Raw genomic sequence first — 109,676 nt, 5'->3', positions numbered from 1 at the left:
TGTGGGAAACTCCGTGATTTTGAAAAAAAAAATCTATTTAGAAATAGGGAGGGGAAGCCCCCAACCATCAACAGTTCCTGCAAAATGAAGTTTCTCAAACTCTCCCTTGGACCCATTTAAATAGTTTGTTCTGACGTCATTTTTTGAACCTTAAAAAATGCTTGTAAAACACTGTTTGTTTGTTTTTTCATTTCAAAAAGCCATTTAGAAACCAAATCAAACCGTTTTGCTCCGAAAACGTCACCCTGGGACATTTAGATGCTTTCAAAAAGTTTCCTTTTTCTCTTTTGAAAATAACCCAACTTTTGTTTCTGTTGCCGTGTCTCTCCAAACCTTCAGCCCTTGTCTGGCCATTTCAATTAAACGTTTCTCCCACACTGGTCCTGGTGGTGGCCCTGGCTTGCCACCACTTCCCCTGTCCAGCTCTGCCCGCTTTGAGCCCCCAAAGTGGGCAGAGATGGAGGGAGACTTGTGCTCAGGCTGCCTGGGGCAGATGTTCGTCATTTGGTACTTGGCACCTCACAGGGACAAGGTGCCCCTCGCTTGGCAGACTGGAGAGACCAGGTGTTCGGCTGAAGATTCGTCCCAGCTCAGTACAGTGGGCCCAGCCCCATCTCTCCTGCCCCACTGGTGCCTGTCCATGTGCTGCCAGGACCCTGTATGCCCCTTTCATCCCGACCACAGAGGGAGTCACCAAATGAAATTAACAGGCAGCAGGTTTAAAACAAATAAAAGGAAGCATTTCTTCACACAACGCACAGTCAACCTGTGGAACTCCTTGCCAGAGGATGTTGCGAAGGCCAAGACTATAACAGGGTTCAACAAAGAACTAGATAAATTCATGGAGGACAGGTCCATCAATGGCTATGAGCCAGGATGGACAGGGATGGTGTCTCTAGCCTCTGTTTGCCAGGAGCTGGGAAGGGGCGATAGGGGATGGATCACTTGATGATTCCCTGTTCTGTTCATTCCCTTTGGGACACCAGGCATTGGCCACTGTTGGTAGACAGGATACTGGGCTAGATGGACCTTTGGTCTGACCCAGTGTGGCCATTCTTATGTTCTCATTAGCCCACTGTCTAGTGCCCTGCCCTGCCCTGTGGGAGAGCCGGACTGGATCTGTAGAGTCCTGCCCTGTGTTGACAAGAGCTGGGCATGCTCCGGAGTCCTCCTCCCTGGAACAGAAGTGCTGCTTCTTGGTCATCAGTGCCCCCTTGGATGAAGGAAACCCACTGAACAGCTCTGAGGGGAGCCTTGCGCAGGGCTTCTGGGGCTAAAACCAGGCTTTTCAGCTTAGGAACGCGCCTTCTCCAGGCTTGGAAACTCCAAGAACCCAGTGACCCCCGGGACTGAGCTTTAGTTCACGTGACCGGCCAGTTACCCTGAGAACTGGTAACCCACCTCCCTGCCCACTCCTTTCTGTGGGGATGCCAGCGAAAGGGCATTGTAGCCACTGATGTCCCCACTGAGTTTGGCCCCTTTGCAGCTAGCCTCTGAGCTTGCCCTCTTGCCTCTGGCTAGACCATGCCTGGTGGGGGTGGGGGGCGGGGGGGAATCGCAGCTACTACTATCTGCTTTTCTTTGTCCTAGGGGGAAGTTTGGCGAAGTTCGCACGTGCACCGAGCGAGAGACGGGGCTCAAACTTGCAGCCAAAATCATTAGGAAACAGGGCTCGAAGGACAAGGTGCGTCCTGAGTGTTCTCCTGAGTCTGCCTGTGCATGTGTCTCTGTGTGGCTGTGGCTGCGTAGCCATGCGTTAGCCTGGACAGAGACACGCACATCTGTGCACCGTGTGCCCTGGGTTGGGTGTGTACGTCTGTCAGTCCGCATGCACATGAACCAACACGTGACTGTGTGCGGGCCAACCACCGGCGGGAGTGCCATCAGCCCTGGGCTTGAGCGGGTGGCTTGGCGTGTTGCCTCTGTGGGCTCCCCCAGCCCTGCCCGCGCTCCACGCGTTGACGCGGTGTGTGTCCCACAGGAGATGGCCCTGGTTGAAATCGAGGTGATGAACCAGCTGAACCACAGGAACCTGATCCAGCTCTATGAAGCAATCGAGACGCCGCGGGAAATCATCCTCTTCATGGAGTTGTGAGTATCGCCCAGCGGCATGGGGCTGCGGCTGGGCGGCAGCTTGGCACAGGAGCTTCCTGACGGTGCCGCGCTTGTTCGCCGGGGGCGGGGAACCTCCTTCCTCCTGGGCAGTCTCGCTCAGCCGCTGTCCCCTGGTGGGAGTTACAGTGCTCCCAGCAAGGGCTCCTCCTCCCCACTTCCCCTGTGCTCTGGCTGGGGGATTCCCTGCCCAGGCAGCGCTCGGCTCTGCTTGCATCCCAGTCCCTGGTACCCGGGCTGGAAGAGACGATCTGTAGCCCATACCCCTGAAATCAAGGCAATCTCACTAACTCCGTCTTGCTCTGCTGGGATCTTGGCTAGGATAGCCTCTCCACTAACCTGCCTGGACCTAGGATGGGGGGGTGCCTGCCCCCGCCTCCAGCTTCCCTCTGACTGTTCCCTGTCTGGGGTCTCCCTGCAGAATTCCCCTTCCCTCACGAACCTGTACCCAGAATGAGTGGCCTCCTGAGCTATCCAGTTCCTCTGCGCCACAGCCTTGGCCAGGGGTCTCCTCAGTAACCCACCCTCTGCATCCCCATGCTTCAGGAGAGGGGCACCCTGCTCTGCCTCTGCCCAGGCCGGGGGGAGGTCCTGCGAACTGTGCCCCTGGAACCGCGTAGGGGAGCGTCCCTATGCAGGGGCAGGGCAGGGTGGCTCGGCTGTCACTTGCCTGGCCCGCGGTGGCTGGGGTCTGCTCGGCCCAGTCCGGTGACGCTGTCGTTGGTCTGTGCACAGTGTGGAGGGTGGGGAGCTCTTTGAGCGCATCATCGACGAGGATTACCACCTGACGGAAGTGGACTGCATGGTGTTCGTGAGGCAGATCTGCGACGGGATCACCTTCATGCATCAGATGCGCGTCCTGCACTTGGACCTCAAGGTGCCACATGTGGAGGGAGGGGGGGGGGTACAGCGAGGCTGGGGGGCTGGAGGGGGAACCTTCCTAGGCTCTGAAGCTGGGCTGAAGGGCTGCTCTCGGTGAGGAGAGAGCCCCTGGCTGTGAGGAGGGCGCGAGCTGCCTGGGGGGAGCTCGGTACGTGAGTGCGTAACAAGCCCAGCCTGGATCATGTCTGGGGAGAAGAAGCAGAAACTTCCGACGCCTGAGCACAAGGAGTCCCCTGGGTAAGTGGTGGCGGCAGCACTGGGCCCCAGAGGGAGACCATCACCCTGGGCTCCGTCCCGGGGGCTGCTGAGGCTGGAGTCTTGGCTTTGCAGACCAGCCCCGGCCGAGTCGTTGTGGCTTGTGTGCAGGTAGAACCGTGGGCTCCGTTCCCACCCGGGGTCCGTTCCAGGTTCCAAGCTATTCAAAGGGCAGATCTCAGCGTGTGGACCGGGGGCAGGGCTCTGGGGGCCTGGGGACAGCCGAGGGGGGTCTGTGGCACATCGCTGCGGCTGGTCGTGGTGGGGCTAAGAGCAGTGTCCGTCTTGCGTTCAGAGCCTACAAACTGCAATCCCGGCATCCGCCGAGGTCAGGGGGCTGGCAGGGGCTGCCCCAGGAACAGGCTGGGAGAGGCGAGTCTCTCGGACTTGCTCCAGGCGCAGCTTGGCCCGGGAGACACTGGCAGTCAGAACTGGGAATGCACTGGGAAAGGCAGGGATTTGAACTCCTCTTGGGCTCCAGGCCTCTCCATCACTCCAGTGCCTAAGAGGGGCTCGGGGCAAGCCTGTGAAAGGTGTAGTGGCATCCACTGAGGCGCAAGGACTGGTGCTGTACGTGGTCGGAGAACCCAGCAGACTACGTCCCTGATGCGTCTAAGGGACAGAGGGGAAAACTGGCCTCGCCTCCAGCGGGCCTTTGTCTCCAACTCCCCTGCGGGCGGCCTGTAAGCGCACCCTGGGCTGGGGGAGGCGGGCGCGGAGCCGTGAGCTGGGTTCTAACCTCAGGAACTTCATCCCTGCAGCCTGAGAACATCCTGTGTGTCAGCTCCACGGGGCACATGGTGAAGATCATCGACTTTGGGCTGGCGCGAAGGTAACTCCCCTCCCTGTGGGGCTTGGCTTGCTCCTTCTCTCTTCCTGCTTTTCTCCCTTCCCACGTCCTCTGGGGCTGGGCAAAGGCCACGCTCGGGGACCAGCTGCACTGGCCTTATGCCTGACGCTGCTGTGGGCTCTGGGGAAGGGCAGGAAGGAGTCCCAGCGGGGTGGGGTGGAATCTGCAGTCTGGGCTTGGCAGCAGCTCTGCCGAGTCAGCCGTGCCCCGCAGGGGATAGCGGTTTGGGGCCGGTCTAATAACCGGCTTGGTTCTGGCTCAGGCTGGGGCCAAGCCAGGATGTTTCTTCCCTGGGTCGGAGCAGCATAGCGCCAGGGTGACGCGTGGGCGGAGGTAGACGGGCGGGGGTGCTGGCACCGGGGCCAGCGCCAGCAGCTCTCACTGACCCGGCTCTCCCTGCCCACAGATACAACCCGCGGGAGAAGCTGAAAGTGAACTTTGGGACCCCTGAGTTCCTGTCCCCGGAGGTGGTGAACTACGACCAAGTCTCCTATTCGACAGACATGTGGAGTCTGGGCGTGATCACCTACATGTTGTACGCGTGGGCCCAGGTTGGGTGGCACTAGGGCTGGGGGAGGGATTTACCCAGCGACGTGGCCGGGTTGGCGGCAGAGCTGTGTGGGAGCGGAGTACGAGGCAGCTGTTAGAGCCACGGGCTGGCAAGAGAACCTGGGTTCCAGTCCAGTCGTCAGGTGACCTCGGGCCAGTCTCCGCGCCTCAGTTTCTCCATCTGTAAAACGAGGCAGGGTACCTCCTCGGGTGCCTGAGGCGATGTGGATAGAGGCCACCAGCCTCCGGGGCTGACCCTGCCAGTTGGCCCCTCTCTCCAAGCCGATCAGCGGCCGCGGAGCTGGGCGGCTGGAACATCTGGGAGGGGCGGGCTGTGCGCGTGGACAGGAAATGGCTCACCTCTCCCAGCTGAGACAGGATGGGAACGCAGCAAGATGCCAGCTGGGAACACACGGGTTCCTTTCTCAGAGCGCTGACGGCTGGCTTCCCGGCCTCTCTCCTCATGAGCCCAGGCAGAGGGAGGGAGCGAGTGAGTGATTTTGTGCAGAAGGAATTGGGAACCCGCTGAGGAAACAGGGCCTGCGTCTTATCCCTTCCCGAGGCTCCGAGCACAGCTTGAGACCTGTGATGGGTCCCTCCCTCCCTCCTCTCTTCCCAGGCTAAGTGGCCTCTCCCCTTTCCTGGGAGATGATGACACTGAAACCCTGAACAATGTCCTGGAAGCCAAGTGGTACTTCGACGAGGAAGCCTTTGAGGGCATCTCGGAGGAAGCCAAGGACTTCGTCTCTAATCTGATTATCAAGCAGAAGAGGTTTGAGTCTAGCCGAGGGCGGCCCAGAGCGTTTGAGTCCGGCCAGCACAGCTGGTATCATGCGCAAGGCCTGAGGCCAGCCTCTGGCAGCAAGCCCCCATCCATCACCTCCCACCTGGGGGCAGACGACCCCGCTCCTTCCCCGTGCGTGCCCGCGGCCTGGCCTGGTGCCGCGGCTGGATGCTCCTGTCTGAGCCTTGCCAAGCTTGCTGGGGGTGCAGAGACAGGCACCCCAAGAGGACGCTGCGGGTCCTTGCACCCATGTTGACTGAGGACCTGGCCAGCCTCCTCTTGCCCATTCCCCCGGCTGCACCCCATGTTAACGGCAGGGTCCATGCAGCATTGACGGCTCAGCCGGATCCTGGCCCTGGGGAAGGCATCTCATAACCAGGGCTCTTGGAAAGAGGGAGGGGACTGGAGTCCTTTCCAAGCAGAGAAGGGAGGAGAGATCAGGCTCTGGTCCCTGGCCCCTGCCTCCATGGGGGATCTCAGGGTCGGAGGAGACTGTGACCCTGCCCAGAGGAGGCAGCCGAGGATGCCAGGCTCATGTGGCCGGCAGCAGCCTCAGGGCCTGTGCAGGAATATGACTGCACCCTCCTTTCCCTCAGTGTGTTCTTGGGGTTAATTAACACAGGCCTGGGGCCAGCCACAAAGGGCAGCTGGCAGCACCCATGGGTCTGGGGTGGGGAGTGGAAAGCAGGAGCAATGGGGGGCGATCGAACCCCACTAGGAGACAGGAGTCACCTGCATTCCTCTCCCCCGCAGTGGCCGGATGAGCGCGGCCAAGTGCCTCCAGCACCCCTGGCTGAACGACCTGGCCGAGAAGGCCAAGCGCTGCAACCGGCGCCTGAAATCCCAGGTCCTGCTCCGGAAGTACGTCATGCGGCGGCGCTGGAAGGTACGAAGGAGGCTCCCCGTGTGCCACGGGGACAGCCCTGTGTTGGGAGGGGAGGCTGGGGCGCTGGCTCCCTGAAGGGAACGGGGGCCAGGAGCACCCAGAGCGAGCGCTCTGCCCCCACTCGAGTGCACAGAGCCGGGCTAGGACTCCGGGGGAGAGGAGGATGGGGCCCCACCCCTGCCAACAGTATGGGGCAGTGAGGAGGGAGAGCTTGGGGGTGTCTGTGTGCCCTGAGGCCTGGGGGAGCCGCTGCCCCAACTCTCACCCCCCCATCCCTGACTTCATGGGTTTGTCCCTCAGGGTGACGTTAAAATGATGCTGGGGACCATGTTAACCGTGACATTGAGGCGAGCGGGAATTGCGCGGCGTGCTCGAGGGCAGCAGAAATGGGCTCTGGAGTGAGGAATCGCGCTGTGCTAAGGGAATGTGCTAACATTCCCTGAAATGTTTCTTACCCCTCACGTGGTTCTTCCCTTACTTCCATCCCCTGCCATCACCGTCCCCCGTGTCCTGTGTGAGGGGCACCCTGTGCGTGCACCCACGTCAGGGACTGCTCCTTACGTACGGGAGCCTCTAGGCTCTCTGCCCCCTGATTCCGTGCCTGCCCCAGGGCTTGGCCACAGAAGGAATCGATGTCAGGGCAGAGCGACTGCAATGGGGGAGCCACTCCCTTTGCTCACAGCCTCCCCCCAGCCTGGATCTGTGCTGCTGGTTTCCTCTCGGTGGGGGCTGGGCTTCGCTGCCAGCAGCCCCCGCCGCTTTCCTCTGTCCAGGGCGCTCTGCTCTCTGATTCAGTCCTGACTGAGCTGGTGCCGGGAAGCCACGCAGGGGGCTAGGGATGTCTGTGGGTGTCCAGCTTATTTTGGCTAAGAAGTTTCTGAAAACCTTCCAGGCTTCTGAGCATGGGTGGCAGGCAGGGCCGGCTTTAGGAAGTGCGGGGCTCAATTCGAACAGTTTCGACGGGGCCCCGGCAGGGATGACTAAAAAAACAAAACAAAACACACATGTAAAAAAAACACGAGGCTTGTACTCACCGGGCAGTGCTCCGAGTCTTCGGCGGTGGGTCCTTCACTCGCTCCAGGTCTTCGGTGGCACTGAAGGACCCGCCGCCAAAGACCCAGAGCAAGCGAAGGACCCGCCGCCGAAGTGCCACCAAAGACCCAAAGCGCCGCCAGGTGAGTAAAAATTAAAAAGGCTCCTCTAGCCAGGGAAGGGATTCTCACTGGGCGTGGGGCCCTCTTAGGCGCGGGGCCCGATTCAGGGGAATTGGTGGAATAGGCCTAAAGCCGGCCCTGGTGGCAGGCAGCTGGAAGAGTCACTGCTCAAAGACGGGCAGATGGTCAAGAGAAGCAGCTCTGTGGCCTTGTGGAAAGAGATCGGTGGATCCCCAGTGGCCCATAAGGGGATCCCCAGTGATCCTCTGGCTTTGAGAACCATTGCCGTCTACCACTTCCTAGCGCACCTGCGGTGTCCTGCGCTGGGAAAGTTAGGGACTGGAGTATCTGAGTCCTACACCATCCCCTACGAAAGGCCTCTTTAACGAGCGCTGTCCAGCCTCCCAATGGGGAATAACTTCTTTCTTGTTTCCCTAACAGAAAAACTTTATTGGCGTGTGTGCTGCCAACCGATTCAAGAAGATCAGCAGCTCGGGATCCCTGACGGCGCTGGGTGTCTGAGTGCAGGGCTGAGCTGGGTGGGATTCGAGCAAGGCCAAAGGGCAATCCCCTGAAACCTGAGCTGTGCATTGAAGGCCTGCTCCCTGGGGACTGCACAGGAAAGTGGCATGTAGTACCCTGCTTCTGGAGGCAGTAGGATCTCCACTTGGGTTCGGAATCAATCCGCTTCCCAAACACAAGGAGTTCACCGCTGGGGCAATGAATTGAGATACCCCAGTTCTGTACAGATGTGAAATTCCTGCTCCTACTGTGGTGAGATTACCGCTGGATCCCATCCTGCTTTAGATTCTGGCCCTGCAATGAGATTCCTGCTCTAGATCCTATCCCACACTGCCACTGCTCTAGGGTCCAGGCCCTCGGGATAATGCTGCTCGGGCTCCTGAACTGCTGTGAGATGACTCCTCTCGGTCCTGTGCCCTGTGTGAGGCTCCGGATCCGGATCCCAGGCTGCTGCAAAGCTGCCTTTGTGGATCTCCTGCTGGTTCAATACCACCACACTGGAATTCCCGCTGTCTGTGACGTGGTTCCTGGATCCTGTACCACTAGGACATGCTACACCTTTGATCCCAGTTGAGATTACTGGTCTGGAGCTCACACAAGTGTGGTATTGCCATCTTAGCACCCTGTCTCCCTGCTACAGATTCTCTGCTGCTGTGACAGCTACCCCGCTGCACCCCATAGGCTCCTGATCCTAACCAACTGTGCAATTACCAGTCCAGGTCTCCTGCATCCCCTCGTGCGGCTGAGTCCCATCCTCCCTGTGCTGGTCTTGGCCTGGATCCTTTGCTGTAGTGAGACGACTGCGCTGAACTCGCCTAGCTGTGGAATTGCCAGTTGGAATCCCACCGCACGGTGCGACCGGAGGTGCGGAGAGCACCTTGCAAATCCTAGACTGCAGCATCGTTAGACTCCACTTTGCAATTCCCTGCGTTCTGCTGTTTGTGTTCCCCTCCCGTTCTGTGACTTGCAATGGGACACACAGACCAGCCTGCTGAGTGCTGCAAGGTCTGTTCTCTTGCTGGGCTCAGTATGTACCACACACCAGTCACTACCTGAAAACCAAGATTCCTGCTCTCTGCCTCTGAGTGCAATAGGAGACACGCCATGGCCCTGTCACCAGCATTGGTGGTCACAGCCTCAGGATGCAATGAGGTCTGTGTATGGCTGTCTGGATCTGTGCTCCCAGCTCCTGAGTGCAGGAGGAGTAACGTAAGTGAGTGCTAGTGTCGAGCCCTCTGAATGCAGTGTGCACTCCCTGGCCCACAGGTAGGATGGCGACTGCCAGCCTCTGGATCTGCACCCCGCTGGACTAGCATGCGAGGCTGCTGCTCCAACCGCCTCTCCCCATGATGAGGGGTCCTAGAAGCCAGCCTGCAGGGCCAAGTTCCTGTGAGTGCCGGGAGGCTCCGTGCACAGGAAAGGAGGAAGTGCAGAGCACAGATTCCAGGCGCGTTCCCCAGATGGAGGCCAGGGAAGAAAGAACGAGGCTTTGTGCTAGTTCCTAACCTCCCTGCCCTTCTGAGCTGCCAGCGGGGGGGAGGACACAACCTTCCCTTCACACGCCCCCCAGAAGATAAAGGCAAGAGCGCATCCTAATGCAGACCAGCTGGGCTCGCCTCTCCCCCTGCACATATGAAAGGACTGCTTCAGCACTGACCACCAACGCACAGGAAGTGCCCTTCGCTCGCTGGGCCCAGGGACCCCCGATGGGAGGAGAGTGTGGGAGCTCCCTCAGGTTCTGGAGTTTCCTTTGCCTTCCATCCTGAGCCTGAACCATCGCGCGCAACAGCTGGGTCCGAGGGAAACCCGCTGCAGACCTGCCAGTAATGTCTGAGCTGCACGGGGGGATCTAGGCCCCTCTAGGGTGGGCGTTGCCTCCCCTGGTGATGCAGAAGCTCCGGCGTGGCCCAGGGTGCTGATGTAGGGGGTGGGGTGGGGGGATCCTCCATGGAGTCGGAGGGCTTGTGCCTCTCTTGGGAGGGGGTTTGCCCTCCCAGGAGACCACGCCCCCTGCCGCCCAGCTGACCCTGGGCTTGGTGTCGTCCACAGGCGATTCGTTATGCAGAAGCCAGGGTGCTAGCTAACGGGCAGCCGGTATCTGTTGGGCACAGAAACAACCAGACAGCACCTGGCCCAGCCCCAAAGTGCCTCACCACAGCCCGTGCCCTGAGCCACAGCCGCAGCTGGGGTACATTGGTGGGACTCCATTGACCTCGGAGGATCTGCACCAGTTTACACCAGCTGAGGGCTGGATCTCTTCGTTAGAACCCTTCTCCCTCTGCCCCGTGTTCAGCCGGGCTCCGCTGGATTTCCCCTGCCCAGCAGCCCCCAGCCCCCGTGTGTGTGTGTGCCCTCCTTCGCAGCAGCAGCCCCCCCAGTCGTGCAGAAAGACGTACGTTCTCGAGAGACCCCAGAGCTCTCGGCTTCATGTAAATAAATGTACAGGTCCGATGCCAAGCGCTTGTAGTGGATTGTGTTGTACGAGGTGGGAGGGGCTGGCTCTGAGCCCCAGGCGGCCTCACGCTAAGGTCTTCATGTCCCCGTCAGGAGCAGGCCTTGAGATCAGCGAGTGGCTTAAATCTTCTCCTCGCCCTCAGCATTTCCTCCCTGCCCGTGTGAACTGAGCAAATGATGCTGGGCCTTTACGGAACCCTTCTGCCCTAGCTGGGCCTCTCCCAGCTCCTCTGGGGTGATCCGGCCAGCTCCTCCGCTTCCCAGTCGCTGCCTTAGGCTGGAAACGGCTTCCTGGCTACCAGCCAGCTGCGGTGCCAGCCGGGGCCTGGGCCTCTGGGTTCCTCTTCCCTGCCCATGTAGGAGAGCTGAGGATTGAACCCCGGCTCTCTGCAGCTGCTCAGGAGTCAGTGCCTCAGGTCCCCGGCTCCTGTCCACAGGGTGCCCTGGGCATTCGTGCTGGGGGGGGCGAGAAGCCAGGGGTTGAAGTGAATCTTGTATTTATCCTCAGGCCCTGGCCCTGAGAGCAGGATCTTCCTTCCACTGCAGCATCGTGTCCCCCTTCTCCAGTCCCCAGCTCCCTCCCTCGCTCCCCACCCTGCTCACAGAATGATGCTCCTTCAGTTCTGGCCGGGCTGCTGGCCGTCCTCTCCCCTCTCCAGACACTCAGTGCATGAGGGGCAGGCGCTCAACCGCTCCGGAGCTGAGCGCAGGATAAGAATTTATATCCCATGGGATTGGGTCCCCAAGCTGCCAGGAGGGAGGTGGGGCACTCTGTGTGTGGGGGCCGGGGGACTCTCTGCATAGCCGGGGAGCTGGAGCCATCTGCCCGTAGGGTCTCAGTCCAGCTACCAGTGGGATGGTGTCCACAGCCCAAACCCCCCCACCTTCCCTGGCATCCCCAGCTGCGAGGACAGGGCTGCCTGAGCCATGGGGCTCACTCCCCCTCGGCTCCCTGCAGCTTGGAGCAGAGGCTAGTGGCAGGGCAGGGTGGGACGTTCCAGCACCGCTGCCCGTGCTGTGGCTATTCTGTGGCGGAGCAGAGGGCTGAGTCCAGGCCTGCCACCCTCACCTCTTCTTTACAGACCAACAACCTCGCTGCCCAGGGGGCTTCCTTCCCGGGCGTCCCTTGTCCCCACATGCCTTGGCTAGGCTGTGAACTGCAGGGAGCCTGCCGGGGGCTGAATGGCGCTGTCCCTTTCCAGCCAGGGGCTGAGGCGGTAACGTGCCAAGGCAGGCTGGCCAGGGCTGGAGCTGCAGGCTGCACCCACCGTTCGGTGGAATGTGCCCCCCGAGGCTCTGGCTGACGGGGGAGGTTGGATGCTGCTGTTTGAACGGGGCTGAGACAAAAGGGGATGGTGCAGGTGGGGGCTGGGGCTCAGGGGTGGGGGGTGGATGTTACAGGCTGTGCGGGAGGGGGCTGGGCTGCTGAGCCTCAGTTACAGCGCTCTGCTGGAAGCTGCCCGGGATGAGGTGTTCCGCTTGCCCTCTGGGGTTGGGTCAGGGGGCCCTGCCTGCCCCGGGCTCTGCCCCCACCCCAGCTGGCTCTGCTCCCCGATCTCACCCGCTTCCCCCGCTCGCTGGCAGTCTCTCTTGCTCGGAGACGGGAGCAAGGCCCCTCTCTGGGAGAGACCGAAATGTGCCTCTCCCCTTGCCACCGCGGCACTGGAAGCTGGCCGCTCGGGGCTTGGCAGCGCCGTGTCCCCTGTCACTTTCACCACATCTCTCCCTCTGGCTAATGGAGCGGGAAAGGGGGAGAGGCTGTTTCCCACAGCTGGAATCAGACGGAGGAAGGAGAGTGAGTCAGGCCGGAGGCTCAGGCTTTCCCTGGCAGCGCTCCCCAGCCGGCTCGACCCTGCGAGGCCAGACGCGGCTCGGCACCGTCCTGCTGCGCGAGGTGCCTGGGTTGGAGGTGGAGATGAGTGTCCGTGTGGTTCGGGCACAGGCAATGCTGCCGTTTTAGCCAGTGTGGACTGGGCTCTAGCCTCTACCGCTGGGAGCTTCCCAGCAGCAGTGCCCAGCTGTGCCTCCAGTGGGAGCTTTTCCCCACAGGGGGGCTGGGTCCAGTTCTTCTCTGGCGGGGGCCTCTGTGTTCTCTTTAGCCAGGATTTGTCTCACACCTCCGGGTGCCCTAACTCAGGGTGTGAGGCCAGTGTGGGCCAGGCAGCCTGGGTGGGCCAGAGCTGGATTTCCACTCCCTTCTTCCCAGGTCACGGGTGCCTAGTGAACGAGAGGGCAGAGTTTGTGGCCCCTGTGTGGGCGGTTTGAACTGAGCCGGGGCGAGCGGTGGTGTTAAGTACCAGTGGCACTGAAGTGGTTAAAGCTGCCTGTGAACTAATTCCATCTCCCCTCCGGCCTAGGGAGTTTCCTCCCAGACCATTTCCTGCTGACAGCCTTTGACCAGTTCCTGTTGTGACCACCCTGCGGTCCTGGCAAACATAACGGCCCCATCTGCTTTGAGTTACACTCAGGGCTGGTGACGTCTCTTTCCTGTCTGGTCCCTGGCAGCTGAGCTCGGCCTGGGATTCTATCAGCCACCTTGGGGCCGGGCTGGAGGGAGTGGGGGGGGGTGACAAAGCTCCTACCCTGGCAGACAGAGACCTGGACAGATGGACAAATAGCCCCTAAAGCCCAGAGGGCAGGGAACCATGCAGACAGACCGGCAGCCTGCCCTGTGTCCTTTATCTTCCAGCTCTGCAGAGGGGGCGTGGTGTGGGGCTGCTTTCCTTAGTCTGAGCTTCCCCCGGGGACCTTCCCGGCCCAGTAAGTGGCTTTGGGTTATTGATTCCCGTCTCTCAGATGCGGAGTAACCCCAACTGCCAGCCTTGCTCAGCTCCAGGCTAAAAACAGCCTGGCCCTGAGCCAGGGCCTGCCCAGGCAGAGAGGCAAAGCCACCGTCCCCGAGGGGCAGAGCCAGCGCTCTCCCTGGCAGTGACTTGTCTCGGGCCCGGGGAAGAAGGGAAGAGCGGGGAGCTCTTACTGGAGGCGAGCCCTGTGGGGGGGGCGGGTCTGCTTCTCCCATGTACAAAGCACATGTGCAGTGACATCTGTTCCCCCTTCTCCCCGAAGCCCTGGTGGGTGGGGAAAGGGGGGCTGCTGCAGCGCAGTGCAGTCCCCCCGAGGGGCCAAACCATTCCTGGCCCCTTAAGAAAGCAACCTGGACTCTTGCTTCTGAGCCTTCTGCTGGCTGCATCCATCCTGCTTGCCAGGAGCCCTGGCCCTGGGACCATCCCCGCCCAAGGAGATGTGACAGCAGAGGGCGGATTTCATGGAGTCGCCACTTTTGGCACCTAGCTGAGCTCCCGCAGCCTCCCACCCTGACCAGTTCCTGGGGCCTGCACGGCTGATTTCCAGTTATCGGAGCACACTCGGGGCAGCTCAAGGGCTCGCATAATTGGGATGCTGCCGTGGTTCCAGCGCTCCCTGTCTTCTGCTGCCCCATGGCAGCGATTGCTCTTCACGCTGCGAGCCCACGGCTAGGGCAGAAAGGGGGTGGGGGGTTAGGTGACACTCTGGGGAGCAGCTCACTGCAGCCTTGGTGCTGCAGCGAGAGCTGGTGCACATGCTCCAAAATGAGCTTTCTGCTCCCCCAGCTGCAGCTGGCCTGGTGCGCTCAAAGCCGCTGAGGCTGTGGTACATGGTTCCTTGGATGCTTCTCCCACCCCTGGGACAAGGTGGCGGCGGTGGTTTGGACTTTGGCTGACTTTGCCCTGCTGAAAGATGCTGGCAACTCGAGCCTTCTCTAGCCAGAGAACAGCCCTTGCCTGCACAGTGCCGGGGCAAGAAGGCTCCGCTCCCTCCTTGGGAGACACTCACCAGCCAATTTGTGGCAAGGACCCCTAGGTGCAAGAGTAACGGTCTCTTCTCTTTCCCCCCCCAGCCCCACAAATTTACAGCTCACCAAAACCATCAGCTGGGAAAGACATTGACCAATGGGGGCCTGATGCTGGATTTGACCCAGCACCCTTGGAAGAAAGGTTCCTTAGCGCATCACCACTGCCCTGAGCCAACCTGGCCCTGCTTGTTTGAGGTTCCCCTTAATCAAACGCACTCTGAACAGCCTGAGGCATGAGCTGCACAACTGGCTGCTGAGGGCCCTACTGTCTCGCCGGGCGGCCAAATCTGCCCTGCCAGCAGCAGGCCCAAAAGAGAAAAGCAAACGTGCTGGCCGCTCTTCGCCAATCGGGACTTGTGTGCAGGGGCGGCTAGTGCGAAATAAGCGAGGGTGTGAACTTCAAGCACAATGGCCATTCTGCAGGAGCCCCAGGTGGTGCTGGTAGTCGGCAGGGAGGGCTTTTCTAAACATGGAGCTGTTCCTGGTTAACTCCCTGTGGGGACACGCTTATTCCGGACCGAGAGAGCCTGGTTCCTGATTAGCTGAACCCACTTGGGCCGTGTGTGGACAATCAGGAATAGCTTTTGCACACCAAATTCACACCCCACCTTAATCCACATTAACTTGCAAGTGTAGACAAGGCTGAGGAGTGCCTGTGTACAGTTTAGCTGAATCCACCTGGGAAGTGGATTGAGCTAAAAGCCCCTCCTAGCTCCCCGGCGGGTGTTCTTATTTTGCACGATCTTTGCACTTGGGCTATTTCCCCGTGTAGCTGAGCCTGCTGCCTGCTCCCCACAGCTGGACTTGTCAGAGGGTGAGCTTAGCCCTGACCCCATCACTACAGCTCCCAGTTCGAATTCAGCCCTGCCCCTGTGCTCTGCACTAGGTACTTTCCAAGCCCTTGATGGAGGCCAGTTCATGCTCCCCAGAATCCAGCTACGTCAGAGTCGAAAACTATCTTAGCGGGGGGAGGGCTGAAAACGCCACGTCCAGCAATGGGGCTGGAGGGCTCCATTCCTCCCCTCTGCCCCACTGTCCCCCTTTGCCCACGGCTCCCACGGCTGCGGGGCCTCGGAGCCTGGCTGGGGGGTCTGACAGCCCCAGAGGGAGCAACACAGGAATGGGAGGAATTTGTGCAAAGAATCCTCCAGTGACTAGCCTGGGGGCAGGAAATGGCTGGCTGGGGACTCGCAGCTCCCTGGGAGGCAGCGAGGAGGAGGAGGCTGGGTGAGGCAGGCAGTAAGGGGAGGGGCTGGTGCATTGGAGGCTGACCCGGTTCCTAAGCAGGGCTGGACGGCACGTGCCCTGCAGTGGTGGCTGCTAGGTCACTCCTGCAGCTGCCCTAGTGCCCCTTTGGGCCACGCAGCTGTGTGAGTGCTTCTCCCCCCCACGCCGGCGCGTGCGCCTGGGGGTAAAAACGGGCCATTGTCTCCTCATCAGCCCTTCCCTCATCGCTCTCCGGGCCCGGGGGGTGGCGGAGGGACAGTCACGGGGCATCTGCCTCAGCTCTGGGCTGGCCTAGTGTGACGTTATTGATATAATCTGGGACCATATAGAACATGGTTGCAACCAAGGTCCTGTAGTGGCACCAAATCTTATGTAAAGGGGGTCGTATAAGGTGTCTAAGACCAGGTTCTGGGTTGCTGGTTATGGTTATGCTGTCTGTGTGCATGTGTCATTTTGTAGTTGAAGTTATAAGTATTGGCTCTATACTGTCTGTATTTTGTATTTGTGCTCTGCTTCTGGGTGACACCGCAGACAAGTTGGTGTTAGCTCTGCCTAGCCTGCTTGATGGCCCATTAAGGACCATCAGCTACACAATTGACCCATGGAGAGGAGGCAGACACGCCTTGTGACTCAGCAGGGTGTGCAGGGTCTTGCCCAGGTGACTCCAGACTCCATTTTGCTGTAAAGCCTATAAAAGGCTAATGCCTCATCTCCATCTTGTCTTCAATCCTGCTTCCTACCTCTGGAGGGACTTTGCTACAAATGGAAGCTCTACACAAAGGACTGAATGACCCATCCCAGCAGGGGATGTTCTCCAGAGACTTGATTTAAACCTGCAGTTTACTCCATCACTGCTACAAGCCTGAACTAAGAACTTTGCCATCACTGTATGTAATTGATTCCATTTAACCAGTTCTAGCTCTCAGCTCTACCTTTTTCCCTTTATGAATAAACCTTTAGATTTTAGATTCTAAAGGACTGGCAACAGCGTGATTTGTGGGTAAGATCTGATGTGTATATTGACCTGGGTCTGGGGCTTGATTCTTTGGAATCGAGAGAACCGTTTTCTTTTATTGGGGTGTTGGTTTTCATAACCATTCATCCCCAGGACGAGTGGCACTGGTGGGGATCCTGGGAGACTGGGGTGTCTAAGGAAATTGCTTGTGTGACTTGTGGTTAGCCAGTGGGGTGAAACCGAAGTCCTTTTTGTCTGGCTGGTTTGGTTTGCCTTAGAGGTGGAAAAACCCCAGCCTAGGGCTGTAACTGCCCTGTTTGAGCAATTGGTCCTGAATTGGCACTCTCAGTTGGGTCCCACCAGAACCGTATTGTCACACCTAGCCCATCAGGTCACCCCAGCCACGGTCCTGAGGACCCCTGAGTGACAGCGTCAAGCCGACCTGCCCCCCAGTGCTGGCAGCGCTAGGTGGATATGGGGGGGATACATGGCAGGGGCCCATGGGCTGTTGGATTCATTGTTTCCCCTACCTTGGTTGGTTTTTAACCTTTCCCCCATCACTTTGGTGCAAGCCCGTTACTCCCTGGCTCCTCCCCACCCAGCCCCCTCCTCAGCTTGCTCACAACTCTCGTGCGAGCAGGTTTAACCGTGGCTTGGCCTGGTCCACGCCCGTGCTTAGCCTCATGGGAGTCTGGGCGTCATCTCCCTGTAGACCAGCGTGGCACTGCCACTTTCTCCTGGTGATGCCGGGGGGGGGGGGGGAGCCGAGAACAGGACCAGAGGGCGGTGATGGTGCCAGCACCTGTCCCTCCCATCCTGGCTCTGAGCAAGAACGTGAGGGACGGCCAGCAGGCCATGGCCTAGTGCCTTCCTCTGCCTCACATCAGCCAGCCGGAGAGTTGATCCTCCCCATGAGAAAAGGGGAAGAGGCCTCCTCATCTGCCCCAGCCTTGACCCCAATGGGGCTATGCCACCTTACACCACCCAGAGCTCTGGCCCAGAGCTTTGCCCCTCCAGAAAGTCAGGAGGGGCTAGAGTCAGGCTCACATGCCAGGGCCAATCTGGAGAGGGGCTCAGCTGGGGCTCCCAGGACCTGCCCTTCGCTCTGTCCAGTGACACCATAACGTGCGCACGCACGTAGAAATACCAGCTCCTCTCCAAGCCCAGCAAACCCCAGCAGTGCCTAGCATCTCTCCAACCCGCTGCCTGCCTGATGCTCCCACTCCCTCGCTTCTCTCCTTCCTCCTTGATGCTGCTCTGCGCTCGGTGGGTGGGCTGGACAGATGCCTGCAGCCCCAGTTCCCGTGCAGCCCCAGTTCCCAGGATGATTCTCGCCTCCTCCGGAAGGTAGAACTGTCTGGGTGGGAGGAGGAATTGCTCTGTGCTGAGCGCTGGCTGGTGCGGGGTGACGAGAGCAGGGTGCGAGCAGCAGGTGTTTGAACCAGGAGCTCCAAGAGCAACAGCCTGGCTCAAAGCGTTCAGCTCCCAAGCCTCAGCTCCTGGAAGCGCTGCTCCTCGGAAGGGGATGTGAGAAGCTGTGCAGAGGCCCGCGTGGTCGCTAACGAATGAACATGGCAAAGGAATCCCCCCTACCCCCAGGAAAGAACAGCCCCACTCCTGCTCAAAGCTGGGCCTGCTGGTGAAGCGACGTGAGAGAGCCGAGCACCGACCTAAACAGAGAATGACTTCCCACCCCACCCCAGGCAGGCACTTCGGGAGGCTGCATTGGCAGAGTAGCACCAGAAGCCACTTCCCGCTCCCATGTTCTTGTTACAGGACGAGGTCGGGGTTTCCCACAGCGCCTGCAAAACAAACCATCGTTATTCCCCTCGCCTGGCTCAGGAGGAATTAGGGTCTCCCTAGGGAGGTTTAAGAACAACCGTCGGGATGTTCTAGTGAGGACCTTGCCTGGTGCACGCTGTCCCGGGCGACTGGCTGAGGCACCATAGTGCGGGGAGAGCTCAGCATGGAGGTTCCTGTATGCCATGCTGCAATGCAGCCCAGACGCTGCTGGCTTAGTGCCTGGGGGTGTGTGTGTGTGTGTTGGTGCTGGGGTGGAATCAGACAGAGGTGACATAGGCGTGGTTGCTGGGTCTGTGCTGCAGGGCGACTGAGGCAGTCACAAGAATGCAGCTCCAGCCATTCCCCGAGTTTTGCTGTAATACCATGAGGATAAGACCGACGCCCAGAACCAGCCCCAAGTGAGGACATTCTGTCTGTGCGAGGTAATGATGAACCGTCTCCCCAGGGTACAGGCTGAATGGAGAGCAGCCCTGGCCCCTGCACGCGGAGGCTCCGGGAGCTCTGGCAGGATGTTTTCCTTTCCTCGCGGCCTTGATGGGGCTTTCAAGGGTTTGAATCGTCTGTGGGTTTTACGGTGACTTGAAGAAGTAGCGAGGCTCCGAGGAGCCGAGTGCAGCATTCACCCTCGCTCAGCCGGGACTAGCCAAAGCGCCAGAGACTAACACAGGAGGGAACAAGCTGGGCAGAGGGGTGGGCGGTACCTGTAGCTGCCAAGTACCAATCCTGGCCCTGAAAACTTCTGCTCCCTCCCAGCCTGGAGAGTCCACTTCCTAGCACTATCCTGCCCACCTTGGAGATGAACATAGTGGCCAGCCCCTACGGCGCCATCTCTGCCTCCTCCGAGCCCAGGGCTGCTCCAGCTGCAAAGGACCCCCAAGCCCAGAGCAGCCCTTGGCTTTTCCGGGCACGGACTTACTGGGCAGCGCTTGTGAATTTAGTCACTCAGCAGAGAAAAGGAGCCAGGGGGCAGCTGACTCTTGGGGCTCAGCAGCGAGGGCGGGTGCTAGAGACTCCGGAGCGTGTGGGAAGGGGACTGAGAGGAAACTGATGACCAAAGAAGGAGGAGAAAATTTCTGGCTCCAGGGGAGGAGGTGGCCGGCCATCGGAGAGGGGGTGAGGGCTGGTGAAGGCCTTGGCTACAGAGGAATAATAGTTCCTCTGAGGTGCGATCCCTCAGGCCAAGCACCCGTCGGCGTCCTCCAGGCTGGGGAAGGCAAAGGGCCTGGTGCTGCTCTCACACTGGGAAAGGAGGGTCTGGCCGAGGGGCGAACCCGGCCCTCTCAGAATGCATTTTACTGAGAACAGAAACCTGGACTAATGCCCAAGGCAACTAACCCTAGAAGCAAATCTCTGCCCCAGCCCAGCTCGCCCGCCGGTGGGTGGGTGGGCACCATCTCTGCCCCATTGACTGCGGGAGGCCGAGCGCGCCCTGGCCCTGCCCTGTGTCTGCCCCAGCCCTGCTTGCGGCGCTGATTGAGTTTCACAGCCATTTGCCTCTGCTGTGTGATCTCACAGGCGCTGGAGGTCAGACGTTCCCCGGCAGGAATGAGACACGCACAGGGAACAGCTCCAAGCTCCAGCCCGCCCGGCCCAATCAGATAAGCAGCACACGCAGCCCGTACCACACACATGCAGACAAAGCCCTTGGCTCGGCTTTTCCACCGCAGCTTTTGGGGTGCCGCCGAAAACCGCTCATCCACCCCCACAAGCCTGCGGTGCTGGGAGCTCCTGCTTCTCGCTTATCTTGCGCTGCTCGAGATTTCAGCCTCTGGTGGAAAACTGTGGGGGAGGAGGGTGGGAGAGAGAGAGGCAGCTGCAGGGTGGAAAGCACATTCCCAGCCACGATGCTGGAACCCCTCAGCTCGGGTGAAAGGCCTGGCCTGGATCTGTGGGAACCAGACGGCCCCTGGGCACGGCTCAGCAGGGCTCGCTTCCTCCAGTGCCCCCGGGGAATGTGAGAAGGAGGGAGCTGAGGTCAGACGTTCCCTTCACAGACAGCTTTTCAGACGCCAACGTGATCTATGGCCCGAAATACTGTTTTTCACTGGGAAAAAAATAAAATGGAGAATATAAAACCTGGACCCAAGTCCCATCCTGCTCCTTGGATGATGACTCGCGCCCCCTCTGTCCCTGGGCACAGCCAGGATCTGGGGGTTGGCTGGGCTTGTTCATGGGGGGTGACGCAGCTGGAAATGTATTTGGACTCTGCGTGACGCCAGCCCCTTCCCTCCCCCACTAAGCCGAGTGCATGTTCTCTCTGGCTTCGGCTCTTCTTGCTGAGAAACTGAGGAACAGCTGGGGCCTGTCACCTGGCTGGGCCCCTCACCCAGCCGGGCCCTGCCTCGTGGCTTTCCGGAGGAGCTGGGGCGAAACACAGACACGCCAGGATAGGCCCAGCGGCCCTTGGAGCTTGGCTTGTTTCCTCTGGTTCCGTTCCGTTTGCAGACTGGGCGAGGAGCGGCAGGGCAGGTGTGTGTGGACAAATGGAGGGTGAAGTGGGTTTGTAGGGAGCCCCAAGCCCAAACTCACACACGCTTCCCCAGTGTTTAACCCATGGGACAAAGTCCCAACCCGCGCAGAGTCCCAGCCTGACAGCGCTGGCCACGGGCATCGCTGGGGGACAGAACCCAGTGCCTCCTGCCCAGACGTGGGACGTTCGGCGCCCCGTGAGGGAAAGGTGACGGCTCACCCTATTCAGGCAGCCTGTGGGGCTGTCTGCTGAACGGGTGCGCCAGGGGCACCAGGCCTGCAGGCTCGAGCCCCATACATGGGCTCGTTCAGTGTTGGGTCTCCTCCCCCCTCACGCTCCTTCGCTTTGCTCTCCTCAGAGCTCCCCCCTCGTCTGTCCCCCCTCGGTTCACCACGCTGTCTCTCTGCCCTTCTCTTCCGACCCTGCCTCTCTCTGCCCTTCCCTTGTCTCAGGTGCCATAAACCTCTGCCCTGCCCCATGTATGGCCAGGGGGCATTTAGGGAGGCCACAGGCTCTGACATTTCTGGATTTAGGAAAACAGGGGAGCTGACGTTTCTCTCTTCAGTCTGAGGCTTGGAAAATAAGGCTCCTTGGGCTTGCCAGCCCTGTGTGTCTGCCTGTCCGGCCTGTCTCCAAAAGCCCCAAACAGACTGGGGAAGAGGCACTGATGCTGTGTTCTGCATCTAACCGGTGGAGCTCCCTGCTAGAAGATATTGTCAAGGCAAACGCTTGGGGTGGGGGAGACTCCCTAGACTGCAGGCCTAGCTTCGGCCAGGGCTATGCTGTTCAGACAGGCTTATAACGCAGCTGGTCAAGGTTCTATTCAGCCACTTTATGGATGAGGCAACACCACTGAATGGTTTAATTATCGTTGGTGATTGTGGGAAAGGTCAGTGAAAACTGTCTTGGCCTCGGCAGGTACATCTGATGGTTTTTCAAAGCTGCTGATACACCCTCCTCGGGCGTGCGCCGCCAGCTAGTTCGAGGGGCGGGTCTGTGCGGACACACTAGCGAGGCTGACAGGCTTCGGGACATGAGGGGGTCACTGCCTGACATTTCGCATCCTGGCATTATTAGGTGAGGTTCTGGGGGTTCGCTGGCCTCTGAGGAAGGCTCTGGATGGGCTGTGGCTGTGGCCTGGGACAAAGAGGCTCATTTCTCAGGTGCTGAGCAGAGTCTGTAGGCTTGTCCGCACGGCAAGTTCCTGCGCAGCAAGGCAGGGTGTGAATGTACATCACAGCAACATGCCAGGCAGTAACGTCCTGTGTGGCCCATGCTGAAAAAGCACACGCTGGGACTTTCGCTGCATTGTAGCTCTGTCCACACCTGGCGGTGCGGCAAGCTAGTTCGCTGCAGTCACGCCCTGGGGTGCCACGCAGTAACCCGCCATGTGGACACGCCTTGTGCCTGGTTAGACACCGATTCAAACACATACATGGTGACTACTGAGGAGGACACAGGACACTCACCAGCGGTGCCAATGCTCATCATTTTATTGACAGTCTTGCAATAATCTGTGTTTTTTCTTAAAGCCCCAGCTCCTGGAGTCAGGTTATGACAAGAGACTCTCAACTTTTGTTTTAAAAGAGTAAATTTCTAGCCCTCATGCTTGCGGAGAAAAGCTTTAAAATGTAGCCCCTCAAGGCACAAACCCTAGAAGGCAAAGACCCCACAATGTGCTGTTGTATAAAATCTCCTGATTTGTAAGAGAACCTCTCATGTTGTTGGGCCTGGCTCCTGGGTTATGAATGCCTGGGGTTGGGGCAAATGCAAGATACCTGCTCCCAGCAGCTGGGCCCTTGCCTGGGGCTTTGCCTCGCCTCAGACTAGAAAAGCAGGCTCACCCTTGCAGGCGGTACTGCGTTCGCCTGGCATTTCCTGAGGGCTGCGGCCGCAGGCTGGGGTGGCCCTGGCATGGTGTTTCTCGCAGCAGCATGCTGGATTTCTGGAGCCTTCCTTTCCACACCGCAGTGAAGGAGGAAGGACTTGTTCTGCCATCTGCCTCGGAGGCGCAGAAGGGGACTCAGCCAGTGCTTGGCTTTGCCACGTGGCCCTGCCGGGGGAGGCCAGAACGACTAGCCCTGTTTTCATTCAGGCCCAGGAGCGTTAGAGGATGCCCCGAAAGGCCCTTGGGCTGTTCTTTCGCGGCCGATGCCTGTGGGGTGGCAGTGGTGGTGGCTCTGGCAACCCGATCCCCTCTGTCCACTGGGTAATTCCAGCCCCCTCTCCTGGTTCATGGCCAGGAGCTCAGCAGTTTCAGCATTTCCCTGTTTGGCAGGTGAGGAGACGGACCAGCGTCTCAGCCCGGGGCCCCCGGACTCCCGCCCTCCACGTGTGGCTGGGAGCTGCTCTGGGCCCATCTGACGTGGGGCGTTGGGACAGTGCTCGAAGAAAAGCCAGGCAGACTCTTGGAAAGGGCCGGTGCGAGGGGCCATGCTGCACCCAGGGGGGTGTTGGCGCTGCTGAGACATCAGCCCAGATACTGGTGACTGGGCAGCGAGCTCGGCTGGGACCTGCTCACACCCCCAGCAGGGACAGCCAGCCGCTCCAGGGAGGCACAGACTGGGGAGGGGTGGGGTGCTGTACACCCTCGGTGGGAGGAGAGGGAGGGGATTAGCCTGGCAAACATTTCTCAAGTGACTGGGGGCTCCCTTGCCCCCCAGAGTTTAGCTACAGATGCGGCCAGAACAACTTCCTTTTTCTCCGACTCAGCTGGCGACTCGTGTATTAGGCCTCGGCCTCCCTACAGAAACCCTCAGACGCCGTATCCCAGCCCAGCTCCTGCCCTGCTACTTGCAACCTTCAGCCCGGCACAAATATTGTCCTGCTGCCCAGGGCCAGGCAAGCGAAGCCCTGCCCCACACGTCCATCCAGCACCTCTCCTGTGGAGTGTCACAGTGAGCACTGAGTCAGACCTGGGTGACCTCACCAGCAATGTCCTGGATGAGTAAAGCTGGAAGAATTCTGCAAACCCACATTCACTTTCCCCTACTCCTGCTGCTGCTTTCCTCTCTGCCCTGAGCCGTGCCAGGGGCTGCTCCGGGGCTGTCCCTCACCGCATCCTGTTGAACGCCTAGCCTCGGGTTAGGTCTGGGCCTTTCCGCGAGGGATGCAAAGAGCCTAGCAAGGTAGTCTACATCTCGGATGTGGTTTCTGCACGCTCTCCCTGCCCGTGGGGGCTACAAACATGACACAACCCCCAGCCCAGCCCAGCCCAGCCCCTGCCAAGGGACCTACTCCTCCTGCTACCTGGAGGCTCTGGAGTTCAATTAACCCTGCATGCTGCGGGCCCCGTGACCTGGCAGGGTTCCTGCCGCTCACAGCTGGCTGTTGCTCTGGCCTCAGGCTGTGGTACAGAAACGCCCCATTCCCAGCATGTTGACACAGCTTCATCGCACATCGGGCCCGCTGGCATAGAGGGGACTGAACTGTGCTCAGGCCTGCGGCAGGGACACGATTAACATACACAGCTCCCGCGGCGGAAGATGAGGCTCAGGTGGGTTCTACCTCAGGCACCCACCTTGCCCGCCTCAGCACACACCCTCTCCGTGGGGCAGGGCACGGCTCTGACCTCCAGCGTATAGCAGGGGAACGGCTGAGCCTGAAGCACAGGCAATGTGCAGCAGACCAGCCAGCTGCACCAGGGTCTCCCAAGTCCCAGCCCTGCCCCCCAGCCTTCCCTAGCAGGCTCAGGGCACCGGCATGCTGGGACCTCTCGCTCCCTCCACCCCACCCCTGTGTCCTGACACAGGGAGATCAGGATGCGCATTCACAGGGGCAGTTTTGGAGACAGGTTGAGCGAACTCCACCAGGGAATGGGGTGGGCATGGCCCCTCCCAGCAGCCCTGCCCAGGAGGGGGGGCCCAACGTGGCACCTGCCCACTGAAAGTGGAACCAGCTAAAGGAAGTAGGATTCCTGCCCCCGACCCCCCGGGCGCAGAGGAAGCCGCATGCTGCCCCAGGAAGTGTCGTTGCCATAAGGGGCACTGCCAGGTGGGTGGATGCAGCGAGCTCAGCCCCTCATGGCTTAGTTCATTATTTGATTCCAACTCATTGTTAGGACACCCTTTCTGCCCCCCTGCCAGCGAGTGCCTCACAAACCCCAGCCCACGCTGCCGGAGTCTGGGACGGGCATGGCCACGGCGCTGGGCCTCGCAGGTCCCCGGGATGCACGTGGCGCCTCCCTGTTTTACAGCAGGGTCTCAGCCACGCCGAGATGGGCAGGCACGTTTCCAAAGGCGCCCGTTGAGTTTGCAGCCTGTCATCGCTGGGTGCCCAGCTGGAGCCACCTCGCAGGAGCCTGGTTTCCTGGAGCTGCCGAGCACCCGCCACCCTCTGAAAATCGGCCTTTTTACAGCGTCTCAACAGTACTAGTCACTGTGGAAAATCTGGCCTTAGCGACAGGCCCAGACTCGTCAGTGGCGAGCTGGGCTTTGAATTCAGCAGCTCATAGCCTCAGATTTCACCCAGGAGCCTGCACTGCCTGTTCGACTTCTCCCTCTAAGGAACAACCGCCCGAGGCCCGTGTGCCTGTGGCAGGTCTGCCCCGAGCGAATGGCAGAAACCTTCTTACAATACAAACCACGTGGGTCCCTTGAGCACTCTGCGTTAGAGAGGACAGTAAAGCCCCGGGGGCTGGGTCCCCGCTGCCCGCCTGAACACGGGCGCAGCGTGGGTGGGCCATGCTCCCGCAGGGCCGAGTGGAGAACACCCGTGAGGCCAAGAGGTGTAAGTGACCTTCTCCCCACTGCCCCCCACCTCTTCAGTCCCACCTGCCCTTTGCACGATGCTCCCAGGGCCCCGAGGCAGAGACACCGAGGCGAGACGCAGCTGGGGGATGCGTTTTATTCCACTAGCCAGGACACAGTTCCATTCAGCCCCTGGCTCCCACGCAGGGGTCTAGTTTGGTGGGATAACAGCCATGGCAAAAGGACGCTGGCAGCGGGTGGTACGGTACCCAAAGCGATTTCCCCTCGGAGCCCGGGTCCCTCTTAGCTCCACCAGGCAGTCACCACTGGGCAGGAAGCAGCAGGAGAGAATAACTTACATGGCGAGTCGCTTCCTTGGAGTCAGCTCTCCGAAGGGCAGGTGGAATGGCCAGGGGTGTCCTGGCACAGCGGTGGGCAGCAAGAGAGGCTGTGAGGGCACAGTCTGGCCTGGGCAGGGCCTGTCACTCAAAGAAGAACATGCCAGGTGTCCTGTAGAGACAGTGGGGGAGTCCCAGCTGGTAACCATTCCCTCCTGGCAGGGAGAACGGGCTCCCAGCCCACGACTCCTTCTGCTCCCCCTGCAGCTGGACGGCAGGTCTGAAGGGGGGCGGCTGGATGGGGGTCACGGGAGCTGCGCTTGGTGACGCTGTCAGGAGGTGCTCCAGGGCCGAGTTGCATGCCCTCTCGTTCATGCAGAAGCTCAGCGCCTGCACCCGGCACTGGTAGTTCCCGCTCAAGCTGTCAGAGCCCGAGCAGCCGAAGGAGCTGAAGACGGGCAGTGTCGGCTTGATATAGCCGTCGCCTTCGAAGGAGGGGAAGCAGGCTGGCGAGGGCTGCCGGCTGCAGGGCAGCGAGGGCTTGCTGGGCCCCAGCAGGGCTGGGAACACGGGGGCCACCTGGCTGAACGGCTGGGACAGCCCCATGGTGCACGCTGCAGACTCCTTACCCTCCAGTTCGCTGTCGGGAGGCACGGTCGGGGCTGGTGTGGCTTGAGGCGGTTCCTTGATGTCCCTGGTCAGCTGGGGGTGCTGTTGGGTCACTCGCTCCCCCGGGGCAGTATACGGGGGCTGAGCTATCTGGATGGGGGGCTGAAGCCCCCCAAAGACAGTCTCCTTCAGCCGGGGGGGGTCTTGCCCCTGGGTCTCCGGCAGGCGCCCCTCGAGGCCTGGGTAGCAGGGCTGCTTCTCAAAGAGCTGGGGTTTGGGCTCCGGCCCCTCCAGAGGGTACAGACACGCCTGTCTGGGTTTCTGCAGGTACTTCCTAGGGGCCAGCAGGCTGGCCTGGCCTGGCTGCTCTGGGCAATGGATGCTGGGTTCCTTGCTGCCCTGGCCACACTCCTTGGTACCCACTTGGCCTTCCAAGGTCAGTGCCTGTCCCGCTCCTGTCCGTCCCCCGCACGAGCTGAGCAGCTGGCTGGCGGGAGCCGGCGAGGGGTAGCTGCTCTCTGTCTTGATCCCCTCGGCCAAGAGGGCCAAGGGCTGGGGGTGCTGCCGGGCCCGGTACTTGGGCTGTTTCTTCCGCGCCCCCTCCGCCTCGCCCTCCGGCGCGTCCCGCAGGCCGCGCTTCCTGGTGAAGCGGCGCCGGCGGCGCAGGAAGCTGCCGTTCTCGAACATGTTGTAGCAGTCGGGGTCCAGGGTCCAGTAGTTGCCCTTGCCAGGTTTCTTGTCGTCCCGGGGCACCTTGACGAAGCACTCATTGAGCGAGAGGTTGTGGCGGATGCTGTTCTGCCAGCCCTGCTTGTTGTCCCGGTAGAAGGTGAAGCGGCCCATGATGTACCGGTAGATGCCGCTCAGGGTGATCCTCTTCTCCGGGGTGCTCTGGATGGCCATGGTGATGAGGGCGATGTAGCTGTAGGGGGGTTTGGTGGCCTCAGCCATCTGGGAGGGGGCCCCGCTGCCAGCACTCGGCCCACTGCTCTGGGGTGGCTCTGAGTTGGGGCATGGGGCTAGCACCATCCCCAGGTTGCCGCAGCCTCCTTGGTCGCAGATGGGAGGCAGGATGCGCAGAGAGGAGGCAGGGATGGGATACTCCAATTGCATCCTTCCCGGGCAGGGATCCCTCCCGTCCCGTCTGGAGCAGCTGGCCGCTGCGAACTCCCAGCTCTGACTCCTGTGGAAACCTTGTTCCAACTCGGTTAAAACTCTGCTGCAGCCCAGCCTCCCGCCTCTGAAAAAGGCGAAAGGAGGCGGAAAGTCCCTCCTCTCGCCCGGAGCGTTGTGGGGGCCGCCTAGGGTGGAGCGAGGGGCAGCAGGCGCTGATAATCCGTCTCCTGTTCATTCTCAGAGGTTCCTGAGCCAGGCTGCTGGGGAGGAAACACAACCAGGCTGCTGGTCAATCCAGGGCACGCAGCATTGCTGTTCCCAGACAGAGTGGGTGGGAAGCAAGGGGGGTGGAAGCTCAGTACCAGGCTTTCTGTCCTCGGGGGAGCCCTGGGGCAAGGCAGCCTGGGTTTTGTGCCCGCGTTCTCGCTGGGCATCCCGGTCTCTCATCCTCACTCACGCGCCCTCTTTTGAGGGATCTTAGGGCTTTTCACACCCCTCACCCCATCTCTTTGGGGGGTCTCAGATCTCCTGGGCATCTGCTCACCATCGCTCTCCCCAGCTCTGTGCACTGGCTTTGTTATCGAATGTTTAATGTTCAGTGCCCCCTGCCTGACCCCCGCCCCGGCAAGGGAGCCTGGGGAAGGGAAGAGAATGGTGTGGGGAGACTTTGGGCTTTTTAGGGGATCCCTAGGGGGAGAAGGGAGGGGTGCAGAGCTGGCAGTCACGGGCTGGCTTTTGACCAGCCTGGCCTGTTTTTCTGTGCCCATGGGCCAGTCGGGGGACGTGGCATGCCAGGCTTTTTGTTACACACAGAGGTAACTTGGCAGCTGACCACGTGCATTGCAGCGGGGGGCACACCCAGGTCCACTGGCTGGGAACTGGCTCGGGGTAGGGCAGACCCATTGCCCAGGGGTGGGGCTTCCAGTGGGGGTGAGGGGGGCAGACTTGTGGGCAGCGGGGTCAGGCTTCTGGAGAAGCGCTGGTGGGGGGGGGGACGGTCAGGTTGGGTGTGAGGGGGCATGGCCAGTGGCCTGGTTTTCTGTGCCTCGGAGGTGGCACCCGAGCGTCAAGGCAAGGCAGAGTAGGGGGGGATGCAGGTGAGGGGAAGGGCAGCATGTCACCGTGCACAGGGCTGCTGGGGTCACTGGCACCCTGGGTAAGGGGGAGCTAGTTTGTCCTGGCAGAATAAACTCCTCTAGGCTCCTGGCTCCCTCTAGCGGAGACTTGGGATGTTAATAACAGTAACACTGAGCCCGTCCCTAGGTAGACTTGACAAGTAGCATTATCCCCATTTTACCGATGGAGTGGGGAAACTGAGGCACTGGGCACTGCAGTGATTTGCCCAAGGGAACCCAGCAGGCCAGTGGCAGAGCCAGGATTCGCCCCTAGACTGGGACTCAGTTGTGCTCAAGCCACTAGGCCACGCTGCCTCCCAGCCCCTGCTTCTGGGGCCTGGCTCCCTCCTGCCTCACTAGCCTGAGTGGCTGCTCTCTGCAGCCAGTCCCCGCCTCGCTCTGTGCCAGGTACTGTTCCCGGGGCAGGCTGGTTCTCCTGTCCGGTAGCCCATGCCCTGGCTTTGGAGCCCTTCAGGGGAGCTTGCCCACTGCCCAGAGACCCCCTTTGCAGGGAGCGCTGGAGATTTAACAGCAGGGTGTCTGCACCGGGGATGCTCCCGGCTGGCACTGGGCACCCTGGTGCAGTGGGGTTTTCTCTCTCTGTTGCTCACCCAGCTGTTTCCTGAGGTGTATGCGTCTCGTTTTCCCTGGTTTACTCTCCACGGGGTCTCCTCGCTGTCCTGTGCTCACCATGAGGCTCTACCTATGGGGCAGCATCTGGGGCCTCCCACCCTCTGACAGGCTCAGCCCTGCAAGCCCAGCTGCGCCCACCTCTGGGAGTCCCGTGGAGGGCGTCAGTGACAGCCTCTCCCACGCAGTGAATCTCGGGCTAGCTCTTGCGGACACGGACTCCTGACTTTTCCAGCATTTCCCTGCTGTTGGGCCAGGTCTCATCTGGTGCCCAGCTGACCCCACCACTGTGCGGCTGGTGCCCGGGCAGCCAAAGGAGAAGGGACCGGGGAACGAGTGCAGTGCCTTGTGGGTAGGCTGGAGAACAAGCAGTAGCAGGACGGAGAGGTTGGAGGGAAGGCATGCGGAGGCCCCGTGCGTGGGACAGCAGGTGACGCGTGGCCGGGTGAGCTGAAGGGAAGGTGAGTGGGAGCCAGGATGGAGAGGGAGGCCAGCGTGCAGGACAGGAAGGAGGGCTGCCCCACAGGCAGCGTGTTGAGACTTGGGCTGGAATGCAACGAGCTCAGCAAGCCGCTGCTCTGCCTCCAAGTTGTACGGCAGGGCCTGGGCCAAGGCGCCTTCGCTCCCCTGGGAAAGGACAGGGCAGAGCCAGGCGCCTGCAGGCTTCCCCAGGGTTGAAGTTGATGGAAACAGGAGGGGGCGCTCTCACCGCAGAGGGGGTGAGTGCTGCTTACCCAAGGCAGGAGGTGGAAGGGGTGCTCCCCTGCGAGCTGCTCCTCACCCCACACCACCTGCCCCAGAAAGTCTCCCCAAGGCCGTGCAGGGGAGGGGTGTGGACCCTTCTTTGCGAACCTCTGCTCTCAAATTCACATGCTGGCTGCTGCAAGCCAACAGGCGTCTGCTGAGGCGAAGCCAAGCGTGCTGCCTATGCTGTACTGGGGCTGGAGCCGGCACGCCCAGCCTGGCCCAGCAAAGAGCCCCCTCCCAGCTAGTCCCCGCTCTGTGCCTCCTTGGCCAAGCCAAGAGCAAAGCTGAAATACACTGGCGGGGGAGGAGGGGGCTGGCTCCTCTGGCGCTGCCCTTGGGCTTGCAGCAGGGGCTCTGACATGCCTGTGTCCTTTCCTGGGGGGAGGAGTCCCTGCAGCAGGCTCAGCCAGTAATGATCCTGCACCTGTTTCCAAAGCACTCAGCAAAGGGCGTCCAATCAGCCCAGTGATCAGGGAGGCAGTAATAGCCCCTTGTTACATAGGGGGAAACTGAGGCAGGGAGCTGGGACGTGACACACAGTCACTGCCAGGGCTGGGGTTAGACATCAGGAATTCACGGCTCCCAGGCCCAATCCATGAGCCCTCGCCAGCCTCTCACCACAGAGGCTGGGGCCATCCCAGGAGCTGGGCACTGGGCACCTCAGAAAGTTTCTTCAGGCCATGTCCCCAGGTGGAGGAGAGCAGCCCTAGGCCACGCCAGCATCGATCGCGGGAGCCTGGCAGAGGCAGGCCAAGGTAGCGCACTCATCTCCCAGCTGGGAGAGCCAGGCCCGTGATCACCTGGGGAATGAGCCCTCGCTTTAACCTCTCCTCAGATCCTGAGCTAACGCCGCTCCTGCCTGCTCTCCGCTAGATGGCCCCTGCGGGCCGCAAAGCCGCTGCGGGGAAGTCGCTCTCCCGAGCAGCCGGCACCCTCAGCAGGGAATTCCAGGGCAGCTGCTCTGGGCTGAATGCACCTGCCCCGTGGGGCTGCTGGGCACTAGATTCAGATGGCAAAGTTTGGAGCTACCGCTCCAGGGTGGGGGAATGGACGTAACTTTTACTGTCTCTGTTTTACTTTATTTTCATCAGCTGCCCTGAACCCACTGCCCTGCCCTGAGCTCTGTGCTCCTGAACCAGCGTTTTTATTCACAGCCATTACGGAAGGGCAGGTTCCCAGGGTCACAGAACTAACCATCACCCTGCTGCAGCCAGAGAAATAAAATCACAGCAGCCAGGGTACAAAAATCAACACTTCTTCTGTATCAACATAACCCGCCATGTCCCAGCTCCCGTGTCGTACTCCAGTAGAGCCATGTCCCAGCTATCCTGCCACGGGTTAGTCTGGGATGAAGTCCCCATGCCTGAGCTGCGGATAAAGCGCATGCTCCCCCCAGAGAGGGGCTAATGCAAATAGATCTACAGGGCCGATTCCAGGGCTCTAGTCGTTATGTGCAGCGGCATGCTGCTCCCGGGTTACAGGGCCTCCAGAGACAGGGCTAGTGGGGTGTGTGCAAGGAGGGCACCATCTTTTCCATGCTACACAAGCTCGAGGGTGAGTGGGGTCGAGGCACCTTGCTGGCTCCATCTTCCTCTACCAGCAGCTCAGGGCTGGCACAGCTGCTTCAGGATCTGGGTGATGTGGCTGGAAGCATCAGTGGCGTATGGCTGGGAGGAGTCACGCTGTGCCAGCGGCCCCATGCGCTGGGCATGAAGGAAGAGTTCTCGTGCAAACACTGGCTCAACCTGCAATGCAAGAGAGCGGCCGGGTCATTGCAGGCAGACAGACTGTGCGTGGGCAGGGCCATGCTCTGCCTTACAGCTCACCCCGGTCACCTCCCTCGCTCCCCGGCACTCACTGGCTGCCTCTTTACGGCACACGCCGACCTGGCAAGCTGACTCCGTGCGCTCCTGCGTGCCCAGCACAGGGTGGGCTGGGACCTACGAAGCCTCCGGCTTCCTCTCCTGCAGCAGCATGTGTCAGAGCTGCCAGGCGCCCGCTGCTGTGCCCTGCTTTGTGCCAGGGCTCAGGAGCACGATTTACAACCCACAGCTCAGGGCGATGGGAGACAGTCGCAGAGACTTGGGTAGTAAAGACTTGGCGAGAGGGAAAGGGAGAGGGAGCCTGAAGGAGAGGAGAACTGGCAGCCCACGTTCCTCCCCCACAGAGGCGCCAACCCCGTGGGTGCTCCGGGGCTCAAGTACCATGGAAAAAAATAGAGGGTGCTCAGCAGCCACCAGCCACAGTGGCTCCGTGGCCCCAGGGCTGGTTGCTGATCAGTGAGCGGCGGGCAGGTGGTGCCTGGGGGAGGGGTGGAGAGGAGCTAGTGGTGGTTGGGGGGAGACCTGGGAGGGGCGGAGCAAGGGCAGGAAGAGGCGGAGCAAGGGCGGGGCCTCAGGGCGGAGCAGGATAAAACAAAAGTCAGTGCTTGTGCCCCACCCCAAAGTTCACAGGGGCCACGTGACAGACCCTGGACAAACAGCCGGCCAAGCCCAGCAGAACCCCCTCTGCCTGCCCCCGATACTCACGTGGGCCATGATGAGCTTCTGAAAGTTCTGGCTTGGGGTGGGGGGATACTCCTCTCCGAAGCACAGGCGGATCTGATACTGGGGCGCGGGCTCCCCACGACTCAGGTAGCTCCGTAGTTCTGAAACCCACAAGCATTTCCAGCCGTGACTTGGAGCGCTCCTGAGAGACTGACACACACGCCCGGGGGCTGGACAGACCCTGCCCCAGGGGCTGATGGAGACACGACAGTCCAAAGGGTCTGCACCGGGGGAGGACCCTGCAGGGTCACTGGGTCTTGGGCACGGAGATTTCACTGGGCCATGCACAGGCCTCATGGGGAAGGCCTGGATCTCTTAGAGGGAGGGAGGTAGGGAGGGAGGTAGCAGCAGGGGTGGGACTCATGCTAGTCCTCTCCCTGGGCAGTAGAGCCAGCGAGCTCCTTCCAGCTCCCAAATGGGGGTCTCAGCGGGAAGAAACCCGTGGGTCGTACTGGTTCATCCCGTCCCAAAGCTAACTCCTACTCCTAAAACACAGGCTCTTAGCACTGGAGCCCAAGGAGAATCGCTGCTGGCAGTACAGGGCATATAACACACAGCTGAGCGGCTCTGATTCAACCCAGCACAGGCTAGCAGGGCACAGACATTCCAGCCAGTTCAGTCCCATATTCTGCCCTATTCTGTAGCGTACTAGAGCACAAGCGCCTCCCAGGCCCTGGTCCCTGAGGCAAAGAGCAAGTCCCCAGTGGGTAGGGCAGGACGAGATGGGCTGTGTGCTCCTCTCCTCCCCATGTCCTTTGCCCAGGTCTCCCAGCCTCCCCAAGCATGTCACTGCCATGCCCCTGGGCACACTGAATCGCCACATACGCTGCAGGAACTGCTGGGTGTCCAGGAGCTTGTAGGTTTTCTCTCTCTCCAGCTTGTTGGGTCGGTCGTTGTGCGGCGCCATGGGCCCGTTCCAGTACACCCTGCCCTGGCACTGCCGCTTCATGAAGACGCCTTCGGGGGCCACCCACAGGAGGACGCCCCGGTCCAGGTGGGGAAGAAGCCGTTCCAAGACGCCCGTCACGCCTGCCATCCTGCTGTCGCCGGTCAGCAGGCGGGGGGAGGGGAACTGGATCTGCTCCATGGAGGACGGGCCGTAGAGCCGCTCGTTGTCAGCCGGCACCAGGCGGTAGGTGATGCGGCAGCCCTCGGCGGTGCGGGTGGTGAACTCCTTCACCAGCACGTCGCGGTAGTAGAGGCGGACGTGCAGCCAGCAGTCTGGGGGGGGCAGGGGAGGGAAGAGGGGTCAGGAAGTGGGGAAGCTCCCAGGGACAGTGGATGAAAGTGGGGGCCGGTGGGGGTATCTGGGTCACTGATGCTCAGTCCCAGCCAGGGCACTGAACGGGTCCCTCGGCCACTGATGGCCCTGGGCTCAGCTCCCCGGCTCAGACAGAGCCGAGCCGCCTCCCAGGGAGCCACCTGGAGGAACGGAGGCGGCTGGAAGGCAGCCCAGTGCTGCAGGGCGCTAGAGCGCCAGGTAACACCCCCTGCTCCGTGCTGCCTCAGCAGCGAACCTCCCCAGCCGCCGGCGGGGCGCGGTCACCGTGTGCTGTGCTACCAGGAGCCAGGCCATGCGCTCGGTGCTGCCCTGAACCACAGTGCAGGCTGGGGCCCGGCCCCCACCCGAGCTGGGTGTTGCTCCGGCGGGGAGCTTGCAGCAGTGGAGGGTGCAGCGGGGCACCTGCCGGCCGGCTGCCTAGAGTTAGGCCAGGAGGCGTTGTGGAGGGGAGGAGGCATGTCAGTGCTGGGGCCAGGCGCTCCTGTCGTGGGCCAGGCCCCGGAGCTTAGGCACCGTTAGCTGGAACGGCGAGCACCTGGGGCTGTGAGGGGAAACCCAGCCGGGCCCAGCTTGCCCTGGATCAGAACCCCCGCCCCCACACGAAGGCAAAGCCAGCCAGGGCGGGATTTACACCCCTTCCCGATTCTGGGCTGCTGCAGGGACCATCTGGTAAGTTAGAGCAGCCCCAGGGTTGCGAGCTGCTGCTCACTTGCAGCTCGGTGTGTGTGTTGGGGGAAGGGCAAACCCCTAATTCCCCTATGTGCACACGCTTAACTGAAAACACTGAATGAGCCTCAGAAGGGACAGAAAGCCAGGGGTCACCCCTTGATCCCATGGCCATGCAGGGGCCCTGCTCGGTGTGTGTGCGTCTCTCCAGCCAGGACTGGGATCCCACTGGCAGAGCCCAGCACAAGCTCAGCACCCAAACTGCAGGAGGGCACTTCAGTTCCCGACGGTCTGGAGACCCCGAGCCCCGGAATCCCAGTGGTGGGTGAAATTCTGGCCTCACTGAAGTCAATGATTTCAATAGGGCCAGGGTCTCCCCCTCTGCCTCCGTCCCCTGTGCAGCAGAGGGGGGAGATCCCAGGCTGGCCCCCTTCCATTCCTCTACCTGAGTTGTTGATGTCTGCAGTGGGGACGTGATTGGAGCTGGGATCACCCAGCTGTGGGCTCTGCAGAAAGCGAGCGTGTGTTGGGCTCCAGCCACAGAAAACCCCTTTCACCTGATACCCTAGGAAGAAAGCAGAAACCGAGCTTGCAAAGTTATCCACTTTCAGTCAGTCTAATGCCCTCTTTGCCTCGGGAGAGAGGGGGAGTTTCTCCTGAGACAGCACTTGTTATTGGGTGCCCAGGCTTTTCCCAAGGGCCGTGAGCTGGCGAGCTCCTCTCTGGCAGTCTGTTTGCCCTGCAGGAAAAGCCATCTGGGAAGCAGCAGAGCAGGGCTCAGAATGGCCCATGTTCCCACAGATTCATGGCAAATCTCTTCTCTCTCCCACCCATGCAGCCCCACAGAACAAAGTGTGTCTGGCTGGAAGAGGGTGAGCAGGATTTGTGCCTGGAGTTTAGATGTTCTGTCTATTAGACACCTGGGCAACAAATGCCCTCGCCTGTAACTCTCTCCCTGTTCTTCCTCTCCCACCCCTGCTATCCTTTCCTCAGCCACGTATGTTCCCAAGATCTACGGAGCATGGGGCTGCTCTGTCTGCGTGCACCTGACATTTCTGGCAGCAGCCAACAGGTTCATTATATGGCTCCCACAGGCAGCTGACAGAGACTAACTGTGATGGAGTAGGGACTGTCTGCATGGGGGATGGGAGAGCAGGGGAGGACTTTAGGTGATGGACAGGACCTGAGCCTGTAACCTGAGCTAGGCAGGGGGGAAGGAAAGTCAACACTTTTGCCCGGGAAGCTGGACAAAGGCAGGGAGCCGGCTGGAGAGGGTTGGGTCAGTTTCGGTTTGGGGCTGGGGGGTGCAGCGCAGGGAATCCCAAGCTGGGATCTAAGCTCCCTGAACCCCAGAAGGACCAGACTGAGGGGTCCTGGTTGTGCCTACAAGCTCTGCTGTAGACTGCATTCCTATTGTCCAATACACCTTCTGTTTTACTGGCTGGCTGAGAGTCACTGTGAATCCCAGGAAGAGGGGTGCAGGACCCTGACTCCCCCATACTCCGTGACACTAACAACAGAAAATATTGTGCCTTTCATCCACACAGCTCAAAGCACTTGTCAAACAGGGCTGGATCGGGGCCCTGAGCACCCCGGCGCGAAGTCCTGTTGCACTCGTTATACGGAGGAGTGGAATGAGGCACCTAGGGGTGACTAAGTAACTTGGCCAACGTCAAAGCGTGAGTTAGTGGCAGGGCTGGGAACAGAACCCAGGAGTCCTGCCTGTGTTCTCGAGCTCTACTCATTAGACACACTCCCACAGCTGCTCTGAATCGGGAGCCGGAAACCCAGCCAGGCTGACAGCCCTTTGCTCGCTGCTCAGGAAACTCTTAAAAGCCCCTGGAAGTAAAATGATCAAAGCAGGTTCCCAGGTTCTGACCAACATGCTACCTAATTTATGGTAACTCCGATGCTCTTCACTGCAGAGCAGCCATGTCCTAGGCAGCGTATGTCAATGAGCTGTGCCCTGCATACACGGCCGAAATTGTGCACCACAGCCCTAGGCCGGGGCTTTGGCACAGTGCTACCAGCACGTGCTGTAACTCAGTGGTTCTCATCCAGGGGTCAGAAGTGCAGGGCCAGCACGAGGAGATAGCAAGCAGAGCAATTGCCTGGGGCCTCACAGCGCGGGGGGGGGGGGCCAGTGAAGCTAAGTGACATGCTTCAGCCCCCCGTGGTGGGGCTTGGGCTTCAGACAAGGCTCACAAGTGAAAAACAGGCTCAAGAATGACTGAAATGGAAGTACAGTATTTATATTCCAATTGATTTATTTTATAATTCTATGGTCACAGGGAGAAAGTCAGCACTTTTTCAGTATTAGTGCACTGTGTCCTTTTGTAGTTTATGTCTGATCTTGTAAGGAAGTAGTTTTAAGCGAGGTGAAACTTGGGGGTGTGCAAGACAAATCAGCCTCCTGAACGGGCTACAGGAGTCTAGAAAGGTTGAGAACCACTGGGTAACTAAAACCCGAGTCAGTGCAGGGACCGACCGAGGGTATGTTTCTTTCGCAGGCTGCTGACAAGAAGCACTGAGTAAAGTGAACTAATTTAGCTCTGAGTTGGGGCATTATCTGTTAGTGTAGCTAGCTTCCTGGCTGGAATATAGTTACCAGAGATGGGCAGAGCGACTATGGTTTCAGATCCGGATCCAAAGTGCAGGGGTATTTGGATCACTGGTTCTGGTCTGCGCCCATGTCGCATAGTGACAGAACTCACTCAATTAAAGGGAACTCTGAAAAAGAGTAGGGGATTCCTGTAACCATCGGGGAACTAGAGGGTATCAGAAGCCAGCTCAATCCCTGGGGGAGTTTGGACCCAGACTTTAAGGCTCGGGACCATCCCTGGTCAGAAGCAGTGAGGGGAGTGAATAAGAAATGAGTGAAACTAATCTTAAATAAATCAAAACGAACATCTTTAGCAACCGCTGTCGTGGGTACTGGCAAGGAGATGAGAGGCTGGGAATGGACAAGCCCCCTTCCTTACCCCAGTCTGCCGGATGACTTGGTAAGTGGGAGACCAGAGGGACTGGAGAAGTCTGGGAGGTCTCCATCAGATCCTTCTTCCCATCCTCTTCCAAACCCGAGGACACGCTAGCCTGGGAGGAAGAGAACAGAACCCATGAGAACAGGACGAAGGGAGGAGTCAAGCAAAGACCTGGGAACCAGGTGACCTGAGTTCTATTCCAGGCTCTCTGGACAAATCACTTTCCTGCTGTCCGTGCCTCAGTTTCCCATGTGTAAAATGAGGACAGTCCTTGCCTACCTCGAAGCAGGGCTGCAAGGTCTCAGCTAGATGTTTGTAAAGCTCTTTGAGATCCTTGGATAAAGGGCACTAGACAGGTACAAAGTATCATGAAATGAAAGGAGCCAGAAATCTGCGTGGGACACTCGTAAAATACCAAGACTTGTTATCAAACCTGGAACCCATGTTCTCTGTGGGGAAGACAAAAGGAGGAAAGAGAACTGGACAAGAGAAAAGTCAGTGCAGATGATAACCTCAACCCACTCGCACCTTGTCTGGCCCGCAGTTAACTCCTCTCTCCGGGTCCCCGGGGGCTGGGGGCTGGCTCGCCTGCTGTTCTTCTGGGGGAGGGGACTCCAGGCTGCCTTCCTTCTCTGCAGAGATAACATCAGATCTGTTACTCGCCTGACAGCAATAGAGCTGTTGTGAGAATACTCGCCCTCCCCGGGATCTCTGCGCAGAAGAACGACTTCATGCCCTTCCTTTCACTGAAAAGTGTGGCTCCACAGTTGCATAAGGAAATCAAACCGAGCACTTCCCCAGCTCCCAGCAACCTCGAATAAACCCCGAAAAGCTGAGGGACGAAGTTTCCTGCAATGTGAATGTATTCTGCCTGCTAAGTGCTTGGCATTGCTGAGCTATGGGCGTGCTCCTCATAACCTGGACATGCTCCATCTTCCCAAAGCCGGCTCCAGGGGATGCTGAGTGGCTGGAAGAGCCCTGCTGTAGAATCAGGACACATTTCCTCTGCCAATGCCCCACCCCGGTGGTAGGGAGGGTTTGTAGCTGGGGGTTATTTCCTTCTGAACATGGCAATGCCCCAGCACGGGCACTGCCCTGCCTAGCTCCCGGATGGAGCTGGGGAGAAGAATGTCCCATTTGGCATTTAACTGCTCTCCTCCCTCAGGCCCAGACCTGGGTGCTCTCTGCAAACGAACGAATTTACCCAGCGCAGACTGGATCCCGGCAGAGGAGGGTGATTGGGAAGGAACCAGCCTAGGGAAAAGTGACTCTGGGTTGGGCCCTGTTTGTGAAATAGGAGGGGTAGGAAATGCTTCCCATAAAGGAACAAGAAACTGTGGCTCCATCTCAAGTTGGAAGAGGCAACCTCCCTACCGAGGTCCCAAGGACGCCATACCGGGGTCTCTGGCTCCATCCGACAGGATCTGGTACACTTTGTACGGCTCGGAGATGTCCAGCTGGCTTCTTTCGGGGACCTCCTGAAAATCGGTGCTTTTGTTCAAGGCGCACCGGAGGCGGGTTTTCCAGGTGGAGGGGTCTGCCTTTGTTCCTTCCTGGTATTTCCCTTTGTAGACAGCCCAGGCCTGCAATGGCAAGGAAACGGGCAAAGGCTGCCCAGCACTTCGCCCTGCAGCCACATGAGGTGCCACCCCACCAAGCCTCTTGAAGAACCAGGCAGGTGGCAGCTTAGCAGGTGCCTGCTGCCAGGAACAGCCCTGGAGAGACGGGCACCAGTGCCAGTCTGGGGGGCTGCGGGTGGCGCAGACCAGGGGGTGGATGGCAGGAGACTGGTGTGAGAGCTGGGGAGGTGGCAGAGAACCGGGGCCGGGGGGAGGGCGATGGGAGAGGCAGAGAAGGGAGGTGCTGGACTGGAGCAGGCGCTGGGCGCTGCGATTATCCCGCGCCCCAGAGGCTGGCGGCAGCTCCGATCTCTTTCCCCGGGGACCTGCTCCGCTCGGCTCCTGCCCGCCGCCCCACGTGCCCGCCCGGTACCTTGAAGAGCGCCGCGTCCTGCTGCTGCCGATAGTCCTGCTTGGCGGCGTGTTTCCAGGGGATGCGGAAGATGGTTTTCTCGCGGTTCTCCCAGCGCAGCCCCGGGTACCTGCCGCTGTCGATCTGGGCGATGAGCCATTCCTTGAGCCGCATGTGGTTCCCGGTCTCCGCCATGTGCGCTGCCCTGGCCAGCCGGACCCTGCCTAGCCCCGGCGCCCCGCGCCCCGCCCCGCCAGTGCGCTGCGCTGCGCACGGGGCTCTCCGCGGGACCCCCAAGCGCCCGGCCTGGAACCTTCAGCGCCGAGCCCGGCTCTCCCCGCGATCGCCCGGCCTCTGCCGGCGGGCGGCCCGAGGGCTGCGCTGCGCCGCGCTGCGCGGCTGGCTCCCCAGGCCCTGCCCTGCGCGCTGGCCGATCCCCGCGGGAGCGGGCCGAGGAGCGCAGCCAGGCGGGCGCGGGGTGAAGCGCCCACGGGGGGCAGGCACAGTCTGTGTCCCCGGAGAAGGTGCTGGAGCAGGCAGGACGAAAGTGAAAGAGCAGCGCAAGGACGATTTCACTTTCTCTTTCCTGCGGCCGCTGCTTTCAGTGTTGTGTAAGAACTGGAGCCTCAGGAGCAGGGGATAAGGGGCTGGACCCCCCTATCCCCAAGTAACATGGGTCAAGGAGCACCCCCCTTTCCCGGGACCATGGAACAGGGACCCCCCGTTCGCCAGGGGAGTGGGATGGGGATTGTTCTCCCCCAGGTGGCCTGGGGCTGGGACTAGCCAGACGGTGACCGCTGGGTCAGGGCCTAGGTTCTGGTGCCCCACGATGTTAGCTCGGTGCTACCTGTGTGGATGGGACCAGGGCAGGGCTCAGTGACTGCTTCCTGCCCCGCTGTAGAGCTCAGGGGGTTGGGAGGTGGGTAGAACAGCACTGGCTGTGCAGGGGAGGTCACAGCTTGTGACAGCTCTTGAGGAAGAGCCTGTTCTAACCCCCCAAAAACAGGAGGGCTTGTGGCACCTTAGAGACTAACACGTTTATTTCAGCATAAGCTCTCGTGGGCTGCAGCCCACTTCATCAGATGCATGCAGTGGAAAATACAGTAGGAAGAGATATATACACACAGAGAACATGAAACAATGGGTGTTACCATACACACTCTAACCAGAGTGATCAGTTAAGGTGACCTATTACCAGCAGGAGAGAAAAAAAAACTTTTTGTAGTGGTAATGAAAATGGCCCATTTGCAGCAGTTGACAAGAAGTTGTGAGGAACAGTGTGTGTGTGTTGGGCGGGGGGAATAAACATGGGGAAATAGTTTTACTTTGTTCTAACCCGGTCCACCAGCCCGAGTAGAGCCTGGCAGTGTAGCAGTCTCTCCAGGGGCTACCAAACATTGGTTGCCTGCTAGCTGTGGGTCTTTAAGAACAGGTGGGAGGACATTGCATGGCAACCATATGGAAACCTGGACCCAGACCTGGTTGTTGCCTGGATCCAGGCTTCCCTGTTTTTCCCACAACTCCTTGCTGTGGCTGGAAGCCAGAGCTGCTGGGTTATTACTGGGCTTCTCCAGCGAACAATCAACATTTTCATTGTTTCATGTTCTATGCAATAAGGAAAATGCAGCTGGATTTGGCCCTGTGTCAGTCACCAGCCGCTTACTGACCACAGTGCAGTGCTGGAAAGGAACCGTTCAGCCCTGGCATCTTCCAGGTTGTCTTGCTCCTCCCCGGCCTGAGGCTGTAACTGGGGTTTTATAATGGGAAACAATGGAGCAAAATCGATAAATAAAAAGGTGACCTTAATAATAGGAGATATACCAATCTCCTAGAACTGGAAGGGACCTTGAAAGGTCATCAAGTCCAGCCCCTGCCTTCACTGGCAGGACCAATTTTTGCCCCAGATCCCTAAGTGGCCCCCCTTAAGCATTGAACTCACAACCCTGGGTTTAGCAGGCCAATGCTCAAACCATTGAGCCATCCCTCAAGTTACCGAGAGATGGGTGCGTTTGGGGCTATAGCTGGTCATTGGCTGAAATGAGTCATAGAGCCATTTCCAGCTAGTAACTGGATACTAATGGAAGGAGCCTCCTGCTGAGCCATGGGCATGGACAACTTCCAAAGGTCAGGCCTGTTTGCCCATTACTAATGTGTTGGTAATGGAAATACGTCCAGGAGCTGGAAGATGCCAGTGCTGGGCCGGGCCAGCGTATGGCATTGGCTGTGTCTTCACTGCCAGAAGCAGAGCATTGCACAGCGAGAAAGCCCTGTAGTTTTTAGCTCGCTGTAGCTAGTGTGACCCAGCCATGCCCAGGTGGGTTTATTGCCCCATGTCCAACCTTCTTCTAAATATTTTCACCCCAAGGCAGTCATGTGGGGTCTCTGCTGAAAGCTAAGTCCTGGGCATTGCAAGAGGTTTGCACGGGAAACAGTTTGAGAGCCACAGAACACAGAGTATTATGTTCCAAATCCGCTGGGAATGCAACGAGTGGGAGGCTGAGAGCTGACCCAATCAACATGGGAACAGGGAGCACCCGTGGAGACAGCCTGTATTTACTGGTTTCAGAGTAGTAGCCGTGTTAGTCTGTATCTGCAAAAAGAATAGGAGTCCTTGTGGCACGGTGCCACAAATACTCCTATTCTTTTTCCTGTATTTACTGTCTCAGCAAGATGCAGGCTGGAGGAGTTACAAAGACAAATGAACCCCAGGAGAGTTCTCACAGGAGGGGGCTACCTGGGCTAAGAGACAATAGCTTGTGATTGTGTAAGAGCACAGGAAATGCCCCAGGTGGTTTCAGTTACAGAGGAGTGGCTCTGCCAGCTGGGGCTGTCTCATGAAAATTGTTTCCTAGCTTTTGGAACCAGAACAGAGCTGCGAGGTGAGAAATACCTTGTCAGACAGGAAGGTAACTTGTTATGAAGTAATGGCTACAGATTGCAGTTTATGTTGTTCTTGCCCCGTAACCTCATGTTTCCAAGTCGTTATGTTTGCTTTCAGTTGAATCTCTATTTCAAGCTCTGTTAAATAAACTTCAGTTTGGTTTTACTATAAACCTGTTTAAGAGTTTGCCCTAAGGAGAGTGTTGAACGCAGGTGAAACCGGTGAACTGGGGAGCACTGCTTCCACGGATGGGTGTGACCACAGTAAGGGACTGAGCAAGTGTAATAAAGTATAATGAACTAACCCGGAGCCCAGAGCAGAGCGCCTGTGTCGCCAGTGGCCGGGGGGAGTTTGCCCTGGTGGGCACAGACAGGGCTTTGTCCCACGTAAGCAGGTGGTAGTAAGTTGCCATGGACACCTGGGGCAACCTCCAGAAATGTCACAACTATCAATCTCAGGCCTATCCCCCCACCTGGGATTAATCTCAGCTAGCTGCACTGAGGCTGAAACTACTTGGAGTACGTCTTCACTGCAAGGAAAGGTGTGTTCTGAACATGGGTTAGCTAGCGAGTTAGCTAACCCTGGGTTAAAACAGCAGTGAAGACACAGCAACTCACCTCTTAACTCAGGGTGAAGCCTGCAGGGGAGCCTGCAAACGGCTAACCCCACTTTAAAGCTGAGTTGCTGCCATGTCTTATTCACTGCTGCTTTAAGATGAGTTCACTGACCCAAGTTAAAACACACACCTTTTTTTTGCAGTGGAGACAAACCTTCAGTCTTGTCTCCTCTAGGGTTTTACCCTGAGAGAACTATCCCAAGTTAGCTCTCTGGATATGCAAACACACCTCTCTTGGCAGTGAAAACAAAGCTGCTGGGAATCAATGCAGGGACCTGCTGGTAAGGATATGTTAATGCATTGACTAAACCTAGCCCAAAAAAGGGAAAACAATGTTGTGAAACATTTCTAAGTTGTATCTGGTGCCTCTCTGTTCTGTGTTTTGTCAACTTGCGTGCCACATTTTTGGCCAAAAATTTAACCAATATTTTTATTAAAATCATTTAAAGAAAATATGGTGACCAAAGCCTGGTTTTTAATAAGAAACGGAGGCTTCCTGTAAATGAAGAACGTTAATAACAATTTTGAAAGTGATTTCGGTAAAAATGTTTGGGAAAAAAGGGATTTTTCAACCAAAAACTTTTAATGAAAATATTTTGGCCAGGCCTAGTCTTAATTTCATGTTCTTCTCCTTGCCCTGCTTTTGCCAGCAAACCCCCTCATGCTGGGGGTGCGGGTGACTTCAACGAGAGCAATAAACATGGGCTCCAGGTCTCTGCAATGATATTGGTTGCAAATCATTTTCCTGGGCAGCCACCACTATGCACCCCCCTCTGCATTCTAACCACGAGGTGGTCTGCTGTTTGGTGATCTGCTCAGAGGGGGCTTTGTGTCTATGGAGCACACGCTGCCTGACAGCTTTCATGCAAATCTCTGCTCTTCTCCGTCTCACATCCAGGTCTTTCCTCCCACCAGGGCTGGTCTGTTCTGTAGTGAGGTGGCTGATGGTGAAAAATGCCAGATTAGCAGCTGGGGTAAAAATCTTGTATCCATAGAACAGAGAGAGCGTGGGCCAGAGCAGGACAAGCTCCCCCATGCTGCCCTGCCAGTGTCTCTCAACCCTGGGCCAAGGATGTCTGTCTGCCCCACACCATTCTCAGTCAGACTCGCTGCCCATTCTGTCCTTGAGCAGCAGCATCGCCACTTAGTGCTGCTTTGTGTGAGGTGGACACTTTGGCCCATAGAATCTGTCAGAGCCCCACCAGCCTCATTTGGCACAGCCCAGGGACAGGGTGCACCGACCCCATGCTGGAGCAGGTAAACAAGGGGTTAATTCCCAGCAGGGCCTGGCCTGGAACCTGTTACTTGCCATTTGGTGTGAGAAAGCTTTCAGCTGGTGGCATTCAACCAGGAACAGGATGGAAGCGGGGGAAGAGCTTCCTCAGAGGTGAAGGGGACTGGACAGGAACAAAGGCAGGAGACCTGGCGCGCCCCAGGACTGGACTCTCCCTGGAGAGGCTGCAGGTGAGAGGCTCAATCGCAGGTTCTGTTTGTTGGAAAGGCTGGAAGGAGCCTGCCAGGGCGGCCACTGCCCTGACTCAGGGCCCAGAGAGCCTTGGCCTTTGGGGGCTGGGGCTGTAGTTTTCCTGGGGGTGTTTGTTCTGTCCTTACCGGGGAGCCGATGCTGCTGCTCCAGGGAGCCCTGCTCCAGCCCTCAGGGTGGCACATTTTAGTCATCACCAGCAACTGAGAGGCCAAAGGTTTGTATCCCGTTGGTGCCCAGCAGAGAGGTGCCATGGGGGAGGTGGTCTGAGGGGGCAGGTGTGGGGCTCCTGAACCCAACGGCCTCACTTCAATGGAAATCATTGACATGAATAAGCCATGGCATGTCCAGGCTGACTGACCCCCTTGTGTTCCCCCATCTGTCCCCATGTGCCATAGACTCCAGGGCTCTGTTTGTCTGGCTTTGGGGGTGCTATAGAGACCTGCCCAGCCTGCTCTCCGGGGCCCCTGTGCTGAGCTACAGGTGCTAATTGTGCTTGGGTTAGCAATGGGCCTCCCCACGCTGTTTAACTGGGGAGCAGTACTGGGCCTGACTCTGTGCAGGGTGGACAAGGGACAAGGAGCCTCTCTGCAATGGACCGTGCAGACGGACCAGCAAGGGACACCCCCTCGCCCCCAGACTTCAGTGGGCTTCAGTGCCTCTGTGAAACATCTTCAAGTGCCAGGGGACCTGTTCAACCAGCCCTGCCTGTGCCATCATTAGCTGCGTCCCCTAAGGGAGTGAGACTCCTCCTGGGGCAGGTGGCAGCAGGATGAACTCCTGGGCCTCACAGAAGGGCAGAGAACTCATGGAGGGGCAGGAAGCCCAGGGAGCAAGTTTAGCCTGGGAGTCAGCACTCTGTCCCAGAACAGAGAGACTTCCCGGGAGCCCAGGAGGCTGGGTAGCAGGGGAAGAGCTTCCTGGGCTCTTGTTACGTGGAAGGAGTTAAGTTTCAGTGACTCGGCTGAAGGGCTGAGTCCTGGCATGAAATCCAGCCTGCGTGGGGAAGGCTGAAGGGCCCCGCCTGGGGGGGGAAAGCTGAGGCAGGGGATGCCTGCAGTGGCCCTACAAGGCAGGTGTGCCCTAGGTCAGATCCCAGGCACACAGGATATGTTTCTGGAGCCCTTGCAACCTGTCTGGCAAGCTGGAGTGTTTCTGCTCTGTTCCAGCAGAGTGGGTATTGTACACGGGACACTGCGGAGCCAGAGAGATCACTCTCCTTATGCAATGGGCCTGATCTGGCACATCCACCCAATCTCACTGAGATCCAGGTGTACCCCCGCCCCCCCAGGCCTGCTCCAGCTCCTCTATTCAGCAAAGGCCAGGGGAGCTTTCCATTGATTTCAATGCAATTGGGCTCTACATCGCCAGTGGGCTTGGATGCGTGTACCTGTGGGCAGAGCTGAGACCAAAGGATTTCTTGACGGATTTGCCTGGCAACGAGGCAACTGCCCTGCAAGTGTCACAGGCTGGGATGGGTCAAACCCCTAAGATTCACAAAAATGGGCCACTAGGAAAAGCAAATAGTAACAATGTGGAATCCCTCCCTCCTCGGTCTGACATCTCTGTGCACTGTGTATCTCGATTGCAAGCTGCCTGGGGCAGGGGCCTTGGCTTTATGCTGGGATGTACCTAGCACCCAGGCACTGAACCATGGGCAGTGACAGAATAAAGGCACCACTTTGGAGCCTGAATGTTTTGCCCTGCAGAACCTGCTGCTGCCCCCAAGGGAGTTGGCAGATGTGCATTTCAGGGGGCTGGAGGGTGAAACTCCTGGTTAGGATCAATCCACTGTCACAGAGGAGAAACATTGGCAGGCAAAGCTTGCGCTAGTGACGGAAGGCAGGGGCCTCCGTGCCGTTAATTTCTGCCTGCGTTCTCACTCTGTGTCACCCGGTGCACCGGGAAGCTTTCGCTTGCATGAACTGGTTTCGAGGTGGTTGGGTGGGGGAACTCGAGAAGCACAGGAAATCACTCTTCTTACCGCACTCACTACGGAGGGGAATTCCATCAGGCTGGTCTCTGTGACGCAGAGAAATCTCAGTTTGACTCAGGCCAGGAGCCAGTGTCCCGGCCAATTTCCAAGAAAGGAGGAATAGGCAGGACAGCTAAGAGGGAGGTGACAGCGATGTGTATGGGCGGTGGGCAAGGATGGCTTTTGACTCTAGCATGGTAACACTTTATCCAGGTAGCTGGCATGAACACTGTTCTCTCCTCGACAAGGGCAATTCAGACCACTGCATTCCATGGAAAGGGAGTCAGTGAATTCATCGTGTCTATTTCACTGAAGAAGCACTTATGTCCCTCCTCCTCTCCTGGGAAATGTACTGTGAAGACCTCAAGGCATTAAACACCCCATTCCAGTAGCCTCCATAGATCAAATCCAGAGCCCAGGGGATAATCTGAGCCCATTAACTTGTCATCCAGCCACATATAAATTGGGGAGAGTTTCATACTGTACATGTTCTTAGCAGCCAGGGATTTCATGTGTTCTCCTAATAGCTGAGGCAGTGACATACTGAACAGGAGAGATGTAATTATCCCTGGTCTGGATTCCTAGGCAGCATTTGCAGGAGGAAAGTGAGGCTGCTTAATAATCCTTATACTTTTTATGCTAATGAACTAGCATTGCAAAAATGGAGTTAAATATTAACCCACAATTAACCCTGCCCTCAGCTGCACTTCAGATACACAAAACCACATCCACAAATATAAATACATTTCTGCTTTGCCAGCAAGGGCTGGATTTTAATAGTTTAGGTGAATACTGCCTGCACTAAATGTGTGCCTAATTGGTAACTGTGTCTGACACTTTTGCATGCAAACTAGGAAACTGCATACGCAAATACATCTGTTTAGTTATATGTGTGCAGCTACCTGATCCAGGTGTGCAGTTGTATTATGCACAAGTTAGGTGTGCAGCTGCATATGTACCTCTGTGTCTTCACTGGCTGAAAATCGGGGCCTGAAACTCTATAACTGGCCAAGTGAAGCAAGTCCTACACTCATCTCAGCGGCATTTCTGCATCTGTAACATGAGAACTTCTGACAACTGCATCTGATCAGTTCCAAAATTCCAGGGAAAGTTCTAGGCATCCCTGGGCAGAACCCTATTGATTTTAGTGACAATTGGAACACCAGGGGAAATGGTAGACATGCTGCACCCTTTGCATCAGGTTAGCACACCCATCAGCTTCAAATAGGTCTGTTAATTGACTGTAGAGCAAAGTACTAGGTGATGGTAGCCATTCGCACCTTTTAGCAGGATGCCCCCCATCTCTAGTTATACTCTAGTTCAAATCAAAATTAATTCAGGGAAGTCCAGTGTTGCCAACTCTCATGATTCTGTCATGAGTCTCATGATAATTATTGTTTTCCTTAAAGCCCCAGCTCCTGGAGTCAAGTGGATTTGGGATGACATCAGACTTCATTCTTAAAGAAAAAGTATGTTTCTAGCCCTCGTGGCTGTGGAGAAAGCTCCAAAATGTGACCCCAGTGCACCCTACAGGCTCAAAAACAGAAGGCAAATAAAAAGATCACCACATCTGTTATTTTTACATAATCTCATGATTTTTGGTGAGCCTGAATCCAGATTTTTGAACATGTGGGGCTGGCAGTCCTATGGCCTATGTTGTACAGAAGATCGGACTAGCTGATCAGAGTGATCCCTTTGGGCCTTATCATTTATGCATTTCAGCTCTGCCCATCATCCCAATGGGGTTTAACATGTTGACACCCTGAGTGACTCCTCTCCCAGCCAGAAAGAAAATAAATAATAATGGGGAACACGCAGTGGCTCACCTGGGAGGACAGAATGTGGGACCCTGGCATGAGGAACATACCACCACAGGCATGGGGGAATCTCTCTATGTACAAGTTATGAATTCTGGTTGATGCTATGAAACTGCTGTAACATCGGGTGCCTCCGTGCAAGTGGAATCCTCCATGTGCTGTCAGGGTTGTGCCACAATATCTCCCAGTCCAGGGGCAATGGAGGCTCGTTATCGTTACACCTGGACCGCTCCCATTCCAGTGGGAGCACCTCCGAACAATAGGATGGCTGAAGTCGGAGAAACCAGCCGGCCACGTCTGTCTGTGGGGCTGGAGTTTGAAGCCATGGAATTTTCCCAAAAAGGGAAACCAAGAAACCAGGGAACCCAGAAACCACAACCATTAAAAAACCCAAAGGCTGAGGAATCGAAAAGGGGAACTCAGAGGAACCCGCAGAGACACAGGAAGCTTGGGTGAGTGGGTAGGGTGGAGGCACAGAGGGGCATGTTGAAGCAGAGGGGTCTCACTTAGGGAAGAAGGAAACTCTCTGCACACAGAGGAGGAGGAGTTGCGGTGTGCAGGAGGGGTAAGGGGCTGTTTTGGGAACCCTCACAAAGCCCATGTGGCTGTCTGCTTTCACTAGAGCATGTCCCGGAAGAGGTGAACTGTAAACCCTGCGTGCCTACATGGCTAGAGCCTTGGGAGAGGCTGGGCAGTCAGCACAGGGCCTGGGGCAGCTGGGCTGCAGGTCCCATTTCTGCGAAGGGAGGACAGATCAGGGCCGCCCAGAGGGGGGGGCAAGAGGGGCAATTTGCCCCAGGCCCCGAGCCCCACAGGGGCCCCCACCAGAGTTTTTCGGGGCCCCTGGAGCGGGGTCCCTCACTCGCTCCGGGGGGCCCGGAAAACTCTTGCGGGGCCGGGCGCAGGAGCTTCTTCTGCTCCCGGTCTTCGCCGGCGGGGGGTCCTTCCGCTCCGGGGCGGAACGACCCCCCGCTGGCGAATTACCGCCGAAGACGGAGCGGGACCCGCCGCCGAAGTTCAGCTCGGTCTTCGGCGGTAATTCGGCGGCGGCAGGGGGGGCCCTTCTGTTCTGGGACCCGCCGCCAAAGTGCCCCGAAGACCCGCGGTGGGACCCCCCGCCGCCAAATTACCGCCGAAAACCGGGCTGCGCTTCGGCGGCGGGTCCCACTTCGGCGGTAATTCGGTGGCGGGGGGGCCCCCCGCGGGTCTTTGGGGCACTTCGGCGGCGGGTCCCGGAACGGAAGGGCCCCCCCGCCGCTGAAGACCCCGGGCCCCCGGAATCCTCTGGGCGGCCCTGGGACAGATGGAGGCTGCAGCCTACTCAGACCAAGGGACACGTAAGAGCAGACGCCGGGCCCAGTGCGGTGGGACCTGAACACAGTAGGCTGGGGACTGCCCAGCAAAGGGAGGGCTGGGTGACAGGGGCATGTCTGGTTTTCAGAATGTCACCGCCTCCGGCAGGCTCTGAGCTGTTAGCCAGCCTCTGCCTAGCATAAGAACAGGGCTTCTGAACAAGGGTGCAGTGTGGGCAACACAGAGCCGAACTATGGCTGTGTCTGCAATACGAGCATGGGGCGTGATTTCCCCTGCTCCTATACACGGACTCACACTAACGCTCCTGGAGCCAGTGTGAGTACAAACAGCAGTGTAGACACAGGAGCACAGGGGCAGCGGCAAGTACATATCCACTGGCCTCAGGTGGGTTTGCGCTTGGCACTTCTCAGCCACGCCTCCACTCTCGCTTCCTGGGCTATCCTGGCTGCAATGCCCAGCACTGGCGAGTGAACACAAGCAGGGGAATCACGCTCGTAGCTCACAGTGTGGGCATAGCCAATGGCATCGCCCATAGGAAAATGCTTAGCACTGAATCATAGAAACCCAGCATACTTATCGAGCTCTTCAAGATGACTGGTATTCAATTCGTCTGCTGTAACGCCTAGGGAGGATTAAGGCACCAGTGTGCCCGGTGCTGCACAGACGTCTAGGAAGATAGAGCCCATGTCCTGAAGCGCCTGCAGGCTAGGAATCCAATCAGCTCCTTGCCCAGGAATCTCCAGGGTGTCAGGCAGCAGCAGCCGTTATGATGATGTTCTGTCCTCTGATTTTCCTGGGTAATGTAGAGGCAGGAATATGGTGCCCAAAGGTGAGGGTTTGTTGGGTATTTAACTGTGGTGTGGTAGGGATAAAGTCAACGTCCTTTTGCTATCCGGGCTCCCGGGGGGTTGCCAGGTGTGCCCAGTTGCTTTGGCAGGCTGCACTCGGGGACACAGCTGTATGAATTCTTTAGTCCATTCTTTTTTAGAATTGCACTTTCACACATGGGCCTCCAAGCTCTCGTCACCCAGGACTGAGATGGTGGGACATTGCTGCCATGGGAGGGGCAGTGCTAGAGGTCAGGACAGAGGGTGAAGGGGGACACTCCTAAATAGAGTTGTTTTTACACTAATTTATTAACTTTAATGTCCAAAACAGCTGGAATGATGTCAGGCTCTGATCCCGAGCTCTGTGCAGACAGAGCCCCATGCCTGCATTGCCTCCTGTGATGTCCATGGAGCTCTCTGCAGATGCAGAGGTTCTCGTGGGTGAAGCTCCCTGTGGGACTGGGGCCGTGGGCTGTGTAAGCTCTTCAAGGCAGAGATTTTGTCTCTTTATTTGCTCTGCAAAGCACCTGGTGCACATTAGGCACTGTGTAACTAAACTAGCAGTACGCAGTAATAATTAATGCCCTAGTCCACTCTGCAGCCGCGCGGGAGCGCCGGTGGCAGGGATGTTACATACTCCCAAAGGCTCTGTCTGGCTCCAGAGAGCCTTGCTCATCCCAGCCTTCCCCAATCACAAACCCCCTTTTTCAGATCGAACTCTGCCCTGTGCTGAAATGTACATAAAACTCTGCACTGACGAGACGTTTATTAAGAAATAAGTATGTAAAAAGTCTTCAAACAAAATGGCTTCATATTCAGCTCTAGCAATACCTGGCCCTGTGTTAAATATTATTGGCCCCCTGTGGGAGACCACACTAGGATCAGGGGAAATGTAGTGCAACCCTGTTAACACACCATTCACTGTTGCCTACAGCTGGACCTCTGCCTGCATGAGAGCTGTCTCCTGGCTGCTGTACTGGTCTAATGGAAAACACACACATGCTTCTTATACAATCCCCCCGGACAGTGGAAACCACTTGGTGATGAAAAACCCTCATCTACAAAGAGACATCCCCCCACGCTTTATTTTATTTCTGTGGGCTCAGTGCAGCATTGATTGAAGTGTTACAGTTTGCTGCCAAAGTCCATCCCTGGCTGCTGCTTTCCAACACCGGCTCTTGGCAGCAGGAAAATCCCCTCCTGCACAGCTGATTTATAGCACTCAGTAAGCCGGGGCTCAGTGCTGTGTGCTCAAGGCCCTTCTGTTCACTAATGATGACAGTCAGCACATCTAACCCTCCCAGTGCCCTTTGTATATTTACTAACCAACCCTCACAGCAGCCTGGGAAATAGAAACGTAAGAATTAACCCCCCACACTTTAGATGGGGAAACTGAGGCAGATGTTAGGTGACTTGCCCAAGGCCACAGAAAGACTACAGAGCTTGGATGGGAACCCAGGAGTTCCTGGCTCCCAGGCCTGTGCTTGCTCCACTGGGCCATACCTCTCCCCTGACACAGAATAGCAGGGATGTCCCTTTCTAGGCCTTGGTGTTTGCCAGTCTGATACATTAGGCTATGCACTTTGCCAGAATGCCTCACTTCCCTCCTCTCTGTGCCTCAGCTGGACTCACTTCAAACAGGTGGGGATGCAGGAGAACGTCTGCTTCACCCGCAGCAGAAAGGGGACTGTGTTCTTGATGTCTCTGCTCCTTGGCACCAGTCCCTGCAGGGGGCCTTCTCTGTCTGCTGGAAGCAGGAGCCTTATCTCCTCCTCATCATTGAACATGTCAGTTCCATATCTCTGCTCCAGGTGTCTGTGAATCTGCAGGGTGCAAGGAGAACATAAGAACGGCCATGCTGGGTCAGACCAATGGTCCATCTAGCCCAGTATCCTGTCTCCTGACAGTGGCCAATGCCAGGTACTTCAGAGATTTGTGATAGCCCTGTTCAGCTGTGTCACAAAGTGCAGAATTCCTGAGGCTGAACATGTGCTGTAACATACTGTGGCCTATTCTCCTCTCACGGGGCTCCTAGGCCCCCCTCCTGTCTCTCTCTTGCACTAGCTACATGTTATGGGCCAGATCTTCATCTGGTATAAATCTGGGTGGCTCAATGGAAGCCAATAGTGATACTCATTCGCACCACCTGAGGAACTGGCCCCTGTAAAGGGAAATGTATTGGCTCAGTATTTAGATGGGCAACCTCCAGGATATATTGAGGTGTAAGAGGTATTGATGGCTCTGTAGGTGGTGCTTTTCCTTTGCCGTCAGGAGCAAACCAATACCCCAGCTTGGGCTGCGGCAGGTGCCATATTTCAAATGGACAGAAATCCAAGGTCCTGGGAATTGGTGACCCTGCAACATTTGATGCAAGGGAGGCTGAGATTGGGAATCTCTCTCAGGACAGCCCATCTCTTCTGGGGGGATTATAGATCTCTCTGATGCCTTCCCCCACCACTGGATCCCACGTCTTGATCCGTCTCTTTCTAATGACCTTCTTTTCTCTCTCTTGGTTCCAAGCTCTCCCTTGCTCTTTGGGGATTCTGAGTCCTCCTCTCTCTGGGCTTGCGCAGTGCCTGGGAAGCGTTATATAAGGACTGGCCACAGTTACCATGGCAAGACCCAGCCTTCTGCTCTCACCTTTCGTGCGGGGCCACGGCCGAACTCCTCCAGCTGCTGCTTGAAGCCGGGGTTGGGATTGGCAATCGGCCGCACTGCTCTTACCGCCTGCAATACCTCTTGCCAGCTTAGCTCCGTCACCGCCATGACATAGGCGACAACAATGGTGGTGCTCCGGGAGATCCCCGCAAGGCTGGAGTCAGAAGGGGGGAAAATCAGGACCTTGATTTTGCTGTTTCTTCCTCGTCCCCACCCCCACTCTCAATCCTCCTTCAAGCCCAGGGGCACCCCACCACCATGTGCTCCTTCTTTCTTCGTGACTATTTTAGTTCCTCCTTAGAGAATTTCTTCTCCTGGAGACAGGGCACTTCCACCATGACCTCGGTTATCTCTATACAAACATTACAGCCCCTAGAAGAAGTGAAAACACGAGCCACTTCCTGGAATCCTGCCCCCAAATCGGTTCCTCTTCCTCCCCATTACAATTGAAGCTAATGCTGCCCTTTCTGCTTGGTAAACAGTCCCCTAACCCCATGGCATCCTTAAATCAAGCTGAGCTGGGGAGACACTCGCATGATCTCTGACTCCAGGCACCACCCCAGTCCCCAGCCGGAGCCCATCAGCACACTTGCTATGGTTCGTAAGCTGCAGCCAAGCATGTGCAGTCTGGTTTCTACAAAGCCTGGGCCTTCTGGAGACTCTGCTGCCCAGCCCTGTTCCCCACTACACTGTACTTGGGAGAATGCTGCACGAGGGTCATTGGAAGGGAGCATTACCAGTGAACAAGGCAGTTCCCTCCATGCAGGCGACAGTAGTGGATAAAACTGATACATTCTTTAAAGTGCTTCTTGCTAGCAGGAAAAATAAAATAGAATGAAGACTCCAGGCTGTGAAATAGGATTTTACCAGGAGCCGCAGGTGTCCCCATGGCGCGCAGGGCAAGGTGAGCAAAGTAAAATAGTGATCACTGCTTCTTTCCTAGGCACCATTCACAGCTGCTGATTTAACAGCACGGTGCATCGGTGCTTCCAGCCGTGCTGGGGGGCTGATGCTCCTGGCTATTCAACGCACCCTGCAGCAGAGGACTCCAAAGCAGCAGCTGCCAGGCTTCCGGAGGGCACCAGAGCTCTACTCACCAGTCCAGTAGGCACAGCCAAGGACTGAGGAGCACTTCCCAGGAGTTAATGAAAATGAGCCAATCTCTGGCCTCCGGCAGCTTGTCTGCTTGAGCCCTCGGTTGGTGCTCGCATACCTCAGTGCTGGGTGCATTGCACAGGCCCGCACAGCCCTGCCTCCACAGTGTGACCCTTTTCCCCCTTCCTCCCCCAGCCCCCCTTTTATTCAGCACCCCTCCCCGGCGGTGGTCTGTGGCCACTGGATTCTCTAGTGGTGCCGTAACCGGGCTGCCACCCATCCTGATTTTAGGGAGTCTGTAACTAGCTTAGGTGGTCTTAGAGTTGGTAGGGCAACTTCCACCTTTTCATGTTCTCTGTATGTGTATATATCTCCTCACTCTATGTTCCATTCTATGTATCCGATGAAGTGGGCTGTAGCCCACGAAAGCTTGTGCTCAGATAAATGTGTTAGTCTCTAAGGTGCCACTAGTCCTCTTGTTCTTTTTACGGATACAGACTAACACGGCGGCTACTCGGAAACCTGTAACTAGCTTGTGACACCTCTCAAACTAAGCTCAGGCAGGATGTTGCACTGTGACTGTGATGCCGTCCCAGCAGCATGGTATGATTGTTTCATCCTACAGGACTCCCCTGTGAGGTGCCATCCTGAGTGTCCACCTGAGACAGCTGGTTTGAGGTCTCAGCAGTGCAGTTAGTGCCTATCCCCCAGTTTTTCCTGCAAGCTCCAAGGTTCCCTGGGACTCTGATTCTGGAGCAGCCTTGGCTTGGCACTTACATGTTGGCCTCGGGTGTATCCGGCAGAGGAATGCGAAGATAAGTCATTTCCTGAAATGCATAAAATGCACAGGTCAAGCTTAGGACCCCCGAGAGATCAGAAGGTCTTATTTTCCCAAAGGGCTGCCCCAGAGCTGCTCACTCTACAAAGGCACCTCTCCTTTAGCACTTGAGTTACTACTTCCCTACCCCAACCCCAGCTCTCTCACCGCAGTAAAGCAAGAACCACCTCCCTCTGCTCCTGGAAATGCTCCCAGAGTCCAAGGAGCAATGTCCACTATCCACCTGGGAATGCAGACCAAGGAATGAGTGATCAGGGAAGGAAATCGGTGACTTCGGACAGCGACGAGATAAACAGAGATGAGGACACAGTGATCTCTAACTCAGGCCAAAGAGCAGACAGTCCCTGATCCTTTTGCTTTCTGGGCATATCTTTGGGATTCTTGAATTTGGGGGCTATATCCACAGGAAGGCCAAAGGAGCAGCCCAGTTCCTTTGGGACTGTTGAAGGGAGGGTAGCTATCACTGTGGCTTTTCTTCTTGAGGGAGAAGGAGGATGTTAGGGGCGAGTGGATGAGCAGAAGGCAGAGGGGTGATGTTAGGGGCTTACGTACCTACCTGCAGTAGTGGCTGGGGAGATTCATGGATTGAAATAATGTGAGTGATCTTATTCCTGCTCAGTTGCTCCAAATCTTTGGCATCTGAAAGAAGGAAAAACACAATAAGATTCCAGTATGTACTTAGTTCTTACACGTCCCACAAGCATGCCTGCCACACCCCTGCAGACAAATAAGCATGCACACATCTTGCTGCATAGAAACACATAGCTGCATTATACACACACACACATATACAGGTGCCCATACACACTGCAGGTGAGCAAATGCTGCCACAGATGAAAACAAGCTATAAATCCCTATGCATGTGCACACATGTTACACCAAAAGACACCTCCCTAAATGAACACATACCCTGCCTGTTCACACCTGAATGAATTCAAACACACACCAACATGCCACAGCATAATGAACACATGCTTGGAAAAATGTGTGCAAACACACCTGCAAATACATTCACATACCTGTTTGCAGCATACACACACCCAAATGCTCCCACATGAAGGAACACTCTCTTCCCCCACATGCAAACATACCATAAATACTAGCAGCTTGTATTGCTGCATGCGCCATTTACCCCACCCACTAACTGCAGCAACGGAGCTGCACTCACTTACAGCATGTCTGAGAGTGGCCCAGTCTGCCTGAACTCTTCAATGTTTGAACTTATCTCAACTGATGATTGTTCCCCAATTCTCCTGACATACGCTCAAGTAGCTTTGTTGCATTTGTCATCTTCTGAATTGTACTTATCTGAATGAGGATTCCTAGATGTCCTCCCCTTTCACACAGAACAGGGGCCTAGCTTCTCTAACAGGTCTCAGTATTTTGTGGTTCTGGCCACTAGTTCAGGACTAGGGTTAATCTTCTGGAAGGTGGGCATGCTGGTCTGGCCAACTAAGCATCTTTGCAGCAGGTTTTTCTTTTATGATTTTAGCAACTGTTCCTTTGCAAGCTGCTAGTTAGGCACTGCCTTTCCCATCTCAAAGCTTTGGGATTCTAAATGTTCAAGTGGTATAAAGCATTGGCTTGTAGTTCTAAAGCACCGTGTGCTAATGGCACTATATAAATATTTAATACAATAGAGAATCTAAGAGAGCCGCTCCATGTCGGAATTCAAGGGGGGTGGAGGGGAGAGCAAGAGCTCCCCATCCCTTTATCTGTTTGTATTACCTTAGTATGGGGGGCTGGCAGTCAGAATGCCGGTACTTAGACTGATGTCCAGTGTTTTGTGACCTACCAGGGACAGAGGATGCTTTCAATTGGAAAACATGTTTCTAGCTCTGGCCGTTCACAAGCTATTGAACTTTAAATCTATCCCATGACCCCCAATGTCTTGGTTGAGCAGTGCTTGTGTGGCACCAGCCCAAGACTGAATGTAGCAGGCCTTGGACTATTTTAACCTTTCTGGTTAACCTGGTGTCTGAGTATTTGCCACCTGCTGTAGACACGGGGCTCAGTACAGGGTAACTGGGTGAAATTCTCTAGCCTGTGATGTACAGGGGGTCAGACTAGATAATCATAATGGTCCCTTTCTCACCTTAAAATCTATGAATCTGTGCTTCCCCTGTTGTAATCCCTCATCTTGGTCAGGAATCTGTGTTCTTACTGCCTTTCGGAGTCTTGGTCCAAACTACTCTCGAATCCCCTGTGCATTGGACAAAGGCTTCCGAGAAGGCTTTTCAGTCAATGAACTGCCTGTCTTAATGCACAGAAACAAAGTCAATGGCCTTCTTGAGACAACCGAGTGTCCTATCAGATGCATCCTCTATTGAGGGGATTGTATCATAGAAGATTAGGGTTGGAAGAGACCTCAGGAGGCATCTAGTCCAACCCCCTGCTCAAAGCAGGACCAACACCCACTAAATCATCCCAGCCAGGGCTTTGTCAAACCAGGCCTTAAAAACCTCGAAGGATGGAGATTCCACTGTATCCTCTCCTGGCAGGAGCATGGCCTCACTCATTGACTAGGCCTTTTCCACCTGTAAATCCTGAGATCCTATGAGTTACTGAGGCCCGTAAGGGGGAACAAGAGGAAGAATTGTCTTGTTTTCCCTTCCCGGATCTCCCACCCTGAGCCTGTGGAAATAAATGGTTACACTCTGCTGCTCATGTGCCATCGTCATCGTAGAGAAACACAACGCCTGCAAACACCACACAGTGATATTTTGCAGCAGGTGGCCAGCTGGGTTTCTGACACCATTTGCCAGAGGGGAAGCAGGTGACCATTGGTATAATGCATGAGCTAACAGGTTTCTCTGTCTACTGCTAGTTGTCTGTAGGGCAGAATTGGCACCCCCAATGCTGTGATATTTATAGCTGGTATCAAGATGTTGTGTCAGAGTGGGAGAGGCAGAGCCACGGTGTTGGAACGCAAGACACTCGGAGTCACACATGTGTGGTAATACTTCATGATGCCCAGAGTCAGTTTGGTGCTCTTTAACCCTTTGTGTGACTGTCACCTTGCTCCCCAACATCATCAGCTCTGTCTTCCTCACAGCTGTGGTTCACATCCCCCGAATTGAACGAGAGCCCCTCCTACATGTCTAGCTTTTTACTCCTCTCTCTGAGCACCACAATTTCCTATCCCACCCCTGCCCGGGGCTGAGAACACTGATCACACTGGGAAATAAAGCAGGTGAGCCACGAGAGCCTTGAGTGGACAAGGGGGAGAAGAGTGACAGATGGAGAAAAGGGAATAGGGGAGAGGAGAGCAGAGGTAGGTAGGAGAGCAGGCAGGGCTTTGCAGGTGGCACTTGAGTTAAATGCAAGAATCAGGAAGTCGAAGGAAGAGATTCTTGCAGGGGTGCTGACGCCTCTCTGCCTGCCACGATGGTGACGATGCCTATGACAGAGTGACCCAGGAGCACAGGGAGCTTAATGAGATATGACAGCACTTTTTAATCCTGACCAAATCAGGGCAAAATCTCTCTCCCACGTCCATGCAGCACAGAACAATCCCTGAACGTCCCTGTCTTCTGTAGGACAAGTTGTGTAGTTGAGCATCTCCAGCGCCTATGGATGTCACCTCTCAGGATATTAATCACTTCGATACCAGTGCTTCTGGTTTAAATAAGCACGCACAATATTGTCAGGGCCTGGAGAGAACAAGGCTCCCTCGTAATGGGGGACAGTGGGGCAGAGGACCACATGCACATCACGCAACACAGACTATCGGTAACTTCCCAGCTCAGACAGTTCTCTGGGTGCTCTCAGCAGTGCTGCTCACCTATGAAGTTTCCAAGGTAAAGTCCAGGGAGAACCTGCAGGACACAAAAGAGAAGATTCAGCCTGAAAGAGGATGACTCCTGGTGTGTTAGCAAAAAGAACAGGAGTACTTGTGGCAGCTTAGAGACTAACAAATTTATTTGAGCATAAGCTTTCGTGGGCTAAACCTCACTTCATCGGATGCATGGAGTGGAAAATACAGTAGGAAGATATATATATACACAGAGGACATGAAACAATGGGTGTTACCATACCCACTATAAGGAAAGTGATCAGTTAAGGTGAGCTATTATCAGCAGGAGAGAAAAAAAACATCTTTTGTAGTGATAGTCAGGATGCATCCCTTCCCCCTCCCACCCTGCCCCATCCAGAGTTCAGACAGAGAGGAAGCATGTAGCATGCTTGCCTCTCAAAACAAGCCAAGAAGAACCAAAACAAAAAAAAGAAACCACCACTCTGTGCCACCAACCCTCCCCCTTCCTGGACCCCTGCCCACCCCCCTGCCAGTGAAGTCACTAAAGCGATTCCTGTGATGAGAGAGATTGCGCATGGTGGCTCAAATAGCGTGAGGGCTCTGCTTTGACTCTGGCTGCGTCCATCGACCCGTGAGATGGGTCTCCTGTGTAAGGAGGGCTAGCAGCCCAGCCCATCCCTGGGGGTCAGAGCACATCTCACAACTTGCTAATTCCATACCGTGGCACTCAGAGAACGGGCTCCTCAGTGCCTGGCAGGATCAGGTCCAGTAAGAACAATGGCATGAATCACACCATCAAGCCCATAAATGGGAAGGAGGAAAACACCTGTTCCCTATGGTCTGTCTTAGATCTCTAATTGAACACAAACTCCCTCCTGCTTATTGGCCCAAAGATACTATTGGATACATTTTGCCCTCAGTTAAATCTGTGCAACCTTACTGACTCATGTGGAATGGCATCACATTTAGAACCACAGAATGGATGTAACCGCAGAATTCGGCCCTTGGAGCCGTTCAGGCTTAGAAATAAGTTGGTGGCTCCTTTGAGGCTGTCATAGCTTGGAAGGATGTGACTCTGGGAAACTGCTGTTGCTTTTTTAAATAATCATTAATAATTAACAACAATTTGCACTTTGCTAGTGCTTTTCATCTGAGAACCTCAAAAGTCACTTATCTATTAAGCCTCAGGCCCCGGGGAATTAGAGCATAGTTTCCCCATCTCTAAAACGGGGATATAATAAGGCACAGAAGTTACAGGACTTGCCCAAGGCCAACTATGAAGTCAGTAGAAGCAGCAAAGAATCCTGTGGCACCTTATAGACTAACAGACGTTTTGCAGCATGAGCTTTCGTGGGTGAATACCCACTTCTTCGGATGCAAGCACTTGCATCCGAAGAAGTGGGTATTCACCCACGAAAGCTCATGCTGCAAAACGTCTGTTAGTCTATAAGGTGCCACAGGATTCTTTGCTGCTTCTACAGAACCAGACTAACACGGCTAACCCTCTGATACTTAATATGAAGTCAGTGGCACAATCAGGGACAGAATCCAGCAGTCCTCTGCTCAGATCACTAGATCACACTCCCTCCTCCATTTAGCCAAATAGTGCCCGTCCTATAAGAAGTCCTTCCTTTTCTTTCTTTTTCTTCTGAAGAAAACTTGTTCCCAACACAAGAATAGCAGGCCAGTTTGTCACAGAATTTAGGAACACAACTGCATGTCTGATCTGTGCATGCAATCATGGTAATTGTGCGTTCAAATGAGGTGCACATTTTGCACATGCAATTGTGCACCTAAATTGTCTGAAAATCTGGTCCTAAAGTTTTAAATACTTTAATTCACACAATTATTCAATTCCAGTAATCTACCTGCTGCTATTTCCCATAGTGAGAAGATATCTGTTGCAGACTTAACTTTGTTAGGGACAGAATGAACTTCCAAACCATAGGTTGGAAACAAACATTTCTTTACCTCCCTTACTAATAGCACCTTAGACTATTAGAAGTGAGACGTTTAAAAATTCAATGTACTCATAACTTCTTTGTTTACATTTTTACATTTCTCTCAGTCTGGTCACTGAAAACTAATGGAGTCGTTTTCACTTTTCATAGAAAAGTAGGGTTGGATGAGACCTCAAAGTCATTGAGTCCAGCCCCCTGTGCTGTGGCAGGACCAAATAAAGCTAGACCATCCCTTACAGGTGTTTGTCCAACTTGTTTTTAAAAGCTTCCAATGATCTTCCATGACCTCCCTTGGAAGCCTGTTCCAGAGCTTAACTACTCCTACAGTTAGAAAGTTTTTCCTAATGTCTAACCTAAAATGCCCCTTTCTCCAGATTAAGCCCATTACTTCTTGTCCTACCTTCAGTAGACATGGAGAACAACTGATCACAGTCCTCTTTAAAATGGCCCTTAACATATGGAAGCCTGTGATCAGATTGTCCTTCAGTCTTCTTTTCTCAACACTAAACATGCACAGTTTTTTTTAACCTTTTCTCATAGGTCAGGTTGTCTAAACCTTTGATCCTTTTTGATGCTCTCCTCTGGACTCTTTCCAATTTGCCCACATCCTTCCTAAATTGTTGTGCCCCAGAACTGGACACAATACTCCAGCTGGGGCCTCATCAGTGCGGAGTACAGTGAGACAATTACCTCCTGCGTCACTTCCTTGCAACTTGGGAAAACTTCACTGAAGGGGAAGCAGTGGCTGCCCTCTCCGATAAGCTATGCCCTGGATATTGTATACAGCAAAGCCCGTGGTGTTAGAGCAGCTGCTACTGGGAATGCTGAGTAGCCGAGTGGGGCAGTACCAAGCTCACGCCTCACAGATCTCTTGTCATGTGCGTATCTCATCTAGTTCTCTAAGGTGATGTAAAACTTTTCTTTCACCTTCACAGGGTAATATCCTGGGCCGTGCACTGACCTCCTGGCCTCACTGGTGGCACTGCTGTAATCTCCTGGGAAGGAATCCCAGGATCACCATTGATCAGCTCTGATGCCTGTCTACTCGCTGTCTTCCTAGGGTAGTAGCAGAGCTGCTTAGAACCCTTACCGACAATCCAGACCTGTACGAAGGACCTCGCCTACTGACTTGCATGACCTCTAAAGAATCCCCAAGTGGTTTCTTGTCCAGCTGTGCTCACCCTGTAGTTAAAGACCCACTTCTACTAGAGGAGCTGGTTTTTGCTGGTCCCTTATATATATTTCATTGTAAAATTAAGCATACACAAGGGTGCCCTGAAATCTAACATGAAGTGGCGCCTGGCTCTTGCTTTCCAAGAAACAGAATCCAATAAAGAGACCTCACACACACCCTAAAAGCTCTGAAAAGCCTGTCTCAGAGAGAACAGAGACCCACGAAACTAGTGTCTCAGAGTGTTTATCTTTACCTTGTTCATGCCATTTCCCATGGTGCAAAGCAATTACTGTGGAAGGCCAGGGGGACGCAGGTGTTGTCTCTTGATGCTATGGCACGGCGTTTCCCCAGCTGAAATCTTAGCTGCCTCTCCAAAATGTTCAATGACAGGATGTCAGTGTTGGTCATGAAGAGATTTACACCTCCACAGTCGCTGGTTTTTGTGGGAGTTTGTTTGTTTGTTGTAATAGTGGTAGGTTGCTTGTTTTTTCTCTTCACAGGCAGCAAAACTGATCTCCTTGCAGCAGCTGCACATCTCAGGACAGAATAAACCTTCACTGAATCCTTCAGCTGGCCCCTTCAGAAGCCCTTCTTCTCCGGGGACCTGCTTCCCTCCCAGATGGTGAAGCTACTCTTAAAGTGCCTTGTACCAGTTGTTCTCTTGACCAGGGCAGAGACAATAGAGGAGAAACCCCACCTCTCAGCACTCATGTGGGAGTGCTAAGGCCATGCTGTCTGCTGACTTAGTGCTCCTGCTTTCCAAGCAAATCAGAACAAAGCCTCAGTGTTGGAGAAATAACAAAACCCTTTGTCCCCCTTGCTCTCTTAGAAGGAAGGTCTGTTAAGCCATGCAGCTGAATGCTCAAAGGGATGCCCACTCCTGCCTGTACCCCCCCGGGGCAGTGAGTACTATGAGACCAGAACTCCTACCTTTCAAGAGAAACTTGCAGCTTGGTAGCAATTCCAGCTCTTGCTACTCACTCACACACAGGCAAAACTTCCCTTCCTCTTGGAAGCAGCAAAGAATCCTGTGGCACCTTATAGACTAACAGACGTTTTGCAGCATGAGCTTTCGTGGGTGAATACCCACTTCTTCGGATTCTTCCTCTTGGGTAACTTCTTGCTTTGTACTGCCAGGCGTGATAATGCAGCCTTCGCAGAGTGGAATGCAAGGTCAAGGGATTACAGAAAGTGGCGATCAGGAACTGTTCAGCAATGTTAGGGTGCCTGAGCACATACCACATATTCACCTTAACTGATCACTCTAGTTAGAGTGTGTATGGTAACACCCATTGTTTCATATTCTCTGTGTATATATATATCTTCCTACTGTATTTTCCACTGCATGCAGCCAATGAATTGGGCTGTAGCCCACCAAAGCTTATGCTCAAATAAATGTGTTAGTCTCTAAGGTGCCACAAGTACTCCTGTTCTTTTTGTGGATACAGACGAACACGGCTGCTACTCGGAAACCTACCACATACTATGTTCATGAGTACACTCCTTATCTACAGACATACATCCTTCAGCCCGCTCCCCAAGGGATGCCAGCCGCCAGCAGTAAGTAACCACCTGCCCTGTTTGTTACATGCTCATGCTCAGCATGGAGAGGCATTCAGGCAAAACTCCTGATCCAAACACTTTTGAACTTTAGAGGACTTTGGATCTGGTTGGGCGCTAGCCTGGGACTGAGACAATTGCAATTTGATTCTCTGCTCCACCACAGGTAATCCCTGTGTGACCTTGGGCAAATCTCTTAGTCTCTCTGTGCCTCAGTTCCCCATGTTTGCAGCAGGGATAATAGCCCTGTGTCATGCTGTGAAGCTGAATCCCTTAAAGATTGTGATGCGCATGGTACTATAGTAATGGGGGACCTGCTTAGATCCTTGTGACTCACTTTATACCCGTACTGTATCCACTGTGCCTTTAGGACTTTAAGCTGTTTGGGGCAGGGATCCTGTTCACATTCTGCCTTCTGTAAAGTTTCATGCACACTGAAAGCTGTGCAAACAACTAGGCAGCAGGCCCCAGACAAAGGTGGAATGGTGTAAAAAGAATTGGGCATGCATTTGAAAATAGGTTGCAGGTAGATTCCCTTTAAGTCCTTTTAGTAAAGAAATAATGTTTTGTCTCTCTGGCACCCATCAGCTGTGGATTTCAAAGCACTTCATGACACTACTGTGCTGCAGGGAAGACACATTATCTGCCTTTTTAAGGTGGGGAAACTGAGGCAGGAAGAGCAAGTGACTTGACAAAGGTCTGAAAATCCACGGCAGAGCCTGGAACAGAACCCGTGATCCTGCAGTTCTCCCTCAGGCAAGACTCCCAGTGGAGTCAGTGGGGATTTGTGTCCGGGGCAGAGAGAGGCGGTGGCGCTCCTGACTGTCACGCTTGCTCTGACCATTGGGCCTCGCTCTCCCCTGTGTTAGCCAGGAGCCCCCCCGTTACTGCCTCAGCAGGGCCTAAGGTTCCTCCCGCTGGGGGGGCCTGGGGGCGGGTCGCTCAGGAGGCAGCCCCCCGTGGCGCACGGCGCGGGCTCGCCCCCGACCGCCCGGGCACGAGCAGCGGCACCTGGCCCCGCCCCCAGCGCGGCTGGCGGGCGGGGGAAGAGGTTGGTTGCTATGGGGACGAGACGCGCAAGATGGCGGCGGCTCTGGGGTGACCCCAGCCGCGGGGTGGCGGCGCCATGGCGAAGAATAAGGTGAGGGCCGCGCCCCCCCTCCCCTCGGGGTCCCGCGGACCGAGCGGCTCGGGGTCCCCCCTTCCCCTCGGGGTCCCGCGGACCGAGCGGCTCGGGGTCCCCCCCCTTCCCCTCGGGGTCCCGCGGACCGAGCGGCTCGGGGTCCCCCCCTTCCCCTCGGGGTCCCCCCCTTCCCCTCGGGGTCCCGCGGACCGAGCGGCTCGGGGTCCCCCCCCTTCCCCTCGGGGTCCCGCGGACCGAGCGGCTCGGGGTCCCCCCTTCCCCTCGGGGTCCCGCGGACCGAGCGGCTCGGGGTCCCCCCCTTCCCCTCGGGGTCCCGCGGACGGAGCAGTCGGTGATTTTGTGATCAATAAAAGCAACAAAGAATCCTGTGGCACCTTATAGACTAACAGACGTTTTGCAGCATGAGCTTTCGTGGGTGAATACCCACTTCTTCAGATTCTTCAGATGTGATCAATGTTATTTAAATGCTAACCGTGTGCTTGAAAACAGGCCCTGCTCTAAAAAATGTGGGTCCGGTTCAGCCCTGATTGGCAAGTGCTGTATCTGCCCGCATCCTAGTGAAAACTAAAGATACTGGTGAAGTTGCCCAGGACGAAGGGCCCTCTAATGAGCTGTCCACAACTTATTCTGCACCTGCCTTATTCTCCCCCATTTAATTGTTAGAAATTATTTTTCTACTTGTCTTGTTGCAGAATGCAGGCCATAAAGGGTCCTATGGCTACCAGAAGCTGAAAGAAAGGTGAGTGATTCTTTTTCTGAAGGGTAGATTGGATTACATGTTTGCATGTGGACATGAAGAGGGTGGGTATGTACTGCGTATTACTTCACAGTTGTTTCTCATGACGAGAACTGGTCAGTGGCCTTTGTGCAATCACTGTTCCCGCCGCAACTATTCAGGTAAACAGGGTTTTTCCTGCCTTTGATGGTCATGCTTCTTTTCAAATAGGAATTGGTATTGTCACTTCGGTCCTAGATCCTTGGGCTTGTATATTCCTTACTAATATATCTTTGTGGTAATGATTTGAGTTGGTTGGAAAAATTCTGATGAAACAATTTTGTCAGAATTTAAATATTTTGTGGAGTCAGTGCAATTTTGACAAAGTTCCTCTGGCAACTAGACAGGTCTCAAAATGTTTCCATCAAAAACTTGCCTGTTTTTTTTTTTTTTTGCCAGCTTGCCTGCCCAGCTCCTTGGCAGGCTGCTGAAGATGATGGGTTTTCAGAGTCTATGGCTCTGGGGTAGCCCTCTAGGAGGATTATCTCTGAGTCTAGGACTTCAGGGCTCTAGGGTCTGCAGTTCCAAGCAGACTGCCCCAGAGCCAGGGCTCCAGAATTTTGAAATTTTGGGGTTTTGTTCCAAATTGGGATGAAACTAAATTTAAAAATCCCCCTGAAATGAGATATGTTTCTCTGCCCAGAACTAATCATGATCTTGCATCATCCCAAAGAATCCCAAATGTAATAAACTGATGTTCAGACTCTGTGTAGGGAATCATTTCATGCACCACTAAAATGCAGCAACATCTGGGGTGAAGTACAACAAATAGTTAACAGTGCATAACAATTTAGTACAAGAAATAGTATAGTAGAATCAGCAGGGGGAATTCTAGATAGGCAAAATAATTACTTGAGATGGAACTTGACCAGGAGACTGAAGTTAACCCAAACAGTTTAATGGTGTTTTAAATGACCACAGGTGGTCAGTATCTTGTTTTTATATCTTATCTGAAAAATAGTACCTCCAGCACCATAGCACTCCATAACACAATTAGGGGCATTGATTATTTACAGACTTAGAGGAAAGAGTCAGTAGGACCATTCCTTGCAGCACACAGGTGTTCCTTGGTAGCTCACATCCAGTAGGGCATGCACTGACCAACCTTTTACTTAATCTGCAGGGTTGGATGGGATCATAATACAAGGTTGTATGGCTGAAATGTAATTTTATCTAATATATAGGCTATCTTGTTGATTAGAGGAGCAGTTCTCAACCAGGGGTCTGTGGCCTCCTGGGGGTCTGTCATCTCAGGGGGTCCCCAAGCCCTGGCGGGCAGAAGTTCCTAGCCCCAGCGCCCTGTGGGGATAAAGCCGGGAGCCCCAAGTCCTGGAGCCCCATGGGGATAAAGCCCCAAGTCCCCCCTTTCCACTCCGCAAGGTAAAGCTGGGAACCCCGCAGGGAAGAAGCCCTGAGCCCCCCAGCCCCATAGGGCTAAAGCCCAGCATCCCATGGGGCAGCAGCCCTGAGCCCCCCACCTTCTCCTTCCCCCCCCCCCCCGGTCATCCCAGCAGCTGAAGCCTGGAGCCCCAAGCCCTGCCCGGAGTGTGCTGGGCCCTGGAAATTTTATAGCATGTTGGGGGAGCCTCAGAAAGAAAAAGATTGAGAACCCCTGGATTAGAGGATAACTAGAAAGTCTGAACTATCAGAGTACAAAGGGGAGTGAGATGCTCGCACTTCAGGAGATTACACTATATTACATATACTGGTTAAGGTGTACATGGGTTGTCTCAACATAGTTGATTTTACAATTTATTTTCTTTATAGGCTTCTCTATGATGCTCATCACTATAGTATATAAACACCTTGTCTATATTAATGAATGTATCTTCACAACACTTCTGTGAGATAGGGAAGTATTATCATCATTATTGTACAGATGGGGAGCCTGAGGCACAAGAGACTAAGTGAGTTTCTTAAAGTCATACAAGGAGTCTGTGGCAGAACAAGGCACAGAATCCAGATCTGCATTTGTGGCAGGCTTGCTCTTGGACTTCACAGAGTGTATGGTGTCTTTTTTTTTTCTCCCCCCCCCCCCCCCCCCCCCCCCCCGCCCCCCCCCCCCCCCGCCCCCCCCCCCCCCCCCCCCCCCCCCCCCCCCCCACAGAGAACCAAGAGCTTGCATCCGATTCAAATGTGCGCTCACAAACACCATCTTAGATATCCTGCGTCGGAGACCAGGATGGGTTGAAGTAAAAGAGTAAGCTCCAGATTCTTTCCCTTTGCAACTGGTTAGCCTTCCCTATTCTATTGTCATATTCAACTGTGTTGCCACTAGAATTTTCAGCCATGTTTGCAAATGTGTCTCTAACATAACTCCTTGTCAGTTCATACTGAACTTTGTTGTATTGCTGCTGTGGACCAGGTCATACGAGTTCAGCATCCTTTCAACAAAGTGTGGTCAACCCTTTTTAGAATGAAGGCTTGTTGACTGGCTTGTTTAAGCTGAGTGACACTGTCCACATCAGCAGAACAATTGATCTCAATTCTGCTTCAATGAGGGAAGAAGAAGCTATGTTTGACTGCTATGGTTAAATGTGGCTGAAAATTATTGTGCAGACCCAGTCTCTTTCTTCAGCCAGTGTCTCTCGTTCCTGCTCCAGTTCAGTATTGGGGTCATTTATCCCGTCTCTAGCTTTTTTTTTTTCTTTCCCTGATTTGTTGTGTTTGAAGACTAGGAACTGCTGACTGTAGTTTTCCAGTTTTAGTTCTGTTGCTGTTGATCTGTCATCCCTTAAATAGGATCTTATAAATACAATTAAATAATGTCGTACTGACTCAGGGGGAAGACGGCCACACATTGAATTTGAGGGGACTGACTTCAGTGGAGTTGCCTGGTTGTAGATGACTCCATTCTAAGTCCTGCTTCTGCTTTTCTAACTAATTGGATGATTTCAGTTGAACTCCTGGTAGTCAAGAATCAGTATGATAACTGTTTTGTTTATACCTAATACATTGGTATATTCAGACCAAAACAGGCTTGTTTGTAATGGGAACCATTAAAATTCAGAGCCTAAACTTTTAAAGAACAAAATAAACAAAAAAATGGATTAATCATGTGTACCAAGCCTTTTTATTAGCCTGTAAAAACTACAAGGAGAGAAGGAAGCAGTGGTGGTGATGACAGCTGGTCGCTGTCAAGAAGGGTGGGTGTGGTGATGACCTAGAACTTAGTGCTTGCCTTACCGGCTGTCTCTCTGCCTCTTTCTATAGGGAAGGTGAGTGGGATTTTTACTGGTGTGATGTCAGCTGGCTTCGGGAGAATTTTGACCATACCTACATGGATGAACATGTTCGCATATGCCACTTCCGGAACCACTACGAGGTAAGAAACCACTATGAGTGAAACATACGGGTCAGGATGGCTTGGGGAAATAGTTTTGGGGAAATAGTCAGTAAACTTCCATGTGAAAAGCTTGTTGATGGAAAATACCTTGTAATATTCCCTGCCGTGAAACCTAATCCCCTCCTGACTGCTGTGCTAACCCCTCCTCAGAATTTATCAACCTCTGTCACTCCAGGAAACAGAAGAGTGGCTTTGCCCAGGGACATGACACTAGATTTATTGTATTCCACATGTGATAAATCTCATGAAGGCTGAGCTGGACTGTCACAGGAATCCAGGATCAACTGTACACTACAAGGACAACTGTGTTGTAGCACAGTTCTTCCTTGGGACAGTTCTAGCATAGTTCCAAAATGTATCATGTTCAAGGCTTTAGCAGAAGCAGAAAGCATGTAAAGTCCCATGTGCACTACAAAATGGAACCGTTTTAAATATATCTGAGGACAATTGCATTGCAACCAGGTCATCTGAGATGGTTGTATTTTCAGTACAGACAGGCCCTAAAACTTGGTGTTTGCCTTGGAAATCAGCATAGCAGCTACACCTAAAGGCTTTAGACCAGAAATAATGCACTGTGGATTGCTACGGATTCCCCTTGCTCCTCCTGAGAGCTAAAAAAACAAAAACCCACACACACACCAACCATGCAGATTCCTCCACAAAGAAGGAAAGAATCCCTAACTTTACCCATTGTTTTTCTCAGTTAGTTAACTTCCTGTGGCATCACTGCTGAGATCTATTACCAAATATCACCAGAAACATCTCATCTCCTGGGCAATTTAAGTGAAAGAAGAGTGATGATTAATTTGTGTTAACATTTGCAGAGTCTGCTTTTGTATTTCTCTTTCCACTCAGCTGACTCGTAAGAATTACATAGTGAAGAACCTGAAGAGGTTTCGGAAGCAGATAGAGAGGGAGGCAGGAAAGCTGGAGGCAACAAAATGTGACTTTTTCCCCAAGACCTTTGAGATGCCATCAGAGTACCACTTGTTTGTGGAAGAATTTCGCAAGAATCCTGGCATCACCTGGATTATGAAACCAGTAAGTATGGTTCAGTCCGAGGGGACAATTCAGAGGAGACATTGCTCACTTGGGTGTTCTGTGGGAAGAGAAGAGTATGCACTCAAATCCATAGCAGGCATTGCTCTTGGCCAGGTGGTCTCATAGAATCAAGGCCAGAAGGGACCATTATGGTCATCTAGTCTGACCTCCTGCACAATGCAGGCCACAGAATCTCACCCACTCGCTCCTGTAACAAACCCCTAACCTATGTCTGAGTTACTGAAGTCTTCAAATCGTGGTTTAAAGACCTCAAGGTGCAGAGAATCCTCCAGCAAGTGACCTGTGCCCCACGCTGCAGAGGAAGGCGAAAAACCTCCAGGGCCTCTGCCAGCCTTCCCAGGTCATAGGCATAGGTGCTGACTTTTATTTTTCCTGGTGGGTGTTCCACCCCCCACTCTGCCCCAAGGCCCCGGCCCACTCCACCCCCTCCCTTGAAGCCCCACCCTCACTCAGCTTCTTCCTGTCCCCGCTCCGCCCTCTTCCCCAGGCCCCATGCCAGCTGTAGAACAGCTGAAGAGCTGTGGCTGATGGGTGTTGACCACCCCAACTATTTTTTTCCATGGGTGCTTGAGCCCTGGAGCACCCTTGGAGTCCGTGTCTCTCCTCACTTGTACAGTGTAAATCAGGAGCAATCCCAGTGAAATTAGTGGAATTACACTGGTATAAAATTAATGAGCTACAGGTGGTTCACCAGCCCAGGAAGTAGTCTAATGAGTGGCGCTGTGATTCACCAGCAGATATAAACCCAATCTGACAAGCCAGAGAAGGCACGTCAGACTGGCAGTGCCAGCAGGAATCTGAAACACACTTCTTGAATTGAAGAGGGTACTAAGCAGGGGTAAGTCTAGCTGGCAGAGCTATCCTGGCAAAGGCACTGTAGTGTAAACCAGACCTACATTAACCATGTTTTGGGGCAGTTAATTTCCCTTGTTTCTTGAGGAAGAGGTGTTAGTGAAGGGGTATGATTGGAAGCTACCTGTGGGAGGGGAATGATCTACCACTTTAGCTACCAGCTCTGCCCTCCTCCTGGCCCCACCATGCCCCTGGCAGGGCCAGCTTCAGGCACCAGCTTAGCAAGTAGGTGCTTGGGGTGGCCACTCTGGAGAGGGGCGGCAGGTCCAGATATTCGGCAGCAATTTGGTGGAGGGTCCCTCACTCCCGGTCGGTGCGACGGACCTCCTGATGAATTGCCACAGATCACGATCGCGGCTTTTTTTTTTTTTTTGGCTGCTTGAGGTGGCAAAACCCCTGGAGCCGGCCCTGGGCCCTGGTAGGGCGGGAAGGGCCATGGGAAAGAAAGGAGGATGGTAACTGATGGGCTGTGAGGAGCACATCCACCAGCTGGAGACAGCAAGAGGAATAGCGGGAAGCCCCAGATTTTGTATCTACTTCAGGGAGCTAGTGCAAAGGAAGGGGCTCTGCTCAGCCCTCTGCAGTACAGGAATCCTGTTGATATGTGGAATGGCCCATTCATCTCAGTAGGGTGTGCTCAGATGAACTAGGATGCTCCAAAGAGATGAATAATCTGACACAATAACAACGAGGAGTCCGGTGGCACCTTAAAGACTAACAAATTTATTTGGGCATAAACATTCGTGGGTAAAAAACCCACTTCTTCAGATGCATGGAGTGAAAATTACAGATGCAGGCATATTATACTGACACCTGAAGAGAAGGGAGTTACCTTATAAGTGGAGAAACAGTGTTGACAGGGCCAATTCAATTAGGTTGGATGTGGTCCACTCCCAATAATTGATGAGGAGGTGTCAATACCAAGAGAGGGAAAGTTGCTTTTTTAGTGAGCCAGCCAATCCCAGTCCCTATTCAAGCACAAATTAATGGTGTTAAATTTGCAAATAATTTTAGCCCCACAAAGTCAGCAGCTACCCTGATTTGGGGGAATTAGGAATGTAAAGGATAATTTCATTTTTAAAGGTGATCTGTAAAGGGGCAACAACTGAGACTGTGCCTTTGTTTGATTTTCTTCTGATGTGTAAAAAAGGCATGAAGGTTTGGGGGCTTAAGTGCTGTTTGTTTGTATGTTTGTTTGTTTGTTTTGGGAAGGGAAGATACATTTATGTTGCCTCTTTTTATATTAAAAATCCAGGTTCTTTCTCATGCTTTGGCTTTGTCTAGACTAGAGTTGGTGGTCCAGTTATAATTCAATCTTATTGATTGTAAATGCTAATTGTGTTAATAACTGAGTCTCCCCACAACAGTTTGTTCTGGGGCACAAATGTTGTGGTTTGCCAGAGGTTGAGCCACCATGTCCTGATACTTTGCAAATGGTTGCATCTGGATTAGCATTTACAGCCACTTAACAAGCAATTGGCAAACAATTACAACAAGTGGACAAATGCTAGTCCAAAACCAAGAAGGCTGTATCTACACTGCCACTTTCAGCGCTAACTTTAGTTGTTCGGGGGTGTGAAAAAACACACACACACACACCCCGGAGCGACAAAACTTTTAGTGCTGAAAAGCGCCAGTATAGACAGCGCTTTATTGACAGGAGCCCATGCTCCCAGCGATAAGGCTACCACCCTCATCTGGGTTGGTTATTTTTTATCGCTGGGAGAGCTCTCCCCCCGGTGATAAAGCGTGACTCTGCTGCCCACGTCACAGCATGGCTGCGGCCACGCTGAAACGTGGGCAGTGTAGACGTACCCACAGATAACAGGAGAACTAGTGAAATGATAACATCACAAGAGCCAAGAGACAGAAAACTGAGCAATGAAGAGGAGAAGGGATTTTAAATCACACTTTGGAAAACTCTGTTTTGTCTGATTTTGCTAACACCTATTTAACATCTGTGCCAAATGAGTATTTTGGATAAAGGATGCATGGGTGCAAAAGAGGGATGAGCTATCAAGGTCCCTTCCAATCCTACATTTCTGATTGAGCAACAAAATGGCAGATGAAATTCAATGTTGATAAATGCAAAGTACTGCACATTGGAAAACATAATCCCAACTATACATACAGAATGATGGCATTTAAATTAGCTGTTACCACTCAAAAAAGAGATCTTGGAGTCATTGTGGATAGTTCTCTGAAAACATCCACTCAATGTGCAGTGGCCATCAAAAGAGCTAATAGAATGTTAGGAACCATGAGGAAAGGGATAGATAAGAAGACAGAAAATGTCATAATGCCACAATATACACCTATGGTATACCTATGCCTTGAATACTGCATGCAGATCTGGTCACCCCATCCCAAAAAAGGAAATTGGAAAACATACTGAGAAGGACAACAAAAAATATTAGGGGTATGGAACAGACTGGGACTGTTCAGCTTAGAAAAGAGACAGCTAAGGGGGGATATGATAGAGGTCGATAAAATTATGAATGATACGAAGAGAGTGAATATGGAAGTGTTAGTTACCCCTTCACATAACACAAGAACCAGGGGTCACCCAGTGAAATTAATAGGCAGCAGGTTTAAAACAAACATAAAGTAGGACTTCTTCACATAACACAGTCAACCTGTGCAACTTGTTGCCAGGGAACATTGTGAAGACCAAAAGAATAACTGGGTTAAAAAGAATTGGGTACATTCATGGAGGATAAGGAAGCTGGGACTGGACGACAAGGGATGGGGGTCACTCAGTAAATTGCCTTGTTCTGATCATTCTCTGAAGCATCTGGCACTGGCCACTGTTGGAAGACAGGATACTGGGCTAGGTCTGATGCAGTATGGCCAGTCTTAGGTTCTTAACAGGACAGTCACTTTGCTCTGCACAGCAGGTCTGGTAGGAGGGGAACAAGACAGTTTGTCTCACTCTGCAGATCAGGCCTATCAATAAGAGTGGGTTTATGAGTAGTGAATGGGAGGCAATTATGCAAACTAACAATTTAATTACAGCCATGAGGATAACAGCTAGTGATTATCCAAGTCTACAAATGTTAATTTGGGTTAATCAGCAACAAGAAACCTTATATTAAGCTTATATTTTGTGCCCACAACCTCAATTATCATTGGAAATAACCTGAATACAATAAATTAGAATATATTTAAAGATTGTGGCCACAAAAATTATACCAACAACTGGAATGAAGTAGTTTGTGGCTGACCTCAAAACTCACAAGTAAAAATAAACTTTTTGTTATTCTTCATGTCACTCTGTGCTCTTGAAAGGACCTGGATCTTGCAGTCTCAGATAGCCCCTGTGTTTGTTGCAGTTATGTGAGGCGGGGGAGTGCGTAATTCTGGTCCCAGGGCTGAGCTCTTGTGGGGCTGGTATAGAATTCTCTTAGTGGGTGATCCATGGAATTTCCTTCCTCAGGTCGTCCATCAGAGCCAGCTTCTGGCTGCTTTTAATGTGCAATGCAAACTTGTGATTTTCAAGCTCATTCTACATTCCTGCTGCTTGTTGTAGCTTGCTCGCATCTCTCATGATGGACTGTTGCTGTATTCCCTTTTCATTAAATGCTACTGTGACACACCCAGACTCCAAATATAGCTTAAATCAAAAACATGTGTTGTGTTACTGTATTTCTGCAATCATGTGATTAACTTCTTTTATTTGGTCCCATGGGACAGCCTCACCTGCATTCTGCCCACTAAGCCATCTCCCCTTAGACAACGTCTAACATCTGAGCTACTTTCAGAGCCACCATGGAAAGAAAAGAGGGGGGAAAAGTCTCTGCCACTTTACTTTTTTCCCCACAAATGTGCAGCAGGAAAAATGGAAACTTAAACTTAGAGAGAGGATATATTGTCTTGGCTCAGTGGCAGTTTGAAGCTAGAAACACTTGTTTTATCACACTGGAGAACTGGGATTCCAGGATTTCCAATGGTGTTTCTATCCTTGGCCTATCTTCCTAAGGTCATGAAGGATTGGATCTTAAAATCATGTCACCCTGGATTTATAGAAAATAGCTTCATTTTTAGAGGTTTTTAAAATTTAACTTTACTGTCACTCCATGGCCTGTAGCTAGTAACTAAGGCAACCTGGCTTTACACACAGACAGATGTGAAAAATAGTCCCAATAAAAACATATTAAACTACTTACAAAATCTAAGGTAACTGTTGTCTAAAATGTGGAATAACAAAACCCATGATGGCATGTGGTGATGTAAAGGTTTTATTGCCTCTCCTTTGGAATGGCTGTAAAACTCATGGCATTCCCACTCATGAATACTGTCACCATCCCATTAAAACCCTTATATCACCACACACCATCAAGTATTTGGTTTTTATAGCTTTACATAAAATAGCATCTTCAGCCTTTTTAAGCACACTATGGAAAAGCACTGACTTATTCATTTGAACTGGAATTGTGTGGGTTTTTGGCTGATTTTTTATATTATTAATATTATAGCTCCTTTCATCCAAGGAGCTCAAAGTGCTTTACAAAACAATAAGCCTCCCAATATGCCTGCATAAATATATGGACCTGTTCACCCACCACTCAAATAGCAGCATTTAAGGTCCTGATTCTGAGATCCTTGACCTCTCAGGATTAGGTCCAAGCAGCACAACACAACAGTTCAGGACAGGAAGTGAAATAGGATCAACTACCTATGTGAAATTGCAGGGAGAACTTCGTTACCTGAGTAGGAATTTGTCCAAGAATGGGGTTGACACTCTTATTCTTACAGAAGTTAAATGATGTTAAGTGGCCAGAACCCTGGTTTTGTCTTTTACTCAAAAGACAGCCCTTCAAATAGACCCATGGCTAGGGCTCCTAGGTGTTAAGGTAACACAAATTAATAATAATAAATGACCAATGCCTTCTGTTGAGTCTCCTGTTTTTAACTTTGTACAGCACCCAGAATGCCAACTGGGTGCTTAATAAATAAAGGATGAATAAGGGTGCGCAACAGATGCTTCCATAATCACCTTTTAGAGAACAGCATCTGTTCCTGAAGGGAATGCTAACTGCTGGTGTGAGAGTTGCCAACAACTGTAAAAGGGGGCAGCAATGTGAATCTTCTGTTAGCTACCATGGTGCTAAGAAATAAGATTTCTTTCAGTAACCACTTTTCCCAGCTGGAGGCGAGTGAGAAAACTTAAGAACAAAGCGACTAACACTTTCCTTCTCCTTTATGCTGCAGGTTGCCAGGTCACAAGGGAGAGGCATTTTTCTGTTCCGAAAACTCAAGGATGTCATTGACTGGAGGAAGGTGAAACGTGTACTTTCTCTTCTCACACCACCAAATCTTTTTTTGGGAGGGTTTACCTAGAGCAGAGGTCACCAAAGTGTGGGGCATGTCCCCCTACGGGGAGGTGGAGGACCATCCAGGGGAGCATGGCAGGGCCTGGACTAGTTCCCCCGGGGGCGGGGATGGAGTGCAACCATTTCCTCCCCACCCTCAACTCTACTCCAGTCTGGCCCCCAGCGGCATCCCTGGTTGCCGGCCCCACGTGCCCGTTCCCCCAGTCCCAGCCTTCGCCGGCGGCTGTTCCTGGCCCAGGGCCAAGGCCAGGAGCAGAGCACCTGGCAGTGGGCCCAGCTGCTGGCCCCCACTGCAGCCCGTTTGTGGCTCCACTCCTGCCCCCAACCCACCCCCAGCTGCAGCCCCAGCCTCGGCCCCTTTCCCCCTGTCCGTGTCCCCCAGCCATGGTCCCGCTTCTGGCCCCGGCTCAGGACACAGACAAGGGTAAGGGGGGGTGCAACCCCCAAAACTTTGGGGACCGCTGACCGAGAGCTTTGGTCTTCCAACTGTAATTTTATCTGTGTACCTTTACTAGTCACCCCATTTGCAGCTTTCACAGGTAACACTTATCACCATCCACCAGGATTACAACAGATTTTCTCACTGTCCAACAAAACAAAAGGTGGGATGTTTTGTTGTTGATCTGAAATCTAAAACTGGGATGGACTGACTGGAGAATCCTATGAGCGCTTGTGATTTGATTTTTCTCCTCATTCAGTCTTGTCCACGGAGAAGAAATAACTTGTTTTATTTTGCAGGATGGAGTCCGTACAGATGATCAGAAAGATGAAACTCAAGTAGAGAATTATGTAGCTCAGTGCTATATTGAAAACCCATATTTAATAGGCGGTAAGATGCTTGTTTCAGTCTGTATCTGTCTGACATGTGGAGAGAGACACTCCACCTATGATGTTCCTGTCACATAGGGAGGGAGATCCCCAGATCACCTGTCTGATGAAGATTAAGACTTTATATGGTCAGTTCTTGCCTGAAATTAGCTATTTATGGATTTCAATGTGAATTGTAGATCGCTGCACATAGTCAGTGCTGCTGGTGTGATAGTCTAGTGGTTCTGCCCCAAAAGATTTTGAGAATACAGAGGTGATCCAATGAACAAAAATTAGACTTAATTCAAGCCACACACATTAAAGATAAGTCCAGCCCCACTGTCATATGGTAGCAGGTTCCTCTCTAAAAGCTTGTCTTCATACAACCAGGCACCAAAAGGTTTTAGCGTAAACCTTTTGTTGTTTTGGTGCAAGTCTGTATGTGGCCACTTATTTTGGATCAAGAGCATCCTACTGATTTAAATTGTCTTAATCTGAAATTCATGTCCACACACAGACTTGTACCAAAACAACAAAAGGTGTGACTTAAGACCCATCTAGTTTATTTTGGTGCGTGGCTGTTTGTAGATAAGTTCTAATTTGGGTTTTTGTAACACTAGGTATGACTTAGCAATATAACATAGTGAAATTTGTGCTACATATTTCTCTTTGATTCACAGGTCGAAAGTTTGACTTGAGAGTTTATGTTCTAGTGATGTCTGTAAGTGCAGAAGTCCATTTTATTTTTATTACAGTGACTGGGTTGGATTTTCTTGCTATTCACCCTCAGTTTCTCTCTCCCCTTTCTCTCAGTACATCCCGTTGAAGGCCTGGTTATACCGGGACGGCTTTGCTCGCTTCTCCAACACACGCTTCACTCTAAGTAGCATAGATGATCATTGTATCCTGACCTCTGCTTGTGTGTTACAGGGCAGTTACTAAGGAATGGAATCTACCATTTTAGTATTTTGGGAGGTTGGGGGTGAAGAAGGGATCCAGAAGAACAAGTACCCTTATCTCTAAGCTCCTGACTTTTGGAGACTTACAGAATTCTCACCCTCTGCTTTTGTTTCTCACTGGCTGTTCTGCTGTCATCTTGTTTCACTCTCACCTTCTGTCGCTGGAATACTGGGGTCAGTGGATCTCCAGAAACGTCAGTCAGCTAGGGCCAAACGTGGGAGATCAGTCCCACTTTCGTAGTACAGGTGCACTTATTGCAGCCTGCTTTTTCCATGGATTCATGGAGTTTAAGGCCAGAAGGGTCATCTAGTCTGGCCTCCTGTTTATCACAGCTAGGGCTTCGTGTCTGTCACGGAGGTCACGGGAAGTCATGGATTCCGTGACTTTCAGCAACCTCTGTGACATCTGCGGCGGCCAGTGTGGCTGACTCCAGGGACCCCCAAGCAGCTGGCTCCGGGGCCAGCTGCTCTGGTGGCCCCAGGGAAAGCCACACCGGCCGCTGCTGGAGTGGCTCTGAAGCCAGCCATTTGGGCAGCCACGCAGCCAGCCGCACCAGCCGCTGCTGGAGTGGCCAAGGGGCCAGCCACGCCAGCTGCTGCTTGGGCAGCCCCAGGCAGCTGGCCCTGGGAACCGCCTGAGCAGCAGTCCCAGGGGCAGCCAGAAGAGCCACTGCTCAGAGACCCCTGCTGCTGGTGCTGCTGCCCCCACCAATAGCTGCTCCCCAGGCGCCTGCCACCAGTAGTGACCCCCATCCCCAAGGTTTAGTCAGGGGTAGTTATAGTATAAGTCATGGACAGGTCACGGGCCGTGAATTTTTGTTTACTGCCCATGACCTGTCCATGACTTTTATTAAAAATACTCATGACTAAATCGTAGCCTTAATCACAGCCCTTTACATTTCACCTAGTTACCCCAGTATTAAGCCCAATAACTTGTGTTTAACTAAAACGTAATTTGTATTTGGCTAAAATTAAGCGTATTCTTCCACAAAGGCATCCAGTCTTGACTTGAAGACATCAAGAGAGAGAATCCACCACTTTCCTTAGTAAAATATTTAGTAACTTGCTCATTCTGGCTCAGTGTGATCAAAAGGTGGGTTGCTTTAATGAGGCAATCCAGAGTGGGTCTCCAAGATTCTTGGGCACCAGTGCTCTGCACGGAGGTTAGGTTGCATTCCCAGGAGAAGAGCTTCCATGTAAGTCCATCACAAGAACCAGTGGGGGCTAAAACTTGCTCTGACTTTGTTACTAGTTGTTCCAGATTTCCATTTTTATCCGTATTTATTTTCTCTTAATTTTCACCAAGATGTCTCCCTGCAGTGGTGGGTATAAGCTCCACAATTAGGGAATAGAGGAGAGATTCATTGGCATAAGGAGCACAGGAGACTGGTTTAGGACCCAAATTCAATTTCTAATTATTTAGGGTGTCATTTTCTGTCTCCATGATCCTTATCTCCTCCTCGTGCCAGATGTGCATCTCACCAATGTGGCAGTGCAGAAGACTGCACCTGACTATGATCCAGAGAAGGTGAGTAAAAACTTACTGGCTATTTCAGTTGACCAGCCTGTGTCCAAACACACACACTATGCTGCATAGTTCAGGGAATGCAAGCAAGTAGCTGTTCTGGCCTTGTTGTTCCAGCTACTGTGCAGTGTGTATGGCAGGTTGGTAGTCCCTGTATGGATGCTCTGCCTTGGCTGTCCTCTGATACCCGATGTATGTGTTCATTGATGGATGTTTCAGGAGATCCAGTGAGTGAGAGCTGTGCTCTAACTGTTCCATTACAACTGTGCACTGCTTTGTGGTGTTGAGCATTTTGACCCCACAAGTAATTAATTTTTGGATAATGCCTGTCAGAGACCTGGACTTGTAGTGCTTAGCATTCACTGCTATTACCACAGCTATAAGATGAGCTTAGCATCTTCAGAGGTCATCTGTGATTGCTACCCCTTTTTCTGCAGTGGGAACAAAGAAAAAATCTTAAACAAATGAGATCGGCTTTAAATATTCTTTGAATCTGAGATAGTTACAAGTTCATAGAAACAAGGTTTGCATTGAACTTTCCATTTTATATGCTTCTCCTCTAAATCTCTAGCCTAATATTTCTTGGTCCTTTGGAAAGGGAAGTCCTAGATGTGTGTCTTGTGAAACTCTCATGGAAAGTGAAGGTGGGATGGTGATTGCTGTTAGGATACCACTCCCAGTCTTGAGATTAAGTATTTGTTCAAGCAGAGACTGCAGTTTCTCTCTAGACTAAGGTTAAATTATTCCTTTCCAAGATGCACTGAGAGGAGTAACATCTGATTCTGGGTGTTTGGCTTCTTATCCAGAATTGTCCTTTGACTGTAGAGAATATTGAGTGATTATTTCAGGTAGTCAAGGAAATGCATGGTCACATATGTAGAAACAGCTTGTTACAGTTGTCTTTGCATGTGCTAGGGCTGCAAGTGGATGATTCAGCGGTTCCGACAGTACCTGACTGCCAAGCATGGGGCAGAAGTGGTGGAGACTCTTTTTGCAGAAATGGACAACATTTTCATCAAGAGTCTACAGAGTGTTCAGAAAGTGATCATCAGCGACAAACACTGTTTTGAACTGTATGGATACGACATCCTGATAGACCAGGATCTCAAGCCGTAAGGATGTTAGTGAGCATACAGGTGGCATACAGTGAATGGAAGGCTGCCTAAACAGCTTAGCAATGGCCAGTGAAGGGAGACTCACTGGAAACCCGCTGCTACTAACTCCTCCAGTAACTATGTATTACAGCAGCACACTCATGAACACTGGGATTCAGCCAAGCACAAGTATTAGACTGATAGGACTAGATATTAAGTACACTTGCCATAACCTCAAAAGTAATTACATGAAGTGTTGGCTACGAGGCAGCCTTCATTACAGAGTTTTAGACTGTGGTGGGGTACTTCTCCTGTTGAAGACTTTGGGGAACAGACTTCCCAGGAATCTGAGAGATTGTACCAAGAAATCATACATTCAAAGTTGGTTCAACTTCGATTTTTATAAAAAGAAACATTCTCACAATGTGACTGCTAGAAACAATTCAATTGTTTTTTAAATATACATCAATTAAAATGTGCTTTTAAACATATAAACCTCCTTCTGCAGTGTTTGCAACCAAAATATTGCAACACTGGGAACCTGAAAGTAGTACAGGCTTTCATTGCAGAAGCAAAGAGCAGCAAAAGCAACAAGATTAGATTTTTAAGATTTTCAGTTTTAATCACATAAAGAGCTATTAGTAACATTGATAGGGAAATTTGTATAATGTATGATTTAAGTTGAAAGTGCCACTTTAAGCGTCCTCTCGTTTCTTCCTCTTTCTCCCTCTAACAATGTGTGGTAGCTGCGTTCCAGTTACAACCCTCAATGGCTTGTCAGCATCAGTCTGATGTCTCTGCAGTGCCACTGGGGACAGCTTTATTTAAAGTGAGCTAATAAACACTGCTCAACTGTGGTCTCGGGTAACAACCCAAATTTGTACAAGCTAGTCTGCTGTAGTCGTAGCTTCAAACCAAACTACTGCTTCTGCAGTGACAATCTGCACAGAACGAGCTTGTGTAACTTTCACTGATTAAGAAACAAATCAAGTTGAGGTGAACTGGACTGAATCACTGTGATGTAACTATAATACTACAGTTTGCCACTGTACTTATTGGGTACTTCCAGATCCACGTAGCCATATTGCGCAGTTTGTTAGGAAACTACTTCCAAGATACATTCACATCCCTGCACTGAGGAAAGGGTTCAAACTGACCCTGTGATTTAATGGGGCGAGGGGGCGGTTGTTTCATCTAGCCTTTAGTTTTACTTGTATACTTTTTAGGGTGTTGAAGGGGCTCTCTCTTTATTACAGTTGAACTCAATGTTCTTTGACTGTGTATAGGAATGATATTTGGAGTTAGATTTCCTATCACTTCACTCCCTCCTTCCAGCTCTCCAGCAGTGCCATGAGGTTTCCATAGATAGGCATTTCTGTTAGGTGGACAGATTGCTTAGCTGTCTGCTTCCCTCTAATTCACTGCTGTTCTCTTTACAGCTGGCTTCTTGAGGTTAATGCTTCTCCCTCCCTCACTGCTAGTAGTCAGGAGGACTATGAGCTCAAGTGTCGCCTTCTCAAGGACACTTTGCATATTGTGGACATGGAGGGCAGGTGGGTGAAATAACAAGTTTACTGCTCTCCATGAGTCTTACCAAAGTGTGTGAAATGTATCTAAGCTAGTCCCCTGGCTTCTGTAGGCAAACTATCCTACTCAAGGCTACAGGTTTGTCATGCTGTCCCAGGAAGCTTGCCTTGCATCATTTTATGATGGACTGTGCAATTGTGCTAACCCATGGTATTCATAGTAAATAGCTGCCCATTGCAGCTCTCAGCTGTTTGGTTTTCTCCCCGATCTGCACAGGTTTCCAGCCAACGTGCAGACAGTGAATCAGATAGCTACACAGCCATGACTCATGTACTTTAACACCTTGTATTTGATATTGCAGGCTGACAGGGAAGGAGAAGCGTATTGGGGGCTTTGACCTGATGTGGAATGATGGTCCAGTCAGTAGAGCAGAAGGGAATGTGGATACACCAGTAAACGGAAGCTTCATGGCAAACACACATTTAGGTACTTCACTCATACGCAGGTGGCAGGGCATCCCACTCAAGGTCTTTAACTGTTTAAGACATCATCAAAAGTGCAAAACATACTTTTCCCTCAAAAGTAAAAGGACCGGGTGTGAATTATCACATAGTGCTAGCAGAGTGTTGTACTCATGTGAGGCTAAGTGTGAGGGTGTGAATATTTTCCAATTGTGGTGTGTTAAAAGCTGATGTGGAGGCAGTAGTTAGATTTCTGGAACTCCTTACCACGTGAGCCAGCACAGGTATTCTTCACCTGCCAGTTCCTTTTAAAAACTATTCCCAAAGGTCCCCAATACAATTGTAACAACTGTTTATTGTGCACATTTCTAATGTTGGTTGCATATTCTTGTTTAATAGCCCATAGTAATGCCCAGTTCAATCAGGCAGAAAGAACCTATTACAGGTTTTCACATATCACTAAGTAGTTAAATATGCCTTCAGTATTTTCTCTGGCTGTAGCTTCATGCTAACTGATTGGAGCACGGCTTTGTCTGAAAGCAGGCAATTATCTCTACTCTTCACCCTTTCGGGGGACAAAGTCATATGTCACTTTGTTAATGCTTTCATTTCAGGCTACAACAATGACAGGAAAAAACAGCTGAAGCAGCTCTTCAAACCTCTTCATACCCAGCAGAAAGTTTAATGCTGATCCAGAGCATGAGGCAAGAGAAGTCACTGAGGACTGAGCTCTTTCACTCCCTCTTCCTCATATTGTAGAGCTGCCATTCTCATTTGTCTCTGGACAGTTTCGCTGCCTCAGCATACGACTGCTGGCCATTTCTTGGTTCCTTAGGATTTTCCCTGCATGGGAATATTAGTTAACAAATGAATCCCGTTCATAAGCCAGAGCAACAATAGAAGTGGGTTGGCTTTTAACTTGGACATGATGCAATCAGGTATTTTGGTTATGTTCTGTTGTGGCTGACCAGTTCTTCAGTAAAGAATTAATCTGTTTTGTTCCACAGCGCAGGCTGTAGCAAGGCTGTCAACTGGCTACTACATATGACTATAGATCAGCTGTACACGCCACATTGCAGACAAAAAGCACTCCTATCCATCACTGACTCTGTATACGTTGCAATGGATATGAATAAAATATTTAATGCCTCAGTGCTGTTAGGAATCCAGAAGAAGTGCTGCTTCGCTGGTCCTCAATTTGAGGTTATTGACATGAGCAGTTTTCCTTTAAAGTGTAAGCTATAAAAGGGGCTATACAGACTCTGCTCAGTAAAATGGAAGCTTTTAAGAAAGGTGGGCATGTGAGCCTCATGCTGCTACTACTATAGAAACATGTCAGATCGTAAGACCTGTTGCCATGATACAGTAACAATAACCTTACCATTGTATTTTGTGAAGGCACTGAGAGTGGCTCCACGATGCTGGTTACATTAAGAGGACTGTTATAATGAAGGGATTTAGTACCTTTGAGATAGGAAAAGTAACGTTACCACCCTCTTACAGAAGAGATGTAATTTTCTGGAAAGCTACAGGTGATGCTAATTCACTAATGGGAATCATTTTTAACTTCTAAGTCTGTAAGTTAAACTGAACAGGGCAGTGAATACTGGTGTGTTTGTGCCTGCCTTGCTGGCTGGGAGACTGTCTGAGGAGCTAACCATTACAGTTGTTCTGTTTAAAGTTTAAACACCGGGTGCTCAAAGCTGTTCATCCAATCCAGCAGGAGGCTGAGTGCTAGACAAAGATGAAGGGTCAGCTACAGTTCTCTGTGCTGCGCGTACAAAATTTGCCAAAACAGATGCAGTTGTTTCACTGGCTTGCCAGCTATGCCTACTCCCCAGCTATGCCTACTCCCCAGCCCTCAACTTTAAACCAGTGTTTTAAACTAAAATTCCCCACCCAAAACCATTTTCACTAATTTAGGGCACACTTTTAAGCAATGCAAACACTAAAAATGAAAAAAGAATAAAAGTGATTCTGCTAGGCCCCAAACTCCCTTTGCTGTATTTAGAGGGAATCAAGTTACAACCTTATCTCTGACTTTTTCAAAATTAAATAGCAATAACAAGACATAACACACCTACCACTGTCTGCACTATTGAAGCGATGGAATATGAAGGAGAGCTGCTCAGGGTGGAATCACCTTAATTCTTTTCCTTTAGTTTTTGCATTAACTGAAAAGTTGTGTGTTTTGTAGAGGATATTAATATATGATTAATATGTACTAAACTTTACCTGAGCTAGTGTGGGGAAGAAAACCTTCATTTCTAGAGAGGACAGCAGGCTTTTCTTGTCACTGTATGTTCCTCTTCCCCAGGCCCATGCACACACATAAGCAGTCATATTTACCATTTCATTAGCGCAATTAGGAACAAAGGAATTACTAGACATGGGATTTATCTAGTCCGCTATCCTGTTGCCAGCAGCAGCTGCTTCCAGCTGCTTCACAGAAAGGTTCAAGAAAACCTGCTGTAGGCAGTTACGGGATAATCTACCCCCGGGGAAGTTTCCTCCTAATTTCCCGTCGTACACACACTCCTCCGTCTCCACTCCAAATAGTTGGAATTTGTCTGAAACACAAGGGTGTAATTTTTTTAACACTACTATAGCTCTGGCGAGTCTTGTTATCCACCAGTGTTTAATCCTTTTTTGAATCCTGCTGTTAGCCTCAATGGTATATTGTAGCAATTGGTTCCATGGGCTAATTGTGTGAAAAGTATTTCCTCCTTTTTATCAGTTTTGAATTAATCATTTATCAATTTCATTGACTAGCCCCTTGTTCCTGTATTGATACAGGCTGAGTAGAGACACCTAATCTCTCTCCTCTAGACCATTCATTGGTTTGCATACTTCTGTCCCCTTCCCTAATGCAAACAATCCCACTTCTTACAAATTTAGACACAGGATCCTAGCTCAGAAGTACGCCCTTCAGATTAACAGGCACTCAAGTATCTATTGTACACTTAGGAAAATTCCTGGGTTTTTTTTTTAAGTGTACAGTTTAATTGATTCACAGTTCTCCCACCAACACAAGCTTACACAACTCAAAGTTTCTTTATTTATTTTTTGAAGATACTATAGATTCAGTTCTTTTCCTCCTACTCCCTTCCCTGCCAATAGAATGCACTAGCTGTGGAGCCAAGTTACAGAAGTTCATACATAAAAGTTATGCAGTTAGGAATGTCCTGCTCCTCTGATTCTAAGAATCCCACTCCCACCCCAGGGATGGCAGGCTGTCAAATAACTAAAAGGGCCAGTGTTCTAGCACTTGTCCCTGCAAAGTGCAGTGTCTAATCCACGACCAACACTGGAGCCGAATGATTCCTACCATGAAAAGATTTCAGAAGCCAAATGCTTCTTAAGACATGTACCACTCGAGAGATACCAGGAGTAAATATGTCTTCACAAGAAATCTGGGGATTGTCCACAGATTTTGCACTGTGAGTGACAGTCTGAATGCACCTTATCAGCAACACTGAAGTCTCTACGATGAAGGTCTAGTTTCGTCCTTCCAGTATCTGATTGATTACTCTCATTTCCTCATGGGTCATGGAGTTCAAGTTAAATCCTTTCAGCTCAGGTTTACCTGAGGAAGAACAAGCAGCAAATAAAGATATTGTTAAAAAGCATGCTCACTGGTGCCTGGTGAAAGAGTTCTCTAAACAACTGCCAGTACAAGTAGTCTGGAGAAAACACTGCTGTATCTGGCTGCAGATTTGTTCCCATAGTCATCACTGACTGAACTACCAGCCATTGGAAACAACTGATAACACGTTAGTGGTGCCCAGTGGGGTCTGCAACAGAACAATCCCAGGCATATGCCCACAAAACTGGGCAAATATGGGGCTTTTGCTGTAAAGAGAATGGAGGGGAGTTATTCTCGGAATATAGTTAATGGATTTTTGGACCTCTTCCCTCCACCCCTCACCTGATTTGTGCTCCCAATGAAATGTTTCCTGACCCTTTTCAAATACCTTGAGCTTCAAAGAGACGGTTGACCTTCACTCTCAGCTCTTTCCGAAGTTGGTTTATTTCCTCGTCCAAGTGCTCCTGATCTGAGAAGATAGTGATGATGATAATGAAGCATCCTGGAGTACGACTTAAGGCAACATCAACTCTGAGTGAAGGGGAACTCTTCCCTGCTGCCTATTCCTTGGATTCTCACTCTCACTAAACTTGCTGCATTTGTTGTGTCATATAGAGAAAACTAGGTATACAGCTCTCTTTCTATAGAATATGCTCCTGCCAGATATTCCCTTCCAGCTCAGTATAATGAATTGAATGGTAAGAGGAACAAGGTTCTGGAGCCCAAACAAGCTCATTTGTAACTGCATTACAACCTGTCAGAAAAGATACGCCATGTCAGTATTGGGAGCCAAACCGGAGGTTTCTTAAAAGTAACCATAAGCTATCTGGGGCAGGTACTGTCTTTTGTTTGGGTGGGGAGGTGTAGGAACGTACAGTAACTAATGATCAGGCCTCTGGGCACAACCACAATACAAACAGTTAATACTTCGAAACCCACCCACTTTCACAGATTTTAAGGACAGAAGGGCCCATTATGATTTTCCAGGCTGACCTCCTGCATACTATACTCCTGGGGGGACTCTGCGCCAAAAAATTCAAAATTCTGCATATTTTGTCAAAATAATGCAATATAATCACACCAGTTTCAATGGTTTTGGTCATTTATTCAAACTACAATACAGAAAAAAATCACAATAATTATTCAGCATTTCCTAAACACTTGAAAATTAAGTTACAAACACTCTGCATTCCAGTTATAATCCTGGATTTTCATTTAAATTACATTACAGAACACCAAACAGGAAAAAAAAAGTAGAATGCCACTTTAAATTGCTCAGACTTTCACACATAAAAGTCATACAGTTTTGCTGCTAACCACTGTCCTGGACCTGGCTGGGTACTTTGAGAAGTGCTTGGTCCTGACATTTTATTGACTGCTTGGTAAATGTTTTTTTTGCCCTCAAAGTCTTTTTTTCTTTAATAGGTAAGTAAAATAAATTCTGAGCAGTAATCAAACCCCACTGTGCCACTTTGGCACAGGAAAAAAAGTGAGAAAGCACATAGATCTTCCTAGCTGAGGTTTCCCTTACTGTCACGTATAAGAAGACTCCTTTACATCACTCTGGCAATGTAGGGGCCTTAAAACTTGCACAGATTTTAATGCTCCTGGAGGAAATGAATGAACTCAGGCAGGCTGTTTCATTTGTGCCTCTAGCCTGCCTCCTGCATAATAAAAAGCCCGACCCTTACACACCAGGGAGCTGCAGTCACAAGCGAGAGGGACAGTCTCTCTCTCTCTCATTGGCACGCAGGTACACCCAGCCCCGCACCCCGCCTCTCCGCAACGGTGATCACGCAGGCACGCCTGCCCCAATCTCAGATGTGCTACCTGGGCTGCGGGGGAAGAGGCACGTGTCCCCTGGCAGATTTTTTTGTGTTTTTCTGCGGGGGGAAGGGGGGTGGTACAGAAAAATGCAGGCCATATGAATTCTGCGCCCCCGCATGGGCACAGAATCCCTCCAGGAGTACAGGCCAGAACATTTCACCCAGTTACCCCTGTATTGAATCCAGTTTTAAAATGGGCCATCTTTCAATTTCATTGAATGCCCCTTTGTTCCTCATATTATAGAGGCAAGTTGAATGCAAGTTCCCAATCTACCTTTTTCACCCTTCCTTTTTAGGTATACTTTATCACATCCCCTCTCTACCAAGGTGGGGAACAAACTCGTCTTCCTTTCATAGCAGAGATTTTCTTGTCACTCATCTCGGAAGCCCCTCTAATTCTGCTGCATTCCCTTTGATATGGGGTGGCCCATACCGCACACAGTATCAAAGGGAAGGTGCCCCAATGATTTATAGAATGGTATTCAGAGCTTTTCCATATTATTCTCCAGCCTGTTCCTTACGCATCCTAACACCGTTTGCCTTCCTCACAGTTGCTGCACAGGACTTGTAGAACAACACCCAGTGATGCTCAGGTTTTCTTCCTGAGCAGTGACAGTTAATGTACATCCCAGTGAAATGTCTGAGGGGTTCAAATGATTCCCTCTAATGTGTATTTGTCACTGCCATTTTGCTGCCCAGTTACCTAGCTTGGCTGGGTCCCTCTGAAGTTCCTCATCAGCACTACTCCCTCACGGCTTTCACCTAATTTGTTCCTGTACAATTTATACCCACCTCTTAAAATATTAATTTACCTTTTTGCATTTAATCTCCTAATTCCGTAGTAAAGAGTATAAAGGTTGCACTGTTAAACACTCAGCACAACATGGACAGAAGCCACCTCACTTCACAGCCAAGTTAAGTGCCTCTTCCTCTGAACTGCACTCAAGGAAAGTTGTGCTGCACTTTGGAAAGTATATGCAGGGCACATGGCTCACAAAGCAGATTGACATGAGGTAAAGCGCTGAACTGGGTGTCAGGAAACTTCAGTTCTACTCCTTGGTCTGCCACTGACAAGCTACTTCCCTGCTCAGTGCCTCAGTTTCCCCATCTGTAAAACACAGGTACTGGTACTTAACCTTCTCTCTAAAGCACTCTGAGGCCCAGGGATGAGAGGTGCTATCTAGGAGCTAAGCTTCCAGGCAGTGGTGAGAATAAAAGCTCTGTATGTAAAAGCTGCAAGTCAGTAAAGACAGACTGGCTCAGCAACCAAATTAGCACAAGTACCATACTTCTGACACAAGCCATCTGTGTATGTGTCCAAGCGTGTGCAAAAGAAACTTGTTCAATACTGGCTGACGCTTGAGAGTTTACAAGCAGGTTTTAGAAATCTGGCACCTGGCTTACCTTTCTGAATCATTTCCTTAGTCTTTGATTTTGGAAGCTGAATAAACATGTTTCCAAAGCAAACCATTGCTTTATCTGAAAGCAGAAAGACAGCCTGTTTAGATATTTTCATAATGAAACATGCTCCTCCGCATCCTGCTGGGTACAAAATAAATGCAAAATCTAACCAGCAGGCTAGCTTTTGTAGACCCCTGTGTGCGCCACAACAGTTTGCAGAATCGTTTAGGTGTGTGTCTAAGAGCAATTAAGCAAGATTCAGTCTCATGGAACCTGTGCAAGAGCGAGTCAGTCACCATAAACATTCCACCCATTCAGTCCAGAGTAGAAAGATACACATTTGGTTTCCAAAAACCCTTCCTTTGCTTCAACACTCTGAAACGATACAATATTTACTAGCGAGATCAGGTAAAGATAGCCATTTTAACATGCAGTTCTACTCTGAGACATGACTAAAGATGGCATCATTCCACGTTTATTGTCTGTAACTTCCTAATCCAATCTGTTCAATTTATAAATTATAAATATTCTTCTAACTACCAGCTCTTTAAAACTAAATTGGGATGTTTATGTCAAAGCTGGGTTCTTTCACCATTCCAGTGAAGATTCTGCCATCAGGTCTTAGTTAATAATTCTGTTGCTGAAGTGCAGAGCAGAACAGTTTCCAGCTCATGTTCTCACAGCTGTGTTAGCCCACAGTGATACCAAGAGTAAATATTTATGTTAGTCCACAAAGTAGGCAAACGTGACTGAGTACCCAGTAGGTGCAGATCAGCTGAGAAATGAAGGTACTTTTCATAGTACAAAGGAGCTTTAATTTTCTACTAGGTCAAGCACTGTAATTGACCTTTCACTAAATCTACCTCCACTCTGAGGCACAAACTTGCACAATTACATCCGCAGCTGCAACTGTGTGTTTAACCTGCATGAGCCGTTTTGGAAATGTGGCCCTCCATCACTTTGCAGGCAGGGTGTGTCTATTAGAAAGATAACACAGCAACTTTGTGTCGGGCGTGTCAGAGAGCTGAAAGTTTCACAGATGTGAATAGCAGCACTAACACTGGATTCCTCACCAGAAGGGTCTGAGTCCTTCTGCAAAGCCCTGAGGGCTTCTCGGTTCTGATTCCGCTTTAGATCCAAGTCCACAATCTGGAAAAGAAACACAAACATTCAGATTTCTCCGACCTAAGATGGAATCATAACTGTTATGAGCTGGGTGAAGCCTTGTTTTGGGTTGAGTTAAAATCCCACTGAGAGCCATAGGTCTGGACTCACCCTGCAATTAACGTAACTGTAAGTGTATGCCCCCGCCTAAGACAGTGTGAGTCCACTGGGACTTTCTGGCTGAGCTTGTTTTGGGGAGGAGTGTGGGATGAGCAGGTTAGACAAACATGGTCACTCTAGATCAGGGGTCGGCAACCTTTCACCCTAACTGAAGGTTTCACATGCCAGTAATACATTTCAATGTTTTTAGAAGGTCTCGTTCTATAAGTCTATCATATATAACTAAACTATTGTTGTATGTAAAGTAAATAAGATTTAAAAAATGTTTAAGAAGCTTCATTTTAAATTAAATTAAAATGCAGAGCCCCCCGGACTGGTGGCCAGGACCCGGGCAGTGTGAGTGCCACTGAAAATCAGCTCACGTGCCGCCTTCGGCACCCGTGCCATAGGTTGCCGGTCCCTGGTCTAGCTAACACTTAGTCCAGCCATGAGTGCAGGGGCCTGGCCGAGATGACCTCTCAAGGTCCCTGCCAGCCCCAGGGGGAACACAGGAGAATGAGGAACAGCCCCGGGCAGAGAATGAGGCAGGAGCAAGCAAGGAAGCCAAGCCGCGGCCTGGGCGCAGAGCAGGACCCTGGGAGAGCCGGTAGCGAGCGAGCTTTGGGGTCTGGTGGCTAAAGAGGCCGGGGGCTGCAGGCCAGGAAGCTGCGGCTTGGAGCCTCCTGCGCTGGGGGGCTTCCTACCGGCCTTACAAATACCCCCCCCCCCCCATCAATTCCCCCTGCAGCCCGACACGGGCCAGCTCAGCTCCGAAAGGGGCAGCGCCGGGGCCGCTCGGCGGGACTGGCAGGGAGGCCCCCTGGCCCGACCCGAGGAGCCCCGCGGTACCTGCCGCCGCCCCGCCAGCACCTCCTCCGCCAGCTCCTCCACCTCGGCCAGGTAGCGCAGCACGAAGGCGGGTTCCCCCGCCATGGCGCCCGGCCCGTCCGTCCGCAAACCCGCCCGGCCGGGAACCGCGGCCCGCCGCCGCGCAGGCGCTAGGGGCCGGGCGGGCCAGCGCCGCCCCTCGGCCCGGGGCCTCGGCTGGGCCCGCCCGCTCCTGCGGCGCCAGGGCCCCATTGGGCCCGCAGAGCCTCCGCCCGCCGCGGTGCGCGGCACTGCCGGGCCCTCCCCTGCTGCTCCCCGGGGCTCCCCCGCAGGGGCTCTGCGGCCGGCCGCCCCCTGCTCCTCCGCGGGCTCCCCCCGGTCCTGCGCGGGCTCCCCCACTCTGCGGGGCCCTGCGGCCCAGAGCGCCCCCGGTCCTGCGCGGGCTCCCCCACTCTGCGGGGCCCTGCGGCCCAGAGCCCCCCCGGTCCTGCGCGGGCTCCCCCACTCTGCGGGGCCCTGCGGCCCAGGGCTCCCCCACTCTGCGGGGCCCTTCGCGGGCTCCCCCACTCTGCGGGGCCCTGCGGCCCAGGGCCCCCCCGCCCCTTCGCGGGCTCCCCCACTCTGCGGGGCCCTTCGCGGGCTCCCCCACTCTGCGGGGCCCTGCGGCCCAGGGCCCCCCCGGTCCTGCGCGGGCTCCCCCACTCTGCGGGGCCCTGCGGCCCAGAGCCCCCCCGGCCCTTCGCGGGCTCCCCCACTCTGCGGGGCCCTTCGCGGGCTCCCCCACTCTGCGGGGCCCTTCGCGGGCTCCCCCACTCTGCGGGGCCCTGCGGCCCAGAGCCCCCCCGGTCCTGCGTGGGCTCCCCCACTCTGCGGGGCCCCGCGGCCCAGGGCCCCCCTCGGTCCTGCGTGGGCTCCCCCACTCTGCGGGGCCCCGCGGCCCAGGGCCCCCCCGGTCCTGCATGGGCTCCCCCACTGTGCGGGGCCCTGCGGCCCAGGGCTCTCCTCCCGCTGGCCTGGCCCCTCGTGTGGAAGGTGCCCCCGGGCTCTGCCCGAGGAGGTGTCACTGCCAGGCACGCCCCACTCCGGGGGGCTAAGTTCACCCCTCGCTGCAGTGCAGCTGCCTCTGGGGTGGGATGCAGCAATTGTTTAAGGGCAGCCAGTGGCGCTGCGTAACAGCTTGGGGCAGGAACTGGCAAAGAATTCTGCCACACATTGGAACTTCCAGGGGGGGTAGAATACAGTCACCCAAATTACTATGGACCCTGGGCATTGGCGTTAACAACACAAAACTTACAAGTGCTATGGAATTGCTAATGACCACCAAGTCCATTCTGGTTACTGATTTCCTGCTCCCTAAGTCCCACTCTGAGACCACAGTGGTGCACTTGGTTAGAACAGATCACATACGTCTGTAGATTATTGGTACTCCTAGATCAGAGGTTCTCAAACTGGGGGTCAGAACCCCTTAGGGGGTTGTGAGGTTATTACATGGGGGGTCGCGAGCTGTCAGCCTCCTCCCCAAACCCTGCTTTGCTTCCAGCACTTATAATCGTATTAAATACATTAAAAATGTTTTTAATTTATAAGAGGGGTCACACTCAGAGGCTTGCTATGTGAAAGGGGTCACCAGTACAAAAGTTTGAGAACCCCTGTCCTAGATGCTATGCAGTTGGATAATTCTTCCTTCTAATTCTGAACACAGCAGTATCACAGATAACTTCAGCTTTCAGCTGAGATATGTGAACTGACTTCTTAACATTTTGTCTTTGTTTCAAAAACTGAATAATGTTTCTCTATGGAGAATGGAGACACACTGAATGGAGACATTCTGAGTACATTTGTAGGGGGCATTGGTGCATGTGTGTGTGTGAGAGAGAGAAGGAAAAAATCTTAGGTTAAGCTGAAGTCGTGTTTATATGGCACAAATCACCTGAACTTAAAACAAATGTTTTAGAGAATTTCCAGCCAAAAAGAGGATGCCGTAGGTAAATAGCCTCTGAGTTTGAAATAATTGTGAGAAAGGGCAAAGGTATTGTTTGCAGGATAAGAGCAAAAAATGATGTCACTTACTTGGTGAGGAGTAGGTACTTGGCAGCATCCACCTCCATGCCTCTCCTGCTCGGTCATTGCCTGGACACCACTTTGTTGCCAAAATACTCTATAAGGGACTTCACTGCAGAAATGAGAGCTGAATATTTAGCAACTCAGGACAGGGAGCAGTTTCTGTGGAAGGGCGTCAGCACCACTCTTGATGAAGCAGCAACTCTGCTGCGTGAAAGAGTAAATTACATTAATGTAATTAAACAGGGGCACTCAATTCATGAGAAGCATCTGTTTAATGCACAAAAGCAAAAAAAGTGAGGGATCAGGGCTTCTCCAAGACTGGTCCCTGCCAAGTCACTGGGCAGTTGTCATTAAGATATTGAAGGCTCTTCTTGGCGTTAAGAACCACTTCAGTCCTCGGAATAATGCAACTTCATGTAACTGCGGAGTCCAGTTCTGGATTGTGTAAGTGAAAAGATTTTGCCAAAGAAATATATAAGGAAACCTCACCGAATTTGGATGTAAACTACTATTAATGATTGATTTGCATTAAAGGTTTTTCTTTTTGCTGTGCTTGGAAATCGCTTACAATATAAAGATCCACTCTTGTCGTGACAAGTGTCTACAAGGGTGGGAAATATGTCTGGGTGGGAGGGCGCAAAACGTGTCTGCAAGCTGCTTGGAAACTTTTTAAAGACACCATAAGAGAGGCTCAACTTAAATGTGTACCCCAAATTAAAAAACAGAGAACCAAAAAAGCCATCGTGGCTAAACAACAAAGTAAAAGCAGCAGTGAGAGGCAAAAAGTCATCCTTTAAAAAGTGGAAGTTAACTCCTAGTGAGGAAAATAGAAAGGAGCATAAACTCTGGCAAATGAAGTGTAAAAATACAATTAGGAAGTCCAAAAAAGAATTTGAGGAACAGTTAGCCAAAAACTCAAAAAGTAACAGCAATTTTTTTTAAGTACATCAGAAGCAGGAAGCCTGCTAAACAACCAGAGGAGCCACTGGACGATTGAGGTGCTAAAGGTCAGTTTTCAGAATGGAGAGAGGTAAATAGTGGTGTCCCCCAGGGGTCTGCTCAGGACCAAGCCTATTCAATATATTCATAAATGATCTGGAAAAAGGGGTAAACAGTGAGGTGGCAAAATTTGCAGATGATACAAAATTGCTCAAGATAGTTAAGACTCAGGCAGAAGAGCTACAAAAGGATCTCTCAAAACTGGGTGACTGGGCAACAAAATGGCAGATGAAATTTAATGTTGATAAATGCAAAATAATGCACATTGGAAAACATAATCCCAACTATACATATAAAACGATGGGGTCTAAATTAGCTGTTACCACTCAAGAAAGAGATCTTGGCATCATTGTGGATAGTTCTCTGAAAACATCCACTCAATGTTTAGCGGCAGTCAAAAAAGCAAACAGAATGCTGGGAATAATTAAGCCAGGGAAAGATAATAGGACAGAAAATATCATATTGTCTCTATATAAATCCATGGTACACCCACATCTTGAATACTGTGTGCAGATGTGGTCTCCTCATCTCAAAAAAGATATATTGGAATTGGAAAAGGTTCAGAAAAGGACAACAAAAATTATTAGGGAAATAGAACGGCTTCCGTATGAGGAGAGATTAATAAGACAGGGACTTTTCAGCTTGGAAAAGAGATGACTAAGGGGAGATATGATAGAAGTCTATAAAATCATGACTGGTGTGGAGAAAGTAAATAAGGAAGTGTTGTTTACTACTTCTCATAACACAAGAACTAGGGGTCACCAAATGAAATTAATAGGCAGCAGATTTAAAACAAATAAAAGGAGGTATTTCTTCACACAATGCACCGTCAACCTGTGGAACTCCTTGCCAGAGGATATTGTGAAGGCCAAGACCATAACAGGGTTAAAAAAAGAACTAGATAAATTCATGGAGGACAGGTCCATCAATGTGTATTAGCCAAGATGGGCAGGAATGGTGTCCCTAGCCTCTGTTTGCCAGAAGCTGAGAATGAGCAACAGGAGATGGATCACTTGAAGATTACCTGTTCTGTTCATTCCCTCTGGGGCACCTGGCACTGGTCACTGTCGGAAGACAGGATACTGGGCTAGATGGACCCTTGGTCTGACCCAGTAGTGCCATTCTTATGTTCTTATGAAATAAATGTATCAACCAGGCAAGTTACTAACAACTTCAACAGGACTTTATTTTTACAGTGGAAACCTCCGTACCAAGCTGCTGCTGCACTCTCTGTAACTTTCACCCAACCTCCTCCACCCTCCTTCCTGTTTCCTGTCCTTTCAAACTCCCAACAGCCAGTGCTCCCAGTTCTAATAATTACAAGCACATCTAAACACCACAATAAACCGTGGTGAAAGGGCACAAAGCAGACAAACAGTGGTACCCCTGTGCCCACAAGCCCTCTAGAACACCAAGGAGTTAGTAGGGTAATTAAAGGAGATGAAGCAGTTGGCGAGAAGGTAAATGAATTCCTTGCAGCAGCCTTCCTAAAGCAGATGATGAGGAAATTCCTATCTCAAGGGCATTCTTTACAGGAAATCATAGTATGGCATGAACAGAGCAAGATGTCTCTGAGGAAGAGATTATGGAACAGCTCAAGTAACTTGAGTGCAGGGAGTCCCTAGAACCAGATGGCATTCACACAAGAGTTCTTAAGGAACTAAAACATGAGGCTGCCCTAAGGATCTGTGACCGATCCCTAACCAGGCTACGGAACCTGAAGAATGGAAATTCACCACTCTGATTATCTTCTTCCAAAGAGGAGCCAGGGTGCCAAAGAGAATCACAGATTAACAAGCCTCATGTCAGCGCTGGGAAAACTGAGTGTAATTTCCAAATAATGCATCATGTAGAAAAATGTAAAATTAATACAGTCAAACCAGCACAGGTGCTGCAAGGGTAAATATTGCTGCTCTGACCTGCTAGAAATCTTTGGCAGAACTATTAAAATAATGGAGGAAGGGGGAATCGGGCAGATACAGTTTACTTGGATTTTCCAAAGCATTTGCCAAAGTCTTTCCAAGATGCTGTTAAAATAAATAGCCATGGAGTAAAAAGGCAAAATCCTGTAGGGATTTAAAAAGTAGCTAAGTGATAGGAAATGGTGTAATAATTAACAGCTGCTTTTCATAGAGATAAAATGCTTAATAGTTGGAAACCATGGTGATCAGTGTTGGAATCAGTCTTAAATGTGTATGAAGGATTTGGTGGAAGGTGGGAAATGTGGAGTGTTATTTTCTGATGACTGAAGCCTATGTAGATTATTAACAATTATCAAGGATTGTGAGGCTCTTTGGAAGGCGTAACACGGGGGTTTGGGCATCGCAGTGGCGATAACATTTACTCATCTCCCCCTCTCTTTAATTCAGATAAAGGGATGACGTTTTAATTGTGGTGTATGAAATACCAAAGGTTCTATTGAAATCCTCCTGGTTTCAGACTCTCATTTCTACACTGAACACTGGATGTGAGAACACAATGGCACTCAAAGCTGAAAGGCAGTAAATCTAAAATAATGGGATTTTTCTTCTTAACTCATTGTGCAATCAACCTACAGAACTCCTTGCAGCAAGAAGTGACAGTTGGTTACACCTAGAGACAGTTGCAGAAAGAATAGACTAATTTCCTTGAAGGATTTCAACAAATCCATCACAAACTGAGTCTGACTAAAGAGAATGAATGGAGTCTCACATCTGAGGGCATCTTGCAAGAGAATGGCTTCCATGCACATTTTGGAGAGGAGGGAACTCTGTAGGAAGCAGTTCTTGACTGGGCTTTCAGTAACAGAGCTGAAATGAGTGGACGTGTACAGGTGTAGTAGCAATCACGGGCCAGATTCTGCTGTTGGTCACGCTGGAGTAAATGCAGAGTAATTCCACAGAAATCGATGGATTTAGGCCACATCAACACCATTGTAACGGAGTGTCATCTGCCCCAGGAAGACAAGAATCTAGACAGACTGGTAGTGAGGTCTGACATGAGTGCCAAAGAAAGGAGAATAACTGTTTAATTTGAGTAGGATACATTCTGAGAGACTCCATTAAGATTTGGTCAAAATTGAGAAGAAAAAGCAATGGAAGAAAAGGAAAGAATTGAAGGTAAATTACTGTATCCCCAAGTGTTCTTCATGCACCATACAGCTCAATAAAAACCCCAGGAGCAGAAAAAGGCAATGGGAATAAACAAGGAAGTACAGAGAGTAGAGAGAGAAGTGCCCTCAAGGTCTAAAACATCGGGTTTTGGAGGAGGATGGGAGAGGCGTCAGAGCAAAGGTAAGAGTAACTCCCGGGTAGGAAGAGAGAGGATGACGAATGCAGCATTCAGACAGAGTGTTTTAGTGTAAAAGGCAAAGGTGACTAAAACGAGGAAATGAATCCTTGGTTGTAGATTTCACAAAGCAGGGTGAAGAGGGAGCATTCTGGCATGTTCATGTTCCCATCCAGAATGCAGGGTGCAGCTGGCTTGACACTGAAATTAAAAGGGAATCAGAGACATTGGGGGGGCGGGGGGAATGAGCAGCAGGTATAAGAGAAGAGCCCAGTCCTGCAAGCATCTACTCAGGTAAGTAATCCTATTGAAGGCAGTGCCACTGCTCACGTGGGTAAGGCCTGCTCCTGTGAAAGTGGATTTGCAGATTGAGATGTTTCTCTTGGAGCACAGCTATGTGAATTTAACACAACCAGAGTCAATAGGCTTGTGCTTGTTCACATCAAAGCTGAATTTTGCTCTTTATTTTTGGGAATAAGATTTCCCCCCCCACACACACACACCACCAATGGAGGCTATAGATCTGAAATAATTAGACAGGACGGACAAACTGTGGGAGTAAGAGGGAGGAAGCTGGGGGCAGGGGAATGTAATCTAGGAAGGGGTACATCAGTGAAGTTAAACGGAACTTCTGTGACTAGTCAATGCATGGAAATATTTACCAGGAAGAACCACTTGTGTATTTAGAACAAAAAGATATTGTGTGGTACAGCTTGCTTCCGCGAGACAAGAGCACACGCTAAGATGGACTTTCTAGCATCCTATGGAAACAGCTTTGTGTGACAGAACAATCATCTCACCAAAATCCTCTGCAGTATAGGCAGAAACCTGCCCTCATGTATAACCGTGCACCTCCACTTAGGTCCTGGGTGCGTGTAAATTTGATCCATGATTCTGAACACCGTGAAGACCCCACTAGAACCTTAGAAGGAAGACCCTGCTCCCACGGCATTCAGATTCACTGTGCAAACATGCACAGACAAGACTAGGCGCTTACCTTTAAAGGACCCTCTTTCAGTTGAGCAGAAGGACAAGACTACTCTGTCCAGAGCTGGACCGATCTGTTGCGCCATCACCTCTGCCACAGAGCTATTCTCAGTGGCTGTACACATCACTCACGGGTCATTTACAGCTGATCCATGAGGACATGAAGAGGAGGGACTGATCCGTGATCATGATTTGCCCCTGCTTCCCCCCACATCAGGCCTCAGTTTGTGCTCGCGCTCACACACACAGAGTAACTTTTTAGATGAAAGCCGATTGCTTCTCCACATGTCGCTGCAGCTGTAAATAATTTATGCTTTGTCATAAATAATCCCCCTTTCTCCCCACCCCCGAGCAGTGCTCACTGGGCTTTGCTTATTCTTGCTGCTTTCTAACAATACACCCATGTCAGGCAGATGGGCTCATTAATAACAGAGGGTTGGCTGTTGTGTGTGTGTGTGTGTGTTTTTTTTAACAATACGTAATAAAGAGAGCATTAGAAGACACAGTTGATGAGATCAAATTTCATTCACTGCAGCTAGGCTGCTCTGTCAGAGCTCAGTCGGTTATCTGCTCCTGACAGTTCCCTAGGGGAAGGGGATCTATCTGTGAAACGGGGCAGCGCCTACCAATAATACAGAACCTGCAATAATGAAAGATGCAATGATCTGCACTAGGAACTGGGCTTCATTCATTGTAAAACCTGCCTGATTACAGACATTCAGTGAGTCAGTGGCAATAAATCTAGCATTGAACAGAGAAGTCGGAGGGGGGTGCCCAACCATTGCACCTATGGACCACACTGGTAACTTGCCAGGACCGTGAGGACATCATATAGGACGTGTATTTAGATCTTCAGACATTTTAAAACGAGAACTACATTCACATGCTCGTACTGTTCCTTTGTACTAGTGTTTGGAACATCACTAGCAATTGCTGCTTGTTTGAGTTCACTGATATTAAAATTCCACTGATGATCAATTTTGTGTTCACCCTTCTCTTACAAGAGGAGAGTGACTAGGGGCTAGATTCAGGCTGCTCTATTCAGGCTGCTCTTTCTGTGCCGTTGCTCTAAGTCATCCCATTTGTGGGAAAGGGGAGGGATCTCAGAAATCAGAAGCATTTTGCTGCCCATTTTTCCTAGTCCACCTGATTTATGACAACCTGGTTATCTCCACTCTGCTGGGCTCCTATGATTATAATTAGTTGTGCACAGACTGCACTTAGCACTATGCAGAATGTGCAGCATGCAGTGCCTCTGCCATGAGGATCTTTGTAGTCTAATAAAATGAACGAAAAGCAATAAATCCATTGCACAGCATTTCTTTTGTATTGACTGAGAAATATCAGTGCTAGGTGTTTGGATAGTGTGGTGATCGGCATGAAGTAAACATGACAGATTAGAGTGATGGATTATCCCAGGTAGGTAGCATGGTAGAAATGTATTTTGAAAGAGGGATTTGGGGCATCATGGAAGAATGCACAAAGAAGAGAAGAATACAGAGGGAGGGAGGGGTTGGTGGAAGAGGGAGAGTGGTATGACAGGAAACCAGAGATGATGGCCAGAATAGAGCCACTTTCACAAAAACATTAAAAATAGAGAGAAATTCCCATAAACATACATCCCACTTCAGACAGTGCAGGATTGGTGTTAAATGCCACAAATGATGGTGCTTTTTCTTTTGGGAGACTATTCCACCACTTGGTAGTTTGCAAAGTTAACAAATTGTCCTCAATGTTCATCCCAAATATTTTTCTTGTTTTCATACCAATTACTATTTATTGATAATAAAACTTAACATTTAAATAGTGTTTTTCAAACATGGACTCATTGATCTTTAACTACTTTAGTGCTTGAACCATCCTTCAGAGTGCCCTTCTCCCTAACCCTGGTCCGTTCTCCAGATTAGGATTCATCTTAATCCCTAATAGTTACAGGTTCTTTGAACCCCGGAAGCATTTCTTCCAAAATGTCTTAGCATCAACTATCATTGTGAATATTCTTGTTATCCATGTCAATGTCCACGCTTTAATTCCTCTTCCTTTCGGTAGAATACTGTTCACTCTTGGCTTCTTAGGTGCAGTCTTTCCAGTTGAAGGCAAGGGATTCATTACACTACCCCCCACCCCCCAGCTCAGTGGAAATAAAATCATTTCTGTTCATTTTTGTTTCTTTTTTTCCCCCTTGCAGTGAGTTTGATGCTGGTGCCACATTGACAGCTGTGGAGACTGACCCTCTCTTCAGACACTAGGGGAGGGAGTAGCAAGACCGGTGCAAACTTCCCCACACCGCCCAGCCAATGACTTGGAAGACAACTCTAGGGATGAGGGGGAAGGTCACCCTCCATGGCCCATTCAATCCTTGGCCCTTCTGCTGAGACTGCCAGTAAGGAGGCCAATTAATGCCAGTTGTGATGGCAGAGTTTTAATTATGTAGATCTCTGTCCCGGACTCAGGACAAGTAACCCCATTCACATACATCATCAGCGAAGTGCCAAGAAATACCAAGTGTAGACTGGACCATTTCTAGTGATGACAGGCTCCGTCTCCCATGAGCCACCCAGTCCCCCTTCTGTTCGTTTTTAGGAGCTGCTGGCTGCTGTGCAATTCATCAAGCACATTTTAAAATTCAAAAAGCGCCTTGTGAGTCTTTAAACATTCAAATGCTCCAGAGTGGTCATTATCCCCTCCCCTTGCAATTCCGGCTCAGTGTCTCATGATTACAGTCATCCCATTCCATCACCCACACATTGCTGAGGGTCAGGGGGAGAGAGTGGGGAGAAGCCAGGAGGATAAACAGGTGCATTCCAAGAATACTCTCTCCAATCATCAGTCCTCTTTGGTATGATAAGTACAGGAAATGGGAAATAAAACAAGGCACATCCCAGCTGCTGCTGATCTGTGAGGTTTGTTTGGCAGAAAACATCTGAATCCTAAACTCTCAGAAATGGGATCCTTTCCAGATAGCGTTAGCATTTTATGTCAAGAAAGAAAACAGCTCCTGTGGTCTTGGAGCAAAACACCTCTCTCTTCCTCCATGGAGCTAGCAAGCTGTCCGACCCCGAACGTGTCCTAAATGGAATCAAGAAGATCCGTTATTTGCATTCGCATTCAGTCATGAGAAGCTGCCAATGTTGTTGCCCTTTGAAGAGCTGGTGTTTGAGATGCTGCAGGGAGCCCTAAGAAATGGGACGGATTGGGAATGTGCAAGATTAGCACTTTATATTGGGGAAAAACAGTCTCCAGGAGCAGGGATCACACCAAGCCACAGAGGTCCTAGGGGCCTGGAGGGGTGGTTCTAGAAGGGGGTGATAGCTAGTCAGGCAGGGATGGGCCATATTCACACCTGAATTAATTCCAGGGGTTGCAATGGGGTTAAATGTGTAGGGAACCCGACAAGCTCAGAGCCCAGCGGGCGTTGAGGGAAAGATTCAGAAGTGTGTGAGAGTTGGAAGGGTTGAGCAGGGGAGTCAAGAGCAGACTGTTCTTCCTGGGTTCAGTAGCTTCTGACTTAGTACATTTACATGACTGACCCCTCGCTTTTAGCCGAACAAGAATCCCAGAAGCAGTTTCCTGAATGGAAGCAGTGGGAGTGTGCATTTCTTCTAGTGACTGTTTCTGATTCTTTTATGAAGCTGAAGTTGAGAACTGTGAAGCTAGCTATTGTAGGTGCTTATCTGGCCTCTGTTACCTTAGTGCTTCACAATCTTTACTGTATTTATCCTCACAACACTCCTATGCGGTAGGGCAAAGCAGAGAAGGGAAATAAACCTGGGTCTCCTGAGTCCCACGCTTTTGTCCTAGCCATTGGGCCAGCCTTCTCGCAAGCAATGTCTTAAAACCTCCCACTCTATACTCTGTCCTGTGAATGTGGACGAAGTCAGCCCAGTGTAGTGCAAGGAACAAGATGGGAAAATGCAACAAGCTGACTGGCTTGTTGGTAATCATCATACTTTTGTTTGCAGATAATCTCTTAAGAAAGATTACCCATAGACTGGAAGATTACCAAGCTTAATCACATAAAGCCATTTGTTCTAGTTAACTTGAGATGTATTTCTGGCCCGCAGGAAGAATGGTTCAAGTGAACATAATGTTAATTAAAATGTGCACTTACCCACAGTGATGTTGGCCAGAACTGGACTGAATCTAACTTCTTAGATTTTTTTTTAATGTTGGCTGGAAAGAACCAGAAGATTGGAATGAAATCTTCTCCTTTTCCCAACTAACGGGGGTCATGCCGTTGACCATCTTTTCCAAGCTCGCTGGTCCAACACTCACTCTATATCCACTCCGGCCTTCCATACACATTCTAGCCATTGTTTTCTTGGCTCTCCTCTTGTTCTCCTCCTGTGCACGCTAGTCTCAAGGGCTTCCCTGACAGGATTCCCTTCATCCATCCTTCATCCATGCCCACACCATGTCAGCCTCCTCTCTAGCCACCTCTCTCTAGTACTGGAGACCTTGGTCTCACTCCCGATGACATCATTCCACATGTGGTCCAGCGATGGCTCCCCTCTTGCTGCCCTGAAGCATCTAATTTCAATGGCTGCAAGTCTTCTCAAGTGGCTCTTTAGTCGCCCATGTCTCTGATCCACACAGGAGAGTTGGTCTTACCATACTTTTGTAGAGTTGTCCCTTAAATAACCTGGGCATCTGTTTATCATAATCCATTCCACTTATCTTGTGCCATGCAGTACTCTGCCGACTTCTCCATTTGCCACTACTCAGCCCCCAAAGTACTTAAAGCATGAACCTAATTTAGGCACTGTCTCTCGGTTCTGATATTAATCTGTTTTGCTTCCACTTGAGTCACCCACGTGGCTTGAGTCTTTTCTTTACTCATTTTGAAACTATAGTTTGTTAGACCCCTGTTCCAGGAATCAGTTGTCTGGCCCAAATTTCCTGTCTAGCTCAGAATGAAATATTGAGGCTAAACTTAGTCTGAAAAATACTTCAGTTTTTGTTTGAGGAGAGCTGACTAAATCCAAACTCTGAATCGTGCCTGATGCTTCCACTCTGGAACACTGTTTTTGACTTCATTAGAGTTACTCTGGCATAAAAGTGGTGCCATAGAGTGAAGAATCAGGACCCAAGGCCTGTCCCACTCCACTGGACATGGTAAATCCTGTCATCAGTTGCACTGTTGAAGCCTGAGAGTGCCAGATTTTGACAAACATGACCTCACTTCAGCTTTCATTCTGGCTTTACAGCACTACTCAATCCTTATTGCTTTGAGGGGCTCAGAAGATAGAACCCCTCGTTGTAAAAATACACACTAGGATCAGTATCCAACCTGGAATATATATGGACCTTTGCTTCACAAGGACACTAATTGTTCATTTTAGTTTTCAAATCAATGACAAAAAGCCTTATGGGTAATAAAATCCTTGGACATGAATACAGAGCTTGAAATAGTCTTTTGAAATAACGGCTCAGCAGTGAAGAGGAGAGAATCCAACAGCAGCTTTACCATTGATGGGATAGAATCGGAGAACATAAGGGCCTCCTGGCTCTTCTAGTCCAGCTCCTTCCTCTGTTATCCAGGCTCCTTTTGAACACCTCTTATGATGGTGCCTCAGTGACTTCCCTTCTCAAATGATTCCATTGGCTAAGTGGCCTCATGGTTAGAAGTCTTTTCCTGATGTCTAACTTCATAAGAACATCAGAACAGCCATCCTGGGTCAGACCAAAGGTCCATCTAGTCCAGTATCCTGCCTTCCAACAGTGGCCAATGCCAGATGCCCCAGAGGGAATGAACAGAACAGGGAATCATCAAGTGATCCATCCCCTGTAGCCCCTTCCCAGCTTCTGGCAAACAGAGGCTAGGGACACCATCCCTGCCCATCCTTGCTAATAGCCATTGATGGACCTATCCTCCAGGAACTTATCTAATTCTCTTTTGAACCCTGTTATTATCTTGGCCTTCTCAACATCCTCTGGCAAGGAGTTCCACAGGTTGACTGCATGAAGAAATGCTTCATTTTGTTTGTTTTAAACCTGCTGTCTATTAATTTCATTTGGTGACCCCTAGTTCATGTGTTATGAGAAGGAGTAAATAACACTTCCTTATTTACTTTCTCCACACCAGTCATGATTTTATAGACCTCTATCATATCGCCCCTTAGTCGTCTCTTTTTCAAGCTGAAAAGTCCCAGTTTTATTCATCACTTCTCATACAGAAGCTGTTCCATACCCCTAATCAGTCTTTGTTGCCCTTTTCTGAACCTTGTCCAATTCCAATATATCTTTTTTGAGATGGGGCGACCACATCTGCAGGCAGCATTCAAGATTCACTGTCCCTGTCTCTGATTTGAAACCATTAACTGCCCATGATATACACGTTACCTACTTTGGGTAATCCCTTCCTCTTTTATGCTGTTACCTCACAAGTGCTTGTAGACAAGTATAGGCTCCCTCTGTCCTCGCTTCTCTGAGCAGCACATATTATGACCCCCTAACTCTATCATCCTGACTGGAGTTGGCACTCTGTTTTAAAAGAAGCCAGATGATAATAGAGCTTTTTCTAGAAATAGTAATACCGATCATGAGCTTTGCCTTATATACAGGGGATAAATTCATGTTGCAATTTTAACACCACTTCTACAAGCCAGGCATCTAGCATGTCAGCCAAATTCTTACCGTTTTGAATGGGGTTGAGAGCTATGCTGCAGTAGCTGTATAAGAGAACATTATAGCAGGAATTTGTGCTGTGCTGTGTCTATTTAAATCCCGATAATCAAACTTGGCAGTGTGTCTGAAACGAAAGGTTCAGAGAATTTTTTTGTACAGTTTCTCAGTGTGGCCAGAGCTGGCATCATTAGTTTAAGCCTAGGCCTGCCTGCAGCATTAGAAATGCACAAAAGGAGCAATCATTTCCTCCGCTTGTAAGCAACGCTCAGAGAATAAGGTGCAAATCTCTGCCTCTGCCCTTCCGCATCTCCAAGGGAATGATGAGCTGGGTAGGGCTGGGAGCCCAAACTGCACAGGTGCACCTCCGAGTGCCTCTGACTGGCTGCATCGGAGAGCGCTTCTCTCAGCATATCAATGAGGTTCTCAAGGAGATTCAGAGCAAGTGGAGCCATTCCTCTGAAGGAGCCAACGCTCTTGAAAAGACCAGCTGGTGAAAAGGCTCCTTTCTTTTGGCTGAGGAATGATTTTCAGTCAGATAAGAGAGTCCCCTCCCCCAGTCAGTAATTTGTCGAAAGGATCTGTCAGGAGCTTCTCAAGGTTAGGGATTTAAGTCACATTATTTATGCTAATGTATGCAGCACTCAAAGCCTCACACCGGGCCTGATTCCGCCACTCTTACTCACACTGAGTAGCATGTTACTCCACAAATAGTGTCATTGATTTCATGGAGTAGGAGTCTGATCCAGAGATAGTAATGGTTTAAACTGGTCTCATTCTGTGGTGGTGTGCAAGAAAGAGTTTTAAAAGTTAATCAGAATGTCTGGCCCACTCCCATTAAGGGCACTCCCACTCCCCGTGTCCCTCAACACCCACTCAGGGCCAGCAGGCATTTGGACATTCAGCTTCTCAGCAGACAGAGACACCAGAACAAATCTCAAAGGTAAGGTGCAGCGAGAACAGTGCATTTCTGCTGTTAAATCCACACAGCAGCTGCTCAGAGTGAGTGATGTCACTCGCAAACAGGGTTGCGGCCTGTGGATCTATGCACAACATAGATCAGAAGGGCCTAAAACCCATGCCAAGGAGCAGCAGCTGGCCCTGTTTGCTAACAGTAGTGCTAGCTTTGTAGGTGACATGACCCTGTTCTGTACCAGGGGATGGGAGTGAGGAGTCCTTCTCTGGGCACCTCCCTGTGCATGCAACTTCTTCATGAGAGCAAAGACCTTTGGCTTGCGCTTTGTTCTAATAAACCCCTTGTGAGTATTCACTCACATTTATGATACATCCGCTCCCAGTGCATTCGTGAGCACCCTCTTGAATGCACATCCTCCTACATTTCCATCCACACTCAGAGGCCTAACAAACTCCCTGCACCCCCACGGGCACTTTCCATGGATGCATGCATGTCCGTCTGTGTCATGTTTAGTATTAATCTAACAGCAATATAGTATTTATATAGAGCCTTTGATTCTGAAGGATCCCAAAACGAGTATTAAACTACATATCTTGGGAACATTCTCACATCCCTGAAATGCAGCCACCTAAGCCATGGGGACTGGGGCAGCTAGTCTGTGCGAGAATCCCTGTGTAACGGCTTGTGTGGAGGGGAAATGGGGAATGGGCTCTGTTGTAGACTATTCACGCCTAGTGTCAGTCAGCAGCATGGGCACGTTCACACTATGATGGTGTGATATCCTCCTGATCCTCCTTGGAAATACCCTCCATCTCCTCACCAGCATCCCAAAGGCGGTTGTTGTATGGTCTCTGCCAAAAGCTACAAACTAGCTGATAGGCGTGGTTCTTGCATGATGTTTGTATGGGAAATCATGTTAGAGTTATGTAACATCGTGGATACTGGCTTTCAAAGTTGTTGGTGTGAAACTTGTCACCTGATGTGAGACGGGGTCTCAAGGCAAAATCAATCACACTGAGAAGAATGGACATGCATGGAGCCAGTCTTATGGACCTGGTGCAGAGTTGCAGCTTTACAAAGACAAATGAACCCCAAGAAAAGTCTCTGAATAGGGACCCCCTGGGTAAGAGACAGAGTCTGTGACTATATAAAAGAAGAGGAAAAGACACAACATTTTATCCATTGCAGAGAAGAGACTCTACCAGCAGTGTTGTCTTATGACAGGTGGATCCCAGCTTTCTGGACTGGAGAAGAGCTGACGTTGGTTGAGAAATACCGTATTAGACAGCAAAGTAAAGTAAGTACAGGCTATAGATTGCATTTTATGTTTTCCTTTACTTGTGACCTTGTTTCCAAACTTACACTGTCTTTTACTTGAAAATCTATCTCAAGCTCTGTTGAATACACTTAGAATTGGTTTTACTGTAGACACATCTCCATGCCTTGCACTAAGGAGAGTGTTGAACTGAGGTGCACTGCTTCCCTGGAGGCGGCAGATCAGTGTGCATTGCAGGCATCAGGAAGATAGGGGACTGGGCCCATGCACGGGGGCTCCCTCTCTCAGCCCCAGGGTGGCTGGGGCTTCCACTGTCAGCCTGCACACGGTGGGCTCCTGTTGTCAAACCTGCGGTGACAGTCTAATATTGCGGAATCTGCAATTTCTGCAATATGGCACGTTATGTGGGGCCTTATCAATGGGGTATTTTCATTTAAAAAACCCACCCCCAGGCAGCCCTCCTGCTTCTGCTGTCTCCTCCACACATAACTTTCCTCCTGCATGAACCAACAGCTCAATTACAAACCAAAATATCAGTTCACCTGAGCCCCTCACCATTTCCTTTCATCTACTTTCTCCTCCCTCCCCTGTCAAAAGGCACTTGCTTGGCTCCTGATAAAACCCTTGTGCAGAAGGGAAATGATCTACAGCAATCCTGTCACATTCCACAGTGACTTTAACCTGGGAAAGAAAAGAGGAGACGGAGTGTAGCCCTGGTGAGCTTTCTGTTTTCAGTCCAGGAAAGCTGATGGCTGTGGCGAAGGAGGAAAATGAACATAGAAGGTATGTGTCCTGTTGGATTCTTGTATTTTTAGGTGCCTTAACTAACCATTGTAAATTCCGGTATAGACATGCAGACCCCACACTGGTTCCCAGCCAAGGGTTAAAGAACATTCATGTTTTGTCTACAGTCATATTTAGCACATTAAACCATGACACAGAATGTGAGCCTGGACCTCCACACAGGAGACATGGGTTGAGGATGGCCATGGGCCCAGAGTGAGATTCCTGGAAAGGTTCCCCATCTTCACTTGCTGCTTCTGGGAGGGGGGCACCTAGCTGGCCAGTGCACTACCCCTAATGAGAGCTGGCTCCTCACCTGGCCCCCAGAGTCCACCTTTCCCCCAGCGCTGGAGAGGTTCACATGGACTAGAACTGACACTACTCAAATTGAGCAGAACCTGGTTCGTGACTGGCCCCTTTGAATCTAGGGGGAGTGAAGTATTATTCAAGGGGAGTGAAGCTTTCAGAATCCTGACCTTCTAGAAGGGATCCCACCACCCTCTGCGCTGCGGGGAGCTCGGAGCTGCATCCCACTTTGGCCATCTCCAAGCCGGCCTGCGGCTGCCCCCTCTGAGGAGCGGGCTCTTACCAGCAGCGGGGCGGGGGGGGGGGGGAGGAGAGGGAACGTTGCTGCGTCCCGGCGCCCCCTGAAGTGAGCTTGTGGCTGAGGAGGAGCGGAGAGGGCAGAGGGGAAAGCAGGCGCCGCGCACAGAGTTCCTGGCGGGACCTGGAGCAGAGCTAGCCGCGGCCCTGCGAGCAGCCCAGCGGAGGTTCCGCCGGTGGCCGGCCTCGCAGGACACAAGGCTGCTTGCCGGGAGGAGCCGCCCGCCCGCCCGCGGGAGGGAAGCAAGAGAAGGAGCCGAGCTGGGTGTGGAGCGGAGACCCGCGCGCCCTAGGCGCACACCAGGGGGGAGGCGGCTGCGTGCCAGGGTCCTTGGGGAGGCGACAGGAGGGCGCAGGGGGGTCTGCCCCCGGGGATGCTCCGCACACCCCTGCCAGGTGCGGCCCCTTTCTCCTGCTCCCGAAGGGGGACGCAGAGGTGGCCGCCCTCAGCCTCGCTTCCCCGCTGAAGGGCAGAAATGGGGCAGCGGCTGCTCCTTCTTCCCTGGCCTCTGGCGTCGTCTGTCCTTTCCTTGGAGAGCAGCGGGGCAGAGGCCTGGTCCCTTCCCCTGCTCCTCCCAGAGCAGCCTGGCCCGCCCAGCGCCCCCTTCCTGACAGCGCGGGAGGGGCCGTGTCCCCCCACCCCGAGTCCCTCAAGCGGCTCTTTCCCTGCAGGACCTGGGAGCAGCCTGGCTCCCCACAGCCCAGGCCCGTGCCTCGCCCTCCGCAGCGGGGGCGCCCCCGGTAGCCCGCAGGCTGAGCCCGGGGCTGGCGCGGGGGGACCGCACGGAGTCTAGCGGGGCGCAGCGCGCTCTGCCAGGCTGCCGGGGAACGGGGCGGGACCCGCCACCGGAGTGATCCGAGGAGGCACCAGCAGTACGCGGGAGACGCAGAGAGCAGGGCAGGGGCTTCGCGTCCCAGCCTCCGGCCAGCCCCGGGCCTCGGCTCCCCTAGCCGCGCCCTGCTCCCTGCGCCGGGGGTGGATGGATGG

General features: G+C 52.3%; 6 protein-coding genes across 13 annotated transcripts in view; 2 read left to right on the top strand and 4 right to left on the bottom strand.

Moving 5' to 3' along the window:
• MYLK2 (myosin light chain kinase 2) overlaps positions 1-10,374 on the top strand; it is a 14,648-nt gene extending 4,274 nt beyond the window's left edge. The window contains exons 6-13 of one of the 2 annotated variants that reach the window (XM_044984657.1): positions 1,591-1,684; positions 1,982-2,091; positions 2,848-2,989; positions 4,011-4,081; positions 4,506-4,634; positions 5,268-5,420; positions 6,186-6,318; positions 7,914-10,374. In XM_044984657.1, coding sequence (XP_044840592.1) covers positions 1,591-1,684; positions 1,982-2,091; positions 2,848-2,989; positions 4,011-4,081; positions 4,506-4,634; positions 5,268-5,420; positions 6,186-6,318; positions 7,914-7,994 — 913 coding nt within the window. In that variant the 3' untranslated portion in view covers positions 7,995-10,374. Of the gene's footprint in view, positions 1-1,590; positions 1,685-1,981; positions 2,092-2,847; positions 2,990-4,010; positions 4,082-4,505; positions 4,635-5,267; positions 5,731-6,185; positions 6,319-7,913 lie in introns of those variants that run through there. The other variant, XM_044984656.1, reaches the window with a different exon arrangement.
• Positions 10,375-25,474: 15,100 nt separating this feature from the next.
• On the bottom strand, positions 25,475-27,824 carry FOXS1 (forkhead box S1). The gene has a single exon (XM_044984615.1). It carries the CDS (start codon positions 27,481-27,483, stop codon positions 25,906-25,908), a length of 1,578 nt encoding a protein of 525 aa, XP_044840550.1. The 5' UTR covers positions 27,484-27,824; the 3' UTR covers positions 25,475-25,905.
• A 3,012-nt stretch (positions 27,825-30,836) lies between these two features.
• LOC123347218 (interferon regulatory factor 4-like) lies at positions 30,837-39,947 on the bottom strand. Its single transcript, XM_044984607.1, has 8 exons — positions 39,446-39,947; positions 38,850-39,036; positions 37,982-38,085; positions 37,454-37,565; positions 34,918-35,037; positions 33,350-33,745; positions 32,507-32,625; positions 30,837-31,723 (listed from the first exon to the last, which is right to left on the bottom strand). The coding sequence occupies exons 1-8, from the start codon at positions 39,617-39,619 to the stop codon at positions 31,583-31,585; spliced, it is 1,353 nt and encodes a 450-aa protein (XP_044840542.1). The 5' UTR covers positions 39,620-39,947; the 3' UTR covers positions 30,837-31,582.
• Positions 39,948-51,099: 11,152 nt separating this feature from the next.
• On the bottom strand, positions 51,100-64,025 carry DUSP15 (dual specificity phosphatase 15). 2 transcript variants are annotated; one of them, XM_044984712.1, is made up of 7 exons: positions 63,718-64,025; positions 58,713-58,746; positions 55,485-55,567; positions 54,868-54,917; positions 53,733-53,807; positions 52,978-53,149; positions 51,100-52,160 (listed from the first exon to the last, which is right to left on the bottom strand). In XM_044984712.1, the coding sequence occupies exons 1-7, from the start codon at positions 63,883-63,885 to the stop codon at positions 51,966-51,968; spliced, it is 777 nt and encodes a 258-aa protein (XP_044840647.1). In that variant the 5' UTR covers positions 63,886-64,025; the 3' UTR covers positions 51,100-51,965. The 2 variants fall into 2 exon arrangements, with proteins under 2 accessions (XP_044840647.1, XP_044840648.1); XM_044984713.1 differs by lacking the exon at positions 63,718-64,025 and adding an exon at positions 62,074-62,954.
• A 385-nt stretch (positions 64,026-64,410) lies between these two features.
• TTLL9 (tubulin tyrosine ligase like 9) lies at positions 64,411-83,011 on the top strand. Of its 4 annotated transcripts, XM_044985330.1 has the most exons (15): positions 64,460-64,521; positions 65,217-65,263; positions 67,067-67,206; positions 67,407-67,499; positions 68,513-68,624; positions 69,501-69,686; positions 75,771-75,839; positions 76,631-76,721; positions 77,380-77,420; positions 77,513-77,600; positions 79,128-79,186; positions 80,099-80,295; positions 81,717-81,830; positions 82,166-82,290; positions 82,880-83,011. In XM_044985330.1, exons 3-15 carry the CDS (start codon positions 67,118-67,120, stop codon positions 82,948-82,950), a joined length of 1,335 nt encoding a protein of 444 aa, XP_044841265.1. In that variant the 5' UTR covers positions 64,460-64,521; positions 65,217-65,263; positions 67,067-67,117; the 3' UTR covers positions 82,951-83,011. The 4 variants fall into 4 exon arrangements, with proteins under 4 accessions (XP_044841263.1, XP_044841264.1, XP_044841266.1 ...); XM_044985331.1 differs by lacking the exon at positions 67,067-67,206 and having other exon boundaries at positions 64,416-64,521; XM_044985328.1 differs by lacking the exons at positions 67,067-67,206; positions 82,880-83,011 and having other exon boundaries at positions 64,411-64,521; positions 82,166-82,504.
• On the bottom strand, positions 82,601-91,356 carry PDRG1 (p53 and DNA damage regulated 1). Of its 3 annotated transcripts, XR_006573157.1 has the most exons (7): positions 91,191-91,356; positions 90,152-90,227; positions 89,082-89,156; positions 86,240-86,320; positions 85,728-85,851; positions 83,647-83,729; positions 82,601-83,108 (listed from the first exon to the last, which is right to left on the bottom strand). XR_006573157.1 is itself a non-coding variant. In XM_044985334.1 (6 exons), the coding sequence occupies exons 1-5, from the start codon at positions 91,272-91,274 to the stop codon at positions 85,763-85,765; spliced, it is 405 nt and encodes a 134-aa protein (XP_044841269.1). In that variant the 5' UTR covers positions 91,275-91,356; the 3' UTR covers positions 82,601-83,108; positions 85,728-85,762. The 3 variants fall into 3 exon arrangements, 2 of the variants coding, with proteins under 2 accessions (XP_044841269.1, XP_044841268.1); XM_044985334.1 differs by lacking the exon at positions 83,647-83,729; XM_044985333.1 differs by lacking the exons at positions 82,601-83,108; positions 83,647-83,729 and having other exon boundaries at positions 85,301-85,851; positions 91,191-91,353.
• Positions 91,357-109,676: the final 18,320 nt, after the last annotated feature.

This window comes from Mauremys mutica, chromosome 13 (assembly GCF_020497125.1).
Source record: "Mauremys mutica isolate MM-2020 ecotype Southern chromosome 13, ASM2049712v1, whole genome shotgun sequence".
Taxonomy (NCBI): domain Eukaryota; kingdom Metazoa; phylum Chordata; order Testudines; family Geoemydidae; genus Mauremys; species Mauremys mutica.
This window is presented reverse-complemented; position numbering and strand designations above follow the sequence as displayed.

Coding starts and splice junctions, on each gene's coding strand:
- FOXS1 (XM_044984615.1), bottom strand. CDS start 27,483: ATGCAATTGGAGTATCCCATCCCTGCCTCCTCTCTGCGCATCCTGCCT.
- DUSP15 (XM_044984712.1), bottom strand. CDS start 63,885: ATGCCCAATTCTTTTTACACCATTCCACCTTTGTCTGGGGCCTGCTGC. Junction 54,918..55,484: donor CTCCCCAGCCACTACTGCAG/GTAGGTACGTAA, acceptor TATGCATTTCAG/GAAATGACTTATCTTCGCAT. Junction 52,161..52,977: donor GCCGTGGCCCCGCACGAAAG/GTGAGAGCAGAA, acceptor TGCACCCTGCAG/ATTCACAGACACCTGGAGCA.
- PDRG1 (XM_044985334.1), bottom strand. CDS start 91,274: ATGGCGGGGGAACCCGCCTTCGTGCTGCGCTACCTGGCCGAGGTGGAG. Junction 90,228..91,190: donor TGCTGGCGGGGCGGCGGCAG/GTACCGCGGGGC, acceptor TTTCTTTTCCAG/ATTGTGGACTTGGATCTAAA. Junction 89,157..90,151: donor GAAGGACTCAGACCCTTCTG/GTGAGGAATCCA, acceptor TTCTGCTTTCAG/ATAAAGCAATGGTTTGCTTT.
- LOC123347218 (XM_044984607.1), bottom strand. CDS start 39,619: ATGGCGGAGACCGGGAACCACATGCGGCTCAAGGAATGGCTCATCGCC. Junction 38,086..38,849: donor GGATGGAGCCAGAGACCCCG/GTATGGCGTCCT, acceptor TTATCTCTGCAG/AGAAGGAAGGCAGCCTGGAG. Junction 33,746..34,917: donor TGCAGACATCAACAACTCAG/GTAGAGGAATGG, acceptor TGCCCCCCCCAG/ACTGCTGGCTGCACGTCCGC.
- TTLL9 (XM_044985328.1), top strand. Junction 76,722..77,379: donor AAACCCATATTTAATAGGCG/GTAAGATGCTTG, acceptor TTTGATTCACAG/GTCGAAAGTTTGACTTGAGA. Junction 81,831..82,165: donor ATTGTGGACATGGAGGGCAG/GTGGGTGAAATA, acceptor TTGATATTGCAG/GCTGACAGGGAAGGAGAAGC.